Below are 141,700 nucleotides of genomic sequence, written 5' to 3' on the forward strand. Positions count from 1 at the left end.
TTGGAAACTAACAACCATGTGGCAATTAAACAATACATGCTTGAATAACAAGTAGGTTAAAGAAGAAATCATAAGAAAAATTAGAAATACTTTGAGATGAATGAATATAAAAACGCAACATACTGAAACTTAGATGATTCAGCAAAGTCAGTGCGTAGAGGGAAACTTATAGCTGTAAACATCTTTATTTAAAAAAAAGATCCCAAATCAACAACTTAACTTTCCACCTGAAGAAACTAGAAGCAAAAGAGTAAACTAAACTCAAAACAAGCGGAAGAAGGAAATAATAAAAATCAGAGCAGAAATAAATGAAATAGAGAACAGAAAAACAATATAAAAAAATCAACAAAACCAAGAGTTGGTTCTGACAAGATTAACAAAATTGACAAAACTTAGCCAGACTGGAAAGAAACAAAGAGAAGACTTACATTATTAAATCAAAAATGAAAGTGTAGGGAGAACTACTAACCTTATGACATAAAAAAGGATTGTAAGAAATATTATAAATAATTATATATGAATAAATTAGATAATGCAGATCAAATTCCTAGAAAAGACAAATTCCTAGAAAGACACAAACTACTGAAACTGACTCAAAAAGAAATAGAAAATCTGAAGAGACCAAGCGAAGAGGTTTAATTAGTAATCAAAAAACTTCCCACAAAGAGAAGCTCAGGTCCAGATAGCGTCACTGGTGAGTTCTACCAAACACTGAAGAGGGAGAAAGGGGGAGGGGAGGGAGAAGGAGGGGATGTGCAGACTGACAGCATGATTTAAAAGGCAAGTATCGGCTTCCCTTTCCCAAGCATCTCCCTCCCTGTCCTTAGAGTTCTGGTCTTGGTCATTTGAACAGAACACTGAAAATTGGGTACAGGGTCACCTACTACAGGCAAGGTCCCATGAAAGTCTGTAGAGCCTAGTGGTGAAGCTTAAACTCTGGAATCAAAATTGAGTTAGAGTCCCAGATCCACCATCTGGTGGCTATTTCTTAAAGTAAAACCTTTCTAAGCTTCAGTTTCTTCAACTGTACTATGGGGACGATAAAAGTACTTGCTTCCCAGAGCCGATACAAGGATTTAAAGACTGTATTTCAAGCATTTAGTATAGTGCTTGGCACAGAATAAGTGAATAATAAATGGTAGCTAGTGTAACATTAGCTAATTGATTCTATGAAGATTAGATGATTGAGTTATAAACTATAAAAATTGGTGGGAAGATCATGTTCTGTGGAAGAAAGGCCATCAAACAGATAAAGGCCAAAGACACCAGCTCCAAAAAGGGAAAATAAAAAAAGACGAGAGCTAGGGTCATATACACTCTGGCCATTTCAGTTTCACATGGGAATACCCAAACCACAGTGCAAAGGAGAAATTGAATCCCACTGCCTTTTGTACTTCTTAAAAGACTCCTTGACTTCTTGGGAGCCATCTTCACATCTGTGCCAAAAGAGGGCAATACCAAAGTACTCGCACTGCCAGCCTTCCTTCAGTAATGACCACTTCTTCATTAGGCCTATGCTTCCATCTCTTAGTGAATCTCACCTTACATAAGATGGAATCAGTTTATCTCCAAGCCTCCCTGGCCTCTGGTCTGGCTCTGGTTCTATTTTCTGCCACAGCTGTGATAATGACTATTAAGAATTAAGAAAGATCTAAGTTTCACGCTTCAGAAACATAGGCTTTTATTTTGGCAAAGCTATAGACAGCAGTGACTGTAAGCAGCTAGCATATTTAATATGCACACTACACAATATCTTAAAAAGGAGAATTTGGGACTTTTCTTTGTGTTATACATAATAAAAGAATCATGGTCCCTTCAGATAATTTTTGTTTGTATTAACATATGTATTCTTGAATTTCTTCTTCATCCTTATTCTCCTTGACATCAGCCACTCTGACAAATCCTGAAAGCAGGAACATAAAGAATAATATAAAAACAAAGAATTTCCTTAGCAATTACAAATTTAACTCATGGCCTGGAAAAGAAGATTTGCTGGGCTCTAAAGCAAGAAACTATATTCTTTCCTCTCTTTTTCTTGCCCACATCTTATCATTTACCTTCTTAGATATTACATTGTGATTTCTAAGGCCTTCTTTCTCCCTTAGTGACCAACCAGCTACACCAAGGGAACAATCTATTTAAGCTGGGACCAAGGAGGAACTTTCTATGGCTTAGATGCTGAAACAAAGGGCTGAGAGAGGTTGAACAATATAAGGGGTCTCTGTCTGTCTAGGCTGGGTCCAGCTCTGTGAAAGAATGACAGTTACCTCTGGAGCAAGGACTAATCCTCATATCTGCACATCCTTTCTTATTTGGAGTTGTAGCCTTTGACTGCTGTGAGTAAGAATCTGAGACTGTTCTTTGTCTCTCAGACAAGGGTTCCAGGAATGGATGCTTACTCTGTATTCCTAAATTTCCTTCAAAGGAGTTATTTTCCTCCAGGAATTCTCCTTCTATCCAAATCCTGGTAAAGCAGGTGTCAAAAGGTCTGATGGACTCTCTCCTTCCATATCTCATTACAGAGGCTTTAAGCTCAGAGACCCACTGGTGATAGACAGGGCAGGTCACACATCGAGAGAAGAACTCCTTAATGTACTGAAAGGAAAGGAAGGTCCATTAGCTCAGGGATTACTTTCTTTCCTCCACTCCACCCCACTCCATTACAACAGTCCACACTCAGTATACTCATTCAGGGATGGAGGAATAGAAAGGAGTTATTGATGGCAAAGCAGGCCCCCCAAATCGGTTTTGAGATACAGAGAAACTGGAATGTCTTAGACTCAGAAAGCACTGGCTGTGGGGAGATGTCAAATGACAGACTGAGACAGAAGTGGTCCTTTGAGAAGGGCTAAATGTTAATGTTTTAATGGTATTGGGAGTTGCTATGCAAAGTCAGAAAGTTAAGGAATCCAGTCCTGATGTACATGCAAGAATATCTGGGAGGAAACATGAGGTAGGTGAAAAGACTTTCTAGGTAGAGGGAAAAAAAGGGTTCAAGGAGGAAAAAGAGACAGAGGCAGCAAGGAGAAGGGTAAGGGAGGGCGGCAGGTGGCAGAAATAGTACCACAGGGTCAAAGTATAACTTAGGTGTCAGTTGATGAACAAGAGAGACAGGTACCTTGAGGGCCTGGCGGTGAGTCTCTGAGGGAGTATGCTTGAAGACACCCTCTGGTATTTTCTGTAACATTAGCACATGGCACTCAAGGAATCGGACAAAGCCATGTGAACCAAATAGTGAAGCATTGGTTCTTTTCACCAGCTGGCGAGCCCTGGAGAAGTGGTGCTCAAACAGATTCCACTGCGAGTCCTGGGCAAACCTGGAGGGAAAGAATCACAGCTCTCACCTCTCTCCCCTGCTTATCAACCATGGCTTTTCAATAGAGCCGTCACTTCTTTAAGGCCCTATGACCTCCTGGACAGTCAGAATTGTGATTCTGGTAAGTGACCAAGGCTGCTAACTCACATGTAAGGAGACTAAAAAGGAGACCAACGATATTCAGACTTACCATGTCTTATCTAGCACTTAAATGTAACCCTAAACTTGGCCCTTAAACTATAATCCAAACATGTTAAGGGACAAAAAGAACCCTTTCCATAAGATGAGGGGAAAATGGGAGGTGAATGGTCTTTAGAAGTGGGTTAGAGATGTGAAATAGTCCTGCCTGGGAGGGCAAAAGGCAATAGCTTAAATGACACCATGGTGTCCTCAAATTTCTACCCTTTCCAATAGCCCTAAGTAAGACTCTGGTACCCCACATTACCACATGGCCAGAGAGGCGTGGACCCCCAACATGACATTGCTCTGAGAAGTTAGAATGCAGCTGTGCTCATAGTGCTGAATGAAACGCAGACATTCCCCAAAGGGCCGACACAGCCATCCTGTGGACAGAGAAAAAAAACAGGCCAGTATAAGTTGTCATGTAGGAAGTGTTACAGAAGGTGTGTGGTACAGGGGAGGAGAAACACCCGAAAGGCAGACACCCCTGAATCACAACTTGGTTCCTAGACTTCAAGGAACCAGCCACGCCCAAGGGACAGGCTCATGACTGCCTTTCTGCTAAACCTAGGGCCCTCCCTGAGGCCTGAACCCCTTAGGAGCACAGCAGAGCCCTGCACAAGATTTACCTTCTCCGTAGAGCAGCAGATCTAAGCAAGCAGAATAGAAGCAGGCCAGGCCAAGGACATCATGACCCTGGGAAATGAGCGCCCACTGACTCTCCAGCACATGGACACACAGATCAAATCTGCCGAGAGACAGAGCCACTGGGACCAGCTAGAGAATGGGGATGATGGTACAGGAGAGGAGGGGATCTTACACCTTCAAAGCAGCTTAATAAGCTCTAGATCTCCTCTCCTTAACTCTACTTATACGGAGAGCATGTGTGTGGGATCAGACTTGTCTCCAAGCAAAGGAAATGGGAAAATGCCTCTGAGACAATGCCCAGGGTCTTGAGCTATGGCAGTTACCTACCTCCCCAGAGAAAAGTGGAAAAAAAAGGTTTATGTAGTAACTTAGACTCTGCATTTCCACTCCTGACTCCCCACACTAAAGAAATGCTTCCTGGAGTGAACAGAACTATGGAAATGGAACAGCATCCCCGTCTCCACTCCAAACTTCTCTGGAAGATCGTACCCTCCCCTCCCCTTTTAGGCAACAAATACAAAGGACAGAAAGTGATCTTAATACTTCTTCTTCAGAAATGCAGATCTGAAGAGAACTGAGAGAATTAGATTCTCCAGAGCTGGTTTCTTGAAGTGTCTGCATATCTCATGAGCTTGAAAACCTAAGGAGGTTAAAGAGTATTGTTTGATCTCTAGTGGTGAACCTGGCCTCTTTAAAAGCCCCAGGCCCACCAGCCCCAGGCCCCATTACCCAGCTTGATGGAGAAGTCAAGATGGCCGAGGCAGAGCTTGGTGTAGGCCAAGGCCTGCATGAGCTGGGCTGTGGCCAACAATCCCTCCCTGGAGAACCAACACAGGGTGCTTTTCTGAATGGCCATCTGCTCACAGTGCAGCCACTTCTCCCTGTCACCCATGTTCTGGGAGAGCTGGGAGAGGGCCACATAGGTAGAGACAACCTGTGGGGCAACAAACACGGGCAGAATATTCTGACTGTCCAGTCACGCCACATTTCCACCTCATCCCTTTCCTGCACGAGAGCCCACTGCACGCCTTGCTGCTCCCTCAGTGAGCACTCCTGGGGTCTCCACCACTCACCTCATCACCGGTTATGAAAACAGGCTCCTTCTCACCCCTCCACATCTAATTTGATCATTCTCACTGCCTGTTCTTTAAGCAAACCACTTTCTCTACCTATCCCTCTTCTTTTTCTCCAATCCAAGACTTACCCCTTCAAAATGCTGGCCAAACTGTACCTCTTTTATGTTTTCTCTAATTAAGGCCTCTGATTCTTGCTCCTCAGAGGTCTTCAGAACTGCCGCCTAGATCTCTGTCATCAGTTACACACAAATTTGACATCGCTGATGACATTCTTCTTGAAACACTGACTTCATTAGGTTTCCAATAGGATGATAGTATTAAAATATAAGTAGACTCTGTCACTCCTCAGAACCCACTGACGGCTTCTCATCTTCTTCAGAGTAAAAACCAAAACCCCTTCAGTGGTCTACAAGGCCTGCACCGTCTGCCACCCCACCCCCAACCCCAGACTCTCTGACTCATCTCCTGGCTCTTCTTCTCTCCTCCCTCCTCTCTAGTCACACGAGCCTCCTGCCTGTTCCTCAGACACAGAGGGCATGCCTTGTGCACTCTCTCTGCCCTCTTCCTGTTCACTCTTCCCCGGATAGCCATATGACTTACTCTCTCATCTCCTTCAGATATTTGCCCAGATGTCACCTGCTCCGGGAAGGCTTTCCCTACCACCTTATTTAAACTTGTACCCTCCAGCTTCCAGAACTCCATGTCCTCCTGCCTCCACTTTGTTTTCCCTCATTGCATTTATTATCACCTAACACACTATATATTTCACTTATCTATTGTCTGTTTCCCTGGAACCAAGGTCAGTCCCTGGCACAGAAGGGGCGTTCATCAAATATTTGTTGATCAGATGGATAAAAGAGAGATACAGACAGATGGACACTAAAATTAGGAAGACGCATTTCCCTTTCTTCTTTTTACCTAAGTCAGCAACTCCAACCCTTTTTTTAGATCATGGACTTCTTTGAGAATCTGATGAAAGCTCTGACCCCTTCTCTACCTCCCATCACTCCCTGGATGCTCTTTTGAACATACACACAAAAGTCGACATTCAGTTCAGAGTTCACAGATAGCCTCGCACCTGGAAGCCCATCAATAAACTGCAGATTGAGAACCCTGCTCAAACAACACGATCAGCAGTGTCCTGTTAAGTCTGGGTTACTATGGAACCATGCTTAACCAGGGACTTAGCAGGGTCCTCTCCCTAACATTTTAGGTTTCTGACTGAGGTCCATAGGTAAAACAAGGACTTGCTTACCTGGGCTTCACTGGCAAACTCCTTGGCTGAATTCTTCTGCATAAGAGTGGCCAGGCAGGCAAACCTGCGGCTGCTGGCTGTGGCCTCCAGGTTGTAGAGCTGCCAGAGCAAGGAGAGGCAGTGCACCCGCTGCTGCAGGACTGCCAGCTTCTTCTTACTGGTGTGAAGCACAGGTGGTTAGCCTGCCCTTATTCTTCACCAGTGTCCTCTGTCCCTCCCCACAAGAAATCTGAATCTACCTATCCACAGACTTTCAGACTAGAAAGGTTCCTGGAATCCCACTACTTCTAACCCCATATGCCTTTTAAATTCATCCCTCTTGACCAGGAAAAAAGTTAAGAGATGTTTTTAAAAAGGTTCACTCTCTGAATTGTTACTTTGGTTGAATATATTTCCTATGAATTATTATACCTCAGTAACTAGGGAGCAATTTAATATTATGTATATGTCAGAGAAATAATATTAAATTGCTATTTTATGTGTATATGTACACACAATACACATATATGTATCTTTATTTGAAAGAGACAGGATAATACCACACTCCAAAAACAAAGTCCTCATTTTGCTACACTGAATTGGCCGGGAGAGTAAGGTAAACGAACTGGAACTGTTATATGCCTGAAAGGAGGAGTCTCTTTATTTCAAATAGGCAACGCCAGGCCGGGCCCTAGATTAGTTCTCTGTGGCCCTAAATGGAACCAGGGCAAGTTGACCAGGCTTCTCACTTCTCACTAGTGTTGTTCAAAGGTTGGCTCTGGGAACAGGAACGCCAGTATTTTTCTAGGAATGTTTGGAAAATGACACCAAACCAGGTCCAAGGGAAGCTCCTTTTTAGCAGTCGAAGGGCTTGCCTAGCCAATTTTTTGGCCAAGGTGATCTGGCCCATGTTGAAACAGACCTGGAGATGGGAAAAAGACAAACAGCGATGCAAATGTGGGAGGAGTGCAAGAGTCTGGATACGACACACTGGTTTTTATTTTGGGAAGTGTACTTGAGGCCACTGTGGTGCTTGAGTGAGCTGAGTTAGAACAGAGCCTGGCTACACAAACAAGCACCAGTAGGGCCATGAGCAAGCAAAAAAGTGAGAAAACAGAAGCCACTCTCCTTTCTCATCTCCCACACATTTGTCAGTGAGCAGGTGAGGAAGTCTGTGATAAAGTGATGCTGCCAGACTCTGATGGGATTGTCATTTGCACAGAGACTAAGATGTTTCAGATGCAATGAAAGCATCTGAGATATCACCTAATCCTGTATCTCACTTCATAAACAGGTTGTACTGCCATAGTGCATGTAGGGGTAGGAGCTGAGAAACCACTTTGAAGTTATCATGTACCTTCATGTTCTAAGGCTAAATCAACCAAAAAAGTGATAAAGTCCAAGGTGATTTCAGTACAATCTTGGGAAGACTGCACAATAATTCTTTTTTTATAAAGAGAAAGAAATAATTATTTCACTTTGCTTCAAAGACCTTTTGTTTGAAATATAAATAATGCAATACTGTGGACAACTCTAGTAATCCCTTTGGTGTTTAAAGACATTGTACACATTAGGTTTATTCTCCTAATCAGGGTATCTTGAGGTTTACATTGAAATTAGTTTTTATTTACTTTTTTTTAATTTTAAAGCTCAGCTCTGTAACAAAACACCCTCATGGTTTTAGGGAGTCTTTATTTATAAATTGATAAATAATTATTCCAACACATTTTGTTCTGTTGGATTTAGCAGGAATGAGGCTGGGAGAAGTTGCTGAGTTGTCCTGAGTTATTCATACAGAATAAATACATTTACTCCTATGTGTTCTTTGAAAATGGAATGTCTCATGGCATGCTTTCCCCAGAATTTCTATTCATTATACAAATCTCATTCTCTGAGGAAATTTGTTATAAATGATATAGAATGATATACAAGGCATATTATTTATTTATTTTTAAAGCAAGTAGTAGAATGGAGTATAGAAAGCTCCTATTTGTATATAACAAAGGAAGAGGGGAGACTGTATGCATTTATGTATGCTAAGCCCCTCTGGTAGAAAACAAAGATATATAACCTTGAGGAGGGGACACAGCAGCTTAGAGATGGGGTAGGGAGGAGACTTTGAAATGTATGTTCCTTTTTTCTTTCTAGCTTTACTGAGATATAGCTGACATATAACATTGTTTAAGGTGTACAATGTGAAAATTATTTTTATGTAACTGACATAGAACCTTCTGTTAGTTTTAGTAATACAACATAATGATTCAACATTATGTATATGCTGGAAAATTATCACCATAATGAGATTAATTAAATTCTGGCACCACACAGTTACATTTTTTTTCTTGTGATGAGAACTTTTAAGATCTACACTCTTAACAACTTTCAAATATACAATACTGAATTGTTAACTACAGTCACATGCTGTACATCACATCCCCAAAACTTATAACTGGAAGTTTATACCTTCTGACCATCTTCACCCATTTTGTCCACTCCCCCATACTCGAAAATTAGTTTATATACACTCTGATGAGAAAAGTACATGAAAAGGTAATTCACAGAAATAAATGACCAATAAACATATAAAAAAAGTACCTTATTAATTAAGAAATATACATTAAAATATAATTATCATTTACGGATTAGCAAGTACAAAGAAGACTTATAATATTTGATGTTGGTAGGGATGCGAAGAAATGGGAAGAACTCAAATTGACACAATATTCTGCCAGACAATTTGGCAACATATTTATTAAATATATTCATATCTTCTGCTTTAGCATTTCCACCTCTGGAAATTTCTCTTACAGAAACACTCTCACAAGGGAGTAAAGAGATATTTATGAGAATATTCACTGTACCAATGTTTATAATAACCAAAAATTAGAGATAACTTAAATGTGCATGTAGAAAGGAATGATTAAATAAATTTGACATATGGATACAATGTAGTATTGGCAGCTACAACTACGATTGGATATATGCCAATATGTGAATATGTTCAATCTGCATTATTAGGAATAAAAGTCAGCTGCAGAAGAAAGAATACAGAATATGATTCTATTTGTAAAAAATGGAAAACAATAATGATATGACTGTATGTGTACAGCTGGTGGAATTTGCACTACATTATTAACTACACTAGGGGTGACATGGGATTAGTAAGAGCTCTTTCACTCTACATATAGTTCTGTTTTGAATTTGTATAACCTTTTATCACATTTATCATCACACACAAAAAACAAAGAGATTTTAAAAGAAATAACAAAGTAACCCTCAAGGGAAAATAACCCAAACTTCAACGTCATCCCTCATCCTCACCTCTGATCGAAGACGGCAGAAAGTGGCCTCCTCAAACTGACAGATCTTCACCTTGTGCTTTTTCAAATATGAGAATGCTGAGGGTCGGCCCAGAAGACTGCTTGCCTTCCTCAAATAAAAGAAGGCCTCCAAACAAGACAAGAGATGGAGTAACTGGATTAGGATTCGGATGCTGCTAGGCACGCGCTTAGGGTGAAGGTTGATCAAGGTTTCGGCAAGTTTGAACTGGGGCTGGATTTAGTTAGAAATGGGGACTAAATGGACTACGCATGCAGGAGTCAGGGACAGCGCCGACAGCACGTGCTGCTCCTTCGCTACCGCATTCCCACTTCATGTTTTCTCCTAGGCCCATTACAGCTCCTTTCTCCCATTTTCCTCCACTTTTCATTCCAGGCTACTTGACAGTAAGAAATCCTAACAAATTCCCTCAGTCACTTGGCTCAGCTTAGGGGCAGAGAGCAGAGCTTGCTCACCATATAATTATCTGACAGGTCCAAGGAGGCAGCAGCAGCCTCCAGCAGGTAATAAAATGCACACGTGGTTTCTCCAATGACCAAGCAGTGCTGGGTGAGGGGTGAGAGCACTAACTTCAGGACCTCATCACAGTGGCAGGGCTTTGTGGTCAACATATCTTTCTCCGGGTTGGTCTGAGCCAGTCTCCGGTTCACTTGATCCAGGAACTCTTCCTCTGTTCTTTGTGAGAGAAGATGAAGAGCTGAGAGAGGCCACAAAGCAGACACTCTTGCCGGACCATTACCAGGTCTCAAAGCCACTCTGTCCAGGAAGCTTTCCTTTATAATTGACTAATTCTATGTCTATCCTTCTCCTCAATCACTCCGTAAGTTTTTGAAAGTCAGGGACCTGATCTATAACGGCAAAGCCCTATTAGGGAGTTTTAAAAACCCAAAGCCAATCTAAGTATCTCACAAACTAAATGGGGAAATGACCATATCTGAAGAGTAAATTAAACAGTATTCCACGAAAACATAAAAAATGATACAAAGCAGTAAATAATACATTTCTCTATTAGCACATTTGAATTCTGTCATGGCACTTTGAATATTATTTTACACAATGTTACCATCTTATCCTACAATAACCTTGCCATTCAGGCAGCCAAATTTACCTTTTACAGATGAAGAAATTGAGGCTCAGAGAGTGTAAGTGACTTATATACGACCTCACAGCTACCATGTAGAACCAAAACTGGAATTCACCTCTCTAGCTATTAATCCAGTGTACTTTCCACAGGCACCGTGAGTTCAAAAGAGGGCTGATCTCTCTGAGACACAATGATTGAAAAAAAGTGGGAACTGAGGAGGGCTCTGAAGGATGGTGAACACTCTGATAAGTGGAAGAATGTGGATGCCACTGAGTATTTTTAAAAGGGAGAACTGTGTGAGCAAAGACAAAAGGTAAGTGTAGGGGTGATTTGTGTGGAATATAGATTTTTGTTTGAAAACTGTAAGAAATCAGGTTGGATAAATGGGATAGGAAACTCTAGAGTGGCTGATGGGTTCAAGGTAGCGACATTTAAAATTGATAAGACATTAGAAAGTCAGGTGGTTCATGGTTATGGAAATAAAGTCATTTTAATATCATCTGGGTTCAAAAGTAATTGAGAAGGCAAATTTATAGCTGAAAAAAAAATCTGTATGTACAAAGCATTTGAGAGTAATTAAAGTTTTTCTCTAGCTCTAAGAAATAATTTCCCTACAAAGAATCAAAAATTGCCTTTCTGATTCTCTGTTAGCTTGAATTTGGGGCCAAGCACAAGAGTCACCACTCCTAGATGGTCAGCTGCCTTCCCTGTCTGCAGGTAAGATGAATACCCTAGTTAAATGATCATCTGTGTCTCACTTTCTGGCCCCCTTCATGCCCACTCTCAGCATCTCCATCTACCTGTAGTGTTCATTTGTGAAGGTCTCCTGACTTCTGGGTGATTTTGTCTGGAACTGAAAACTATCTGTAGGGAAAAAAAGATGATTATCTTTAATTATCCATGCCTGGTATTAACTGAGAACATTCAAAATTCCTGACTCTATTTCCTTTGCAGCTTAGTTCATGAGCTAATTGCCTCCCTCATTATAAAAATGGTAAGTTTGGGTTTACTATTAGCCTTACACACAAAATTAGGGTGCTAATTTTTTTTCTTAAAGGCAACTATTTGTGATTCAAATGGTAACTTCTTTCATTCGCAAACCTCCCAAACCAATTCCTAATTCTGTTTGCAAAAGAAAAGAATAAAGAATGTGTCCATCTGGCTTGATGGCTAATTCTAATAGTAAAAATCCATGAATATATATGGATCAGGTTTATGAACAGATGGGAGTGAACCACAGAGCCTAAGACCTAGTGAAGAAAATCGTGAAGGCACAAGATGCCACAGTTCACAGTCAGTGGGGGTTTTCAGTGGGCCAGTGGGGGTTTTCAGCTTTACCTAGCTGGCCTTAAATACACTTTATCCTCCAGATTTGACTCTTCCTCTGCATCTGTCTTCTGATCAAAAAGCAAAGACTGGGAATGATGTGGAGATGTTACCTATTAGGACTCAGCAACACAGGAGGTGGGATTGAAAAGAAGTCCAAGAGAACCGTTATAGGGAGGACTTGTGTTAAATAAAAGAACTGGTTCTCTGATTATTTAATGATGTCTCATAAGGTAAAGTAAGGCTAAGGTAACTAAGGAAACTAGAACTTGGCAGCACCACTGCAATGCACAATTCCCAGGGCACCATCCTATCGCAGCCTGTGAACAGCACCCTCCAGGTGTAGGCAGTACCTGTTTTGCATGGCCATGCACAGAGGCCCTGGGTCTGGGAAGCCTCCTCAGGGTTCGGCTGTGCTGGAAATGTCTTAAGCCTCTCACACCCAGATTGACTAGGCTGTCTAATCTAAAGCTGACACTGACCTCTTAAAAACAAAAGGTCATATAGGAAATATGAATGATAATGTGATTTCTTCATAACACCAACCGGGACATTCACTGTTGCTTTCCTTTTTCCCCTCAGAAAGTACAAAAGTGCAAATGCCCACAGAGCTCATCAGCCAGTGACCAATTTCTCCAAGTCACTGGTCCACCTTCATAGAGTCATTAAGAATGTTACAGCTAGATGAGGTATTAGGATCATAGGTCAACACCTTCATTTTGGTCCTTTACCACCACCAGTTTATCATCTCTCCCATATCCCTCTCCCCTGCCAACACCAACACCAACTCTTCTTCTGTCAAAGTAGAAAAAGAGACAATTTCGCTGGGTCTTGATAGCTGTCTTCAAATATGAAAGAAGGTACAACTCTGAAAAAATGCGTGAAAAAGTTGCCAGATGGTAGATTTCACCTGCATGAAAGCAGCTTTCTGACAGCTACTGACAATGAAATGGGCTGTCCTACAACATAAGCTAACTGAAAATGTTAAAACAAAGAGGAGGAACTCTTACCTGGGATGTGGTAGAAGGATTACAGGTTTGGGAGACTATCTATCCACTAACGAGTCTTCTTTAAGTAGCTAGCTCTTACTTATCTTTCAAATCTCACTTCTGGCATCATCTCCTTCAGGGTAGAGTCCTATCTTACTCCTTTCTCAGGCTGGGCTAACAGCCCTTTCTCGATGTACCCAATCCCTACATAGTCTATTTTCATCACCTTTACCATACCATATTGGAATTCTTTATTTATATGTCTGCATCACCCCCAAAAAACTGATAATTTTATTTTGTATTCTTACAACAGTATCTGATACACACAAAGACTCCACGTACGTGTACTGAGCTGAATAGTTACTGAGCTGAATAATTATAAAAACAGTAACGAAAGTGTACTGAGCACTAACCATGTGCTTGGCACTATTCAAAGCCCTTTATAAATTTTAACTCATTTAGTCCTCACGACAATCCTATGAAATTGGTATTATTATTTTCCTCAATTAATTGAGGTTAAGTAACGTGCCCAAGATTGCCAGCCAAAACAAGTATGATCTCTACAGTTCCTTTTACCTTTGAGATTATATTTTTCTTATTTCTGGCATTTCAGGGATAAATGGCTCTTTCCACCTATTTTTCTCCCTTAATCTGATTTCACCTTTTAGATGAAGAGCTCCAAGTACATGAATAAGAAGTGCTACCCACACGTCCCCTGTCTGCCTCCTGGATTTACCTTGGGGAGAAGGCAGCTGCAATTTGTCTATGATCACTCGTGTTAGTATTGAGCCAGTATCTCTGTAGCTACAGAATCGGGAGGTCCCAATGGAACTCTTAGTAGAACAGATGGCAAAACGGTGGAAGGGGACAAAGTCGCCCCCCTGACAGCTCCCACAGCGGCAGGCCAAATCTTGAAGAAAGCAGGCACATTCCAGGTGCAGGGCTACCTGCTGTGCCTTGGGCCACAGCTCCCAAGCTGCTTCCCGCAGTAGAGGCACTCCAAATTCTAGGTCCTCGGTTTGAAGCAGGGATAGCCCCTCCGGTAGCCTGAGAGGAGAGGCAGCAACTGAAATACAGGAAAATCTAAGTGAGAGTCTCACTTAAAGTCCTTTTATGCTACCAGGTAGCAAATTCCCAAGCACATGCTGCTAGTTTATAAGAAAATTTTATTTCTAATTCTTACTTTGTATTACTGCTTTCTTTGCATAAAAAATTTTACACCAATCTGAGAGTGGCACTGATCATATTTAATATAAAGTACAAGAGGGAAGAAATGATCAGTGGTACAGAACTACACTGAATAGATTTCTTAGTTGTTTCTTCTAAGTTGAGCTTTTTTTACTAAAAATTATTGTAAATATCAAATAATCAGAAAGGCTCTGCCCAAATATAAGGCCCAAACATATTTCAAAGTCAAAGGGAAATTATCTGTGGGTTATATGTGTTCTGAGTAGCTTATGCCACAATTTTATTCTTTCAGGTGGAGAATTTGAGATTGCAGCTATTTAACGTACATTTTGCGTTATTGATGTCTGTTTCAGTGTCACATGTGTTTAACTTCCTTATAACCTTCTAAAATTAGAAATAGTTCATCTTTTTTTCTTTTTATTTATCCCAAAAAGCCAATAAAAGACTATGGCAATATTTTTTGAACCAAAAATCAAAACACAAATACTTAACACATGGGGTTAACAAGGAACTAGAATTCTTGAAATTAAGACAACTCTAAAAAACAAAGGCCATTCATTTACTATAACCATGGCTCCTCCATGATTAAAATAAGCACTTTTCCCAATTTCTTAGACATAAGCTTTAAGAGAGTGGGCCTGTGATCTATGATACGGATGCTCTTTCTGAACACAGATACCCTCACCCAAAGCTCTCTATTTGGGCCTGAGAACAAGGGAATAAATAGCTCTTCCTCACCTGGCTTTCTCTTCTCTTTGGTTTGTTCAATAATCTCGATAGAGGAAGGCACTAATATTGGCTCAGCAGGAAGCTCTTGGCTCTTGCTGCACCAGCAGAGCACGTGTATGTCCACAAGAGCCCTCAGCACCTGAAGTAGCTTATTTTCACTCCAGCCAGGCAGGAGGTGCTGCAGTAGATCTATGTGGAAGGAGTGACCGATGACTGCTGCACACTTAACCAGCAACTGTTCCTCTGGGTTCAATTGATCCAGTTGGTTCACTGCTATTTCTGAAGGAAAAAAAAAAAGCAATGAATAAGCTTTCTACAAACGTAGAATATATTGTGCTAATAATACATTGTGTTCATTTAAAAAAAAAGGCTTGCTTTTTGCCCACTCCTTTTTCACTCAGCCAAATCTCTTGAAAGAGCCTTATCTCCATGTCCTCTTTTGTCCCCATTCCCCATTTATTATTCAACCAACAATCAGGTTTTCACCAAAACACTGAAACTGTACTCCTCATGGTCACCAAAACCTTTTGTTGGTAGACCTGAAGTTGTGTTCTGAATCCTGTACTAACAATTCTTCCCATTTTCCTCCTACTTTCAACTAAACACTGAGGTTGGCTTCCAGGTCCCAGAATTCAAATAACTGTAAAGATCTGAATTAACTAAAGTATTTTACTAAATCTCTCCATATTCTGACCAGTAAGCCACCAAGCCCAAAATCTTGGAATAATTCTAAACTTTTTCCTCTCCCTCACAACCACCAGTCATCTGCTCATTATCTTTCTAAATAATCTTGAATATGATTCTTCCCAAACAATTTTACTATAAGCAGTCATTTTCACCTGGATCACCATACTACTCTGTTTTGAACATCTCCAAGTTCCTCTCATTCTTAGCCCTAAGACACACTAACTAGTGGTTGGATTATACGCCTCATGTACAAATATAATCATGCCAGCACCCTTCTTAAATACTCTTATAACTTATATGGCCTTTCGCAATTTAGCTTTGGCCTTTCATTTAGACCAAGGCTTTGCTGACTGAACGATTCATTTTAGCTTTTTCTTTCCATGTGGATTAACTTTCTAGCTATTTTCCCAGAACCCTGATAAAATTAGAATGCCAGCTGAGTTACCAGGTAACATTGCTTATGCTAAGAGTGATCCCTCATAGGAAGTTGAATTTGGACTAGGAGAACTGTGAATAAGGTACAAATACCTGGTGGTAAGCCACAGCTTTGGGCTTCCCTGGGTATAGTAATTCTTGTGACAGGTCACACTCCTGGCAGGGCCTGCAGGCTATGCCTAGATGGCTATTATAAGAGATGCCAGTTCCTAGCTGGGAAATGGGGCATCCAAGCACTCATCCAGGAGAGATGAGTGACCTCATTCCATCACATCTAAGCTATTCCTTGAGGCTCCAGAGATAGCAGTGGAAACTGATGTGGGGATTCCCACTGAAGAAAACCACTTGCTGCTGTTCTGCTAGAGTGCTGTTTCCTGACCTGCATGCTTCTAAGTTAGTAAAGCCAATGCTAAGTGTGGCCTATCACGGCTGTAGGTATATAACTGTCCAGATGGACCTAAAACCACCAGAGTGAATAGCTTATAATAGCTAACATTCATTGAATATGTATTATGCACCATGATTTATTTGATTTAATCCTCAACCAACCCCATGAGGTAGGAACTATCATTAACCCCATTTGAATGATGAGAGGACTAAGACTTAGATCTAAGTTTATATAAGGTTTCACAGCCAGTAAGTGGAGGAGCCAATGGTACCCAGGTTTTTCTGACCCCAGAGTCCTGGCTCTTAATTACCAAGGTGTTCTGTACTGCTGTTTCATATGCATATCCTATATTCTCAGCAAGAACATATTTGACTTGAAGGCCTACTTATTCATCATAATTTTCCTCAAGAAGGTTAGCAAAGTACCCTGCCCACCAAATACCTGAATAGAATATTAAGGAAAAAAAAAAAAACCCCAAAACCTCCTTGTCTCTAAGAAGAAGATCCTCTCTAATTATATCTACCCAATTCTGATGGCTTCTTTACTCTTTATCTCATCATTCATTATAAACTTTCTTTGTACTCTTTTTATGAAATTCCTGCTATGTGCGTAACACTGTCTCCTCACTACCACCATGGATTTTCTTAAACTTCAGTAACATTGTCTCCCTTGTTCACTGTCTCCTCCAGCACAGGAACATGCACAAAGGGAAACTCAGGACATAATTTTTATTAAATAACTAGAAAACTTTTCCAGATAATCAGTCAGCCTCAAAGAGAACAGTGGGCTTACTTAAGTAAATCATTACTCAGATAGCATTACAAGTCTTTAAGAGCTCTTCTGGTAGTGCCAAAATTTATTTCTGGAAGGCAGGTTTCTTTTTTAAAGAAATAAAGCTAGCATGATAATGAGAGACCTATACTCAATCAACCACCAAATTACTAAGTGCAATGATATCTGTAATTGGTTTACTTGAGGTTTTTAGGGGACCTGCCTTTTAATAATGGTGGGAGAAGCACTGTATCCAAGTTTACATCATCCTTGACTGTACATACATAAAGGTCCTGGTCTTCAGAGCTGGCAGGAGAAATACTATACATTGTGGATTTCATGGCATTGGCTGTAGGAAAAGAAGACTATGACTGAGGAAAATGCCATGCTTAGAGACTGTGGTTTTAAAGATACAAAAATACAAGAATTTAGTCAAGAAACTAAAAGGATTAAGATGAAAGGAGCTATAAGATTTAAAGTGGTTTACCCACCCATCCTGCCGGTTCTCTAATTTTCTCTTAGAAATGAACAACATTTTCTGTACCACATGGTATCCAACATTCTCACCCTTCCTGTTTACCTTCCAACAGCCCTTGATTCTGCTACCTCACAGCTCCAGGATGCCTTTCTGGATTTTACACATACTTCTCTCTCTTTCCTCCTCCCTTCTTCCATTCCTCATTCAGATTTACCACGTCACCCTTCTCATCAGTAACGTGCAATTCTCTATTGGACTCTCAAGTTTATCAATCCTTTCTAGTGGACTCTGATGTTTGTAAATCCTATTTTCCTATCTTCACCTCCTGGGCTGCTCAAAAAGGAACTAAAGTAGATTGACTCAATTACTTTACCTGAGGCAGGGATTTAGTGTTTTCAACATAACTACATATTATCTGTATAGTACACTTAGCCAGGAAGGCCTAACCTTGCTTATGATGCCGGCAGGGAATAGACACATGCTTCATAAGGGCCAGGTGATGCCATGGTCAAGAATGAACTCCAGCAGCAGGACCAGGGTAGAACCCTGGGGTACTCAGCTTACCTGAGAGGGTCTCCCACTTGCTAGTCTCCACCTCCTCCTTTTGGAGGTCATGAAAGAGCAATATGTTCTTAGAGAGAAGGTCCTGGCATAAGACCTCACAGTAAAGGGGGTTTCCAAAGCACCTGCGGAGAAGGTAGCTGTAGAGAGGTAAGTAGGGGATTAAAGATGTCCACTGACTAAAGATGTCCACTTGAAGAAAGCCAAGCATAAGGGTATTTCATACTGAGGAATATTTCTTCTGTTGTTAAAGTCAGTTCTTGATGATATACACTAACAGAAGGAAGCCTCGGCATAAAAATGTTAAAAAAAGTTTCTGATTGGTTTTGAAATGTATTTTGGCAGTAACTTTTCTCTTAACTATCTTCCTTCTATTGATGTTAAAAGGAACTAACATCCCCTTGCTAAAGGGCCTGACAAAAACTGGCCTGACCACACATAATGGACATGTAAAGCAAGTCATCCAGGTCCTAACAGACCTGTGAAAACCTGGATGAACGGCCCAGGGAGATAGTCCTTTACTGGGTACTAGGAGACTGTCTACCTTTAAATCTAGTTTTGGGCCTCACCATGGTCGCTAACGTCATTCTCTCCCTCAACTTTGGTGAGACCTGAGCCTTCTCACTTATATTATGGCACCGGCTCCTCCCTTAATGAAGTGCCCAGCTGGTCCTAGCCACTCACATCTGTAGCTCTTGGGGGATGCTCACCACCCCCAGTTCCCAACATGCCATTCTCAGCAGTGAGGTCTCTGCCAACTTCAAAATGGGTACAAGGATGGCCTGAGGGCTCTGCAGGAAGTGCTGGGCCCAGCCACACAGGGCGAAGGTGGGGGTCAATGTCATCACCATGATGATGGGCACACTGGAGAGCAATGTTCCCAAAAACTCCCAGGAAGCTGCATCCATATACTGGGCCTCGTCAATGAGGAATATCAGCGGTGTTTCCCTCACTGCCTGGAAATAACAGCAAGGAAACAATGACAACCTCTGATTAGAAATGAAGTCACTTTATTTTGAAATCTACCATAAATTTCCCATCAACAATTTTAAGTAAAATGTCAACATAGGCTGGGATTTTCAGAGTAAAATGTATCCTAAGTCCAGGTAATATTTTACTTCATAAATATAAAATATAGCCTGTATATCTAATTCCTAAAGAAATCTACCGAGTTTCTTTGAACAAGAAAATACTCTAACTGAAACATGAAATGAGCATCAAAATATTCTCCAAATCAAATATGAAGCTTTCAAATATTTCATTTTGGCAAAAGCTTCAAACTGTGGGAATTCATAGTATTTTAAACCAGCTTCCAGACCAGGCTGCATATGAGAATCACCTAGGAGTGCTTGCTAAAACTACCAGTTACCATGCCCCACTCATATACACTTTAAAAAAATACCTCCTCCCCACCAAAAAAATTAATAAAATTAAAAAAAATCTAAATATATATATACAAAATTTTTTAAAAAGATAGATACAAACAATGAAGAAATGCCTAAGTCAAGGTATGATAGAGATAGATTAAAATGAGCATAAACTATCTGCACATGTTAAGAGTTGACGGCATGTAGCAAAAGTACCCACCTTCTGAAGCACTTGAAAAAAACATGCTTTAACCTTCTTTTGTCTGGCCAGGTCATCCATGCGTGAAACTCTGAAGGATAAGGGAAACTGACCGGGAAAATTATTCAGATATTATCTTTCAAAATAACAATCTAATAAAAATATACAGGTTCTCAAAAGGGAACAGAAAATGATTCTATTTTGAGTGAGAATAGCTTTCCACAGGACTAGGCATAGGGTTACAAATACTAATCCAACATCCATATACAGTTCAGAGGGCAGACTGAAAGTCCACTGGTAGTTAGAGAGAGCACGCTCCTTTCCATACCAGACTCTGGCAAATCTTTAAAGGATCATGACTAAGGAGTAAAGTGACAGGTGAGACTTAGTAATGTCAATTTGGACAACTCCAGTACCCCCATGCTTCCAAGTATACTATAATGAATGTATGCATGACACTTGTGAGAAAGAATCGCAGTGGATGTCTCCAACACTGTGTCAGGCTGGCACATGAGCTATCATGGACCTGAGAGCCAAAGTGAGCCTATTACTTGACTGCTTTGGCCAGGGTCCCAGGTAAGGCCTGGCTTAAGCAAGTGCTATGCTGAAGGATTGGACAAATTTTCATTTTTCCTATTTTTCACTCAATACAACATCCTGCATGCTGGGGTAGATTAGGAGAAGTGATGGAAGATGAATAAATGGAATTGTGGACCAAGGAATTCTTAGCCTACTCGCTGCTGGAGACCGCATAAATCCTAGACCACTGGAAGCTTTTGAGATTCAGATGCTAGTTCAAGTGACATACTCCATGGCCTGGGGTAGGGCAGGTAAGGTTAAAAAACAGAACACTGCAATTGACTCAAGAACACGTGGATGTAATTGTTGGAGATGCTCGACTGGTCAGTATCACCTGGACAAATTTTAGCACTTTCACATTTACAATGCAATCTCTTATATATTACATCCTTTACAAAATTCATGCAAAACCCATATAAAGTACTATCACCATCATTTCACCGTTGAAAAAAAACTGAGGCTCAGAGAGGCTAAGTGATTTGTGCCAAGACATACAGCTAGCAAGACTGAGAGTCAGTCCTAGAATCCACTCTTCTCAAAAAAGGAAAAAACCTGGGTTTTGGTGTCAAAGGCTTTTCAAATCTTGATCCTGCCACTCCTAACTATCTGTTCTTAAACGATGCATATACATATGGCCAACAGGTGTTAGATTAGAAGACAATCCTGGGTCCAACTATCCACCAAAAATACAAATAATCCAGTTCAGAGAGCTACTGCCTTCATTACCTTCACGAAGAAGAGGTCATTAAAAAGACAGTGAAGCGGTTCTTCCACCATCCCATGGAGCTGTTTGAAGAGGCACTCTTGCCGGTAACAGGCTGGGCATGTATCAATCTCAAAGAAGATAGCCATGAGGGTCTGGATGGCATAGAAGCGCTGCTTGGAATCTGCTTCCTTCAGCTTCAGTGGCAACACCCTGATGAATGTTACTGTGGTCACTGGGAGTCCCCTGATCCACAGAGAGGTTATTCACTCCACCAGCCCAATGATTCTGAATCTAACAACACAAGAGTCTCACCAACGAGGCAAAGGAGCCCCAAAACAAATAGGTGCATAGCACAAGTCTTTACCTGTATCCTTCTTTCTGGGCCAGGAAGTTTATTTCAGCCAACAGCTGACTTTTTCCATAGCCTTTTCCACCTTCATACAGAACTGCTTGTCCCTTCTTCAGGTGCAAACATCTCTGCTGTGCCATTTGGAAGGCTTCTAGTTCTTTCTCCCGGTCTGTAGAGAGACAGGGAGCACCTAACACCTGTGGTTTTTAGCAGACACTTATTTATTTGAATTAATTTACAAAGGTGATTCTCAGAATGGCTTCTCCCCCAATATCTTTGACAGAATCCCATTCTTTGATGAACCTTCACATCTCTTTCTAGAAAATCAACTCTTCATGATACAGAAATGTGTGTTGGGCTTGAGGGGCTTGCTCCAAAGCCCAAGTAATAACATTTAGAACAGTTAGGCAGCACATGGGCATGGAGACTATCATATCTTCTTAGCTTTTTGTAAAAATTTCCATTGTAACAATTTAGTGTTTAAAGTCTGTCACCACCACATGAAAATAATGGACGAATAGAAGTAGATAAAACAAAGATCGGGATATACAGTATGGGTGGAACAGTGTCGGTGCTATCTTTACTATTTCAGAATGAGAAATTTCCCCCTTAAGATGATCAACAACAAGCAGATCAGACCTCAATAGCTTAACTCTGACTTACAAAGATTCTTTCTAAATGTTGGCACTTCTCAGGCAAAGTGATAGGACCCAACTTGAAATTTAAACATTCAACATGGAAAAGAAATGGAAAATCCACTTCAAAATTAACAAATTCACTAATAAATCTATTTTTTAATAAAAGTTTAGAAGCATTTAGTCTCGCATTTTGTTTTTGAAATCATATGTAACCATCTACAGCTGAAAAAAAATATGATTAAAGGTAAAAAAGAAAACTTACCTAACAATGGGTGATTTTGATTTCTCTCTCTGGCCAAATGTCTCTTCCCAAACATTCTGGAAAAAAGGACAAAGGGAAACATTTCAATTAAAAATAGATTGGGATGGATAGATAATACATCTCTAAATAGACAGAGGGCAAGTTGTCCTCATAAACAAGTATTTCAGACAACTAAAGAGGTCCGGAGTTCTGTACAAGAGTTTTTTAAAAAGTGAAAAAAATGTTTTTGGTGGGGGAAGGGGAGAAAAAGCATTGACTGCTCCAGGCTCAGGAAAGTAAATAGGTTGTGAAGTATACAAAGGAAAAAGAACATCTAGATTAGTGAGCTACTGCGATCCTCTTCCTGTTGGACAGCAAGAAGCTCACTGACACATAAAACCTGAAGCTCTCAGACACGAAACCCTCCACTTACGTTTCCTATTCTAGCAGGCCAGCACTAGAAGCATCTTTCTTTCTAATTTCATATAATCAAGCACTGATTATTCCTATGCCCTGCTACTATAAAGAGATGGGAGTGAAGTATCACATAATGACACTCACATACATCTTCTATGGCCAAGATATTCATACATCTTCTCTGGGTTGGAGATGTTTTTCATCATTTTCTCTGGGAGCTTCTTGAAGTTATAAGCAGGTAGCATAGATCTTAGATATGTTACCTCATCACAGGACACCAAACCTGGATAAGCAGTTATCATTCTTGCCAAAAGGCTCACTTTCGGGCCAATAACTGTATCAGGGAGAAGTAAAGAAAAGGATGGAGAATTTTTGAACCAACTCCTCCACCTTCACCCCTCTAACAAGTCACAGAGCTAACAGTCCAATGTCCTATTCTACCTGTATATTCGTGTCTTGCTACTGCCCCAACCATGCCACAGAATACTGGTCCATTGGTGATACTGATGGAAACAAGCCTGGGGATCAGAAAAACAACAGTGAGTAAATATGCACTCAGAAGCCTCTAAGTCAGACACTAGACGTGCCACTCTCTGGATCCAGAAGTCTAGTTTAGAGCTCAAAATGGAAAAGGCCAGAAGCTGCTGTCAGTCTGCATCACATGATGGGTACACAGTACTGAATATTAGGGAGATAGTCAAAAGGAGCAAAATGGTCCCTCCCACCTACAAAAGCCTAATCCTAATAAGTATAGAAAATTTCCATTTTCCTTAGCGCAACTATGATAAGATTGGTTGGAATTTTTCAAATGGCCTTTTTTTTTTCACTAGAAAACTATGGGGAAAGTGAATAGATTTGAAAAGTTATTTCTAATGTCAACACTAAGTCAGAGATTTGTTTGCTTGCCATACTTATTCAAGATGAATAAAACCTGTGTCATACATTTACACAATGCTTTAACATTTATAGAATACTTTAGTATATGCTACTAGTGTGAATATTTGTATCCTTCTTTTACACGTGAGGAAACTAAGGCCACAGAAGAGAAGTTACTAGCGTATAGCAGAGCTGGTAACGAAACCCAGGTCGTCTGTCCTCAAATCCTGTGTGGATATTCCCCCAAAGGAACAGCATATATTACTAAAGTGATACCATTATAAAAAAAATAAATAAATAAAATTCAGTGATACCATTAAAAAGGCAGTAATACTGAAAAGGAACTTAGAGGCTTTCTGATTCAACTCCTTATTTTATAGATAAAAAGAGCAGGAGGTCAGTTCAGTGTGAATTCCAGAAAAATTAGTAGGGCTGGGAAAGACCAAAAGCGAAAGCCAAGAAGGAGAGCATTAACCAGCTGTGGTCCCTCCTATCTAGGTTACTGCCCCACAATTTGTTTTCCCATGCCGCCCCTCCCCACAGACGGGCAGCCTTCCTTCCACATACAGATACATTATTTTTATATTCATTTCCACATCTGCTTGTTCCTTCGCAATGTTCTTGAATCTTGCTATGCATATTGTGTCCCTCCCCTTCTCCTACCCCACTGGATGGAAACTTGCATTCATTTCCCCTGGGTATCTGGTACACAGTTCTGTATCCAGTGATTCTTAACAGACTTTGTTTTCTGACTATCCTCAGCATGTTCCCTCTCTCCCCTTTGGGCAGATTCCAGATGCCCTCAACCCCTGCTACTTGCTACTGCCTCCTTCCTTGCCTGAAGAGCCCCCTGGGCCTGAGAAGTTCCTCTCTGCCCCACCTTCCTCCTCACTTGGTCTCAGCAAGATTCTCCCAGCAGAAGCTGAAGATGCTGAAGGAGCTCTCCAGGGCATGTGCACACTCATCTGGCTTCTTATCCCCAGGAAGTCCGAAAACACAGAGGAACATGTAGCCCTGAAATAGATGACAGAGAAAGAAAACGGAACTTGATCTGGGGAAGAAATATGGCTTGCGTCCACTGCACCAATTTCCCTTAGTGAACCCAGACTCCTTCCAGATTTCTTCCTAGCTGGTTTTCTGGTTAGGAATGTAGGGTTCTATAAGATTCATGAAATGGGCACGCTAGGCCACAGCAACACGGACATTTTTTTAAAAAGAAGAAGAAATAAAATCTTAATTTAGCTATTTAAAGAACTGAAATTCAAAACATGAGAAAAACTGATGTCAAGAACTTTTCAAAAATTCAGTTTTTAGTGTCCAACTTAAGCTAACTCTATCTGCTTCTATTTTCTTCACCTAGAATGTCAAATATTACAATACTGCTCTTTTTCAAGCTCCTAAATTTATGAGAAAGATTTGATTACATATACTTTACTAATAGAGCCATAAAAACATTCTTTATGCCTTCAGAAGGATTTTTTTTCAACAACGATAGATTTAAAAAGGATATGGAGAGTAACCCTTAGTTACCTTGAAAATTAAATTAACTAGAACATCTCTTTCCTTAACTATTACTAGTTGAAGTTTTAATGTAATATAGCTTGCTACAAAATAAGCAGCCGAGGATCTGACTTATGCCTGTGTTATGTGAGAAATAAACTGGTGATACAAGACTATTATTCCTCACTCACCTTTAATGCTGATGTGTCAAATTCCTTTGTACTTACTTTCTCAAACATAAAGATCCGGCTCAGCTGGCCACCCCCTTTCTCTATCACTGTGGAGATGTATAAGGCAGCCTCCTGGATAAGATGACACAAATGCAACATCCATTCTGTCTTGCGGAGCTCTAGGCTGACCAAAACCGTAGTCACGGTACGGAATTCAGATATATACTCCATAGGCTGCCCTTCATCAATCTACAAAGACACAGTGAGTTACCTTGTCTGTATCTTCAACTTTCACTATCATGCTTAGGCATTTAAATTCAATATTCCATGGTAAACATGAGAAAATAATTTATGGATGTTAGACAAAAAACTTAAAACTCAGGTTCAAGCAGTATGGAAGATATACCAACCAGTACACTTGGAGTTAAAACTGTTTGACTTTAAAACTAATTCACTGATGAAATTTGCTATGCTTTTATATTTCCTTTCTAAGACTTAGTTTGGTATGTCCAATTCTCCTAGCCATTAAATCGCTCACTAAGGGATTCACATAGATTCAGATACATGTAATCAACACATATTTACCAAGCATATACTCTATACCTGTTTATAGTGTACCAGCTTCTAGAGGGACAAACATAAACAAATATGGCTTCTGCTTTCTAGGACTGAGAAATCTAAACTTGTAAGACATGTCACTGTAGTAACTGATGCAGATGAGAAAATCTGCTGGTATTAAAATGGGCAGCAGGAGGTGAACTGGATCAGTACAAATGATCATCACATATAAATGTACATTCTTTACACAAACACACAGTCTACACGATGACTCAAGAACTACAAAATAACCTTCTTCAGAAGGCTTTTCATTATGTGCTTCCTCAGGGTTTGCTCAAGTGCAGAGTCTGGATCCAACTCCAGGGCTGTTCTTAGAATGTCTGAGAAAAGGAAAACAAACAAAATGTCTCCATGCATGTGAAAAATTAATCTTTGAAATTTTGGTATTGGATACAAAGGGCCAAGTAACTTACCAGCACTTGTCCGGTAATGTGGCAGGTAATCCAGGCACTTGTCAAAATGCTCATCGAAATCAAATGGGTCACTGATCCGCATATCTCTTAACTACAGAAAGGAACTGCTCAATTCTGTGCCCACCCACCAACTGGATTACCTTTGGTTCCTTAACAGAGGGGCTGAGGATGCCAACTCCCTTGTTTATCTCTTATCTTTCCAGCCTTACTGTTCTGCCTCGTCTATCTTCCTGGGAGAATATTCCCTGCCTCCCTCTAAAATAGAGTTCCAACATTTGTTGGTTTGGTCAGGCCATGTGTGAGTACCACCAGAGCACTTCCCCGGGTAGTAGGAAGGCCTCTGCAGGACGTTCAATGGATGTGAGCAGCCTCCTACCTTCACAGCTTCGTCCTCCCTCATGATTTCCACTTCAAACATGTACTGTTCACAGAGCTTCCAGCAGTTCCAGGACAAGACAATCTCATTTGCCTGAGCCAAACGCTGAGCTAACTGGACACCGTCCACATCCCGCCCAATCACCAAGAGGTACTGTCGCTGCTCGTCTCCAACAATAACCTGGGAAATCCGTCCTGCAGACAGACCTATCCAGGAAAAAGGAGACACGTGATGAACAGCCAAACTCAGTTGGAAAACTTTGCAAAGGGCGGGGTCTGGAATCCTCACATGGTTTTATGCATCATGCCAATCTCGTTATTGCCATGAAGTATTAGGTGAGCGCAATCTCAAAAGTAACACCTTGCTCCAGATTTCTTTGTCTTAAACACACCTAGAGACAGACATTCAAATAAGCCTGAGTTGTATGAGGGAAGAAAAAAGAGATCTTAGGTGTCTGAGAGTTTTGTTTCTAAATTGTTCTTCTAAAGGACAGCTAGGTCCTGATGGCAGAGACCAAATGGTTATGCTCAGAAACTGCTGACCACACCAGTCCTCCTCACATGTAAGCAGCACTGAGACAGTAGACAATCACTATTTTACCAGGCATGGGCTCTGCCATACGCTTTTATTCTGCCTCCTGATTTTCTTGCCCTGGATTTCTTACTGCTAATAGGGCTGAAAAACTGGTTTGCTTGCCAGAAAAGAAATGCCTATAACCAAGAGAAGTCTGCCCTTAGGTAAGTCAGTCACCCAATCTACACTAAAAACAAGCGAAAAGTAGTTTTAAAAGAACGGCAGAGACATATACTTTTAGCCAAGACAGAATAACAGGTAGTAAATTTACCACAACACCTGGAACAATCATGGAACCGGGAAAAAAGACACGAAACAACAGAAACAACAGTTCTCAAGATACTGGCCATCAAGTAATTAAGGACAGTATACTTGAGAGATGAGAAACAAACGAGGTGAACCCTCTGATACCCCAGCTCACTGCCTAGAGAGTTTCCAGTACACAGCTTGGAGAGAAGAAACCCAGGTATAGCCTGGAGGGGTCCCCGAGTTGAGGAGACAGAACTAGGAATCTGAGGGGCCAAGGTGGTTAGAGTTTGTAGGGCACTGTGACTACTGGAGAGTAGACAGAGAGAACTCCAGAGAACTGGGTCTCCCTCGGTCTTTAGCTGAGTACTGATAAGTGAATCAATCTGAGGAAACAACTTGAGGCTACAGAAAGAACCACCTGAAAAGATTAGAGGGAACAATCTTTAATATCAGACAGGGCCGGGTATAGTTCCTATTCCCACTAGCCAGAGTATCAAACTTAATAATTCACAGGACATTAGGTACAGTACCCGGAAGGGGTTTGACTCAGGAACAGGGCAAAACTAGCTCTGGACTAAACACTGCTCTGGCCCCTCCAACAAAGTTTGAAAGTAAAACCTGAAAGTATCAAGTCAACTACATTCCAGAACTAAGTTCAAGAATATTTATAGAAATATTTAAAAATTCAACACTCAACAAGGTTAAATTCTACAATGTCTGGCACCTACCAAAAATTACGAGGTGTGCAAAGAAAAGGGAAAATATGATTCACAATTAGAAGAAAAATCAATCAGTCAAGCCCAGTGCAGAATAATACAAATGACAGAATTTGGAGATCAGGACATTAAAAAAGCTGTAACTATATTCTACATATTCAAGAACCTAGAGAAAAGACTGAACAAGTAGGGACATGGAAGATATGGTATCTTCATATGGATGAAGACTATCAGGCTTGAGATGAAAAATACATTAGATTGGATCAAAGGCAAATTAGACATTGCAAAAGAGAACATCTGTAAATTTGAAAACACAGCGATAGAAACCATCCAAAAATGAAACACAGGGAGAAAAAAGACAAAAAAAAAAAAATAAACACAGCATCAGTGAGTTGGACAATTTCAAGCAGCCTAATATGTGTGTAGCTAGACAGAGGAGGAGGAAGAGAGAAAAAATTATTTGAAGAAATAATGGCAGAATATTTTCTAAATTTTACAAAAACTAGAAGCCTATAGATCCAATAATCTCAATAGGTCCCAAGCATAAGAAAGATGAAGAAAACTGTACCAAGGCACATGATAATCAGATTGCCTAAAATTAGTGACAGAGAAAAAAATTTTGAAAACAGCTAGGGTGGAAAAGGGAGAGACATTATATACAAAGAAACAAAAATAAGGATTTCTTGTTGGAAACATTACAAGCTAGATGTCAGTAGAATGACAGCTTTAATATAAGAAGGGGTGGGGGAAGCCCCTGTCAATCTAGAATTCCATACCTAGTAGAGGTATCTTTCAAAAACGGGTGAATTTTTTCCAGACACACAAAAGCTGAACTAACACATCTCCAGCAAACCCACATTATTAGAAATTTTAAAGAAAGTTCTTCAGACAGACAATGATAAATATTGGCAAGAGACTGGAACCTTCATACACTGCTGGTAGAAATGTAAAATAGTACAACCACTTTGGAAGAAATATTAGCAATTTCTCTAAAAGTTAAATACGCATCTACTATATGACCCAGGCCTTTCATGTCTAGGTGTCTGCCCAAGAGAAACATATGGATATGTCCATACAAAGACTTGTACATGGATATTCATAACAGCTTTATTTGCAAGTCAAAACCTGAGAACCCAATTGCTGATCAAAAAGTGAATAAATAAATTATACTTACTATATATTAAATTATATATATATATATATATATATATGCAATAGAATACTACTTAGCAATAAAAAGGAATGGACTACTGATACACACTACAACATGGATGAATCTCAAATTATGCTGAATTAAAGTAGCCAAAAAGTACCTACTATATGATATCACTTATATAACATTCTTTAAAAATGCAAAATAATCTCTAATGACAGAAAGGAGAGCTGTGGTTGCTTGGGGATGGGGAGGCGAAGGATGAGAGGGAGAGTTTATAAAGGGGCACAGGAAACTTTAGTGAGTGCTGAATGTTCATTATCTTGATTGTGGTGATGGTTTCAAAATTGTATAAATATGTCTATGTACAGTATCAGATATGAATTATCTATCAATAAAACAAAAATCAGAAGAACTAAAAAAGGATGGTAGGACAGGATAGATGCCATATAACTCAGAATATGATTCTTCACTACTGACTAGTCCTCAAAATACAAATGAATAGCTGGAGTTTTGTGTCTAGAGCTAACCCTCCAATCCTGACTCTGCCACTGGTGAAACTTTCGCCTCTGTGTACAGCTTTTTTCCTATAGTATTGTATTATATTTTTGATTATGTAATACAATGACATAGCTCAAAAACCAAACTACATAAAGAATATACATTAAAAAGTCTTGATTCCATCTATATACCTATCTACACTATTTTCCCCTAATAGGTGACTTTTATTAGTTTCTTATATATCTCTCCAGTGTTTCTTTATACAAATATAAATAAGAAAAATTATTATTTTTCCTACTTGCATAAAAGGTAGCATACTAAACACAGTGCTTTGCATCTTGCTTTTTCTCATCTATGTTTTGGAGATACTGTTATATCAGAACATCTTTTTTTTTTAAAGCTGTAGAGAATCTCAGTGAATAAACATATTATTGTTTATTTAACCAGTCTACTATAGATACTGTTTTCAACCTTTTATCACAATCTGTATTGCAATAAATAATCTTATATACATGATATTTAATGCACAGTCAGGTATACCCATAGGATAAATGTTCAGAAGTGGGATTGCTGGGCTGAAGAATAAATGCATTTGTAATCTGGGTAGAGATGACTGGATCACCCTCTACAGAAGTTACACCACTGCTGACTCCCATCAACACTGTGTAAGAAGGCTTATTCCTCGCAGCCTCACCGACAGTGCGTCCAGCATCTGAATTTTTCCATATTTGTAGGTAGGGAATGATCTCAATGTACTTTCAATTGGCATTTTTCTTATTACTAAGTTGACCGTTTTTTCACACATTACAAGAGATGACTTCTTTGTTTATGTGCTATTTATTCATTCTTTTGCTCAGTTTTCTCCTAGAATGTTAGTCTTTTCTTAACTTCTAGGTGTTCTTTCTATAGAAAAATTTACCCTTTGTCTACATGATATGAGTCGCAAATATTTTTTTTCCAAGTTGTCATTTATCTTTAAAATTTTTAATGTTTCCTGCCCACCCCCCCCCAACTTATCACTCTTAATAGCTACTACCTATCTTTAACTGCAGGTCCTGCCCTTCTCTGGTGTGGCAGATGCCAAATTTCTCCTGTATCTCCAGACTGCATTTTGCCACCAGGGTAATGATGTCACTCAGTTGATTCTGTTCCACTGTCCAGAGTGCAAGGAGCACATTCCCTGTAGACACACAAGACAGGCTGACAGAGATCAAATATTTGAATTCACTTGCCATGGCAGAACCCTCAATAATGCAAAAGCTATCATGCAAGGTGTCACGCAAGGTTTCTCGCCCTATACATTATGTTAGGTTAAAATACTGCCTTAATCCTCAAAAACCATTGAGCATATAAAAACATGACTAAGTAGAAGCTGAAATGTTCCTAAGGTTTAAAGCTATTTTTGGTAATTCTTTCCCCACCAGTATCCTAACAGAAGGGGCGGGGTACTAGCTAAGAGGCCCACAAAATATATGTTTACATTCAAGTTGAATTTTAAGATTTTAAGTGGTTTCATTAAGTTTAAATGAAAAGACAGGCCAGCTCTGTGGCACACAGCTGTAAATGATCACAAGAGTTCTCCAGATAGGAGACTCTTGACTCCTCTCCCTCTCCTATATGTAGCTTCTGTTATTAATGACCAAGCTTCTCATAAGTTTTCTCACGAATGCTTTAAAGGCACTTATTTTTCTGTCAATCTGAACAAACTGTAAAATACATGGGAGCTTAACATGGACAAGGCTTTTCCATTAGACTGGGAGACCCTTTGAGGCAGAGACTGTCTTCCTCATCTGTGTTTCCTCAGGGCCCAGCACTTAGAAAAATAATCAAACAATGCTGAATAAACATGCCAAATTCCACCTAAAATACAGTCTTCCTCACTTCAGGGTGCTTTAAATATTCAGAAAAACTGAGAAATACCTGTAATATTTAGGATATCCCCTCCAAAACAGAGCACATCTGAAATCAAGCAAGAGGGGAAAATGAATCAAAATCAGATATGCTGGATCATGGCAGAATCACATATGATGAAAAGAATGGCCTTCTGAGTTTCCCTTTGTATCTTTTCTGGTCAATTTGTTCATTCCAAGGTTCAGACTCCCTCTTCCTTTCCCCTAGCTTCTCCTCAGATATGTCTGTTCTTATACCCAACTTCTCTAAAAACAGAAGGAAAGCCCTCTTGGTATCTTCAAAGCCATCCCCCTATTTGTGCTCTGGATCCTAGTCCCCCTCACCCTCTCAATAACTTCACTCCCTTCCTTATGTTCTTTCTGTGCCATCATTCCCATTAATATCTTTGTAAAAAAAAAAACACACAACAAAATTAACCCACCTATTCTTGACTCTGCCTTCTTCTCTAGCTATGAGCTCAATTTTTCTGTTATATTCCCAGCCAAAAGAAAAAAATTCTCAGTTTGTTCCAATCTGAACTTCCATCTCTACCACTTCACTAAAATTATCAAAACCACCCAAAGCATTCATCTTGCTATATTTAGTATTTTTCTGATATCACTGTATTTGACACCTTTTATTTTCAATCCACTAGGGCAGCGCTCTCCTTCTAGAGACACTATTGCCCTTTTGGCTTCAGGAACACCAAATAGCCTACCTGACTGACTGCTTCACAGTTGCTGTTGTAGGTTCTTTCTCCCTAATCATAATCACAATCTCCCCTTGGAGTTCTTTACAGTCCCCCCATGTGGACTCAATCAGTTCTTAACTTTAAATAAAATCTTTATGCCATCAATTCACTTTTCATCTCTAAAGATCTATTCTCTAAGCTCAATCACAGCTAACTTCGTTGCCTCACTTGACTGACTTACTAACATCTCAAACTCAATATATTAAAAATAGAACCCTTGACTTTCTTCCTCAAAGCCTAGTCTTTCCCATCTCGGTATGTGACATCACCTTCAATTCGGTTACATAAGCCAAAAAAGTTGACAATTGTTTTCCTCACCATTTCCCACGGAAATCCAATACATTAGAAAATCCTGTCTGTTGAACTGCAAAATATATTTCAAGTCAGTTCATCTCCATACAGCTCCCTTCATTACCACACCTTGAGACTAATAGTTTCAGCCTTTACTGCACACTGAAATTGTCTGTAAGAAAAATCCTTAGTCCTGGGCTTACCCCAAGATATTGATTTAACTGATATGGGGTGAAGTCTAGACATCAGGAGTTTTAACAGCCTCCTAAGTGGTTATCTAACGTGCTGCCAAAGTAGAGAACCACTAACCTCATCTAAATCTCTAACTTCTCTCCACAATTATTCCAATTGCCTCTTCCAGCGTCCAGTTTTACCATCTACCTTCCATCAGTTCCCTATAAAACAATCTCCATGAGGGCAGGTACCATGTCTGACTTTCCTGTGTATTTCTAGTACCCAGCAGTTCCTGGTATTATAAATACATGCATGATACATAGTTTCTATCTCCAGGAGACAGCTAAAATGAGCTTTAAAAATGTAAATCAGATCACATCACTCCCCTGCTAGAGTCTTTCAACAGTTTCCCTTCATACAAAAATAAATAATCCAAACTTCTATGTTCTATGGAGCTTGATGCTCTCCAGTCTCACCTCAAGCCACTCTTCTCCCTGCTAACTATGCTCTAACCACACTGGCCTTTTCAGTTCCTAGAACATGCCAAGCCTTCTCCACCTCAGAACCTTTTTACTTGGCATTCTTCTGCCTGAAATGCTCTACCCTTAGCTCCACACACAGCGTTCCTCACATCCGTTATGTCTCAGCTTACACAGCACCTTCTCAGAGATGTCTCCTGTGACCACCCTAATACAGAAACTCTTTCACCCTACAATTCTTTTCTTTTTTCCCACAACACCTTATTTATTTCCTTTGTAGACTACATACTCTGAAATTATCTTGTTTACTATCTTCCTTCCTTGGAACCTACAAGAGGGCAGGTACTGTGTCTTGTTTTCCCATGTATTTCTAGTACTCAGCAACTCCGTTATAATACATACATGATACATAATTTCTATCTCCCCCTTTCCCCTAAACTTGATGACATCCATTGAAAGACCTCAGGCAGAATCCTCAGTGGTAAGGGATTAGTCAAACAGCCACTTTATGTGGCTTAAGGAGAGGCCACAAGGTAATTATTCTGGTGAATCTCAGAATGATGGAGTAACTATGGGACACTGTCAGTAAAGGAAGGGAATGTACATACATTAGTACTAAAGGGTGCAGAGCCAGTATAATTTGTTAGGTAGACCTAACTAGACTGAAAACGCCTCAAAAGTAGGTTTCTGTACCTCCTGCACCTATTACGGTGTATGTCATAGTAGGTACTCAAAACAAGTTTACTGCACAAATAAGTTTTTCTCCTAGATTAGGCAAATATCCACAAGCTTAATACATGGCAGAAAATAAAACACTCACTCCTACTTCACAGGATCAAAATGCAGTAACCAAATGGGAAGGTATGAATTGACACAACAATGTAAACTGACTTATACCTCAATAAAATAAAATTAAAAAAAAAATGAGGTGTGTTGTAAATTATACCTGATATACACACATGAAGCACATTGTATTTTTGTTAAAAGAGACAGCCTTAGGAATACTTCATTTCAAAATAAAATACAAACATGCAGAGTTAAAATTAAAATTAGCATTTCCCCTCCTCTTTCTGAACACTGGGTCAATAGGATGTGAGATTGGGTAGAATGGCAGGTATATGGAAAGATCTAGCTTGTCAGTGGCAACCTTAAGAAATAAAAGATGAGTGACACTAAAGGAATGACCTTCAGTATCCGTTTTAAGCACCTCAGGCCTGTTTCTGTTACAAACCCTCAGAAGCCCAGCACCACACTTCCTTGTTCCCGTACAAGGGTCACTCACGCTCCACGATGTCACTAATGTAATAACTGAAGATGTGGGCCAGTTTGTCCATGTCATGTTCCGACTTGCAGCTCAGGCTGAATCTGTCCATTAATGCTGTAAACCCTGACCAACAAAGCAAAAATTACTGTTAGCTGCAAATCCCAAACTTTTAGGCCTTAATCTCGCATTGGAACAGTGTAAAGAAAGCAGATCTCTTTAATATGAGTAATTTCACAATTCTTCTTCTTCATTTTTGAGTAATTTCTCTACTCTTTAATATGGTGTTACTTAGCAAGTACTCAGGGCCAGGCTGGTTGCTGCTGCCTCTAGGAGTCCAGAGGGCCAGCCTTCCCATGTTTCCAGGAGCTGCAGATGGTGAAGATTCACCCACAAGAGCCTTTTCCATCGGAATGCAGCTACTGCTTTCCCGCCACACCCTCTTAAGACTCTCTGACCAAGAGAAAGGATTTCCCCAGATATGAAGAGCAGAAAAACCAGTAACAAGATTAAAGCTTCATGGAGAACTCATATGGTAAGCTCCTCGAGGACAGGCACCTGAATCACTCATTTTCATATTCATGACATAAACTCCCTAAGTATTTGTTAAATGAACGACCCTCCTAGTAGCTGCCAGGTCTCTTAACACCTAGCACAATGGCGGGTACATACTTATGGACTCAAAGAATGAATTAATTGAGTGAATAAAATCACTAGACGAGGCGGAATACTTATTGGAAAACACTTGGGTTCAAAGTGTGCTGTATGGCCCCGAAAAAGTCCATTCCCTTTTCTGAGCCTCAATTTCCTCATCTCTGAAGTGAACTCCAGGGCTACGTCAGGTTAGCTTCTTGCTCTGAAAATGACCCTCGGTTTCCGGCGGAGGCGGCGGGAAATGCGGTGAAACCGCGCTTGCTTTGCTCGCTCCGGAGCCAGGCCCATAACCGCAGCGGCCCCTACGAGCTGAGGCCCAACGGTTGCCCCTCCCGCAGGTCGGGAGAGCAGCGGGCCTCCTCTCTCCCTCACCCGTCACGTGGACGCCAAGAAGGACTCCCTGGGCCGTGGCGAGCTCAGGTTCCGATCCCCGGGGCTTCCTGAAGACCAGCAGGTCAGGAAGCAGCGCCGCCAACCGGGCCTCTACGGGCCACAGAGGCGGCGCCACCACCCGCTCGCCGGTCGCCATGGCGGCGACGGGGCTGCGCGCCGAGCTACCCGAAACAGGGTTCCTCCGCGAACCAGCCAATCCTCAACGACAGCCCTGATGGGTCCCTCCCACCAGCCAATCAGTGCGGGCTAGCTTGGAGCAGCGTCAATCGAAAGCCGCGGCGGGCTCTGCGCCACCTGTTTCCCAGCGCTTTGGCCCCTCGCGCTGGCTTCCGGGGAGGGGACGAGCAGAAGGTCGGCAGGACAGCGCGTTTCAAGGAATGTAAGCTGACGGTTTTAAAATCTCCGTGAAACGTGGTGAAGATACTTCTACGATGAAGCCTATCATCTGGGATAAGTATCAGTAGAGTGGTCCTTTTACCGGACAGAAACTTGGGTCATCTCAGTTTGTAAGGAAAAGTTCCATTGTTACCTGCCTAAAGCAAACTCAGGATGGCTTTTTAATTTACCGCCTTTAGATTAAGACTGTTTAACAGTGTCAGTCTTTTTCCTTAATTGTTAGCTTCTTCCATTTCTGATGTCTGCCAGGACAGGTCACTGGGTATCATGGGAGTATTACCCGGGGCTGTTTTGTCAAGTTCCCGGGTCCCTGACTTTTGTGTAATAAGGTCACGTTTGTGGTTGCCCATCTGTCGCTCAGATCTGTGAACACAAGACAGTAAGAGGACGATTATGTTGTGGATTAACAGAAATGCATCTGTTTTCCTGCATAAATAAAAACAAAAATCTAAAAATTACATCTTCACTATCTTTACTTCTACAGTATCTTATAAATCAATGCTGGTAACTAAAGGGCTAATTTTACTCATGGAATTACTTCATCGCGTTTTGATTAATACTTAAACGGTAAAACCAAATGGATGATCAATCCACAGGCGACAGGAAACACCTCCTCAGGAGGGTGAGAGGGCCAAAAGTGAAGGAAAAGAGATCAAGGGGATACACACAACTAAGAGGCTGGACACTCCCAAGTCTTGACACACTGTCCACAGAGCTCATGTCTGTCTATAGAGCTCAAAATATCAACACTATAAACACAACATAGAACCCAGGGGATGCAGACTCCTTAATATTGAAGACACTTTTTAGCATTTTTATAAATTTATTTATTTAAAAAAATAACAATTGAAATGACATCAATGATCAATCGCCTGTGCTCCCCACTACTGCTGGGGGGGAAAAGAACCTTCTACAGAGTTGAGTCCCAAAGGAAAATCAAGACATTATTATCAGGCACCTATTAGCCAGAAAAATGCTGTTGGTCCAGTGGTACAGACACTGACATGTTCAATGTATCAGTGCAATTAAAATATATACAATTATCCTGCAAAAAAACAAAAAACCAAAAAACCACTCAAGAAGTGAAATAACTATGTATTAAACCAATTATTCACACACCCACACACTCTTTTTGCATATATGAAGTCGTCACTAGTCACAAGGACAAATTAAAAGAACTGGTAACAAAAAAATCCAAACCTCAACCCCACTTTGTGGGTTATTATGTGCTAAAATGACCACAATAAAAGGGCCATGAGCTACCTGAAATGCAATGACAAAATGACAACTGAAAACTTCATTTCAAATAAAACCAAACTCAAACTCATGGAAAAAAGAAATCTGCAACAATATGAGGTTGGTACTATGTACAAACATACAGACAAATAAATATGATTTTAGAACTGTTGCTAGCTTAAGTACTAGAAATTAGGTCTGAGGAATTTCTTTCTGAACTCAGCATCTTAAAGATTCCTAAACAAACCAAGGGATGTAAACTCATTGTTTTTAGTAATCTATCCTCTGAAAAACCAAATAAGGTTAACACCCAAAACTCACATAACCAGCCAGGAGTTTCTAGTGAGCCTACCAAAGGGTCAGCTCCTCCCGACATCTAGAAGTCAGGACAGATGACTAGAGTCAAGGGACTAGGGAGACACTTCACTTCCTGCTTTCTTTGCATAGCTCTGTACCTCTATTTCTACCATTCAATGATTTCCCTTTGTGATGTCTTCTTTACAGGGTTTAATTTCTTTTCCCTCTTAATACAGCTAGAGTAAAATCAAAGAAAGAGCCAATCTCTTCTCTTGGTATTTAAATCAAACCCACATGTTCTTCGAAAGAATTAGGTTTTCCTTATTTGTTTCCAGGGAGCAGCAACTCTTCTGAATTATCTTAGTTCTCCCAGGGTACCACATCTAGAACAGAAATAGATTCCTGAGGCACAACCCATTCTGGAAGCTGTGGCCCAGTTCCTGACCCGGCAGGAATCTTTCCAGTCTGCAGTTTATCCCCAGCATGTGAAAACCTTTCTGCACAAGGCCTACAGAGAAAAGGGCACACAAACGGAAACTGGCACCAAAGAATCAGCTGCCATGGGAAGAATGAGAATGTTCGCTCTCTGGGGCCAGCACAAAGCACAGCAGGAGTGAAGCCAACATCAAGCTCTAGTAGATAACCCAGAATATGTCCAGGACAGCTTGACTGAACAGTGCTTTCCAGAAATTGTCAAGGACCAAACCTCAGACTTCTTCCTTTCCATGCTTGTTAAAAAGTTACAGTATGAATGTAATGTACATTATTCTCTCCATCTTAATGATCCATCCAGGCATCCATCCACTGGCGAATCATGTTATATGACAATACATGGGTGTATATACTACTTTCTTTGTTCCTCTAGACTGAAACACACACCAACCCTTCCATTCCTCACATGCTGTCACAAAGCCCATGACTGAAAAGCTCTGGTTTGGCTCTGTTTAGGAGTTACTACAAATGTCCTCAGCACTTCAGCAAAGAAGCTGTTGTGTAATTTTGTTCTCTACGTATGAAAGGCAGTTTCAAGGTCCAATACCCTCTAAATTGTCTTCCAAGTAGCCACAGCAAGAACTATGTTCCATGTGACGTGTCAACACAGACAAGCAGACCACACTTGTCAAAGCTAAGAGATCCAGCAATTTGTATTTTTAGTGCTTTAGTGCTCTTTCATCATTCCCCCAGAGTTAGCTTTTTCTTGGCTGGAGTCCAAAACTACCAACCTATCATCTGGGTGGAAAGAGATTCTTATTATTACCACAGATTAGATGCATGTAACTCAGAGAATTTACTGTTTCCATATCATGAGATGGAGCTTCCCTTCCTGGAAGCCATCTCTGAATACTAAGTGTCCATTAGTCAGCCTAAGATCCCCGTCAGAGGGATGGGTGCTGTTTAGAATCCATGGGAAGGAGTTGGCTGTGGCTTCCCTGATTGCAGTTTAGGTCGAGAAGGTTGTTCTCTGCTGAGATGGCTGGCTGTCATCACCAGTCAACTAAGTGCTTTGTGTGATACTGCTGGGCTGGCATGGGTCCCTTGCATCATCCCAACTCATGAAATGTCAATATCATCAACAGTCTGAAATAGGTCCTGACTGAAAAGGGTGAGACAAAGGCTTGCAACTTCAATTTGCCAGACATCACTGCAATTATAATACTGAGCCACTTATTATAAAAACTAAGTGGTTTCTGTCCTGTAGAAAAGGGCAGAATGTGATCGTCAGTGTCCCATCGGAAGAGCTGATCCATTTCCTTGGAACAGTGGGAAGCAGTGTGAGGAACGTGACCTTGATAAGCTCCATCACATGGCCTGGGGTTAGGACACTCGGATGATCTGTGTCATTGCCTCTTCATCTGCTTGATTTGGATCCTACAAAGAAAGCATAATAATGATTAAAGTCTTTTGCAAAAGCCAACTGGGAACTCATGGTTCTCACTACTTATCACAAAGGGAATAAACAAACTTTGCTCAGAAAATCAAAGGTCTATAATGCATCTAAGTCTGCATACATGGATTAAAATGCATCTCCATTAGGAAAGGAGACAATAAACCTTATTCTTAAAACGACTCCAAGTCTGGCCTGGCACTTCATTACTGAACACTCAAGGGTCAAGAATATATCTCTTTTCCTAAGTACCTATGTTGTTCCCTACTTTTAAGGATTAAGAGTCCTTAGGCGGCTAAGAAAAAGACCCAGAGAAACTGTCAGGCTGTACTTTTATATTCTTATTTTCTTGTCATATTTAAATATTGAGCACTCGGCAATGCTGGAAAGGACACTAATTTATTTACATTATTTTATGCACTCATTTTGTAGATAAACCTGAAGCCTGGATGGGTAAAGTGATCTACCTGGACTAGAATCAAGTTAGTCAGAAGCCCAACAAGAAATACTTTGGCTCCCATTTAATCTTCTTTCCACTAAACTCTGTCTACTGCCTGCCTCTTACTTAAAACCTGTAAGGTTAAGACAAGGCTCAGTCCTTGGGATTTTTTGCAACATTCCACAATAACCACCTTCAGTTCCTCCACACTAAAGTTCTAAAGCCTCAGTTGGCATGATCCAAGAAAAAGCTGAAACATTTCTGCAGGTGGGAGGATGGGAGGCTGGGTCTTGATCAACATGCAAGAACAATAACCAGCGTTTACTGAGCTCTCACTGTGCACGAGGCACTGTGCTACACAGGTGCCTAACATGGCTTATTGTATGAAATCCCCACAACATTCCTGTCAAGTATCAACAGCATCTCACTTACAGGTGGACAAAGTGAGGCTAAAAGACGTTAAGTAAGTTATAGAAACAGTTTGAGATCTGCTGCAAAAAATTAAAAACTAGCATGCATCCTTGAGCAGGGGACTGACATTGTTAAGAAAGCACTTTCTTACAAAGACTGATTTGACAATAGTGCATGTGGGATGTGATGGGCATACAGAATAAAGTATCAGTAAATGGGAGGGACCCATCAATTCAACATTTACTGAGTGCTTGCTCTTGAATGGGCATTATACTAAGTCCAATAAATACAATAGGAAACAACAATCATCTACTCTCTGTACAGCTTATAGTCTAGGGAAGGAGGCAACTACCACATGATCACACAAATAAAACAATGAGGTCATTATACTCAAAAGAAAAGGCAGATGTGAGAAAATAATGGGGTAGAAGAGACCCAGTCTGGCCTCTCAGATTTAAACCAAGACCTGAAAGATAAGTAAGAGATAGCCATGCAAAACGATGGCATGAAAAGCTCTACAGATTGGCTATTTTAAAGACCAAGGTCCCATGGCAGGAAACAGATCAATGAACAGTACAGTAAGAGCACAGAGACCAAGGAGCAGAAGGAAATAAAGCCAGAGGTGGGCAGGAGCTAAGACTCTGCAGGGCCTTGCTGGCCATGGTAATAAGCACTTTGGATTTTAGTCTGAGTGCAAATCAAATGGAAAACGGTGAGAGTGGAAGGCGTTAAAGCAGGATGGTGATGTGATATGACATGTATGTAGAAAGATCACACTAAGATGTGGAGAATGAAGTAGAGCGGCACAAGAGGGTAGGAGGGGAGATGAGGCAGATGTATTAATTGAAGCAAAAGAAGAGATGATTAGGCCAGACGGACTGCAGTTGGGAGGGAAAAAAAGTAAACTGATTCAGATTATATTTTAGAGTTAAGACCAAGGACTTCAAGAATTGGACAATTCTAGCTTTAATAACTGGGTGAATGGACATGTCACTCGTGTCTGGTTCAGGCAAGAAAAAATAAAAACCAAGAGTTCTGTTTTGGATATATTGACTCAGAAATACCAGTGAGATACGGTAAGTAGAATCAGATGCAAGAACCAGTGTGGTTACAGAGTTAAGTACTGGAATTTACACTGCTTGGGTCTGAATTTCAGCTGCATCATTTTATTAAATAGTTTAACTGAACTACGTAACCTCTCTAAATCTTAGATTCAAAGGTAAAATGGAAACTACAATTCTTACCTCATGCGGCTTGAGGTTGTTATAAAGATTTATTGAAAAAAAAGCTTACGAAAATGCTTAAACCTAACGGCTGGCACACAGCAGTTAAGTGTTAGCTGCTGCTGGTACTAGGACACTAAGAAACAAACTTGTTCTTTGAAAATCAAGAAAAGTGAGAATTTCAAGAAATTGATAGTGATAACTGGCAAAGACTGGGAGGAAAAAAGGCCACTGGATCTTAATTCTGAAAAGATGCAAAGGAATCTAAGACACAATGTTGTATCCAGTTTAGAGACTGGTTAGTCCCTAGTGTGAAAATATCAAGAGGACACTGTGAAGGCTTCCACCCAAGAAAACACAAGACAATAAAGAGAAGAATAGAAGTATTCATCTTCTTACCTGCATATGGGGACTATCTTTTTCCTTTGGAGAGAAAAATCGTCCACCTTCACCACGCTTCCGTGCCATGGCATGACGGTGCCGAGACTCATGCAGGTATTTCTAAAACAAGAGACACTAGCTGAAATCAGCATAGTTATCCATTGCACAAATCTCATCCTCAAAAGTGTGATCAAAGCCACCAGGGGCAATTATGACCTTGTGTTATGAAGAAAGCTTTGGAGAAAACACAAATAGCAGCTAAGCATACATAACCATCATAAGAATGGAACTGCCAAATGAGTAGTAACTAAAAAGATTTGCCAAAGATATAGCAGAAATCACTATCTACCTCCCAATGTGTACCCTCTCTTTTGCTTTAGTAACAGACCAAATTTTAGTGTCTGCTCAGTGAAACTAACTACATTTCCTAACCTTATTTGCAGGCTTCAGTGTGGCCATGTATGTAAATTCTGGCTAATGAGAAGTGTGGAACTTCTTGAATGTTTCCTTGAAAGAGTGCCTTTCCTGTTCCCTTTGCTCCTAGGCTGAAGCCCAAGCAGTCATCTTGGACAACGGGTAGTATACTAAGAATATTAGGACGCTAAGACAGGAAGACAATGGGTCTTGAAGACTAGAAATGTGCTACCAGCCCAAATCTCTGGACCTCTTTTATGTAAGAAAAAAAAAATCCTATTTACGCCACAGGTTTTGTTGTTGTTTCTGTAGTTGCAGCTGCATATAGCAATAACAAATGCTAACTTTAACAAAATGTAACAGCTACCTAACTTCAGTGTTTGGAAGGTACACAAGGAAACCAACCAACCACTCACATAAAAGGTAACTTCAAAAGTAGAACCCTGCTATTCTCTTCCTATAGCCTTCCCAATGTTATACATACCCTTCTTTCCTTTGGAATTTTCCCTTCTGCCTCTAATTTAGCCCGGGCTTGCCTCCTCTTAAGTATACGGTGGTACTGTTTGGCATTCACATAGAGAGGCTCTTCTTCGAGCATCTCTGCTCCAGGGAGAGGGATTCTTTGGATAGCAGGCACAGAGCCAGCACCAGGTACCATCTGAGTGAAGAGAAAATCAGAGCTTATTAAATAATGGAATGAATACGAACACAGAAAAGTTTCTTGGTCCCTATTAATTTTCTTCTAAGTGCTACAGAGAATAGCTTTTTAGTGCACTAAGTGAAATGCAGATTCCTGGAGAACATTTACACCAAGGCCTGCATTTTAAACAAACACTCCAGATGATTCTGTCATAGGGGGCCAGGAGCCACACTGAGAAATGACACAATCATGTCCAAATTTTTGTCCACCTATGGCTCCATGTTCTGGGAAGGTCTGTTGCCATCTAGTGGTCATGGACAGTAATAAAGCAATAAAAGAGCACAAAGAAAACAGCACGTATGTAGGTTCAGATTGACCAAGCACTATTAAACGCTTTTAAGTTATATGAGTAATTTAATCAAATAGTTAACTTACGATATAATCCAATCCATATTTTCCATTTCAGAAACAAAAATAAAACACTGTACTAAATGTATGAGGAAACAAGTAACAGGCGCCTGAGCTCCATTCCCTTCCCAACTGTAACAACTCAATGGCTGTATTGCTTCTTCTGGTAGCTTCCTGCACCTCGGAGCAGGTTTCTCCGACTCATTCTTAATTTATCCATCTTAGGCACTGTATAATGACAGCCTATGTTGACATGTGAGAATTTAGCTTTCACTTGCATCACCCAACTCTCCTTCCCTGTCTTGCCAATATATTTACCTCACACATTTTTTGGTTTGTCTATACTGATTACAAGCTTTCTAATTTTGAACTCACTTCTTGTTTCAGCCACTTGTGTGTAATATACTTTCCATTTCCCAAAGATGAGTAGTAGTCTCTCCCTCCCTTCATTATCTGAATTCTGAGTAAGATTACATAAACGCATACATTTACATTTTTTTATCTTCTGCTATATCTCTAGCTACTAGAACATTCTCCGGCACATGGGAGGCGCTCAGAGTGAACCACGGCTCACTGCAGTATTCACTGTAGAATTAGATCTCTGTAAGTGTCTCAGGGGTTAATCTCAACCCCAAGAGGTCAGCGTTATGAGAGACATCAAACTGCAACTTCAAGAAATTTTCAGACAAAGAGATACATGGAAAAACACATCATAGACGTGAAGAGTGAGACAAAGAATCAGTCTTCTTACCATGACCATCCCTCCTGAATTGACCACATTGCCTGCCACTGGTAGTGTCACAGTGACAGTCCCTTGCCCACTGCTGGTTGTGTTGGTGTTGGCTCCTGTCTGAACAATCTGTGCTCCTGCCAAACTTGCTGCGGGGATGGTGATCATGCCTGAAACAGGGACTGTAACTTTAAGAAAATAAAACATAAAACAAACAAAAACAGGTACACAGAGAGAAGGGAACACAGTTAGTCCCTCTTCTATCTGGCACACACTTATTCACCCTAGAAAAACATCCAACAGCAAAGGGAGAAAAAGCACCCTTCCATTCTCTGTCTGGTTTGCTGTATATAATCCAAGTAATCACAATCTTAGATACTCTATTAACTATCCAGGTTCCAGTTCTGAATAATCTTTGAAATGGATACTTCCTTGGGTATTCCAATAATACGTTTTGACAGGGGACCAAAAAGTTTGGAGGCTGCTCTTTCTATGGGTCAGTCTGACTTCAGCTATATCCACTGTTCTTATATACATAAATTATCTGCTTCAGGATGAGGGTTTTATAAACTTAAATTTGTTTACCCTACATTGACAGTCAGTCAGCCAGGTGCAGGACTAAAACTTAAATTCCAAGTCCCCAGACTATCAAGAACAGCACTTGAGGATTTGTTCACCGTCCTCTGAGCTCCTGCCAGGGCTCATGCCAGTTCAGTCCTCTCCTGAGTTCTAGGAGAGCACTCGCTGGATCTTGTACACTCCCAAATTTTAATCACAAGTCAAATCTTTAGTTGTAGAATCTGAGATGTCATCTCTAGATTTAAATATTTGAAAAATGCTTCCAAAAGCTCTTTAGCTCAGTTTGAGTCACTTCCTCCTCTCTGAAGTCCATTCTCTTCCCAAGTCAAACAGATTTCACCTCTTAATTTACACATCATCTATTCCCAGAACACACCTCTAATAAGGGCTCTGCACTGTGTTTATTTGTTCACAAGCATGTCTCACCTACTAGACTAGAGGCTCTTTGAGAAAACTCTTCTTAGTAAAGTGCCGCACACGCAGTGGGCATATGTCTTCTTGGAATAAATTAATAATAAAGTGACCCAGCAAAAAAGAAAAAACATAAGCAGAAACAGCAATTAAATGCCAACTTGACTTACGATGTATTTTTCTACCACTAAAGAAACTCTGTATTTCCATTAAGAAACATTTCTTCCCCAATAGGATTAAAGCTTACATAATCCCTAGGGTCCTACTGGTTATCTTTAACAACCACTGTAGGTCTCTCACAAATGGAATCAACACTGGTCACATATTGGTGACAAGGAACTAACAATCAATGGAGACTTAGAGGAAAGCTTTGTTGTTGTTTAAAAATATGCTGTACAGGTCACCACAAAATTTCTAAACCAGTCATTTGCTCAAGATGAAAAGGATGCCCCTAGAAGTCCCACAGAAGTGACGGGCACACTTACCTTGCTGGAGAATGGTGCCATCCGCATTAACTGGCTGATAGACGATGGTCTGCCCTTCAGCAGTCTGGGCCACTTGCTGGCCCTGGACAGCAATCTGCTGCTGTGTCTGCAGGAAATTAATCATGACACAATTTAATAGATTCCAAAAACACAACAAAGAAAAGGATTATCTATTCACTTTTTAAGAAAAAAAAATTTGGGGGGGATGGTTTCCTTTCCCATTTCTATTACATATGAAATATTCGACTTGCCTGTCTGACCCTTCCAAATCAGCCATGCTCCTGTGTTGACACAGTGGAGAGAATAGTGGAATTACCTGAGTCTGGCCAGCAGTGACAGCTGTCTGGGGCTGCTGGATGATGATCTGCTGCGTCTGGCCCTGCTGGCCCTGTACCTGCACAGCCTGCCCACCCTGGATCTGGATCTGTCCAGGTGGGACCAACTGTATCTGCAGAAGAGAACACAAAGGTTAGCACCCTGCTGACACTTGCTTTCCTTTGGTCCCAGAGTGGTAGTTACCCAAAGTCCTCTGGAAGACAGGAAATGCTCCGAAGAGGAAAAAGTCCTGTTCTGCTCTCTATTATGAATTAGAGATAATCTGTTTTCCATTTATGAAACAACGGGGGAATTCTGACCATTGTCTGGATACTGGATATTAAGTAATCAATATCAGTTTTTAAAAGGATGATAGTGCTGGCATGGTTATATACCTCTGAAAGCATGTTCATTTAAAAATGCATCCTGAAGTGTTTTTTTCATTGATGGATGGTCGTATATATATTCAAAACAATTTCTGAGAGAGTAGGGGAATACAGATCAAACTAGAAGACTGATTATGTATTAAACTGAGTGATGAGGATTTGCCATACCATCCTCTTTGTTTTTGTCGGATGTTTGAAGTTTTCTGTAATAAAATGTTGAAAAAAATCATTTCCAATTTTTCCAACTGGGATTCTACAAATATGTATATAGAAAAATCTTTAAACATACAGAAAAGTTGAGACTATCACATTAGACACCCCTGCAGTCAACATTCAGATTTAACAAATTAACATTCTGCTACATTTGCTTCATTTCTTTTAATATTCCCATCTAAAAGATAATCTCTATCCTGAAACTGGTGATCATCCTTATAGAGCATATTTTACACATGTATATCCATAAAATATATGGTACTATTTTACGTGTTTATAAATCTCATATTATTGGTACCATATTGTACCTTTTTTCAATTCATGTCTTTAATCACATTTGGGACATTTTTAACCATTATTTCTTCAAATATTCTCGGCCCCTCTCTTTCTCTTCTCTGGCTGGAACTCCCATAATGCATATGTTGATCCACTTGATAGTATCCCACAGGATCCTTAGGCTCTGTCCACTTTTTTCAATCTTTTTTTCTTTCTGTTCCTCGGATTCAATTATTTCCATTGTCCTATCTTCAAGTTCGCCAATTCTTTCTTCTGTCTGCTCAAATCTGCCTTTAAATCCTTGTAGTAAAATTTTCATTTCAGTTACTATACTTTTCAGCTCTAAAATTTCCCTTTAGTTTGTTTCTTTTAAGGTTTTCTATCTCTTTATTGATACTTCCATTTTGTTCATACATTGATTGCTTCCTTGACTTTTCCCACATTTTCCTTTAGTTCTTTGAGCATCTTTAGGACAGTCACTGATGATTTTATTCCTCTGAATGAGCCATACTTCCCTGTTTGTGTGCCTTGCAATTTTTTGTTGAAAACCAGAATTTGAGTCAAATAATGTAGTTAACTGTGGAAATCAGATTCTCCCCTTTCCCCAGGGTTTGCTGGGATTTTTTGGTTATTGTTGTAGGCTGTCTCTATGCCAAAAACTAGCCTGAGGCATAAACTTAAGGTCTTTTCAGAGCTTGTGCCTTTCTTGGGCATGTGCAATCACTTTTTTAAAAATATGCAATTGCTTTTGAATGTCCTAGAGTCTAATGTCTAGCTCTCAAAAGGAGAAAAAGGAAAATGAAGGGCACTACCTTTTAAATCCCCTAAAGGTCACTTTAGCTGGAGTGGGAGGGCTCATAGCAAATGAGGGTAGGTGTAACAAAAATGATGTCTTCCTCTCTGTACCTCTGTAATCAGAAGCAGCAACCAGCGATCCCTGATATTTAGAGAAAAGGGTCTTATTTTGTTTATACCCTGGTTCCTACAAGCTGTGTGTAAGCTGCTTCTGAAACCTTGCACAGCTGTCTACCAGGGAACTGGGCACCTATTACTGTGCTAAGCTAAAAGCTGAAAATTACTGAACTTAACCTCAGTTTACCATCTAAGCTGTCCCCTGGAAGCTGCAAGCCTTCAGTAGACTCCAGAGTTCCCAAATAGCTAAATCAGACAGATTCTGCCAGTGCAATCGTTGTGTGTGTGTGTGTGTGGGGGGGCCCAGATTCCTGGTATATCCCACTCTGCCACCTTCCTAGAATCCTCTGCCTAGGTCTTAACTACTTTCCCCAAATAGTCATCACTTGGTATCCATGGAGACTGGTTCCAGGACCCTGCCCCCAACTGGCAGATACCAAAATCCCTGCATGCTCAAGTCCCTTACAGGTGGACCTCCATACCTGCAGATGTGAAACCTGTGGTTATGGGGGGCGAAATGTACTTAGTACATAGGACTTAGAAAGTGTTGGTAAATAAACAAACAAGTAAAGAAATCTATCTGGTTATCTCAATCTATTTCTCTCTGAATTTTGGAATAGCAAGGAACATCTGTCAACAGGGTCTCCTCTTCCATCTATTCATATTCTTTGCCCATTTTTCTAGTGAATCGTTTTCATATCTATCTATATAAAAATGTTAATGTACTCTGGATAAAAACCCAGTTATATGTTAAAAAATATCTTCTCCAAATCTGCACTTCGTCTTCTACCTTTATTTTATATTTTGATGTATATAAGCTTTTTTGAAGTACTCAAATTAATTTTTTTGTCTTTAAGAAATCCTTCCCTATCCCACATCATAAAGAAAATGTTCCTGTAAAGAGAATATAAAAGTTCGCAAGTTTGCTTTTCTACATTTAGATCTGTAACCTATCTAGCTAGTATTTTTTGACACAGTATGTGTCAAAAGGGATCGATTTTCTTTTTCAGTATCATTCTTAAACAGTTTCTTCACTAATACTTTATACTTTTGGGGTTATATACCAATTTCCAATATTCTTACGTCTTTTCTTGACTCACTATTTTGTCTGTATCAAGCCAGGGATCTTAATCTAAGAAGAGAGCACAGGTTTCACTGGAATTCTAAAATAGAAGATGCAGTCCCAAAAGAGTTAAGTACTCTCCTAAAAGATATGGTCATTCAAAAAACACCAAAGCCGCCTCTAATAAAAATGGATTGAAACTTTAAGCATTCTAAGGGTGGCTATGGAATCTCACTTAGAGCCATATTATATAACATTAACAGAAAATAATTTTTCCAATATGGTTTGATTGCTTACAGTCCTGCTTGAAGGGAGGGGAATAAAATAACCCTTCCAATGTCTTTTAAAGGCCCCCCCAAAAACTACTTTAAAAAATCACAGAATGTAGAGCTGGAATGAACCCTAGAAATCACCTGATATAAACTGCATTTCTGAATGAGAAAACTGACAATCAAATGACTTGGCCAAGATCAGAAAGTTTGTTTACTGGTAGACCTGAGAATCAAAGCCAGGTCACTGCACTTAGTCCACTGTTCCTAGAACTCTATCACAGTTTCTACTCAACAGGAGAGAAGAAGGCGTGGCAACAGGGGGTTGGAAAGCAGGCAATGAGAGGAAGGACAGAAATGAAGCTGCACTGTGAAACTGAGGAAAGTACATACACTAAAAATATATTTAAAGGCTCATACATTTATGCATGGAGAAATGTGGAAACTATTTTTAATCCTAACTGCAACTCTATCCTGACAAAAATATGCCAATAGCTTTAAAAATGATCTTACCTTTTGCTCAACCAATTCCCCTACTCCAAAGAAATTACAGTAAGATTTAATTCAACTGAAAAAATAAAGCTATAAAATTCAAATACATTTTAGTATCTTACCTATAAAAGGAAAAACAAACTCACAAAAGTAAAGTAAAAAAATCCCTAAATACACTTTATAAGTGAGAAGTTCTGATTCACCAAGTTGACTATTATGAGGGAATTAAATATGGTAAGAAAATCATCTGGAAATAAGAGAAATTTTAAAAAAAGCAAAACAAAACAAACAAAAACACTAAACACACAACAATGAAAACTATATGAGTGGTACAATTATGCCCGAAAGGTGCGCATAGACCTACAAAGGGAATATGCAAAAATTAAATTTGATTTGTCAAGCAGTGTAATCATGGCTGAATTTTTTGACTGATATTACACATTCCTCCAGCAAAACTAAGACATTAATGTGATCATTGTAACTGTTAAAACAAGATATAAATAGTTCTAGAAAACTTTGGTAAAAAGTTCATAAACATATACACTCAATGGGATATGGCTATTAATTACAAAGGTAAGATGACAAGTATATATTTCTTTGCAAATCATTTTTCACTAAGAATACTTCAATATTAACCCCTCCTCCAAGTCAACAATTCATTCTTTTTAACAAAAAGGACATAATACTCCACATATGAATACAGTATGCTGTATTCGACCATTTTTTAAATCCTTATTAACATTCAGGCTACAGTTTTCTTTGTGTGTATGTTTTGTGTGTGTGTGTGTGTTTTTAAGTACAATGCTGCAGTAAGTGCCTTTGCACATTTTCCCCTACATATTGATGCTTTTCTTCTCATAGAAGTTTCTCAGGAGTGTGACAGGTAGATCAAAAAGTTTCTGTATTTAAGAGTAAGATACCTTTCCAAAGTGATTTAGAAAGATTACTAACAATAATGAGTGTTTCATTTTTTTTACACCCACTCTAGCACTGGATAAAATCACTGTTTTAAATTGCCAAGATAAAAATCCCTCTAATTTTAAAATCTGATGCCAGAGTTGTGTGCCCTGTCTACTTTTGTTTGCCGTTTCTGAATCAAGTCTTCTCAGTGGATTTTATCTAACTACTTTATCAGTCTGTTTAAAGAATCACCTTTTATTTACCTTTCTACACTCTTGTTAGTTTCCTACTTCATTAATTTTAATTTACCTTTTGCTCATTTTGTTCTTTTCCTAACTTCTTAAGAGAAATACCATTCATTTATTTTCAGTTCTTTTAAAATATTTAAGGTTATAAATTTTGCTCTAAGTACAGCTTGAGGTGTGTGCGATGGGTTTGGACTGAAGTATTTCCTTTTTCTTCACTTGCTAGATAACAAGTTATATATTACATGGAAGGAAATAAAAAGGGTAACATTTGTGATCCAAAACAAAAATCTCCAAAGCAGAATGTAAATTTTCTCCCCCAGTGCCCAGAAGTGCCAACAAAGGTCACATCAGTGAATTACTTTAACAAACTAGATTCTCTTTTTATATTCTTTATTCAAGATTATGTCTAATATCTTAGTCCTTAACAGAAATGTCCATTTCTGTATAGCTCTGCTTTATACCACTGACACTACAAAGGAGGGAAATTGACTAAATACGAACAAAGGGTAGGAAGCAATTAAATGCCATATCAATTTTCAGTTTGTAACAACCTATTTTTTAAAGCTTCCATCCTGATATTTTGTCTCAACTTTTTTTTTAAAACTATCACTCACCTGCTGCAAACCCTGTGTCCCAGATACAGGTACTTGCATGATGGTTTGACCTTGTCCACCGGGAACAGCCTGGACCATGATGGGTTGGCCAGTTGATGTGATTAATTGGCCTCCACTGACTTGTACCATCAATGGCTGCCCCTGGACCTGAAATACAATGAGAACAATGAAATAACACAAGACACAAAATGGTTTTTACCAAAAGACAATCACTGGAACTAGTCTGTAGTCTGCTTCCTGCTAGAGGGGGAAAAGGTAGGAAAGACACTAAGAAAATAGTCTCAAGTCCTCATCCTCAAGTTATCTTCTTCAAAAATACAGTATCTGTGACTAAATGCCAAGTTGAGTACTTTAAGATTAGATATAAAGGAGTATACCCAGGGTCTTTGGGAAGCCTCAATAGATATAAGGCATTTATCATCAAATACGGGCTAAACCTATGAGAAATATTTAATAAACATCAAGGATGTTTGCCTTTTTAGACCAATAGCCAGGAATGGTCTCTAGTGAAGGCTGGAGAGGAGGCAATGAGCGGGAGGGCTAATGGTGGTTGGGTGCAAATTCTAAATAACTTGGAAGGAATAAATCAAATTGTACCTAGCAATGACTGCAGGTTAGGTAGCAAGCAGCTCTAGAAGTTTATGTGGAATAACCTTCTTCTCTACAGTCTCTCAATCATATTTGAAACATACACCTTTTACCCTTTTTTACCTCACTGAGAATTCTAGTCCTTTGTATAAGGAGCCCACTAGTAAAAATGCCTAGAAATATTGCTGGTCAGTTTGCAATCTCTGTGGTGGAATTTCTCACACTGGACCCTGCAATATCTGCACAATTATTTTTACTTTAACAAATGTGAAAATTACACAGAGCATTTTCAATGTACCAAAAACTCCCAACTTCCAAGATCCAAAAAGCAAATGGACTACTCCAGAAGCCAGGGCATTTTAAGTGCTCTGTAACATCTGGAGTCCCAGTATAAAAATATCTAGCTAACTGAATGCATTCTGAAAAGCCAAAAAAACAAACAACAAAAAAAAAAACAAAAACACCAACCAACCACCCACCAAACAAACAAAAAAACAAGCTACTTTAGAAGTGAACTGGACTGTTCAATAGAATAGCTAAAAAAAAGCCCAAAACTTTCATTTTCAGATTCTATCTTTGTTTTGAGGAATTATCTGGAACAGAGCAAAAAAAATTTGTGTATCTGAAATATTCATTCTTAATGTCAGTGAAAGTACATTCAAATAACAGTAATTACCTAAAAGATCAATCTGTCCTAGATGAGTAGATTAAATATTAAGGATCCCTCTTTTACCAGCACCAGCACATCAGAATCTTCAGGAACACTCAAATTCTATGTTTTGTTAAACTGTTCAGTGAGAAGTTCCACTTTACTTTTCAAGGACTTTATAATCTGATACTCTCATGCTTTCTCCTTCTCTCACTTTCTCATCCCAAATCAAATTCCCTTTGCTACACTAATGCTTGCATATGCTCTATCAGGAAAGATTTTCTAGAAAATTTATTGTGTGACCAACTGAAAGAAGTTATTTAAAATTCTCCAAAATAATGAGGGCCCTAACGAAAAAGTTTCCATTATTTCCATAAAGTGCTTCTATTTCTTTGAATAAAATCTGTGTAAGTAAGAAACACAAGTTTTATAGTACAACTATTAATAATTTTCTGGCTATCCATCATCTTAACTTTTCCCCTCACTGATATGCTATGTATGCACATTATAAACCATTTGAGACTCCAAGGAGCCCATTGTTTTTAGGATATATAAAGGATTACAAGGACACATGCATCAGACAAGAAGCCATCCAGTTAAGAGCATGTTACATTCCCATTCCACAAGTGGTTAATGACAAAACTGCTTTATGTCAATAAGATGAAGCAAGCATGAAAAACACGAGTAACAAGCTGTTGAACTCTGAGATTTGAATACAGTCTGGGAGTGCCTACAAGCTCAGCTTCTTTTAGCTTAATTTATGTTCAGAATTGGCTGTGTATCATCATCAAACACCATGGGCAGCAGGATTGGGGGTGGGGCTGGAAGGGTGAAGTGAAATGAGTATAATAAGGGGTAGTTAACTGCAGGATGCTTGCCAAGCAGTATTAATAATAAAATGAGATGCCAGTTCTACATTCTAGGTCCTACTTTGAATCACTTTCATCCAATGGAGGAAAAAAGGCAGGGCACTCCAATCTTGCTAATTTCTCAAAAATGTGTTCATTTAGTTAAAATAATCTATAAACACAGAGAAGACTTATGCTTCTACTCTGGAACTGGCTAAAATATAACCCTAATTTGTTTAACTTGGCCATACATGTTAGGGAACTGCACTGTTTAAACAGGAATTCTTACAGTGGCTATAACACCTAAGACCTGTAGAAAGCATATGCCATCTTCGTCCAACCAAGAGCTATGGGGCAATCTTTGCAGATTTAATAAGACAGGTCATGATTTCCCCAGGAAAGGTAGTGAAAAGATAGCAGTTAAGAGATTAACAAGATTCAATGATTAGCTAAATCTTGTCAAGTATAAACATTATTTACAGCTGAGTTGTCCTTTGAATAAAAATACAGCACAGTCTAGCCTAGTAGATACGTATGTATTCTCATCTCTTCTTCACTATCATAAATACAAATTCAAGAAAATTTACCACACTATCTGACTAGAGTCTGAGCTCTAAACAGGTTCTAATGCCACTTGTAAGAATTTCTTCCTGTCACTTATATTGATTCTTTCCCAGGCATCCCAAAAGAAACACACTAGCCAAATGGCAGTTTTGAGAAAATTGATACTGGAGTCACTACATGACTTAGGAAACTGGCATCTTATAAGCCTCAAAGACAAGTTAGCAGCATCAAAGACATGCAACTGACTTTGCCATCCCTCCTTAAGATCCTACCACAGACAGCACCAGACATGAGGGGAGGAGAAATTCATGCAGTGCTTACAGAGAATCAGAGAGGGCACCACTACCTGGAGGGTCTGGACTTGCTGGCCTGAGGCGGATGCCACTTGGGCCTCAGTCTGCAACTGGACAGCAGTGACACCACCCTGCTGCTGAGAACAGGAACAGGAAGAGCTTGAAATGTGTCAGGAAGGAAATGTATAGTTCAAGACATGAGATCACCTTACCTCTTGTGGGAGAGGGAGGATCTTCTTTCAATAGCCCCACCCTACACAGGACTTTCAAACTATACAAACTCCCTATAGAGAAGCTGTTTTGTTGAAAGTGGCAGGATTAAAGATATTAGCCCTCTGACCCACAGAATGGAATTCAAAACACTTCTATGACTCAAAAACATCAAAATAGCTGCCATGATCATTAAAACAAAAAATTTAACACAGTCCTTCCCTCCAAAAAATAGGTATTTGATCCTTCTGCTTGCAGTTATTTTAATGCTCTTTTTATTTCCTCAAATGAGTTCACACGAACAAAAAAGTTAATCAGGTTTTTGCAGCTGAGAAGCTACAATGAAGAATTTCTGGAACTTAAATGCAATCACCAGAAAGGAAGAAGGAAGCAATCACTATGAGCCAAAATCACCTTCATGAGGTTACTGTTCTTAAGGCCCCAAACTAGGATTACTCCTACTCAATTGGACTAACTACCTTAGAAGAAATGTTTTCACAGATTGAACCTTATTTTTATATCCCCTAATAGCAAGCTCTGAGAGAACAGAATTCACCCACCAGGGCACTGATGTGAATGGAGGGTCCTTTGTGGACCCCCTTTTCTACCGTCCTTTGCCCTCCCTACTAACTATTAGTTAATAGTTAATAGAAAAACTATTTTACTGTATTATCTAAGTTCCATTTTGGAAATAAAACATTCTCAATCTTGGCCTAAAGTCAAATCAATGCATAATAAACTTCTTCAAGGGAACAAAAACAAGTGAAATTTTACTAAAATAAAGCCAGGTACAAAGCATCAGAAAATGTAATCTGTGTATAAATTCAAGAAAGCAATCTATCTTAATTAGGAATAAAACAGCAGCGGGGAATTCCTTTCTAATATGTGCTTATCTGTAAGTGCAGCTATCTAAATATTATCTTCATGTTAAACTAGAGCTTTTCAGAACAAGCACTGTGACAAATCAAATCAGAGAACAGTGTATTTCTTAGAAGCTACCATGGTTTGTCTACTGTGGCCAAAGACCATAAGCTAGCTTAATCAGTAAGAGAAGCAACCAAATTGATTCCAGAAAAACTAAAAATTCCAAAGTTCCATGTGAAAACAGACTAGGTGTTTTGAATTTTAGTAAAGGGGGCAATCTGCTATTAAACCAGGCTCCAAACTGTAAGTGGTCATAGAGTGGATACAGAGTTCCAAACAGGACAGAAATCACAACAAATTCAATCTTCAAAAAGCACTTCAACACAAATCACCAGACCCATTACTTAGAAGGTCTGGAACCTCTCAAATTATTCCACAACTAAGCAGTGCTATTAGCTCTGTTGCTGTGATGTTTAAAGCTGTTTTACTTCCATACCTGCTGCTGAATCTGTCCAGCCTGCACAACAATCTGCTCTGTTGAACTGTTGCTGTTCGCTGTGTATTGTTCCATGGTCCCTTCAAGTCAGAGTCCTGTCCACAGGGAGTTTCACTCTGGAGATCCTCGAAGACTTCAAGATGCACTCCTATTGAAAGGTAGGAAAATAAAAGTAAAATGAGATTGTTAATAAAGTCCTCACCAATGCTTAACCTTGATAACTTACTGCTGTGCTTTATTTGCAAGAAAAGAGAAGTGGGAAATGTTTATATTCAGTATCATTTTTAACTAGGATTACATGGCACAATCCCAGTAACAATACCATAATGCTATTTAACACATTTAAAAAAATGTTCTTAGTCATTTCTTAAGAGCAACCTTAAGCTTCAACACTACTGGAGAAACACCTGCACCTTAGAAATTCTCATTAAGCTACAATATCACTGTTGCAGAGCCTATTTAACACTGATTTTCAGGTCTGCACATGTACTTTTGAAAATAAAGTTTCTGTAATTTGTACCACACATTTGTCATACATAAAACTTCAGGGTTTATTACTTAGTAAATAATTACCCAGATCCGAAGTCAAACATTTTGCTTATTAAAATCTCCATTAAGTAGTATTAAGAAAGTCCCAGTGAAGGTTTAGGAGTTTGTGTTTTAATCCAGAGCAAAAAATAAAAAGGAATTATACTAATGGCAAAAATTCTATTTATAGACATATGGAAAAACAATTTACATGCCATATTACAGCTATGATTTTCTCTAGAAAGAATTTTTAAGTTTTTCCCAGCCTTGAATCTGAATACCTAATAATACCCTACCCTTTCTTGTATAATTTTAACTTTTATTATGGAAAATTTCAAATATATACCAAAACAGTGAGGACAATATAATGAACACCCACAGCCAACACCCAGCTTCAAGAATTTTCAACAGATGGTCAGTCTCACTTGACATAAATCTCATCCACTTTTACCCACCCCAGGATTTCTCTGAAGCAAATGCCAGGCAATTTATTATCCCCAAACCCCATAAATACTACAGCATCTACCTCTAAAGAGAAAAGATTCTTTTGCCTTTATCACTTTATCACAGTGATCTTGTGTCTCTATAATTCTTTCAAACTTAAAAAATTGACAAGTTCTTAATATCATTAAATATACAGTCAACACCCAAATTTACTCTTCTCATACACTTTAACAGCTGAAAACTCCTTTTTGTAATAAGGGCACAATCTGATAAAATTGAAGTGATATTTGAGAACTTTGAATAAAGACTTGAATTCAAAAACTTAAAATTTTATGTAATTCTCTTTGGAAACACGGGGGAAGTACAGGTATAAACAAAACGTAGATAAATCTTTCCTCCAATTTTTCTCTAGGTCTTCATAAATTCTAAAAATTAAACGATAAAATTATGTGAGCTACATGAGCCGCACATCACAGCAGCAAAGCAATGCACTGCTCTACACAAATCCACAAATGAGATGAATAACTTGTAAAGTGTCTCAATGTGGTGTGAAGAAGTCAAAATATATTCAAGTGCATGTCCAAATATTTAGGAAGAAGTGTTATCGACAGATGAATGGATGGAGAGATATCTGAAAAGGCAAGTACAGTAAGTACAACATTAATGGGAGACTCTAAATGAAGGGTATATGGGTGTTTATTGTAAAACCCTTTCAACTTTACTGTATGTTTGCAAATTTTTATACTAAAATGTTGGGAGGAAAATCTAATAAAAATTGAGCCTATTACTCATAGCCAAATTGGTATGCGATGTAAAAGTATAAGAGCCATAAACAAGTGACAGGATGACTACGCCATCACAGCATGATGGCCTGTGGCCATATGGCTCTCCAACTCACTACTCTTGCTCTAACAAAATGCTCACCAAGCAAACATTTTGCTATAACTTGGATTTACACATAGATTAGCCAACAGGGAGCAGATATGATCATCAACACAAGTAAACCTGATAGTTATTTCTCACTGCATACTGACAAACTGGCTTTCTGGTTTTTATACCAGTCTCTTCTGAATTGGCTGACTGAGTTCGCTCCTGAGAGATTGTGGGAACAGTACAGAAAAACAGATTTTCAGCCAGACTAAGTGGCTCTGCCAGGGAAGTGAACGGTCTTCCCTAAGCTTTATCTTTTCTCTAGCTGCAACACACACATTTATGTTTCTAAACTAAAAAAATTTAAAATTAAGGTCATAGTACAAAAAAGAGTGGTATGATTCCATTTATATGAAACCCTGAGAAGGCAATAGTAATCTAGAGACAGAAAGCAGATCAGTGGTTCCTTGGAAATGGAAAAGGGGGGAGAGGGCAAAATGAGAAGCTGACAGGGTCAGAGCATCAGGAACTTTCTAGGGTGATAAAATGTTTTATATTTTCATTGTGGTGGTGGTTGCATGGGTGTATAAATTTGTCAAAATTCAACACGTACACTTCAAATGATTATCCTTTGTGTCTAAACTATATCTCAACAGAGTTGATGTTAAAAAATGAGAATCAGGAAGGAATATCCTCTGTATTTTGACACTCCACCCCCTCCCAAATCCCCTTCCTGTATGAAATCTTTTCATTTACAGCTGATTTCCAGAAATTTAATCTTACTGGAAGTGCAGGGAAACAACTAATAAAATGTCACGCAGATTTTAACCAGCTTACCCTGGTAATACAAATGCTACAATTTAAAAACAGTTAAATCCACTATACTTTGAAGGGTAAAAACAGAAGCAGCTTCAAGTCTAACAGCAATTCTCTGCCATATTAACGAGGGAATGATCCTGCTTGGAGCATGATACTGAGACTGCTAACAGGGAAGGCTGCAATTGAGTGTTCTCAGCGAACGGCAATATAATTTGACACCGTCTTTCCTCAAGTGTTTCTCTGCCCAAGATTCTGACAAAATTAAGTCAGCCAGATTTAGTCTGTCTATGGCTCTTGCTCCTAATCCAAAGTTTTGAATGTTTTTTTCCTCAAAGAGAGAAAATGTGTTTACTCTGGTTAGCACGAACTTTTCTTCCTCCCCACTTCAAGGTGCTAAACCTAATATGCAGCTAACTACTCAGGAACCCATTCTACATGGACCCAAACTTTTAAAGCTAAAACTTCTAGAAACTCAACCATAAGCACACGAAAAGCCCTTCAGGAGTACTGTATTTGACAATCACTACCAGGTGAAGACTGTAGCATTAACAGTAGCTTTCAAACTTTTTTGACAATTCACAGTGAGAAACACATTTCATATCACAAATGCTCATGCAACACACTAAAAAAGTAACAAACAGAAGTTTCATAAATACTTATCTTTGTAAGTATAACTTATCTTTGTAAGTTTAAGATGCACTGTGATATTTTCTATTCTACTTGTAAAAAATTATCAGCACTGACCCACTAAACTGATTTCACAACAAACAGGTCCTGATCTGTGTTTGAAAAAAAAAATTAGAGAACAAAGGGCTGTCCAGCTGCCCCATGGTCCAAAAGGTTTCTGGATGAGGGTTCTTAATTTGCTCCTTAATCTCCACTAATGATGTACCACTTGTCACGCGTTGTTCTGAAGGTTTCAGAAACAAAAGGAAAAAAACTCTGATGAAGATCCCAACTTCAGTCTTTAAGTTTAGCAAAGGAGTAAAAATCTACACTGAAACCCTACGAGAGAAACAAATATGGGAGTTTGGAGAATAGAGATTTCTTCCAACTGGGGATAGACAAGGCTTTAGAAAAATGTGGCATCGAACTTGGTCTTAAGCATGAGAAGGATTTATATATGTGATGATGTGGGAAGGAATGGAATACTCCAAACGAAGGAAGATCACAAAAACAAGGACATGAAAATTTCCTCTTATGAAAGCTGACTAAAAGGCCACACACATGTCAAGAGAAAGCTAAAGGCCCAGACTATTGTCTCTCAAAATTCCAGGCAAAGAGGTTCTGCAGACAGGTGGAAGCTCTAGAGGGGTTTGGCAAAAAAAGTGACCACGCTATTGCTGTCTTTTAGAAAGAAGTCTAGCAAAAATGTTTACTGGTTTTAAAGTTACTAGATATACCCATTTTTAAGTACCAAGGTATTTATCTAGTCTAAAGGCAAATGTAAATGTTTTTTAAAAAATCGAGGCCACGGTGCCCCGTCTATTGATGTAGGTATTTTAAGAATTATAAGAATTAAAAAAATGATTTAAACAATGAAAAAGTTCACCCCTCAAAGTGAAAACAAAAACTGTCCCCAAAGTTTTACTAATGCAAAGAGCTCTGGACTAGTTTTCTGAAGCCTACCAGTTGTATAACCTTAGTAAATGCGATTATAAAAACAGGCACCACATACTAAAGACCTACTCTATATAGCAGGGACTGCTGCACTAGGCGTTTCACATGAGTAAAAATAGCTTTTAAAGTCCCAGGAGAAAAATCTCCCTTTCTTCTGCCAGAGTCAGCTGTTATTGTGGAGCAGAACCTCGTAAGTCAGAAACTTGTTTTTCCAATTTTAGGGGGAAAAAAAGTACTTCTAGATTTCTATCTGAATCTCCACAAAATTACTGCTTCCAAAAAAATTCCTTAGCAAGATAGACAAGTGTTTCTATCAACCGGGCTTTCCAGCCTAAACTCTCACCACTGCCCACTGCCCTATGCTCTCTTACTCTTCAAACGCAAGGCAGTTTGGTGCTTCTGCACATGAGAGCAACGCTCTTTTCTTGTCCCAAGAAATCCCATCATCCTTCAAAGCCAATCAAAAGTGTGGCAATGTTGAGCTTTCCACCTAGGCTGTTGGTAGCTTATACATCAGCTAGTTAACCTAATCGGGAGGTACCAATTACTTGTTCACCTGTCAATTTCCACCAGGCTAGGTAGGTTCTTATCGACCTCTCTATCCACTCTCTTCCCAGCACTTAGATGGATGCCTGATGCATACTAACTGTTCGATACTTGGTTGTCAATGAAGATTTCCTCTCACTCTAACAAAAACCTAGTAAGACTGTTAAGTATTTGTAAGTATCTACTGAGAAAACGTCAACATACTAAAAAACAAACAAACGAAAAAAGGTTGTGGACTGAGCTAATTAGTGGTGTCCGACACATTCAAAGTGACACAGAAAGGTGAAAAAAAGCACTGTACATTCCCAGGGGAGCAAGAGTTCACAAGATGAGCAACAGATAAGACTAATGTTACAGAAACAAGTTGTGCCGCCTCGGGGAAAAGGAACGCACAGGGCTCTCAATCTTCTAACAGTGAAAGTTCCAGACACCGAATGGACAGGCCTTACAGCTCGGGGAAGAAAGGGAGACCGCTTGGTTGGGCTCCAAGACGGAGGTGTGCGGCTCTGCCCCGAGATCGGGGTGGGGAGGAGAGGAAATGACGAGCCAAAAGGGGGTGGTAACGGCGCCGGGCCGGAGACCCGGGCCGAACGTGCTGGGAGGAGGGGCACAGCGCGGCCCGAGGAGTAGGCGCACTAACGGACCCCTTCCCCCGATCCGGGGGCCTGCAAGGGCGGGCCCGCAGAGCACCGAGGCGGGGGCAGCCGGGGCCCCTCTCCGCGCCGAAGCGGGGCCCTACGGCCGCGGCGCGCGTCTTCCCCAGGCCTCCCTTTTAACACAGGGGTTTGCAGACCCGCTCATGGAGGGGTGGGGTACGCGCGCCCTGCAGGGGGAGACTTCCTGTCCCGAGGGCCAGAGCGTGTTGAGTTCAAGGGCGGGCTTAAACGTGAGGCCGGAACGACCAGGAGGAAACCGCCGAGGCCCTGGGACCGCTTGTGTGTATACCTGAGCATAGGGGCCTTCAAGCGAGGCAAGCCCACCACCCCCAGGCCTGGGGCCTGAGAACCTGAGCCTAAGGGTCAGGGGGACGGGGACACATCCCCAACTGGCTCCAGCACTCTGCAAGGGTCTGGACCCCGAAATGCCTGCTCCCAAGAACGCCATCACCGCGCGGGGCGGCCCCCTGCAGGCCTCGGTCGGGAGTGCCCCCGGGCGCTCGCAGGCTCCGGGCCGGGGACGCTGGCCACCCCACTCGGCTAGGCTCAGCTCGACTCCCCGGGCTCGACGGGCGCCTGGGCCTCTCCTGAGTGGTCAGCGAGACCCGCCAATCGGGGCCCTGGGGCCGGCTCTGGGCCGCTGGATATTGGCTCCTCACACTCACCGTGCCTCGCTCCCCCGGTTCGCTGCCCGCGCTGATTGGCTCCAGTACCGGACCCCGAAACCCAATCAGAGGCTCCAGCCGCCGCTGCCGCCGCCACAGCCGCTGCCTCGCAAAATGGCGAACCCGAACAAAGGGGAATCAGGCCTCCCTCCAACTGCCTCCGCGCAGGCGCTTCCAAGACCACGCCCCCTAGCCCGAGCTCTGGGCTCGCCCCACCCTCAGTTGAAGGAGCACCGCGCAGGCGTCCCCCGAAGCCACGCCCACTTTTCTGATTAGATTCCACCCCTGGTGAAGGAATACGCAGGCGCCTTCTAGACGCGCCAGGCCCTTTAGCTCAAATACCGCCCTGAACATAGTACTACGCAGGCGCCAACTAACTCTTTTGCCCACTGCCCACCCCCGCCTCTATGCGGCCCCTGGAGACACACCCCTGGGGCTAAGGCGCAAGCGCCGTTCTACCCGACTCGCTGTCGGCTGTCTCGTTACGCATGCCCGGGCGGCGGCGGGATACTCTACGGAATTTACCGCCGGAAGTTCGGCGGCCATCACCAAAGAGTGCAGGCTTGCCTAGCTAGCTAGAGGGGCTCGTTTCCGCCCCGCTCCCGGGTGGGGGGCGGCCATCTTAGGTGTGTGCAATTAAGACCCGTGGCGGGATTGGCTCTGCATCTGGGCTCGTCCGCTGCTTTCCACCTACCAGAGCCCTTCCTTGCGGGGAGGGACCTCCTAACGGCCGACTCTTTTCCAGGTGAAGGGTAACCCCGGTATGTTGGGACTTTGAACGAGCCTCCCTGCTCCCTCCAACGGGACCCCGGGACAGGCCCTACGCCCCGGCTGATCCGCCCTAGGGTAGGAGACAGAATGGGAGGCCTCGCTAGACTTCTTCCCTTCCTCGCCCTCAAAAGATGGAGGTGAGCCTTCCTTGAAAGGCCGCCTTCCCTCTCCCCTGGCATTATACTCCCCCTGGCCCGTACACTCCCTAGTTGCGACTTAAGGGGACTGTGGCTAAGTCCCACCTTTTTGCTTGTGGGCCAAACCCAATGGGGAAACACGTATAGAGAAAAGGAGACAGTCCTCAATCCGCCTTTCTCGGCGCGGGTAAGAGGAGGAGGCGTGTCTGAGGACCGCCTTTCTTCCGCTCTAGGAAAGCGCGAAATGCGAGCAGGACACTGCCACCTTGGAACATAGGGTTTTTTCCTCTTTCTTTTTCTTGCCTCAGAAGAGTTTTGCATTACTTCCCAGAGTTTGAATGAACTCACATTCCGCAATGAACGGTGGGGAAAAAATTGGTAAATGGGTGGTCAGGGTAGTCCGAATGTAATATATTCAGGTTGCGTGCATTTTTCCTTCTTTCCCCTTCTCATAGCTGAAGAAACAAGTTAAATTCTGGGAATAGCGACTCAGTATGGCCAGCAGTCCTAATGAAGATTCAGAAGGAAGCAGAGTGCGTAACAACTATTAACTTATTGGTGAACTGAAATTCAGAATAATTGAGGTCAAAAGCATAAACACTTTTTAATTAAACCAATAATTGAATTGTCTCCCCTCTCCCTGCTGATTTACTTCAGAAAGGCTAATACAATCCTAGCCAGAGAGCATCCATCACTTTCTTTACATATGCTTTAATTTACTTTAGATAACTTCTTAAATTAAATTCCAAGGATTTGTCTTTAAATCAAGGAGGGGCTGGGGAGGGGTAGTGGTGGAGGGCACAGTAAAGGAAAAGAAATAGCTTAGTGTTTTTCTGTATCTAATAAAACATTTTCTTTACCTTTGCACATTTTAGATTACTTACGTGAAAGGAGACCTTTTTGCATGCCCCAAAACAGACTCTTTAGCCCACTGTATCAGTGAGGACTGTCGAATGGGCGCTGGGATAGCTGTCCTCTTCAAGAAGAAATTTGGAGGGGTGCAGGAACTGTTAAATCAGCGTGAGTTTTGAAAACATTTTAATTCATGTGCTCTGGCTAGAGCATCTTTTGACCTCCTGTTGTATTTAATTGTTAAATAAGATACGCATGTATAGAGAAGATTCCTCCCACCAAGTCCTTTTAACTATGCAGGTTGAGTTTTTCCTTTACAAAAATGGCCTCTAGTTTGCATCTTATCACACCAAACTTGAATTCTTGTAAAAGTTTTAAATTTCTTTTTCCTCTATCAGAAATCTTTCTTGATAATAAGACTCCACTTCTCTGAAACCTTTAATAACTCTGAAGTGCTTAGCAAAGTCCATAGGTATGAGCTTGGCATTCAAGATCCTCTTTTTACCCATATTGTACTTATTCTTCAAAGTAGTTTAGAACCTCTTCTTCCTTACAGACCCCTCCCATGACTTTTACCAATGATTTTAAATTATAGATGTGTAGTAGAAGCACATGAGGAGCTTCTGAAACAGTTGCTCAGACTACAGTTCAGGCTTACTGAATCAGTCTCCACTGGTGATTCTGATCTCAGTCTTTAAAAAAGCAATTTCTTTCTGCTTTGTATTGTATTTATTTGTGAACATGACACTCCGTTTTGCTTGAAAACTCTTTAACAATTAAGAACTTTTTTACATGTCTATATTCCCCCTAATGCTTAACACATTAGCTCTTTGTATGTAAAAGATTATTATTGAATGAACACACGTTTGGCAAGTAAAAAATGCTGTACTTTCTAAAACATTTCAAGGCAATAAACATTAAAAATTTTTAAGTGAACAAGAGGGTATATTTGAAAATGCAGCAAACCAAAAATGGGATGTGGGGAAAACATTGAGAAGACATTAAGAAAGCAGGAAGTTAAATATAGTATTTTGGGAAGACTGATCAGATAAAAGTGTTCCAAAATGAAAATTCTGGTTCTAAAGTAAACTCAGATCTATAGAGATTTTTTAAAAATCTAAGAATGGAGCTCAGTGTTTTGATTTTCTTTTTTTTTCCTTTTCACTATTAAATAACTGTTATTCTTAGAAAAGAAATCTGGAGAAGTGGCTGTTCTGAAGAGAGATGGGCGATATATATATTACTTGGTAAGATGGGGCCAATGCTTAATATGTTCTAAGGGTTGGTAAACAGATAGGCTGCATTACGTTTGTGTCGATCCACTCCAGACAACCGAAGATGTTAAAAAGCTGACCTCGTGCCAACTCAGATCAATGGTGGTGGCTATTTGGTGCACTGGGTTGGAAAGGAGCAACAGGCTGCACCCCGGCTCCATAGGAAAGAGTACTGTGATATTCACCAAAGACTTAGGTTGTAAGACTTGCAAAAGTTAGGGACGCCTTCCATACTTTAATTACTTCCTAGTCTTAGTGAGATAGAGACAATAAAGTCTCAAGAATGAGAGTTTTTCCTCTCATTCTTCCGTATCAAATGCATTGCCAAGTAATACTCGGTCCTTTCCTGCCTGCTGCCTCAATGTGGGATCCTTCCACTGTCCAAATGGTCTTCAGCCCCAGAAAGAGTGTGGTTTCTTGGTGATGGTGCCGGGTGACGTATAGCCCAACTCACTATAAGCTCACTGAGTGGGGATGTATCCTAGCCTCTTTCAATGCTGTCTTTAAGGCTGCTGTGAATTCTTATCTTGTTTGAAATGCTACCAGTTTCTCACTGTTCTTTTGTAGAGAAACCAAAAGCAAGCACAGTTTCTAAATAAATAGACTTAACAGAAAATTTTTAGGAGCTATGGGTTCTTCCTTGTTACTGATATGCAGCTTATCTATTGGAAGTGACTTTTACCTACCTTGCTTAAAAACAAATGATGGGTGCACCTGCTAATCTCCTGGGTTTCTTGGGAAAAGGAAATATTATATGGCAGTGTCTGGGTTTCTCAGGCCCTATTCAGTGGATTTCCCCTCCCATCACTGGAAGGGGCAGTATGACATTTGCCTTCCCTGCTCTAGACTATTCTATAAAAATATGCTTATTTTAATTATCAGGATGTTGGGAGAATGTGATGATTTTTCTTTGGCTATCATTTTGAACTAATAAAAGTTTGAATTCATTCCTTGTACTCAGATTACGAAGAAAAGGGCTTCACACAAGCCAACTTATGAAAACTTACAGAAGAGTTTAGAAGCCATGAAGTCCCACTGTCTGAAGAATGGAGTCACTGACCTCTCTATGCCCAGGCAAGGAAATCCAGGGCCCTAAATGAAGACTTATTGATGAGATTTACTTTCTTACCCAAAAGCAAATGACTTAAAAGCTTAACTTAACCCAAAATACTGACTTAAGGGTAGACAGATTTCAAAACATTAAGAAATTCTAAGTAAACCAGTTGTCAGATCTTAGGCCAGGCCATTCCTATTTTTTAGTTTGGGTTGAATCAATCAGGATGACTAAAACACAGTCCTGCCTCAGCTTACTTAGTAGTGGTGAACCATAATTCAGTCCCATTTGTTGAATTCTGGGCATCCTCTGCCTGAAGCTTAGCATCTATTCTTGAAACAATGTAAGTTAAAGAACTAAGACTGAACAATTGTGATTTCCCTCTGGGCCATTTCAGGTGTTCCAAACCTGTTAATTCTGTGTGAAGGAAATTGTTATCACTGTGTTTTATACTGCATGCTTGTTTGTGTTCAGCGTGGATAGTAGCCAGAGAATATCACCCTGATATAACATCTTAGATCCTTCCTAGATATTAGGAATTTAAGGGACTGATGTTGGGGGTTCAGTCTCCCTTTTGTTTCCTTTTTCAGGAAGTAGGCTTTGAGGTCCCTTCTCTTCCTGTCAGACTAGTTTTGAGTCAGTGCTGACCATGTATGCAGGTTTATTCCAAGCCCCAAGTTACTTATGAATGTGGCTATAGGGTTCCTCATCTTACCTGGGTCTTTAATACATTCATGGCTTGTGTACCAGAAACTGTTTTTTTGTGGGTTTTTTAATCACAGTTTTTTCAGGGGCTTCCCACATTATACAAAATTAGCAATTTTAAGCCTATTTTCCCTAGGGATATTAAGGATCAATAAAGTAACATCTTGGAAGAAAGGTGCTAGGTAGTAGGAGTTTTGTGGGCTTACTGAGGTTTCTCACCAGGGTGTTGCAGAGATCTAAATTACAATCAACTTGGCATTTCCCAACCTTCCATCTTGACTTCCTGTTTGCAAAGACGCTGTCCTTTGTCATTCTCCTTTTTATCTTCCTTAACGTTTCATTATCATAACTGTATTTTTTAAATACCAACTTTTGGGGGGAGGGATATAGCTCAGTGGTAGAGTGCATGCTTAGAATGCATGAGATCCTGGGTTCAATCTCCAGTCAATTTATTAAAAAAAATTTTTTTCCTATCATCCACCCACAGCTAGTTTTCATCAGTAGAAATAGAAGGATGGTGAGTTCTTCCATGTCACTTCATGGCAGAGTTATGCATTTCTGAATGTAGCCTGAAATAATTGGGAAGTGGCACTTAGGCAAAAAAGAAGTGACAGCTATTGGATGTTAGAGCTGTCTAGAAAGCAGCCTTAGGTGTCTCACAATAGGAATTAACTTCCAAACTCCCACCATGGCTGTCTGTAGGTATGAGATGAGATAATTTGTCCTTAAGCTTTGGGTGGATGCAGCCTAAAGGAAGAGGGAAGAAGTGATACCTAGAAGGATCCTAGATACCTAGATACCTTCATCACAACCAGTGGGGATGTTTTGTCTTTTTCAGGATTGGTTGTGGTCTTGATCGTCTACAATGGGAACATGTATCTGCGATGATTGAGGAGGTGTTTGAGGCAACAGACATCAAGATTACTGTGTACACACTCTGAACAGATAAGCATGTTGGATGTGTCCACATTCTGTGTCATCTGTGTGGGGCCATACGACTGAGCAAACTGTCCTTAAAATGGTTAGAGGAAAGTTTCATGGGAAGTAGTCTATGTCACAGGCCAGACTTGGGTTGATTCCCATGATTGGACTGGGACTCTGGAGGAGGGATTTCTTGGGAAATGTTGCTGGTAATTTTTTTTTTCAGTAAGGTAAGTAGAAGATGGCCTGATATTAGGTGGGGAAACCAAATGTTGGGCCTATGACCCCTATTTTGCTCTGGATGCTACTTGATTTGTTTGGCTTGCCACTAGGTGGCATCATTGCTTCTACTTCTCTGCTGTTAAGAGAACTTTAAGGAAGGATGAACATTCCAGTTAATTTTGCATCTTATGTCATTTGTGCACTTACTTGGTATTATCCTTATGTCACCATATTCATCCTAGGAGAGAATTGTTGGTTTGGTTTTGTTTAAATTACAGAAAGTTTTATGTTGTTAGTGAGGAATTTGTGGTGTTAAGAATGGAAAAATAAATACCTTTTGAGGGGGTGTCCAGTGAGGTTCTGTGCACATGTCTGTGTTGTTCTGAATTTGGGTAATGGAGGATTCACTTGTAACTTAATTTGGAGGAGTCAGATAGAGGGTCCAGTAGGAAGAAAAGCATGATGAGAAATAAGAAATCAGAATGGGCAAGAACTGTGGGTCAGCATACTGGAATGGTAGGTTTTTAGAATCTCCTCATGGTGAACTCTTGCTCTCTTCTGTCCACTACATAGTTTCTGTGATTGAACCTCTCTGAATTCAGTCATGAAACCAATGAAATAATATATGTTAAATACCTGGCAAAGTTCCTAGTGTAGAGTAATGACTCAGTAAATCAGTGGTACTCAACAAAATCCATTTGAATCTTCTTAAAAAAATAAAGGTCCACTTTGTCCAAAAAGAATTCTAAATTGGTAGTGGGGGTGGAGGGGGAGAGAGTGTCCAGGTTTCTTTGTGTTTTTAAGCTCCAGAGGATTCTGATGTGTAGCCAGCTGGAATCAGAAACAGTAACTATTAGTCCCCTTTTCTAAGCTAGGAGAGCAGTGCTTTGTCCACTCTTGATTTCATGGTGGAAGAATAAAGTTCATGGATTCAGCCAGTGGTTCAGTATCAGAGGTATGGGGGAAATGAGTGGAGTATTTTTTTCCCCTTACTGAGGTGATAAGAGTTCAAACAGACAGACCTATTGATTTTTCTCCCTAGAGTGGATTCTGGGTCTGTCATAGGACTTGCTGCTTCCCCAAGTGGAAAAGAACTGGATTTAAAAAAAAAGGGGGGGCTTGTTGAAACACCAGGAAAGCACTGGTTAATTATAATCTTTGTACTTTAGACTTGTGTTCTTATCACATTTCAGCCTGATATGAGGCAGCAGTTTCAAAAAGTATTTCACTTCTTTTGTATCTCTATGTGTAACAGATGAGTTCTCCACACGGTTAGGGTAGGGGCAGTGCAAGGGGCAAGTTCACTGTCAAACTTTTAAGACAGGCTTTTCTTCCATCTTTGTTTCTGTCCACATACAGTAAAATTGAAGGGGAAAAAAAGGGAGAGAATATCTACACAAAACTGGAAATGAGAGTGGGATGATAAGAAATTTAAAGTATCTTGCTTAACAATGCAAGTAACTCTTAACACTGGGTCAAAACATTGGCTTTCTAGGCCGCTTCCACATTTAAAGGGTTTAAGGTTAATTTTTTTCATGGAGTATGAGCCTCACTCATGTTTCTTTTTTGTGGTTTTGTGGAGGTCTGGGTGTAAGTGGAATTCAGCAGGGAAATGATAAAGTGCTTTGTCACTTGCAGCTAGTCTTGGGGTCAAATTCCAATGACTTATCACACTTAAAGCCTGGGGAAAGGAGGCATGGCCTGATAATCAGAATGAACACATTATTCCTGGAAACTAGTTAGAGTTTGGCAAACACCCAGAAATTCTCATGTGAAATTCTGTTTCTACATAGGACTCAAACAAACCTTTTAGGAAATGAGACTTTTGGCATCAGTCTGCCATCATCATCAAGAACCACATGCTGACTAATCTTACTGTATCTGAACATTGAAACCCTCCTACTTCTCACCCTGTCTTCTTTAATCAAGAGGCTAACTGCTTATGAATCGGCATTTGGGATGTTTATCTACCTTATAAACAGATTTTCTGTGCCTTTTGTTTCATTCTCTGCTGTATTCCTGGTCTTCAGAGGAGGGAAAAGACATTCATTTACAAGTAATCACAGAAGAAAATATTTTATGAGGGTCAAGACCAATGTGTGAAGTCCACGTGGGAGAGTTCGTATTCCCTGTGTTGCCTAGCCAAGTCCTTGTTTAAGCCTCCCTCCCAGTTTATAGAATGTCATGGCTTGGTTCAGAGCCTCGGACATCCCTATTTCTGGGACTTGCTCACTGTCCATAGTAACTTCTAAACGTACAAGTTCTTTAAAAAACCTGGTCACAGAAAGACCACACCACCTCTTTTATTAATGTTGCTGTTTTTCTTTCTTAAAAAAAACTCAACAAAATGCATTTCTGGACATATTTCAAAGATCTGTGCGGACCTGGGGTCTCAGGCCCTTTGCTGTAAGCAGCCCAACTGAGGGACTAACGAGGACCTTCAACCCACAGATGACTGGTGCCCATATATGGTTGTCACTTCTCTCCTTGCAGCTCACTTTCCTCTTTCCCAAGAACAGCCTTAGAGGGAGAGGCACAGCTTAAATGATTAACAGCAAAAGTGTATTTTGAGTCCTCGGAGGGCCTCGTGCAGTAGGATTGGTTGATTGTCGAATGTTGTCCAGCTCCAAGTGGTTAGGAAGTCAGGCATGTCCCAGATGGCCATACGTGTCACTGCTCTCTCTTGGTGGCAGCAGGCAGCCTTAGTGAAAAAAAAAAAAGCGTGTTACTGAGAGCCCTGCTGGCCCCAAACAATGAGGAGTTTTCGTTTTGAGCAAGGGTTTCTGTGTGCCTTCCCCAACAAGTGCCTAAATTTCTCCTCCACAGTCTCTTGTGATTCTGGTTTATTCAGGATTGAGTTTGTTTTATTCATCTTTTGGTGTGCTTCACACAAAGAAAGCTCCAGAAGAGATCTACTTTCACTTGGTTCTCTTGAGTTAAATATATGGTTAAATCCTCTGTCATTTTTTAAAAAGATAGAATAAATATGAGACAAATTTTCTTTAACAAATGTCCATTTCTTAGGAATATTTTAATTAAGCAGGGTTCTTTGGGGCTTTTAGACTACAACTTGATTTCATACCTTTTTTTTTTTTTTTTAAGCTTCCTGCGTTTTTAACCTTTCCCTTCAGGAACACGAGGTACTCAAGTAGAATACAGGGAAGCATGTTAATGGGTCCAGATAATATGGTTATGTATGCTAATGGAAGGAGGCTTACAATGTGGGACATGTACAATAATGTTTTATTTAAAAATAATTTGACTTAGGAATGGACTTTTCCCTCAGACTGATTTATCTATTTTACTTCTGTTTAGATTAGCGTAATATACAATCTCAATTATCCAAAATTAAAAGCTCTTTTAATCCTCCTTTAAATGCTTAATTTTTATAGCAGATTTAGCTATTTAATTATTTGACTTAATGGAAAACACACACACATCTCTGAAGTCTTGCCAGTTTGGCAGCTGGAAGAAGTGGCCCGTGACTCTGAAAGTCTTCTTTCAGAGTTCTGAATGTTTAAGAAGAAAGTATATGCGTTAAAATTAAGCTATCATTCTGCAGAATCTATGTAGGGTGTCTCATTACAGTGATAGTCCCTACACTAATAAAATCTTCAAGGAATTTAAAAGTTAATTTTGTGTTTTCAGAGGTCACCCCTAGAAATCTGTTTTTATTACTACTCACCACCACTCAGAGTGGTGTCTTATTTTATGTGAGCAAAGTACTAAGTGGCATTATCCAACCATATTCTCACTGATTTCAGTTCCTGGGTCCTGCTTTTTGTAGGAAATGGCTGCAAATTGTGTCTTCATGGGTTGGCGAGTGCTCAGCTGGGTAATTACCAGGCACCCTGTGTGCATATCTATCAGCAAACACCTGCCAACATCAAGCTCTGGAACATTGATATTTCCAGAACATGTCCATGAAGTGACATCATTTCTTTAGAGTATTAAGAGTGAAAGACACCAAATTTTTTTTTTTTTACATCTTCATGGAAGCATGCTGCTTTCATGTTTTATTAATACGCGTGTTGTTCCAGAATGAAAGTTGCATAAGAGGTGAAGACCCTTTCTCTGTACAGGAAAATTTTGATCAGTAACTCAGGTCTTGTAAAGGGACTTAGTCATAGCAGTTCTGTGGGAGCAACCTAGATCAGACCAACTTCAAAAGGAGATAGTAAAGGATCCTTTACCCTCTTTCCTGAGAGTAGTCGGCCCGTTTCTCTGACAGTCTAATTTACCCTCAGCAAGAGGCCAAATTGGCCTTAATTGTGTCCTAATTTGCTTAAACAGTTCATCTTTACTTCCAGTTCTCCTATTCCATCTTCTGTCTGTAGGAGGCTACTTCTGAGCTGCTGCCTAATTTGCAGACATCTTTTTATCCCTTTAAACATTTCTTTGTAGAAGAACTAGTTGCTGTGTTATCTCCATTCCTGCATTCAGCACTTTTCTCCGAGTTCTGCTGAGGTCTTCTTAACTTAAGAGAAGTGTTCTTGCATTGTACATTCACACAGCAATTATTGGTCTCCCTCAAAGTGGAACTATTTGCCTGGAAACATGAAAGCTTCTTTGGTCCCCCAAAAGTTGATTACAGATCCATTTGGGGACTTTGGAAAGTATGAAAAATGAAAAAAGAAAATACCCCTTTTCATACCCCTGAAGGAATGAAAAATTGCATTAGAGAAAAATGGAATGGTAAGGTTGCAGATGGGGGTAGGGTAGACATCTAGAAGGTGTATGTGGACATGGGGACATGCTTAGGGGGTTGAAATATCTTCTCTGCTGTTGAGTAACAGGTCCTTGCACCGTCTAAATCTCATTACAGAAGTCATTCTACCTCATCAAAGCTTCTGGGTTGCTGTCACCCTTGAGCATTCCAAGTGATGGTTTGATACAAAAGTCAGTTTGATAGAAAAGGGTAGGAGAGAAAAGGATTTAGGGAGAGGAATTTAGAGGAAAGATAAAAGACGGCAGGATATTCTAAAAATATTTTTGCACCTAAGCAAAAGCAGAGAAATGAAATTCTTTCAAAGGAAAATCAAACAAACCACTCACACTGCCTGACCTCAAGCTTTAACCCAGGTTAACAGTGAAAAGAGTGATGGTGTCGTGACTCACGTGAGGCTGAGCCCAGTCGCCTACTTCAGGATGTCCGCCAGTTTCTCCTCGTAGTACAGGAAGTTCTCCTGAATGTCCTCCCAGGGCTCAAAGGCCTTGGATTCGCCCTCTTCTTGCTCCACAAAATTCTGCCAGACGTACTCGAAGTCCTGGGGCTTCATGATGCGCAGCTTGCAGCCTGCCTCCTTCAGCTTCCTCAGAGCCGCCTGGATCTCGGGCTCCTCCCACATGAAGAGCCGCCCCACCAGGATGAGCAGGCGCAGGTTCTTGGTCTTGTTGAGGGTTTTGATGATGCGGTCAGCGCAGGCCGCACAGGGGCTGGAGGACACGTACCAGGTAACGATGTACCGCAGTGCGGGGTCGAAGGTTGGCATGATGGTGTTGAAGAAGGCTTCCTCCGCATGAGCCGCGGCGTGCTCGTCCTCTAGGTATCCCCGTGTTGCCTGCACTTGGCCTCCCTTGCTCTGCGCTTCCACCACATAGCAGAGGAAGGTCTTGTTCCGCCCGGAGCTGTACTCCACATTCCGGAACTGAAACTTAAAGAAATTGACCGGCAGCCGCTCCCTGTGGGTCAGGGAGACAAAGGCACAGGGAAGGAGAGAGAACGATGAATTCTTGCTCGAGGACTAGCCTGGTGTAGGTCGCTCTCCAAAATCAGTACCTTGGAGGCACATTCACTCTTACTATTAAGACAGGCCTTGCCTACACTAACAGCAGTGACAGAAAGGCACAAAAGAATCCAAAAGGGTTTGTCTAAAGAAGAGAGAATTTGGGGTGAGGTGTGCACCCTGGACACCCTATTAGGATGGGTCCCCGAACACTCCGCCATCATTCTCAGCACGCAGCACACTCCCACATTTCTGAATCTGACTCTTTACTCTGGCTGTACATTAGAATCCCCTTGAGGACTCTACAAATGTCCGTGCCAGGGCCCCACACCAAACCAGTGAAATCAGAACATCTGGAGGGGGCCAGGCATCAGCATTTTAAAACTCGCCACATGATTCTAGTATGTGGCCAGGTGTGAGGAGCAGTGTTCAAATAGTAATTGTCCAAAGCGGCAAATGTGAAAATGCTCAAGACAGAGCAAGACAAAGATGTTGCAGAAGGTTTCATGCTTTCATTTCTCCTGCTCGTCACTCATGTATACTGCTTCTTAGGCATGGGATGGCCTAAACCTTGCAGTCCCAGGCTCTCCTGATGACTTTCTCAGGTCTGTCTTTTCCCTCAGGTGAAAGTGTTGTCACGTAAGTGATCAAGAATGTTTATCTTTGAGGCCAGACTACCTAAGGATACCTTCAAAGGAGTTAGCGTGTGTATAGTACTGAGTCGTTTCAAAATCATAAAAGACTTGGCCTCTCTTCTCCAGATGCTTATTACCTAGCAGCTACATTCTGTCTGGACAGAGAAGATGTAAATAAGACAGCTGAGAACAGTTGTAGACTACTAAAAATAAAGATGTAGAGTGCAGGACACATGATGGAGGCTCTTGAAAGTTTAGCCTTGATTCAGGAGGCAGTAGAGAATTGTTACAGGTTCCTGAGTAAAGAAGGGTATAATGAAGGTCCACGGCAGAGTGCTGTGATGGCTTTAGGCAGATAGAGTGAAGCTGGGGAAAGCCTGAAATTTAGGCTTTTCCCTTGGTGTCCTAGGACACCAGACTTGGTGATGAATATATCCAGTGGCTTTAAGGGGAGATGGACGATTAGGAAATGAAAGCAGTAGAAAAAGGCCAGGTGTTTTGAAAAATTTAGTAGTAATAAGGTGAGAAAAAAAGGAGAGAGGCTAGAGAGAGCATCAGAGCTGAACACTGTTTTTCTCTTTATGAGTATGTGCTTGTTTTTCTAAAATAAGGAAGATTTGTGCCAAGAGGCCAAAGAGAATGAAGAGGCTATGACGGGAGAGATTGAAAAGGTCAGAAGGAGAGGCTGAATGTTTTCTTTTAAAAATGTAATCATCCCTGTGGTTGCCCCAGAAGGTGCCCTGTGGTAACCAGTAACTGTGCTCTTGCTTCCTTACACCCCTTCCCTTCCCCCAGGGAGGTCACCCAACTCTTTGGGCTGCAGGGGGATCCCTGGTATCCCAGGGCCTTGGCTTCTTAGGTATAAGCAGCAGGTGCCAAAGCGCTGAGTAAACTTGAGCTGTTTCCCTGCAGTCCTCCCCTCCCGCATCACCAGATTTTCTCTACCCAGATTCCTGTGTCCCTTGCTGTCAGATTAAGGTTCCACTGCGGAGATGGATGTGTTTGGGGACCCAGCCCTGGGATTCCTTCAGGGACTATATTTAGCTCTCAAAGTCCCTCTGTCCCTGGTTGGATGTGTTTATTGTTTACTTAACATTTGGGGAGAATGGCTGGCCTGATGAGTACCCTCTCCTCTTTTGATCCCTGCAGGGAACTCACACTGAGCTCTCTCCACTTAAACTCACCTCACCAGACCACTTGAGAGCGCTGGCCAGTTGCTAAATGATATCTTTACTTCCTGGACTGTTTTTTTTTCCCCCACTACGGAGACATACAGAGCTTATTTACCCTTCTTGCTGAAACCGTTTTTTGCTCTTCGAGGCCTTTTGCCAGACCACCCCCCTCCTTGGGCATGCTCAGAGACTGAGCTTGCTTGGCTTTGCAGTGGGATCCTTGGTCTTCTAGGAGCATAAAAGTTGAATGAGGCCCTTTGGGGCTCCCACAGACTGAAACAGCCAGGCCCTGGAGGGGCACCAGGAGAACAGGGGTGGTAGAGGTCTGAAATTTCTCCAGAGAGCTAGACAGCATGGCCATCTTAGGTGATATTGTAGAATCACAAAATATGTCAACACTATTATGCCCACTAGTGGAAGGAAGGAAATAGTGACAGTGATTTTGTAGATAATCACAAACATATTTTATTTTTCTGGTGGCATGGTATGCCTGAGTACTGTGGTTACTTATAGCCCTTTACACTCAACCCCAGAAGATATTTTACTGCTAAAGTAGTGTGTGGGTGTGTGTTGGAGTGGTGGGTAGGAGAGAGATGCTGTTGGTAGTCTTCATCTGGACTCAGTCACCTCTTCAGGCACAGAAACCAACAGCATGATTCCTACCCGCTCCCAGCACCTCTTTAAGCACCACTTCCTCATACTTTCTGCAAACAAACATTCACACTTCATCTGCTTAGACCCAGGTTTCTGGGCATTGCAATTCTCTAGGCAGGAAACCGAGAGTCCTCACGGTGGGGACGATTGTCAGCTTGATGAGAAAGGATGTGAGTTGATGTAATATATATATTTTTCTCACTTTCACAGTGAAAGGAAGCAACCTGGAGGGCAGTGAAAACTACTTGGAGATTAAACATTTGCTACAAAATAATCCATAGAGTGGAAAATCTACTCACAGGTGATTGAGTGTTGACTTGTTTCCGCTTTGCTCACCGAGACCTTTTGTGACCTGCTCGAAAGTGGCAGAATTGCCAGTTTTGGTTTCCTTTTCCATTTGTCAGACTACTTTTCAAAGTGGATGCTGAGGAGTGGGCATAGAAGGAGTGGAGAGAAGCAGAGAGTTCTAACAGCCTGACTTGCTAGAGCTAAGGAGGGTTTTGATGGGCTACTGGCTCCTGATTGGCAGTTCTGGATGCGATTCTGCCTGTGGCAAGCCCCGAGGCCACCCTGCTTCCCTGGGAATTACCATCTGTGCACGTGAGATTTGACCTTCCCCCAACCCTCAGTGGAGGCCAGGGTGGCCAGAGTCAGTGGCACAAACCTTCTCAGCACCCTTGAGTCTAGTGAGCATTAAGAATGGTGTCAGAGGCCCCTCACTCCTTGCCCAGCCCTTCCCCTCTGAACCCTCACTGTTCCTCACGTGGGTGGAGTAAACTACTGGCGGCTAAAGAAGTGGTTGAAAGGAGAGTCACTGCCTGTGCGATTCATCTCTGTTCCAGAATAACCCCTTTGATAGCAGGTTCAGCTTTATGTAAAATCACACACAACATAACTAGAGAGAGACACAGCAAGGGGTGCTGCCAGGCAGAGCTGCAGTCACTCATCACTGGGATGGAGAGATGGAGAGATAGCCTCTTCCGGTGCTCCAGAGCTTCCCTGAAGCATGCTGAGTTCAGAGGCAGGTGCGAACCAGTGGAATTCTCCTCTGAGCCTAGTGCTGCTGGATCTTCATATATCCTGAACTTCTCTCCTCAAGAGGCCCTCCCCCAATTAATTCCTTCTTCAAATGCCTGTCAGAGAGCCTACCACACACTAGGTGCTCAATCAGTTGTTCACTTATTTATTCAACAAATATTTATTTAGTATCAGTTAAGAGCTGGTTACTATTCTTGGTGCTGTTCTTCAGGGAGAAAGCAGCTAAAAGGCAGAGTCCCTGTCCTCATGGAGGTTAAATACTTGTAGGGGGAACGGGCAGCAAATAAATGACTCCTATTCAGAAAATATTTGTTGCATATGACAAGACTTCTCTTTATGGTTTTTTCGATGCAGCTTAGTGATTTGGATCGGACAGTCTTGGCGTTCACACCCTACTCCATCTGCTAGCTCTGGGCAAATTATTACTCCCTCTGAGGCTTGGTTTCCTCATCGGAAAGATAGGTTGAGTAATCCAACCTCTCAGATTTTGAACAATGCTTGACACTTGAGAAATTAAACCTAGAACTGATGGGTGATGCCTTCTCTGGACCCCAAATCTTACCCCTCAAGCACTCCTAAACCTGATCCCTCCTCTGCTCTCCCGTTCATGTTCAGAGGGTTCTCTCTTTCAGTGGTGTGCTGGTTTAACACCCAGCTTGCTGAAAGGAAGGAAGGAAGGAAGAGAGAGAGAGAGAAAGAAAGAAAAAGGAAGGAAGAAAGGAAAGAAAGGAAGAAGGAAGGAAGGAAGGAAGGAAGGAAGGAAGGAAGGAAGGAAGGAAGGAAGGAAAGAAAGAACCCTGATTTCTAACGTTTGCTGATTTCTGTAAACACCCCCATTGTGGAGATTTCAAGAAACCAGCATAAAGTCACTGAACACAGTTGGTAAGAAATGCACCCAAACAACTCAGCCAACTTGAGCAGGCCTGGGCACACCACAGTTATAGACCTTTCTCGAGCAATTTCCACCCCATTATTTTTAGTGTTCTGAGGTCTGCTTTCTATCCCGACTGCCCTATTCAAACCAGAATCACAACAAGCAGACATCTCTCTCCTTATTCCTCACCTCAGACTGTTTCCTGAAAAGCCACCTGCTATTCTAGTTTGGGGCCAGAATCGAAGGGGCAGTGTTGCTAGACCCACCCCTGTGGGAGTCCTGGCTCTGCTGGCTCTTTTGACGCCAGGGCACCTGGAGAGTGAAGGAGAGGGATGGTGTTCCCTCATCCTGCCCCGGCACAGACACAGCCGCACCTCTGCGCTATTTTAAGCAGTCTGTTTACCCGGAGGGGCCCAGGAGACCAATCTCCACAGCTGTTCCCTGTGGCCGGGAAATACTCAGGGCTCCACTTCCCTCTTGAACTGTTCTCAGAGCACTGGAAAGTGGCCCCACTTTCTGCCTCCTTTTCTGAGCCTTGGGTCAGGGAAGCCACTGAGCCTCACAACTTTGCAGATGGAGACAGGCAGAGCTCTGTTTCAGAAATCGGGGACCCAGCATGAGGAAGAGACCAGTGGTAAGGACGCTTGGCTAGAGTCAGAAGACCTGCCACTTACTGGTTCTGTGCTCTTGGACCAGTCGCTCCATTTCCCTGACTCTCAGTTCCCCATCTGTGGAGTGGGGATGACAGGGCACCCCTCCTCGCCTTGTGCTGAGGCTTGAAGTAGCTCAGGTGTGTGTGTGCCGGGACTATAAAGCCCCAGACAAGTGGAAGTGACATCAGGGGATTTAATCTTTCAAAACCCACCACCCTGAGACCGCAAAGCATGTTCAGCTCAACAGATATACTCTAATTCTGTTCTGGACTTACCCCACCCCTGTGCTGGGAAGATCGCAGCACTGCGCAAAGTGGGTGTGCATGTGCCTGTGTGTGTGCGACCAAGGGCAGCAGGGACCAGCATGCTTAGCTCTTAGGAAAAGGATCTCCTTGCATAGAGAGGAGGACACTGGAATCAAGGACTCTCCTGGCCTGGTGGCCCTAGGCCCTCCCTGCATCTAAATTAATCTGTGTCCCATTGGTCCCTTAATCCTGGGATGAGGGTGACATTACTTGGTTGGGCATGGGCAAATGCAAGTTCAAGGGCTGAACTCTTGCCTCAGGAACTAAGATGCCTTTCCCTCAGGTTCTCTTAGAAACCGGAACATATCTGAGTTGGAAGGGATCTTCGGGATCAACTAGTGTAACTTCCTCATGTTATGAATGAAAAAACTGCAGCCGGGGCTAGAAATTCACTTTCCCAGCTTCAAACAGCAAGTCCAAATTGCCTCCCAGGCCTCCTTCTGCCCCTTGAAGTCATCATGCCCCTGTTCTTCCTGAAATTTCTCTTAGTGTAGCCCCGCTTCTGCCTGTGGGCATTGCTGGAGACTCCCAGGAAGGAATCCTCAGGCCCCACATATTCCCTTCTTATTCTTTGTTTAGGAACTTGCCCGAATCTTCTGCTAAAGGGACAGAGAGGGAAAAGGAAAAAGACAGCTTTTTTTCCTTCCTGGAAATGGCCTGATCTGGACAAGACAGGGGACCCTCTGTGCAGCCCCCTTTTGGAGCCTTGAGACTCTTTGCTCTGGGTCCTGGTTCCTCCGGGTTATGGCTGAGGGCTTTGGAACTCCTCCTCTGCCTGGGAGCTGTGGGGCCTAGCCTGTGCTACCCGGCCTGTAACGTCTCTGCTTCCCTGGAGGCAGATGTGCATAGTCCCTGGGGAGACTTAGAAAAGATTCAGCAAGGGAGAAAACCTCTTCTCACCCTGGCTTGGGAAAGGATGAATCTGTCTTTCCTGTCTTAGGATCTTCTACCCCAGAGAGAAGCTCTAAAGAAAGAGAAACATACAGGTAGAGGAGAGACCCACTCAGAAGCAGAGAGAGAAGCTGAGGGAAGAGGTACTTTGGGGCCACACTGACATGTGCCAGTGGCATCCGGTGTTCTGACCAAATTCCCTGGAACTATACAACATCTACTTAGAGAGGCAGCTGATGGACGCCCCCAAACCATGAAACCTCAGGGGTGATTTCCTTCTCTGGGCCCTCACCTCCACGGAGCTCCTCCTACCTCCCCTGTTAGAGGGTCCAAGGTGTCACTTAGAAGCAAGAGAGGTTTGCTGCTGGGTCCCCTGCAGCCCCCGCTGCGCACTCTCACACTGCAGGACGGAGACCCTGACCCCTCCGATTATCGTCCTCAGTGCCCCCAGCCTGTCCCCAGCCGGTGCTCTTCTAGGGAGGAGGAGCCCAGCCCACACCGGGCTCTCACCCTGTGACGATCTCAAAGGGCGGCAGCTCAATCAGCTCCTTCAGCTTCTCGGGGTCCTCCAGGTTCTCCAGATCCTCACCATTCTGGGAGGCAGGCGCCGCGGCCGCAGCAGCCTCTTCTTTCTGGGCCATGGAGGGGCTGTGGCTCAGGAGTTGCTGAGAGGGAGGGAGGCGGCGGTCTGGGCCAAGGTCTGGCAGCAGAGTCCCAAGCAGCTGTCAGCAGCTAAGTCTGCCTGGAGGGTGACAGAAAGAGCACAGGGCAGGCAGGCGGAGTGCGCTTACCCCCTGGGCCGCAGGCTTTATAAGCAGAGGCCCCTCCCCCAGGCCCTCTCCCTCTATCTTTTTTTAATTGAGTGACTGTGGATGCCAGGATGGGGGGAATGGAAAATCTGGCCATCAGGATCCCCTATTTATCAGTAGCAAGACAGGAAGCTGGCAGGTGGGGATGGCTTGGCCCTCTCACCGCACCCCGCACCGGTTCACACATGTCTTCATATCTCTTCCTTCTCCTCCGCCCTCACTTTCTATCCCTCACCTTTGTTTCCCACCAGACTTTCCCAGCATCCTGGTGGGATCATGGAAGGGCCCCAGGGTGGATATCCTGAGATTTTGGAGGAAAGCTCTCTCAGAAGTTTAAGCAGGAAAAGGCTTGTGCAGAATGGGGCAGTTGCAAAGAGAGCCGAGCCCATTTGGTTGAGGAGATTTGGGTTTAGGAAAGGAGGGTCCTGAGACAGGGCAGAGAAGTACTGCCAATTGGGAAAGAAACTGTGAGTTGTTACTTAAAGGGAGTGGATGCTGCTTCCGGTTATGGGCACATAAGGCAGTGTCAAATCCACTGGGAGCCTCCAGGAGTAACAATACTGAGATTTATTAAATTGGGAGTTTTGAAAATAGGCCAGGCAATGATGTTAGTGTTTTACATGTGAAATTGGACTTAATGCTCTCCACAGCCCTGGCAGGCAATGCGGATTATCCCCGTGTTACACATGAGGAAACTGAGACTCACGGAAAGGTTAAGGGCCATGCTTATGGTCATCAGCCCGCAGCAGAGGCAGGGTTAAAACCCAGGCCATTTGACACCAGAGGCCAAACATTCAACCGCCATGCATGTTCCTTCCCAATTGGTCCTTTATTCATTCAATAAATACTTATTGAGCATCTACTCTATGCCAGGTGTTGTTTCAGGTACTGGGGATATGGCAAAGAACAAAACAAAGTCTTGCCTCACAGGGCTTGAGGGGTTTGGACAAGTAGTATATATGGTCTATTTGGTGGTACTAAAGAGAAAAGTCAGGGAGGGGAAACACAGTGACATGTTTTTATAGGATGGTCAGAGAAGAACTTTGAAAAGAAGGCAATTGAGGAAAGATCTGAAGAAGGTAAGGGAAATAATCATATGGATATCTAAGGGGAACATGTTCCAAGGAGGAGAAGAGCAGGTGCAAAGATCCTGAGGTGGATGTATTTGAGGAACAAGTAAGGACATCAGTGTGGCTTGAGAGTCCTAGGAGATTAGGCCAGAGAGATAAATGAGGAATAAATAGCTGGGGCCTTAGGCTGTTGTAAGGGCCTTGGCTTTTTCTCTAAGTGAGATGGGAAGTCATTGTCTTTGAACAGGTGAGATGTGTGGTCTGATATATTTTTATAAGATCACCCAGGCTGCTTTGTTGAGAATAGAGAAAAGGTGAGAAAGAGCAGAAGTCAAGGGACCAGCTATAAGCCTATCAACACTAATGAGAGATGACCGGGGCCCTTAGAATAATCCCTGAGCTGCAACAGCACAGGGAGGGAGCTGGATGATTTTTGCACTTCACATGATGTGTGCCTAGCTGGGGCCAAGGGTTTTCATGTTTGGGGCAATGCAAACACTCTAGTACATTCTCAGGGCAACAGAAGGATGGGATCTGGGTCACCTAGAGTTTGAAAACGAGGAACCTGAGAAAAAGGGGGAACCAGTCTGAACATAGCTCCCAGTCGGGTTGGGTGGTGGGGATGAGGAGGCAGGGGACCCTTTCCATGGTCTGACTAGAGAATAGGAGTCAGGATAGTTCGGAGGATTGGAGGCTCTCTCTTCCAGAGAGCTCTCAGCAGCATGGCCCCTTGTGAGCGAGATGTCCAGGTGTTCTGGTTTGCCCAGGACCGTCCCAGTTTATATCTGTTTTCCAGGCATAATTGCTACGAACGCCCCTTTCTCTCCCCAAGTGACCCAGTGTAGAACAATCAACTACATATACGGTCAACCTACCTATTAGGCTTATTATTAAAAGCATCCTATCCAGAGGTAATTTTTTTCAGGTATTTTTCCCAAGGGTGTAAGGCACAGGGTTGCGGTAGTAGTGCTTGTGTACACAAAGTAAAGGCAATGATAGCTTATAAATAGCCAACACACAGACACACAACATTTAAATGCAGAGAGTTTACTTCATTCTTTTATTTGATCAGCATTTATCGAGGGCTTCTATGTGCCAGGCACTACTGTGGTAAACACCTAGGAGACAGAGGTAAATAAGGTGCTGCCTCACCAGGAACAGCTCCCAGTCTTTATAGCATCTGAGGGTGTTCAGGCACGCATGATCGCCTGTGGTCCTCACACCAGTCTCACTCGGTTGTGTGTGTGTGTGTGTGTGTGTGTGTATTATTGGCTTCATTTTACAGGTTAGGGACCCTGCAGCTCAGAAAGTTGAAGTGATTTGTATAAGGTCACACAAGGATTTAAGTCCGGGTCTTCTGAGCCTACATTTTTATTTCTAGGGCTGCACCCAGCAAGCTCTGATGGCTGCATCTCTAAAGCATTATGTCCCACTTGTGGTTGCAGCTGCTGTGATGTTCTTGGATCTATGAAGGAAGAGTGTGAAATGTCTTGCAAGGAGGAAAGTAGGGAGGAGGAATCCTTTCCCCTGTTGGAAAGACTTCCTTCTTGAGAGTAGCTTCCTGTATTTTGGCTGCTGTGTGTAACCCTGGATTGGGAGGGGAAAAAAATCCATGTTCATATCCCCATCTCAGCCTTTGATTCACTGTGTGATCTTGGCCAACTCACTTAGCATCTCTGGGCCTCAGTGGTTCCTGCCTGTGACGCAGGCTGAGTTATTACTCTCTATTCCAGGATGGTCAAAAAGATGAAACTGAGGAAGCAGGACTGTCTCCCAAAGACTTGCAGGGTGGAAGAGTGTAGAAGAAATGATCCGACTCTGGGTGATGTTGGGAGATGGTGCAGAGCTGGTCCCCAAGCTGGTCCTCTCTGAAGAGGTGACCCCTCGCTCCTACCACATCTACCTACAACTTTACCTTTGACACTTGGGAGAGTGTCCTGACCCTTCCTGGACTGACGACTGACAGCTTCCTTTTCCACTACTGCTTTCCAGCCCCTCCTCCCCGCTTCCCTGGAGGGCCTCTGACTTGCTCTGGCTATTTATGGCACCTCCTGGGGGCCCGAATTCCTGCCTGGTCCCTGGCTCTCCTTTCCAAGTCTGACCAGTTTTCCCCGCTGGCCCCAGAGTGCAGCAGCTAATCTGGGGGATCAGGTGCCAGGAGCTGGACTCCTCCTCCTGCAGCTGCCACCATACTCTTTTTAGTACAGGCGTTCCCCACCCCCTGCGTTAACACTGCTGGGTAAGTTTATATCAGTACGCCCCTTCTGCAGAGGAGGAAACTGGGAAATAAGGTATCTACTTATTTCAGTGGGGTCAGTGGGTGCTGGGATTTGAACGCAAGTCTGTCAGCCTCCAAGTTACATGCTTTTCCCATTGTGTTATGCTGCCTGGAATTCAGTAACAGTGAGAGCTGACACCAGCTCAACCCCTACTCAGGGATTGACACTGCTCTGAGCAGGTTACATAAATTAATTCATTCACTCCTCATCAGAATGTTGGGGTAGGTATTATTATTATACTCATTTTATTGGTGAGGAAATTGAGATCAGAGAGGTTTAGTGACTTGCTCAAGGTCACCCAACTAGTGAGAGTAGAACTGTGTGTCCTTAGAGTCTTAACTCCTGCACCATTCAGTCCCTACTGCTTCCAGGACCCCTGAGGCTAGGCTCTCAGGGAGGAGGGCAAGAAGGGGACTAGGAGAGAGGGAGTTCTTGCAGGGAGATTGGGCTCTGGAAGCAGTTGATATATGAGTGTGTGTGTGTGTGTGTGTGTGTGTGTGTGTGTGTGTGTGTGTGAGGGGGTATAGGTATGGAGATGCCAGGCAGCTGGTGAGTGGGGATGGAAACAGAAAAGGGAATTCTCCCAACCTGTCTCTGTAGCCCTAGCCCTAGCCCCCTTCTGTGCGGTGGAGGTGGCTGGAAGGAGCAGGATTAAGCCCAGGGTATGCTGCGGCCTGCCTCTCCCTGTCCCATTTCCCACGCTTGTTTCAGAAAGCATTCGGAGGTTCTGAGAGGTGGCTGGGGAGGAGGGGACAGGGTCAGGTTCGGGTACTCCTTGGGTCTCGGCCTGATGCCAAGCTGCCCTCACTGGGAAGGGAGTAGAGAGGCCAGTTGGAGGCTGGTGGAAAAATAGCAGCCTCACCAGGGGAAGGTTTAAATTCTCACCCTGTGAAAGAAGACACCTCGGGAGCCCGTTGTGGGTGCTTTATGTGCAGGGACAGCTGGGACCCCAACAGCATGTTGCCCCAGAGACCCAGCCTGGGAGTGCCTGCCCCTCGGTCACTACTGAGACGAGGTACACAAACAACGGGCCACGAGCACCAGGCACCCCGCTGGCAGGCAGGAGCCTGCCCCCGTCGGCAAGTGCTCTGTTGACATAAACACAGGGGTGTCCAGAGCCTTGGCAGGATGCAGGGAGAGGGCCACGGGTCTCCTAGAGTCTGAGGCTGGGATGGGAGGAGGCCAGAGTTTCCAATCGCCTCCTGTGTGGGTCACCATGCTTGGCTTGCCATGCAGGGCACACTACCCTGTGGGAGAATGGTGACACCTGGAACTTTAGTCCTGGTCACCATGGTCTTCCATTCTAGAGGCCACTCCTGGCACCACCTGGCTCCCATGGTTGGATTCTTTGAGGAAAATGGTCTGATAAGAATCATGGCCATTAAGTTGACTAATAGTGTTCCCCTTTGAAGGGATGTTTGCCGGGTCGAAGAACCTACTGGGAGAAAGTGATGAATTTAATAATCAACTTTTGAGAGGAGATTTTCAGCCCGTAGAAATGTGTTGGAGTAGGTGCAGGTGGAGGGGGTAGGGCTTTTCAGGTGATCTCCTGAGCAAATCATTCTAGATGGGCTGGGGGACTTGGAGATAGACACTAGAGGGACAAATGAGGCCAAATAACTACTGTTGTGTCTGGCGTGACACAGAGGGGTTCTCTTGGCTTGCGTGCTAGAAGAGGGGGCCTCCGTGATGAAGGGTCCTTGAAGCTAGGAAAGAGCCAGGGGCCTTGGTGGACTCTGCTTGAGGATGAAAGGGGAGGTCCAGATCCGAGGGGACCCTGACTAAAGTCAGGCTTTGTTTAGATGGGTCACCTGTGCATCACTAATGAGGATCAGCAATAAATCTTTAAAACAAAAGGTTCTTATGCTTGTTTTCTGGAACTACAAGGAAAGGGAACCCTGGGAAGACTTTGAAACTGGGCTTGGTGTGCAGGGGATCCCCAGGAGATAGAGTGGATGGTGGCCATGACTTTGGAGTCCTGGCCGGGGCCTGACAGCACTCAGGGGCCTTACGCCTCCCATAGGGCATCACCTCTACCTGCCCGTAGGTAGGAGGGGCCGGAGATGTGCAGAGAAAACACTGCTTGCACGCTGCCCCTCTCCCAGCCCAGCTGACCTTTGTCCACTAGATGTACACCTACCAGTCTGCTCATCTCACTTCACCCCTGTGTATTCGCATCCTGCAGACATTGGCAAAGGGAGGAAATTGAAGGGTTCAGGGGCGAAAGACGGCACCAGGAGACAGTAGACTGAGAGCTAACCCTGTCTTCTGAGGTTGCTATTTTGCATGGTGCTGCTCCCCACCTCTCCAGACATTGGTGAAGGGCTTGTCTCTCCCCTACCTTCCGAGTGAATCACTTTCAGACACGATGTGCCCATTCAGAGGCAGGTGGAAAAACACTGCCCAAGGACAGAGACACACACACATGTGATTTGGATGGTGGACTCCTGGGCTGCATCTGGCAAAGAGAGGAGACAGCTCCGACTCTTTTTAGGCACAGCTCTAGGTAACAAGAGAGGAGGGGCCAAGGGCAGCGTGTACTCCAGGCTGGGCTCAGAACTGGGAAGGGGGGGGGGAAGAGGAAAGGTAAGAGGAAAGGTGGGGAGGCTCGGGGATTAGAGGTTCCCATTCAGGAACCAAGGAACTGGTGCTGAGGGGGATTTTAAGGACGACTTTGGGGTCAGAGGATGAGAGTTTCGGGTTGATCCAAGTCAAGCTTCCTTCTAGGGCCAATATCCAAAACTAGAGGCATCTGGATCCCTGGGCTTGTGGCATCAGTTTGGCCTGGGGAGGTCTGAGTCATATGATAGGCATGGTGCATCTTCTTGGAGGGCCAGTTTAACTTCTAGAATTGGTAACATAAATGAAACTGGTAGCATATTTGTAATGCCTACATGAGATGGTGACGTAAGGACAATGACAGATACTTCTGGGGTGTTCACTTGTTTAAGGTCACGCAGCGATGGAGCAGCCGGGCACATTTACTCTTCCCAGCAGTTCCCTATTTTACAGCTGAGGAGCATGAAGCACAGACAGTGAAGTCAGTTACTTGTACCCAGTTACCAGTTAATAAATGACAGAGTCAGTATCCAAGCCCAAGCTGGTCTGTCTCCAAGGCCAGAACTGCTAACCACTGGACCCTATGGCCCTCATTCCCCAAGCTGATCTGATTCCGTGGGTCTGGAACGAGACTGGAGTCCCGGCCATGCGCAAGTGCCCCACGTGGTCACTGGGCCACACTTGGAGAAGCCTCACAGCAGCTCTTCTCAATCTGCCTGCACATTAGAACCACCTGAGATGTTTCAAAAACTATTAGGGCCCTTCCCTGCCCCCAAAAGAGGCTTTTTCAGTTGGTCCAGAGTGGGGTGCAGGTGTTAGTGGGCTGCTGGTCAGCACTTTCCTTTAATAGAACAGTGTGTTCATTTATTCAGTCAATCATTTGATCAACAAAGATGTGTGAACACCTTCTCTGTGCCCTGTGCTGCACTGGGGCTGGGGACACAAAGGTGGGTGGGGCACTGTGTGTGCCCTCCAGGAATGCAGGTGACCGATCTGCCCTGCTGGGCAGAGCACACCCTTTGTGGAGGCGGGGACAATGCAGATTCCTTCTCGCTAGTCCTCCCTTGGCAAGCTCCAGGAAAAGCCAGTCTCCTTCTCAAATGATGGTGTCCTCTGGCTGTTCCCCTCTGTGTGGTCCTTGGCCCCCACCTGAGAGGGCACAGTTGGTTCTAGGCGCAAAACTCAGCTCACAGAACCAAAGGCTGTCAAAGCAAAATGGGCCCTGAGGGACCATCCGTGCCTGGAGCTCTCAAATTTTGGTGAGCGCAGGTGACAGAAGTGCTGGGAGCTTGTTAAATCTAAAAATGCATGAAGCCCACCCCAAAAGTTCTGATTCAGAATCTGGGGTGGGGTCCAAGGAATACACATTTTAATAGGCTCCTGGCTGGTTCTGGGACACGCTCAGCAGTGGTTCTCAGGTGGGCTGCACGTGAGGAGGTCCTGGGAGTTTTAAAAACACCAAGGCCCAGGCCCATCCCTAGAGAGTCTGGTCGGTATTTTTAAAAGCTCTTGCCGCAAGGCGCCTGGCCTTCCAGCTGGCCTTGTTTTAGGATTTGGGGAGGCAGCCCTGGGGCAGTCACTCCTTGCCACCATCCGGGCTTTGAAACAAGAGGAGTAGGAAACAAGAGGCAGGAAGAGATGAAAAGAAAAAAGCCAATGAGAAGGTTTAGAAAGAGAGAAGGGTGGACAAGACACTCCTACTGAAATCACTACATCTCTTTTTTTTTTCAACTTTTTTTCGTATAGTAATAATAATGAATTGAAGCAAAAACCCAATAGTATGAGTATATGAAAACAAAAATAAAAAATGATCTATAATCTTACTTATACATTCATATGTATCAGATAATGACATAAGGTACTGGTATAACATATATAACCATATCATGTATTATTGTATAGTCATTAGTATAATTAATGTACTGAATTAATAAAATAGATGAATTAAACAGATTAATATAACATATTTTTATATATAATACATAATATATATTTGTATTTACATATAATACATAGTATAAAATATATAACTTGACACCTATAATTGGTATCCTTTTGACTTTGCTTTTCTGTTTTCCTTTTATGTAACTTTTCAAATACATTTTGTTTTTCAGGTAATCAATAATCTAAGTCCTAAACTTTGGGATCAGGTTTGGGAGGGCATGTGAGTGGAGATGGTGCACCCGCCCTCCGAATACGTGCATTCACACCTTCATTCACGTGTGCACACTCACACACATGCAGACATGCTCATTCCAGCCCTGCCACCCTAGACATCACACCCTCAAAGTTCATTAACAGGATTTTATTCATTTATACAATTAAATTAATACTTATTAATACAGGATTTATTAATTTATATTAAGTATAAAATAAGTCTCTTCCCTTTTCCCCATGTCTCTGAATTCTAATGGAAAGTGGCAGTGGAGGGCCCAGGACAGTGGCCACAATGGGACGCGTCACCTGTGGGGAATTGTCAATCCCTGGCCGCTTCCCCTGCTCCCCAGCCCACGTGCCTCAGTTGCTTTCCTCCCCCATGGGCTGAGGCTGGTGGTCTGGACAAAGGCTGTCCCTTCACAGGTGATAGGTGATGGATTGATCACAGTGAGCCAGGCCAGGTAGGGCAGCGGGAGCAGGGCAGCCAGTTTGTTGGTGGGGTGCCAGATCAGTGCCATGCTCACCACCAGCCTGAAGAGCAGCAGCAGGTGCGGCAGGGCCTGGGCAGGGGGCAGGGCGGTCAGGCAGGCTGCCCTGGGAAGTGGCCCTTGACCTTTCTGCAGCATCCTGGACCCAGCGAGTCCAGTTCCTGGCTCAGAGAAGTCTGCCCAGCCGTTACTGCCTGCACCCGATTGACCTGCCATTCCATCTGCTTCTGAGTCCTGGCAGCCCCCCATTTCCCATGCTATTCCGGTGCTGAGCCCTTATGACTTTCCAGACCCAGGGAGTGGGCTAGGAAGAGAATCAGGACAACCCAGCTGATGGCGAGCTGCGCAGCAGAGAGGCCTAGAGGCAGGGCCAGGGCCCGCCCGAAGCCCCCTCCCAGGTCCTTCCACACCAGGTAGGAGGCATAGCTGTGGAGAGATGTTGGCAGAAACGCTCAGAGGAGAGTGTTTCCATGGTAAATGGAGGAAGCCTTCTGGCGTAAGGCATTTTGGTTACCAACAGGTAATCCTCCTGGGCTGAAAAGGGGTAAGTGGGTCTAGGCTTCATTTGAGGGCTGGGGCAGGGAAAGTGGTGGGAAGAAGTGGGCTTGGTGATGTGGGGAGGGGATGGAGAGACTGGGAGAGGGTGGAAGAAGACGGGCTGGAATCCAAGGCAGGTACAGAGGGGACACATCAGAGGAGGCAAGATGAGGTACCAGCCCTTTGGAGGTCAGAATGCAGCAGCACTTCAGGGATGGGAGACTTGTTCCCACCCCATGACATGAGAAATGGGTCCTCACCCTATGACAGGGTAGATGGTTGTCCACACAAGCAACAGAACCTTGTGGGATGGGCACCGGGGTAGCTACTTCAGGCTGTCACACCAACCAGACATCCAATGATTGGTGAACAGCCTGACCAGGGTGGGCCCTAGGAGTGCCAGGGCCACGAAGATGACCCCTTGAGGCCACATTCTCCTCAAGGAGGCACAATCTGGGGAGGCAGAGAACACACTAATGGTAGCCTTCCCCTGGTCCTTTCCCTGTGTCTGCCCATCTGTCTCCTTCTACCTGAGCCCTCGTAGGAGGTCTAGTCCTAGAGGCTGCGTTGGGCCAGCTCCCATCCTGCTCCTCTGAGCCCACATCACCTTTTCTGTTTTCCATGCACTTCTTTTCTCCACACCACTCATTTGGCACCGAGTATACTGTCCAGTATTGATACCTGCTTCTTAGTGAAGACTCCTCTTCCCCAACTTGTGTCTGACTCCTGGATCTCAGGTCCAGCTACGCCTGTCTTTTCTGCCTCCTACAGCAGGTGGCACTTGGCCAGGTACGTAGCAGGCCCTCGATGGGACAGTGTCTTAGACTGAATTCAACCAAGTTGCCATAACCAACCTGGAAGAACCACGTTTGGAAGGCAGGAGCCAGAGATCCCTGGGAGTCTTTTTTGGTCCAGAATGGGCCAGCCCATCTGCCCCGGCTTACGTTGCTGTACCAGACTGGCAGACTACAGGAGCCCACCCCACCTGAGCACCTGCCCAAATTCGAACTCAGCAGAGTGACACTGTAGGTGCCTTTCTCTGAAGCTCTCATCTACCTCTCCGGGGCTGGGGGAGGTTCCCCTTCCATCTTTCCACTTACAGAGGGTCAGGGCCACCTACATGAGCACCCAGATTTCTTGTGGCCTGACTTCTCAAGGAAATAACTGCCTGGTCTCTGATGAAAATGCTGCCATGTTCATTTGCATTTTGCTTTGTTAAGTCATTCGCATGTGGGGTGATGCACAGACCCTCCTCCAACCAAGGCCCCCACCCAATATCATGCTTCTTCTTTGCCTGTGATATTTCAGCCTCCTGCCCATGATTGATGTGATTGATTATTCTCAGTGTTCTGGAGTGACTGCCCACTCCATACTTTCTTGTCAAGGATGCAGGAACATGTCCTGGAGGTTCTAGGGACAGGGCTGACCAGCCTGCCGGCCTGGACACCTTTCTATTTATCTTTCTCTGCTCTTCACCATCCATGTCTTCACTTTCTGCCTTCCTGTCTCTCTATCTGTTTTCTTTTTTTCTATCCAGTGTCGGAGGGCCCCCCTCCTTGCTCCAATCCTTTCTTCTTGTTCTCCTTCACTCCTGGCGTCCCCTTATTTATTCCCAGGCCTGTGTTCCCCTTACCTCAGGCAGCACATCTCCCAGACTGAGTGCCTGCTGACATATGATGTGGAAGGCAGAGGGTGGGAGGTGGGGGGAGGGGTGGAGTGGGGCTCCCAGCTGGGCTGCCTTTCTCCAGTCACAAGGGTGGTGACATTGGCTGGGGAGTTCAGATTGCATGGCCCTGAAGGGTTCATTTCAACAGGGGTCTCCTGATCTGTTGGACCTGGCCTCTGGAGGGCCCCCCTTAATGGAACAGTTGAGGCTTTGGCACTGCGAGACCCAGACCTCCTGAGACAGTTCAGCCCCAGGCTGCCAGGCTACTGATGTCTGTGGTCTCTGCATCCCATGAACAGCTTTGTGTCCATGGGGGTGGTGAGGACCCTCAGATTTCCCCAGAATCTTCCTGTAGCTGGGGCTGTCCCCAGGTGAGGCAAGCACCAGCTTCGGAAATGAGCTCGTGAGACATGGACACAGTCCCTGGTTATAATCTGTAGTTGGCATGGCCCTTCCAGGCTTGGAATCGAGCTTGACAGATGTTTCACAAACCCCTGGGAGCTCATGACTCAGAGGAGAAGGCAGCCTTCTGTATGACTCAGAAAGAGCTCTGTCCAGCAAAGACTAACACCTCCCCTCTTCGTCCCTATCAAAGTTCTGAGTGCCTCTTCCTCGCTTGTCCTTTAGACAGGAGGTCCCCTCCCCAGGTTGGTGGCTCTCCACTATTCCTTTGCCCCATCTCTCCACTTTGGGGACCTGGGCACCCCTAGGAGGCATTTATCCCATCCTCCCAGGAAAGGTAGCAGAGGGGAGGGGGTTTTAGTCTAGGGCAGGAGGCCAGGGAATCATTAACTAAGATGAAAGCAGCAGCAGTTACTTATTTTCTAGGACAGATGATCACTGCCGGGCTGGGGGAGTTCACCATGGTTCCTCTGCTGCAGGAGGTCAAAACGTGGTGACAAGTTACCACTTAGCGAGCACCCATTTTGCACACACTTGATATTTATTAGTTTGATAATGACCCATCATTGTCCCTTGCAAGGTAAATATAATCATGTGCATTTGACAGACAAGGAAAGTGAGCCTCAGAGGGTTGAGCAACTGACACAGCCAGTGGGTGGGTCACTGGGTTCAGTGCTGGCAGTCTGGATCCAAAATGCCTCCTCTTTTCTCTCACCGATTCATTCATTCATTCAAGTCTTTAGTGAACAGCTACTATGGGCTGTACCAGGAGCTGAGGATTCAGCAGTAAACAGCTGGAAAAATCATCCCTCTGCACAGGGAGCTTCATTCCAGTGGCATTGTCTTTCCTGGGCAGTTTCTAAGGAAGGACTTAGACTGGTAAACGGCCACAATTTCAGCTCTCCCCTAAGTGGCAGTGTCCCTGTGGGCAGTGGAAAGTGTGCTGGGAGGGAGCAGATATGGGTACACCCAATGCTGTCAGCAACTTGTGGGTTGACAGCCCTCTCAGTGCCTCCACTAGCATATCTGTGTGGGAAGTGGTGGAACTGGGTATGGTCTTTGCTCCCTGGGCAGGCCGCCATGGTATCCCCTGGGGGCTTCTTAAAGATGCAGAACTTCAGGTCCCACCCCAGATCTATGGGATCAGAACACACATTCTTACAGTGTTTGTGTGCACATTATAGTTTGAGAAGCTCTGGTTAGGGTTCCTCCTCTGATCTTGTGCCATTTCAACAGCCTCTGGCTGGGGATGGTCACTGACCAGTAGAGGGCACTGTAGAGGGGTTTCACCTGTAACACGTTGTCTCCCTCTGTCCCCTCCCTTCCAGACCTAGACTGGTAAGTCCACCGATTTCTGGGATCCTCGGCTGCTCCCTCACCTCGGCTGGACTTTGCCAAAGGACGGAGACAGACTCCCCCACCCCTCTTCAGGGCGGCTAGGAGGAGGACTCTGCCAGGAAGCGGGAAGCGCCACTCCTGCCTGGATTCCCCGCCCACCTCCACTTGTCTGCTGGCCTGGTGACGGGGTCTGGCTGACCTTTCTGTTTCTCAGCGACAGAGCTACTGTTCCTGGACAAGCCGGCAGCCTCTGGGAGCCCCTACACAGTAAGGTGAACACCCCCTGAGGCAGCTAGGGGTGGGGTGGGCATTACCATGGGGCCACCTGGGACTCAGGGGAGGAGCCAGGCCAGCTCAGCAGGGCCAGGCAGAGAGTGGAGAACCTGTGCTGGAGCAGGAGACGAGAAAAGGGCTTGGGAGAGGGCCACTGCCCAGCGGGTGTGAGGAGCAGGGGAATGCACTATGGAAATGTAAACTATGCTGATGAATGCGGCCATGACTTAGGTTTGGACTTATCCATCCCGGTACTTTTTCTGTCCTTCAGAAACTGGAAGTTTTCCGGTGGTTGAGTAGACACAAAAACAACCAGTGACATGGGAGAAGGGTTGAGAGTTTCCTCAAAGGATACAAGCAGAGCTTTGTAGTGGGAGCCCGGATCCTTGTGTGGAGGGACAGATGACAGCATCCTAAAGGACCTTCATCTTGGGGAGGTGCTACCCAGGATGACATGGGTTCTGGGACAAGACAAGACAAACTGGAGACATGGGTAATACAGAGTCAGGCATGTGGTTAGGAGGCTCCAGCCTGCATTTTGCTGGTTGCTATGCTGTAGGTTCAGGACCCTGCCCTGTCCTGGGGCAAAAGAGAGGATAGAGTGGGGTCCAGGGTGGCCTGGAGAGCTCTCAGCCTTGGAGAAGGGAGGCTGAGCTGGGGGAGGAGTGAACCTTCTCCAGGCCAGGTAATGAATGGGCCATTGAAAGGCCCTCCAGGTTGGAAGGCTGGGCAAGGGGACTCCACTGTGCCACCCAATGGGGTGGAGGGGATTTGGACTCTGGTCTTTGGAGGCCCCAGGAAGGTTGTTGCTATAGAAACAGAGGGAGCCCCTCCTTTCTTTCCCAATATCTGACCCATCCCCTGTCACTGGCGCCTCTGTGGGCGGGGGGTGCAGGGCATCACTGGCTGTGGCACTAAGGTTGTGCCTTTAGTTCCTTCTGTTTATTTTTCCTTTTGTTTATTTTTGTTTCTTTGTCTTCCAACTTCATTTCCTCTAGAAGTGGAAAGAAAAGACCCCGGAGAAAAAGATGGGGCAGAGGGAGAGAGGGAGTGTTTCTGGAAGTCCTCGTCATCTCTGCTCATCCTTCCCTTCTGAAGTTTAATAATCTCCCCTCTGTCCTTACTGGGGGAGAAAACCTGGCTTCCTTACCTGTGAAATGGAGTTAAAAATAACAGGCAGCTCATAAATCTGCTCCGAGGATGGAATGAGCTAGGCCAGGTAGAGCGCGTTAACGCACTGGCACGGAGTGAAGCTCCCTGACTGTTAGCTATTATTACTACAGTTATAATTCTGATTATCTTTAATGTGAAAGAACCGGAAGGATTGGATGGAAGGTCAAGGGAAGACTGCGGCTCTGACGCCCATTCCCCGCAGGCTGAGGGCAGGCTGAGGCCGGCTCACTTATGTCACCTGCCTGCCGTGCCGGGGCACTGTCTGCAGCCTCGGAGTTTAAGGCCAAGGGAGCAGTGCCACACCTTCCCTTTTTGTCTCCGTCTTCCATGAGGACATGAGGCAAACAGGTCCCCACCCTGCTCCGCATTACCCAATCCTGAAGATACAGAGGAGCTTCGGCCCCTGACTGGGAAGACCTGGGAGTGGGTCTTCGGTTTCCTGGGGCCCGTAGAAGGGAGGAAGAAGGTGGACAGGGAAGGAACAGGAGGCCTGGGACAAGGCCTCAGCTCCGGGGTGGGGGTGGTGTGAGCAAAGGGAGTGGAGGAAGGGGGGCCAGGAGGCTTTCTGGTGTGGATCCTAGGGGATCAACCATGGGGACCCTGAAGACTTTGAAGGAGGATGTGGTGTTTCACAGAACTCAGCCTTGGGGTGAATGAATCCCAGGCCCTCAGAAGCTCCTTGAGAGCTGGATAAGACATCTTCATTGGCAGGAACGAACTTCCCACACTGCCTGGAACCCAGCTGACGCTCACAAATGGTTCATTTGAGTGGGAAAGCCACATGTGACAGCACAGGGCCAAGAGTTACTCAGTGTGGCGGGATGGCAGCCGGAGAGCTTTTGGAGGGGGAGATGGCCCAGGGCTGGGGGGTGGGGGCGGGGGGCACTACCGAGCAGGAGGGGTCCAGGTGCGGGGAGCTGGTGAGGGGTGAAGCAGAGAACAGCAGGAACAAAGGCCAGAGGCTGAAATCAACAAGCTGTGGGGACCTGGGCTGACAGAGAATGGGGCTGTTGGAAATTCAGGGAGGAAGAGGGGGAGTGGGAGGAGGAGGCGGTGGATTCTGAGGGCCTGGGTAGGGGCTGGTGTCTGTGCGGGGAGCTGCTCGAAGGCCCAGGCCCCAGGCTGAGGCTGGGGGCCAGGTGAGCCTCACTGGAGGACCACGCCTTTAGTCTTCGTTTTCTTTTGGCTTCCACTTTAACTTTTGTGACTCCTGTGTTTTATGTATCCCTGGGAGCTACCTTCTGACCTTTCTGGAAGAAGGAGGGGCATGAGCAAACACATGTGGACAGGGTTTATCATCTACAGATGCTCTTCACATGGTCTCATGCCATCCTCACAATCACTCGGAGAGGTTATTTTTTCCCCCTACTTTTCATAGCTTGTAAAAAGAATCACAAAGTTAGTATAAAGACATGCATGCTTGGTGTGAAAAGTTCAAAGAATACAGAAAAAAGAGTTTCAGAAAATAGAAAGTCCTCATTCACGCCTCCAGGCCCCCAATTTCGCATCCTTTTCAGTAATGACCGGTGGGAATAGTTTGGGGTGTACCCTCCTAGACCAGCACTGTCCAAGACAGGAATCACCAGCACATGTAGTGACGGAGCATTTGAAGTGGAGTGAGTCCCAGCTGCGATGTGCTGGGTGTGTAAAATACACATGGATTTCAAAGACTTGGTACGAAAAAAGAATGTAAAATAGCTCAATAATTTTATATTGATTATCTGTCGAAATGATAACATTTTGAATATAGCGAGTTATATAAAATATATTATTACAATTAATTTCTCCTGTTTCTTTTTGCTTTTTTAATGTGGCCCCTAGGAAGTTTACCAGCACATCTATAGCTCACATTATATGTTTATTACACAGCGCTACTCCAGACATTTCTCTATCATTTACATATACATCCATGAACAGGTATCCATACTTGTATATAGTTTTGTTATTTACATTAATGAGATCAGAAGATGTCTAGCTCTTTGTGGCTTGCTTTTCTACTTTAAGATTTTCATAAATCAGCCCACATAGATCAAAGTAGCTATTTTGACATTTGAGGAAATGGAGGCACATTAAGCAATATGACAAGCTCACTCAGCAATGACCAGGGTGGTATTTAAACTCACAATCTCTAATTGCAAATCCAAGGTCTTTCTGTCTCATGGGAGATTAATTTGATGTACTAGGTCATGGGGAGCCATGGCAGGTTCTTGAGGAAGAGAGAGATAGGTAAAGTTCTGTTAAAGGAATTGATCTGACCAGGGTGTGTGGGGTTCATGCAGATGAAGACAATTTGCTCCCTCATTGCAGCCACTTTGGAAGCCAAGTCTCACCTCCGTGACCTTGAAAAGGCTCATCTGGCACTGACTCCTTTTTTCCCCTGAGCCCTTGTCCTCTGCTGGCACAGGGGTGCAGGGGATCTGGCAGCATCGAGTGACCAGGTGGATGTGCTCCCATGAGAGTTCCCTCCAACCCGCCCAGTTCCTACTGCTGGTGGGGGTTCCGGTGGCCAGTGCCGTCCTTCTGGCCCAGTGCCTTCGATGGCGCTGTCCTCGCCGGCTGCTGGGTGCCTGCTGGAAGCTGGAGAGCCAGGAGGAGCCAGTGTCCCATTCCACTCCCCCGCCAGAAAATGAGTCCTCCGGGCAGTGCCCACCAGCTACGCTGCAGGAGATGGCCGCCTTCTACCAGGAACTGCACACACCCACCCAAGGCCAGACCGTCATCCGCCGGCTGATGCACAAGCTGCTGGTGTTTTCGGCTCGAGAGGTGGATCACCGAGGTGGCTGCCTGATGCTCCAGGATACGGGCATTTCCCTGCTCATCCCACCAGGTAACAGCACCCAGCTCCCTTCTCAGGGTACAGTTGTTCACGTTGCACTTTGGACAAGGGCACCAACTCCAAGGGAGCACCATTCAGAGACATTTTCATAATTTTGAAAATTGTTTATATGTTTAGTTTGACTTTCTTAACTCTAAAGGTGGATATATTTCAAATGTTTATGACAGCGTCCTGCCAGGTGGAAGTAAAGGGCCTTGTTCTAGTGAGCAGTGTGTTATGACGATTCTCCCATAAAGGGAAGTAAGGTGTCTGGAGGAAGAGCACCTTTTGCAAATTCACACAAGGCCCTGTGTGAGCTGGCAGCAGCCCTGGGAGGAAGGGGACAACTTGCTCAGGGTGACATCACAAGGCAGTCAGAGTCACCTTCCTCTCCTTCCGTGCTGCCTCCCCATGTGCCTTCTCCCCTGGGCACCGTCTCTCCTGGGCTCCCGCCCCACCTCCTCTCCCACTCTGGCCTGGCCTCTTCTGGGGTAGGGTGTATCTGCTTGCCAGGCCCATCTCAGCTCGCCCCCTCCCCAGGTGCTGTGTCTGTGGGACGCCAGGAGCGCGTGTCACTGATCCTGGTGTGGGATCTGTCAGACGCCCCTTCACTGTCCCGAGCCCAGGGGCTGGTGAGCCCCGTGGTGGCGTGTGGCCCCCATGGGGCCTCCTTCCTGAAGCCCTGCACCCTCACGTTCAAGCACTGTGCCCAGCAACCCAGCCACGCCCGCACCTACAGCAGCAACACGACCCTGCTGGAAGCCAAGGCCTGGAAGCCCCTGGGGCGGCCAGGAGACCACACCTCCCGGGATGAATGTCGCATCCTCCTCTCCCACTTCAGGTAGGCACCTGCCCATTGGCCTGTGCTTCCTGCCTCCTTTCTCTGCTGGCCTCACCCTCACCTTTCTGTAGGGGTGGCCCCTTTATCTGTCCACGATGGCCTGCAAATACCTTATCCCCGTGTCCTTCCCCAGTCCCTCTGTCCTAGTGTCTATAACAGCTTACATTGTCCAACCCTATCCAGGACTGCACACCTTACTGTGGTCCCTCTGCCTACCCAGAGTCCTCTGTCTAGACGGGGCCTGTCCCATCTCTACCTCTGTTCCTAAGATTGTCTCTTCCCTGTGCCCCAGTCCAAGACTATCCCCAAACTGACTAGGGCAGTCTGCCCCCTCCAGTTCTCTGACTCCGTCCCATCTCACGTCTGTCCTTAGTTCTGTCTTTCTAGAATCTTAGACCCTTCTGCCTCCCAGTCCCCTTGCCACCCACTGACCAGAGCAGGGCCATGTGTGGGACCCCTCCCAAGCATGGCAGCCCTGAGACCAGCTTCCCTCTTTCCCACACTGGCTCTTTTCCCTGCTCAGTGACGGTCACTGTGACATGACTCACTTTCTGTCCCCTTAGCTGACCCCTCCGCCCCAGGCCTTCCCTACACACACCCTGGAATGTTCTCTTCACCTCCTTGGAGGCCTCCACAGAGGCCCCTGGTGCAGTGGGAGCCTGGTGGCAAGTGGGCTGGTGTCCCAGCCTCTCCCTCAGGCACTGTGCATGGTCCCTGCCACCGCCTCTCTCCGCAGCCTCTACACCTGCGTGCTGGAGGCACCGGTGGGCCGGGAAGCCCGCAAGTGGCTGCAGCTGGCCGTGTTCTGCTCGCCTCTGGCTCCGGGGCAGTCCCACCTGCAGCTGCGCGTCTACTTCCTCAACAACACGCCCTGTGCCCTGCAGTGGGCTGTGACCAACGAGCAGCCGCACGGCGGGCGCCTGCGTGGGCCCTGCCAGCTCTTCGATTTCACCGGGGCCCAAGGGGACCAGTGCCTGAAACTCAAATACATCTCCGAGGGTGAGGGAGGCAGGCCCGGGGGGCAGGGCAACAGGATCCCACTGGAGGAAGGGGTCTGGACCTCTCCTGAGGTGGGAATCTGGGAACTCCAAGTTGCTTTTCGAGAATCCTGGGTTGACAGAAGCTTCAAGGGGGCCTCTGGCTCCTGCTGTGCCTCCCAGAGCCCCAGGCTTTGCCCACTTCCTCCCTCTGTTGCCCACTCAGCACCAGTCCCTCTGTAGGAGGGTAGGTGACGTGGATGGGAGGTGGGAGGAGAGGTGTGGCTCCCACAGGGTCAGGGAGGGAAGGGGAGGTTTCTGTTGTCCCGTCCTGATGGAGCTGGTGTCAGAGGAGGAGGCCCAGTCTTTTCTGCCCTCCTTGTGTTGTGGGTTGGCTACGGGAATTGACGATGGGGTCGGGGTGTTTGTGTGGTTGAGGACATGGGAACACATGTGTGGCTGCTTCCGGGGGTAGTAGATGGGAGGGTGGGGGTTGGAGTGGAGGGTGGAGGGGCGGGGGGTCTGTGTGCTGTGTGTTGGGGGCAGTGTGTGTTGGTAGAAGGAAGACCGCTCGGGGTCCCCCCCAGGCTCTGGGGACTCCCATCCTTTGCTCCCTCCCCCGCCCTCCCCACAGTGCCCTGCACAGCGCCTGCCACACAGTGGCCTCCTTAAACCCCCGTGGAAGGCCCCGCTCTCTGAGGCCCTCTGCTCTCTGCCCCTCCCCAGGCTGGGAGAATGTGGACGACAGCAGTTGCCAGCTGGTCCCCCATCTGCACATCTGGCATGGAAAGTGCCCCTTCCGCTCCTTCTGCTTCCGCAGAAAAGCAGGTAGTCCAGGAGCCTTGCATCCACCTGCTGCCCTCTCCTCTCTGCTCCCGGTCACCCTGGAGCCCCGCAGCTCCTCACTCAGCCGTGCCCGCAGACCCTCTCTTAAAGGCGAGGGGCCACGGCAGATCTTTGCAGTGAGGAAGCCGGGGTGGCCTGCGCAGCTGCTTCAGATTTCCAGTCTTACTGTGGGGTCCCTTTCGCTCTCCTGCTCTCCTCCCTGGGGCCTTTTCCTCTCTCACCTGCTACATCTCCTCTTTGCAGCCAGTGAGAACGAAGACTGCTCGGCACTGACCAATGAGATCATCGTCACCATGCACACCTTCCAGGATGTGAGTTGGAGCTGAGGGGCAGAGGAAGGGCAGAGCCTGGGGGTGTTCTGGGCAAAGTGGGCAAGGGTCTGGTGCCCAGGAAGTATGGCTCTAGGCACATAATCAAGCAAGGGAAGAGGGCATTTTTCCAGCGCAGAGACCTCCTGGCCTCCAAGTTACTCAGCATTCCTGACTCCTGTCTATCCGTGGATGAATCTTGCAGGAGGGTAAAAGAACCAAACCCTAGAGTAACCCTTTCTCCCCACCTGGATGTGGCTTCTTTTTGGACTGACGGTCTACATCTGAGAGATGGTGCTATATATCTTAAGGTGGAGAGTAACCAGGAAGGGGTCTTGAGTGGGTGGAATGGGATTTAGATACTCTGCTCTCCTGAGGGAAGGTATGAAGAAGTCAGGCCTGGAGAATCTTTGGGGAGCCATGGTGGCATCTTATTGGGGAGGAGGCAGATACTCCTTGCAGTATCACTTAGGGAGGAGGAGCCAAGGAGAGGAGGAATGGAAGAAGTGGGCACGTATGCCCGAGTTCAGTCTCTGTTATTGGACGACCTCCCCCTGCCCATGACCCCACCCAGGACTTCTCTTAGTGTCTTGGGATGTACTTTGTTTGGTCTTCATGTCCCAGGTCCCCAAGAGCTCAGTGAGCAAACTTAAGTGAGAAGGTTCTGGAGTCGAGGAAGCAGAGGGTAGAGGGTGCTGGTGGGGTGGGGCTGTGTCTCCTGGTTAAGTGGCTCTGGGTGACAGGCTGAAGGAGAGACATGGGGACTGGAGGTGGGCACCCCAGCTCCTTCAGAGGGATGTCGTATGATCCCTAAACGTTTCCCTGCCCCTCTGTCGGCTCAGGGTTTGGAGACCAAATACATGGAAATCCTCAGATTTCAAGCATCAGAGGAGGAATCCTGGACAGCGCCACCCCCTGTCACCCAGCCACCCCCATGCAATAGGTGAGGTGGGGGTTGCTTGGGCTGCTGCCTGGGGGATGCCTGCAGGGCGAGCACAGCATTGAGGTGTGTCTGGAACCAGACTGGGTCTCTTGATCCTCCCCTCCAAGAGCACCCTTTCCCCCTCTGCAGGCTGCCCCCAGAGCTCTTTGAGCGGCTGCAGATGTTGCTGGAGCCCAATAGCATCACAGGCAACGATTGGCGCCGACTGGCCTCCCACCTGGGGCTCTGCGGTATGAAAATCCGGTAAGAGGGGTGAGGTCTGAACATGGGAGCGGAAGGTGGACTGGGGTGGGATTCTCAGGACCCCTTGGAGGGACCCATGGAGACTGGACCACAGACAAGGGAGGGACTTAAAAGTCAGGGAATGGCCAATCTCCCCCCAACCCCCACCACTCCCCAGAACAGGGCTGATCTCCTTAGGACAATAATCCCATTGGTTAGAGCCGAGCAGTCCTCGTTCTCATGGCTACAAAGAGGAGAGGACGTGGCAGGTGAGAGGGGAAAAGGCCAGGGGAGCAGAGCAGGAGAAGTGAGAGGGACTCCACAGGAAGGCTTTAGAACTCTTTCTGCTTATCATGGCATTCTCGGTACCTAGAATGATGCCTGGCTCATGGTTGGTGTTCAGTAAATATTCAAAAAGATATTGGATCACATGTAAGTCACTGGTACATACTGAGTGCTTGACATGCTATGCCCTGAGGGGCAGGACGGCAGACCATAGAATGATGTGTGTAGAGCATGTAGCTGTGTGCCTTGCACGTGTTAATTCAATAAACAGCAATGATGCGGGCAATGCAGCTGTGGGCTCTGTCAAGAGAGATCGGTAGACCAGTTCTGAGCTAAGCCCCAGAACTCAAGACTGTGACAGCAGGGGTCATGGAGGACTTCACCCAGGAGATGAGACTAGAAAACAGGGTAGATTTTAAAACCACTCATTTATTAAACATCTATCAAATACCTACAATGTCCTGGAAAAACTATGCTAAGCATTGGAATACAAGATGAATGAGACATGGTCCCAGTGCCTACCTAGCAGCTTACACTCTAGTAAGGGATACAGAGAGCTTAAAAAAAAATCAGGGCACATGCTCCTTTGACCTTATTGTATGTGTCCAATATTGCATAGCAAGCTGAAAACGGGGACACGGGATGGCCAAAGCAAGAATAATGAAGACTTACGTCAATTACAGTTGATCCTTGAACAACGTGGGGATTAGAGGTGTGACCCTCCATCCTGTCGAAAATCCTAGTATAACTTACAGTCGGCCCTCCGTATCCCCGATTCCCCATCTGCAGATTCAGCCAACCAGGGACAGGGTAGGAATGTACTATTTACTATTGAAAAAAATCTGCATGTGAGTGGACCCACGTAGTTCAAAGTGGTGTTGTTCAAGGGTCAACTATATATCTCAATTTTAAAAAATGAATAATAAAGACTTGCGGGAGCTATGCCCAGAAGTCCAAACTGAGGAGTGCAGAATGATCTCCACCTGGGAGGTGGAAATTAGAAAGGCTTCAGGAACAGGTGGTGGGGAAGAGGGCGATCAACCTTTCTGTTTGGGGGTAGCAGAGGTGATCGTGGGTCTGATGGTTTAAGGTGGGAAAGGGATAGGCCTGAGGAGGGACGGCTCAGGGAGAAAAGGTCAGAAAAAACAGGGCAGGGCCAGGTGGTGGATGAGCCAGAAAATCAGGAGAGTGAGCTTGGTTAGTAGCCGAAAGGGACTCTGAAAGGTTTTTGAGCAGAGGAGGGTCATGGTAAAAGTCTTGGTTAGGAACAGCTGCTTCCTTAGTGGTGGGCCGGATGTGGTGGCCTGGGAGAGAGGGAGGGGAGGGGAGGGTGTGTTTGGAGTAGGGGACATAGAGAAGGCAATTGCAGAACATCAGAACTGGAAGCCAACTTAGAGGTCTTCTCATCCAAGCCCTGCTGTAAGAAGAGGAAACTGAGGCCTGGAGAGGATTACCTTTTGGGCCAGGGCAATATCAGATTTGAGCTGGGGCAATCTCAGATTTCAAAGTCCTGGGCCTTGCCAGCATCCCGACTGCCCCGGAAGGCAGACAGGAGGAGGATGAGGAGCTGGGGGAGGGGTGGATCTCGCTGCAGTGCCCCTCCTCCTGTCACCTCCCCCGGACCGCCCACCTCCCCTCCAGGTTCCTGTCCTGCCAGCGCAGCCCCGCGGCAGCCATCCTGGAGCTGTTCGAGGAGCAGAACGGCAGCCTGCAGGAGCTGCACTACCTCATGACCATCATGGAGCGGCTGGACTGCGCCTCCGTCATCCAGAGCTACCTGAGCGGGACGCAAAGCGGCAGCCCAGCCCCGGTCCGCGGGGGCGCCCAGGAGAACCAGGGCCTGGAGCTGGACGAGAAGTTCTGAGCGCCCTGCTGCGGGGCAGGGTGGGGCGCTGTCCACGGGGAGGCCGTGGGTGTGCCCCGACACGTAGGAAGAACACAGCATCTGTTCCTGTCTGTGCCCATCGACCTCACTGGGGTCGATTGTTGGCCTCCCCGGGTCAGGACCACCGTTTTGGTCTTCGTTCTGTGTGCAGATCCTGTCCTGGCCAGCAGGGGGCGCATGAGCCTAGGAGATGGCCAGCCTCTGGGAAACTAACAGACCTATGGACTATTGCTGCCCTGTTGGCACTCCTTGGGGACTGGTGAGCCCACAAGTATTCACTAAGCACTTAGTGATACCTGGCATTGGACTGAGTATCATGGGGAATCCTGGAATATATGGGCTCGGGTTTGGAGCCTTGGCAAGACCACAGTTCTCTTGTGGGAATCAAGATGAGCCCATAGTGGCTGAGGTAGAACTCTAAACAACATGCCCTGTGGTCAGAAGAGTTGGGTGTGGTATGAAATGTCCATGCTTTAAGAGTTGAGAAGGGAAGGAGTGGATATGGGCTGGAGCAGTGAGAAAGCCTCGTGGAGAATGCTGGACAGGCAAAGAGTGGTTCAGAGATCTTAAAGTGGGGGGAGCAGGGGATGCTGAGTGGATCACGGTAGGAGCTGAGTCTTCATGGGGTGCTGAGGCATGAAGGAGCCCAGCGCTGTGGGTGTGAGGTGAGGGAGGACAAGGGTTCAAGGCCAGATCTGAAGATGGGCAGTCATACCTGGCTGTCCACCTGTCTCCTTTGCCTTCCTTGATCTCTTTATCCTCCCATCCTTGCCTTGTCTTCCTTTATCTCTGCCATTATCTCTGTCATAAAACATCAAAGCTGAAAAGAAACTTCAAGATTATGACTGTTGCCCAAACTTTCATCTCTTTATCTTGCGATTAAAACTGAATTTTTAAGTCTCTCTGACTTCATTTTGCTGTCACTGTCTCCTGCAGTAGCTCCATCCCTGAATCTCTCAGGCTCTCTGTTACCATCTTTTTGTCTCTACCTAGTTACTGAACCTACCCTTATGTGTTTCTCTCTCTCTCTCTGCAACCCTCAGGCATTCTCCCCCAGGCAAGTGTCTCTAAACCAATGTTATGTATCAAAAGCAATTGAAAGACACCGGTCTACCCTAGGAATGGATGGGTGGGGATTCTACCCCATGAATCAAGATCAAATTTAGGGTCAGAAAATAAAAGGTTAGGGATTAAAGAACAGCCCTTTCAGTCAACAGTGATTTATTCAGCACCTACTATGTGTTAGGCACTGTATAGAAAATAGATCAATAGGCTGGATCCTGAAAAGAGAACAAAGGGTTTGACTCAACTCAAGCCTTTTGTTTGCAAACAGGTGTTGTTAATTTGTTCAAGGGCAGACAAATGATCTCTCTGGCAACACTAACAGTTTGCTTCTGTATTTAATTAAAAAAATACTAAAGCTTTTTCTGTGGTGAGCAATATTGTATAATAAAACACGAAAATTGCTTTTCTTTGCTACTAACTACATTTTGCTCAGATTGATAAATTTGGATGTGGGTATGAATGGTTTTATGTGGTAAAATCGTATGGATGGGGGTGGGTTGGAGGGCAGCATTTTGCAGATTGTACTTCCAGTGTGGCCATTGTCTTGGTCCAGCATGGTAAATCAGGAAGGTTCTCTTCCCTTTCTGCTAGAAGCAAGCCTCCAGGATGGGACCCTCGCACCCCCTCCCTCTTCCTGTAACCCTGTCCACCCTCTGTTACTCCCCGCCCAGCCCCTCGCCACTAGGGGCTGCCACCTATGCCAGGCTGGTACCTTAGCCTTCTCCCTCTGCTCTTGGCTTGGAACTGGGCTGCTAAGAGCATCTTTGTCCTCTGGAGTCCAGCACAGTTTTCCCCTTTTCTCCTATTGTCTCTTCCTTGCTCTCCACACCAGCCAAAGTCATCTTTATTTTGTGTTACTTCCTACCCTGGAACAAATCATTTTAAGAGTTTCAAACCTTCTGGAATTGTGACTAGAAGCCACAGGTGGGGGTGTTTCTATGATGGGAGGGAATGCTTTCTGGCCCCAGCCCTAATCTGTCAGAATGGGCTTGCAGTGGGGAGCAGGAGGCTTGGAAATCTTGAGATAGGTGGCAAGCTGCCTGATCTCTGTAGGGTGGATCCTTCCTTCCTTAAATCAAACCCAATTGGCTGTGTTTATCAGCTCCTAAAGCCAAGAGATGGTGTGCTCCAGGGGCGCAGGGACATTAAGTGCTCAGCCCTGGCTCTAGCGCTAATTAGCACGGCTTTTACCTCTCTGGCTTCAGTCTCTTCGCCTTGGAATGAAGCAACCTTGTTTGAGGCTCCCCGAGGGCTTTCTTCTATGGGCCTGGCACCAGTTCATCCAGGGGATGTCCACTTGGGGAATTTTTCTTTGTGTGTTGCCTTTATTTAAAGTGACTGGTCACTGCTTGTGGACTTACCTCCAGCCCTTTTCCTGGTAGGTTCCCTCCCTGGTCCCTAAACACACCAAATTTGTGACTTCTGTTCTTATGCACGTTGTAGAAGCCCATACCTAAACTTCCACCTGTTGGGTTTAGAGCTGGAAGGAGAATGAATGAGAAAGTTTGAGCCCTGGTCTGCAGGGTTAGTGGTTCCAGTGCCCAGAGGTAACACGTGTCCTCGGCACTCCATCTGCCTCCTGAGCAACGTCCATGCCAATGTCAGATCTGTCCATTGGAACACAATGGAAGCCACATACTGAATTCTACATTTTCTAGTGGTCACATCAAAAAATGTAAAAAGCAACAGGTGAAGTTAGATTGTAATAACATTTTTTGCTTAACCGAATATCACATATAATCAATACAAAAATTATTAATAGCATGTCTTACATTCTTTTTTTCCCATAAAGTGTTTGAAATCTGGTGTGTTTTTTGTAATTACAGCATATCTTGATTTCAGAGTATCAAAAATGTGTTAAATTTTTGTTGCAAATATTCGATCCATATTTAGCGTTCATAAAATTTTCGTAAAATGGAAAAAGGACATTGACACTCACAAGTTAAACAAGCTGAAAGTTCTCCAAAAATGAAATTAGGTATGAATTAAAATTTTTAAATCAATTGAAATGAAATAAAAATTCAGTCCCTCAGTTGCACTAGCCACATTTCAAGGGCTGAGTAGCCATGTCCTGCTAGTGGGCACTGTGATGGACAGCACGGTCTGGATGATGGGTCCAGCTGAGCATGACTTTGGAGTGTACTTGCCCATTCATTCATTCATTCACTCATTCATTTGTCAAACACTTGCTGAACACCTGCCTTGCACAGTGTTGGTTACAAAAAAAAAACAGTGAAGAAGAGCATTCTTGTTGGGAGTCAGAGAGAGCAGCACTTTCCTTCCCTCCCTCTTGCGCCTGACTCGATGAAGGAAAAGGGGCATAAGGTCCAGGCAGACACTCTCTGCTGCAGGGATGGTACTGAGCGTGGTCCTGAGGCCGTGGAGTCAGAGTCAGATGTTTCCGGCTCACCCAGCACATCAGGTGGGTTCTCAGTTGCTCACAACAGAATCCACTCTTGCTGGAGATTAAGTCAGGGGGCTTTTATCCTGAAGAATAAACAGTCATTTGGAGGGCTGAGAAATAGAATTGAGGTAAAGTTTCCAGGAATGATGCCCTCAGCTGTGGGGGTAGAACCAGCCCAAGAAGGGAAACTGGTACTACTGTGGCTGCTGCTATTGAGCACTAGATGGCAGGAACTCAACTTTATTGCCGCCACTCCTGCCACTGCCACTGCCACCTGTGAATTGGGAACCAGACCTCACCTCTGAAAGCTGGGGCCTCTGCTGCCATACATGTCAGCGAAAATGGAAGCTGCATGTGCTGCCTGCTTCTTCATGCCACCCATTTCTGCATCAAATCTCAAGTTGGGGCATTAGATGGTCAGAGCCCGGTTCCCATGGTGAATCTAGCTACAAAAGAGTCTGGGAATTTGAATTCTGACTTCAATATTGGGAAGGTGGGACTCATTACATGCAAATATCCCCAAATATGGGAAAAGCTCCTCCAAAGTGGATGGACAGCTGCAAATATGACAGATGTCCACTACGGCCTGGGTGTGGTTGATGCTGTGGCCCCAGGGAGCAGACCCTCTTCCCAAGAAGAGTCATGCCTTCAGCAAGAGTCGGTGTCATTCCACTGACCTTCAGAATCTTCTCAATAAAGCATGACTGCGCACATCCCTCAAGACATACTCTGATCCCTGCACAATCCAGGGTCAGACTTTGACATGTTTCATGAGCAGGCAGCAAAAGCTTGCCAGCAGTCGTGAGCTGATTTACTCAGTGCCTTCTCCAGCCCCACGTGCTTTCCTATACTGCAGAGGCTGAAAAGTAGCCTGCATTTCCCAGGCTCCCTGGCAGACTGGGATTTAGAAGTTTCGTTTCTGCCAATCAGCTGAACTCACAGAGGTCTTCAATTTGGCCTTGAGTGAAGCGAGGAGTTGAACAGCATGAGGCTAGTGCTTATTCTGAGGAGCAACCAGCAGCTGTGGCTGCACCTGCCTAACTTGGCAGCTTTCTTGGTGACCTGGTTCTGTGGTGTGGTTTGGAGACTCGATACTGGAAGTCCTGCTTAAAGTCTCTTCCTTCAGCCCTTCCAGTGATTCTGTGAACTATGTAGACTCTCTAATACGTTGCTTTGTGCTTAAACTAGCTGGACGGAAACTCTCCAATGTACAACTAAGATCCCTACGCAATGCGCCCATGATTCTTTCTCTGGAAAGACTTTGTCCTTTGTCCTTTGTTCTGTGATCTACCCTTTCTTTCTTTGCTGGTGTCAAGGGCCTATTATCTTATGAAAGGATAGTAATGGAGATGATAGTTTTATTAAGATGTCCTTACTTGGCAAAGTATAAAGGTAGTAATCCTATGTTGATTCTCCCCTTCCCAATTTAAAAAACAAAACAAATTTATTGGTCTTTGAAATTCAAAAGCCTGGGAATATTCTTTTTATGAGAACTGTCATCCTTATTCATCCTTCTTGAAGCCTTACACAGGTATGTTTATTCATCTGCTCAGCACATATTTGACTTCTTATTATGTGCTTGGAATTCCTCATTTATTTTCTTTAGATAATCTCTCTCAGACTGGCTTTGTTTTAATCTATGCTAGTTTCTTGTTGGTAGAGATGTTATGGCTCCTGGCCAGCAAAAAGCTACCATCGGTATGAACTGGTTGGTGTCATAATGTCATAAAGACGTTAGCCTGAGGACAGGTATATGCTTTGTACGAGCTATCAACCCTCAGGTGGGAATAGATTTGTTTCCAAATAACCTAGAAAAGCTGTAATCAGAAAATTAAGAATAATATTTAGGAAATACTGAGGTAGGTGGAGATGGGATTGCAAAAAAATTCCTTACTTGGGGAGAGCGTAGAAGTGGGACTAGGGAAGTGTCTAACACTTGATCCAGGGAGGAGCTGGCCATCCCGTCCCTGGGAATCTCAGAGAGTGTGTGACAGAGAAGGGGACCTGGTGGCATTGGTGGTCTTGGAGAGGTACCAGGAAAGCCTTCACATCTTGCTTGTGCCCATCCTCAGAGCTTTTCCAAAGATGGGCTCCTTGTGCTCTGGCTGAAGTGGACCCCTTTCAGTGTGCACAGTCTGAGCCCTTGGGAAGCTTCAGTTTCTAGAAACTCTCCTTCTCTGGGTATCTGTGCATTTGTGCTGTTCTTTCTGCCTGTGACTACTCTCTTCTTTCTGGGCCAAGCTAGACAGCTGTAACTCAGGTACATTCCCTCCCTGGGAGCAGATCAGGTGACCCACTTATTTCAGCCTTGGTTTCTCTCCCTCAGTGAACTTTTAAATTTATCAAAGCAGATCTTATCAAAGCAGAATGTGGTCCCATTCCCCTGAGGCCCAGTCTTGGAAGCCTGGTAAGATGGGACAAGTCAGGACCAAGGAACTCTATGGTCTTGAACTTGAAAACCATCTCTATCACTTTCCATGAAGACCCAGGCAAATTATTTAACATGTCTGAGCTTTCATCTCCTTGTCTGATGGTGGGCATAACACCACCCTCCTTGGAAGACGAGAGATTAATGGGACTACGAAAGTAAAGCGCTCAGCCCTCTGCCTGTCTGTGGTCTGGGTCAGTATTTGAGGCCTTCCTCTTTGTAGCACCATGTAGTGACCCCTGGGCTGGACATTTATTAATTTTGGCTGCAGAGTATCCCATCCGCTTCTCAACAGAACCCCAGTGTCCTTTCAGGAATCATCTTTCCCCACTGGGAGCAACCTCAGAGGGAGACAATACCAAAGGGGTGGGCCCTTTCTCTCCTGCCATTGGTGTAGCCAGGGGGCTGGGACATAGTCCATTTCTTTGTCACTCCAGACTCTGAATGCTGAAAACTTAGATTAAGGATGTGGTATGGATTGAATGTTTGAGTCTCCCAAAGATTCATATGTTGAAATCTGAACCCCCAAGGTGATGGTATTAGTGGGTAGGACCTTTGGAGTAGTTGGTCATTGGTGGCAGAACTCTTATGAGTGGGATTAGTGCCCTTATGAAAAGATACAGAGAGATCTTGCTTCCTCTCTGTCTGCTCTCCTATCTGCCATGTGAGGATACAATATAGTCATCTGAAATCAGGAAGAGAGCTCTCACCAGACGTCAGGTCCCAGCACCCTGATCTTGGACTTTCAGCCTCCAGAACTGTGAGACTTAAATGTCTGTTGTTTAAAGCGCTTGGTCTGTAGCATTCTGTTATTACAGGCTGAACTGACTAAGACAGATGGTCAGCGGCTCTTCAGAGCCGTGGAGGTGTGCCTACCTGACTCTTTCTTTTTCTGAACTGGAGCTGGGGTTCTGTTGCCCAGTGTCCCTTTGGCTTATATTTGCCAGAATTGGTTTCTCTTGCTTATAACTAAGAACTTTGATTAACACCCCGTAATATTATACGTAAGCCGTGAAAGCATAGACTACCAATTAGTTACCTGTTAGTTGCTATGTAACAAATCACCCACCAAATTAGTGGCTTAAAACAATAATAGTCATTTCTTATCTACCAGATATTATGAATCTTAGGGATTTAGGTGTCATTTTTGGTTCAGAGTCCCTCTCGAGGTTACATCATCTGAAGTTTTGACTAGGGCTGGAGGGTGGTCCAAGGTGACCTCTTCAAATGGCTGACAAGTTGACGCTGGTTATTGGCCAGGAGTCCCAGCTCCTCTCCACGTAGGGTTCTCTGTAGGGTCCTCACAGCATGATGGTTACAGAGTTGATTCCTAGATGCTCTGCTGAGGTGGTCGGGGTACAGACAACTGTGGGCGCTCAGGCTTGGAACAGCTCTCTGTTGGGCAAGTCAAAAACATCCTTCGAAGCTGTTTCCAAGCAGAGGAGGCTTATTTTAGTCTTGGCGTCTCCTAACTGTTTTACTGTCTAAAGTAGGATCATCTTAGCAAAACTTGGAGAATGCTTTTCAAGCTTTTCTCATGAGGCTGTAAGTTCACAGAACTCCTTGGCAAACATTTCTCAGTGGATCCTCACAGCAGCCCTGCAGGAAAGCAGAGCCAGGTATAGTGACCCCATTTCACAAACAAGGAGACTGAGGCCATGGCCAACCAGGATTAGTCAAGCACAGGGCTTAAGGTGGAGTGTCAGGAGTTGGACAGTCCTGAGTCTGCTGTTTACTAGCTGTGTGACTGTGAGTGAGCTGCTTAACATCTGTTGGCCTCCATTTCTGCATCTGTGAAATGGGACAAGCAGCAGTGCAGCAGCAGTGCCAGTATTCAGAGTTATCGGGGTCAGATGAGATAGTGGATGTAAAACACTTAGCAGAGTGCCTGGGACCCAAGAAGCACTCACCAAATGTGAGCTGTTGAAATGAGTTAGCTCCGACCAGATAGATGAAGTCCGTTAGTAATTTGCACAATGAATTGGTTTGTCTCACTGTGAACACACTCATTGGTGCTTGGAAACAAGAAGGCTCTTCCTTCTCTAGTATTTGCTCTCCCTTCCCCTTCCTCCTCTGTTCTATTTTGTACTATTCCAATATTTGAAGAACGCAGGGTTGTAAAAATTTATAGGGTTCCTGTATAGCATTCAATTTACTGCAGGCCTTCAGGAAACTGTTCAATAACTACTTGTTAACTCAATCAAAAATCAAGTCATCCATGTGGATAAATGACTAGGTGCCCAGCTGGCCGAAGCAGTGCATGTCTATGCGCACGCGCGCGCGCACACACACACACACACACACACACACACACACACAAAAGCAGAGGTGTTCCTGCCATGCTCCTCCAGGCTCACCTTTGGAAACCTACTCATCTGAAGCCCAGACCTTGCTTGGACAGGGCCACCTGTGGCCTTGCCAAAGAACAGCTTTGGAGTAGAATGTGTAGGTCCCCTCAGGCCCAAACTAATCCCTGACTTGTGACAGCACCTCTCAGCTTGATAAGCCATGTGACATTCATTATATTCCTGGATTTTCACCTATAGAGAACTGAGGGCTGAGAGGTTCAGTGACTTTCCTAAGTGAAGGTCATGGACTCAAATCCAAGCATCCTTTTTCTAAAACCTGGAGTCTAATGCAACTCAAAAAGGTCTGCCCAAATTCCCACCCTCGTTAGAGTTACATCTCTCAGTTAAGTCTTGCATCTCCATTAGATCCCTGTTAATAAAACATGCAAAATGCATATTTTATCTGGAGGGGATCCAGCTCTACCTCGATGGCTAAAATTAGTTTGTCAGATCAGATAGCTGTTACCTACAGCAAACATTTATCCATATGAGCATCTTTGAGCATAACCAAGTAGAGGCTGACAGCTGCCTGCCAGAGCATGTCTTCCTCTTCTCCACTGTAAGGAAATTGCATTGAGCACTCATACCCCAGGCTCCCTGCAGTTCTGTGAGGCCAAGTGATGAGGTCCTCACCAGCGGAATGTGAGTAGGGTGAGGCAGGAGACTCCTGGGCCCAGTGCCTTAGGGCAATCAGGGTGCCTCCTCTCTGCCCATTTCTCCCCCACCACCCTCCTCCCCCTCCGGCTGCAGACAGACATGGCAATGACCCAGCTTCCACCAGGAGGATGGGGCCCATGTCTTGGGGGGATGGCAGAGAAACAAGATGGAAAGAGCCTGGGTCACTGACTTTCTGCCTGAAGCGGAACATCCTGCTGACCAGGGAGACTACCTCAGATGTTGTGGGGAAGAGGGATGAGCTAACTATTTTAAGCCACTGGGTTATTGTTGAGTTTCCTTGTTATAGCAGCCTAGCTTTCTGTCAGAGTTCCACAAGTCCCCCCACACGAACTGCTTGGCACAGGGCCTGGAGTGTAGCACGTTAGCTCTTCCTTCCTAGGACACTGCTTGTGTTTCAGAACTTTGCATTCATCTCTGAGTCTCTGAGTGGAGAATTCAGGAGTGATTTTCACAAGGGCTCTGCTGGACCTGGGCTGCCCTGCCGCAGTGCCCAGGGGACCAAGCATGGTCTGGAATGAGCATCTGCTCCAATACTGCATGAAATGCTGAGAGGCTTCAGGTCAGGGAAGTCCAGTGGACTTGGCTGGGTTTGCTGATATCAGGAGGGAGGTTCTTTTTTTTAATTTAATTTAATTTAATTTAATTTATTTTTAAAATTAAAGTAGAGTTGATGTACAATATTATATGTTACAGGTGTATAATACAGTGATTCACAATTTTTAAAGGTTATACTCCATTTATAGTTATTATAAAATATCGGCTGTGTTCTCTGGGTTGCATAATATACCCTTGTTGCTTATTTTGTAGATAATAGTTTGTTCCTCTTACTCCCCTGCCCCTATATTGCCCCTCCCCCTCCCTCTTCCCACTGGTAGCCACTAGCTTGTTCCCCGTATCTGTGAGTTTGTTTCATTTTTATATTCACTAGTTAGTTGCATTTTTTAAGATTCCACACATAGGTGATATCATACAGTATTTGTCTTTCTCTGTCTGAGTATTCACTTAGCATAATGCCCTCCAAGTCCATCCATGTTGCTGCAAATAGCAAAATTTCATTTTTTTTAATTCCTGAGTAGTATTCTAGTGTGTGTGTGTGTGTGTGTATGTGTGTGTATATATATATATACACACACATCACATTGAAGTGATTTTTTTAACACCTTTATTATGGTATGGTTCCTGTAGAGTAAACTACATATATTTCAGATGTACACTTTGAAGAATTTTGATAGATGTGTACACCTATGAAACCACCACCACAATCAAGATAGCTAACATTTCCATCACTCAGGAGGGAGCGTCTTGAACCCAGGCTCTGGTGATCTCCATATCTGGTGTAGGAGCCTAGATGAAGCATCTCTCTGGAGCGCTCGAGGGCAGAGGACTTCTGCAGGTGGGATGGGAATGAACAGCAGAAGACAGTGGGCGACCAGTGGACTCATGCAAGAATCCCCAGGGGTCCCCAGTAATAACTGGGGGAGATTTGGTTGGAGTGGAAGCTCTGTAATAGCAAGTGGGAGTGACACCTGGTGAAACATGGTGACATCTGTAACTGTGAGCCCCTCTGAAGACAGGTAAGACTGGAAAACTTCGGTTACCCTAAAACAAAGGCACCCTAAAATAAAAGAGTCTGCTAAGTAAGGGGGAAGCTATGATGTTTTATACTTCATATGTCTGGGATGAGGGCTACTACTGCATTCTTCATCTTCTTGTTCTGCTCCTTACTTGCTAGGAACTATTTAGAATCTCCCCACCCACCCTGGCCCTATATTTTTAACAGGATGTTTCTCTCTCTTTCTATTAAAAAATATTTTTTAGATTTAGATTTTTCACTTTGAACAAATAGACTTATCAGAGGTTGTGTAGAGTCCAGAGAACAACTGTGAACTTGCGCCCACTCCCCCCAGTGGTGGTGTGTTGCTAATTCTCGTGCATCATTAAAACCAGAGAACTAACACAGACACAGTACAATCAACTAGATGACAGACCTTATTCAGATTTCACCAGTTTTTGCAAGTACTCATGTTTCAGTATGTCTTTGGGCATAATTCTATGATATCTTATCACATGGATAGATTCCTAAACCACCACAGCCACATCTCAATCACTTTAGCTTCATAGCAGCAGAAAATATGTTAAAAACCTATAGTGTAATGAGGAAGAGCAGGAGTTTTGTCAACAGACAGACCCAGTTTCACACACTGGTTTCTCCACTGGGCAGCTGTGGGACCTTGGACAGGAATGGTAACTTAATCTCTGTGAGCCTGCTTCCCCATCTGTAGAATGGGGATGATAAAAATAGTGCCTGTTTTTATCTGGGGTCGTCTTAAAGATAAAATGAGATCAATCCCATAAGAGCATGTGCAATATGTTCTGCTGTCATCAGGATCCAGTGTCAATGTTTTGACTTTATGACTTAGGGTTGCTGACTCAGCTTCTAGAATAACTAAGGTTCTTAAGAAAGAACAAACAGTAGGAGAACCTGCATACAACGTACTTAGCCCACTGGGGCTACACTTCTCAGCTCCCCTCCCTACGACTTTTGCCTGTAATAACCCAATGCCAAGGTCCTTGACCTCCTCACAGAAGCCCTGGAACGGAAACTCCTCGGAGGCTCTGTTTGACTCTTCCTCATCTTCCTTTATCTTTCCAAGGATCTTTGCAAAACCTCACCTCTGCTTTGCATCTGCCTTACCACCCTTCCCACTCCTGACCCTCAACGCCTTATTTTTAAATCATGGCCAATGGGAGCAACTCATGTTGCACATATGAGATCATTGTATACAGAAATATGCATGTGCAAACCTGGATTTTATTTAAGGGGAACTTGGCTGGAGAGAGATTACTATACTTATGTTGACATTCATTTCTTTTTCTCTCTCTCTTACTCTCGTTAGATTGTGAGCTCTTTGAAGGCAAAGGTTCTTTGAGTTGTTAAGCCACTGTTTGGGCACCCGTGAATGCTGACCTCCCAGATAACAATAATCCCACACAAATAATGGTAGCTTCCACTGTGTGGACCCCCTACATCCTTGCCACAGTGCCTGAAGTTCTAATTCATTTAACATCCTGCAAAATAGATATTATAATGATCTCTATTTTGTGGATGCAGAAACTGCGACTCAGCCTGATTAAACGACCAGCCAGAACTTGTTCTGTTTTCTCCCCAGAACCGATGCACTCTCCACTTTGACAGGCTGCCTCTCCTTCCATGTCTGCTTGATTAGTAACAGAAAACTCCTCATGCAGCAACCGGGGATAGGGTCATCTGTAAAATGGTGCTATGCGTCTCTGTCTTGTTTATGTCACAGGATCCTTAGTGAGGATCCAATGACCTGGTGTTGGGGACCGCCCACTGCAAACCATGGCAATGTGAACAGCACGCATACACTGAGGGACTCGTCATTCTCCACTGCTTGTAGAATAGACATTTCTTAACGTTGCATCTTTTCTACTCCATCTACTGTCAGCCCCTGACCTCACCCTGCAGTGCTCTCCTAGGCACACGGGAGGAAATGCGTTCAGATTCACCTTACATGTACTGAAAGCTGTCTTTGTTGTAGCCAATTCCACGTGGGTTTTTCTTTTTAAACACAGTCTCTGTGAATGCTCACAATAACCCTGCCATATAGGTACTATCCTCACCCTTGTTTCACAGATGGGGAGACCAAGGCTCAGAGATTGAAGCAATCTGCCCAACATCACACAACCAGTGGATTTGGGTTTTGAATGCAGGTCTGTCTGACTCCAAGGCCAGTGCTCTTAAATAAAAGTCTATATTTTTAACAGCTTAAAATTCAAAATGTATAAAAGAGAACTTGGTGACTGTCTTGTCTTTTGGCCCCTGAGATCTCTTCCTTAGAGAAAATATTACCATTTTTTGAGTTTTCTCCCAGACTTCTTCTAAGCATATTAATTAGATATGGGATTATATTAGTTTTTCTCATTTTCCCCACATTCTTATGTACTGTGCTTTTTTTTCACCTAACAATGGACCTTGAGGTCTTTTCACAATCAATTTATAGACATTCTTCACATTTTTCTATAGTTGCCACTTACAAGCGATTCACACCCACAGTATCAGTGAACCAGATGACTCTTGGTAGACTCCAAAAAAAGCTCAGGGCTGGAGATGCTGGTGGGGAAGACAGGCTACAGGCTTAATTTAAATATTAATAATAATATTAAACATTTACTGTGCCTTTATTCAGTGCTGGGAACTGCGCTAAACACCTCACATGGATTACCTCATTGAAGCGTCAGATAACCCTGCAAGATGTGTGCTGTCATTCCTGTTTTAAGGATGAATAAATGGAGAGCATGGGATTTAGCACGTGAGTACGTTTCCCAAGACCGCATAGTTAGCAAACGACACCGCTGGGGTTTGAGCCCTGGTTGTTTGATTTCACACTCAATCATTGCACCAAATCACAGCCCAGGAGAGCAGAGGATGACCTTCCTGAGTCCTTCCCTTTTCCATGCTTGACTTTTGTCTTTTCAAGAGGCCTTCCCCACTCCCTCCCCCACCTCCAGGCTACCTCTTCTCTGGCAAGACTCAGCTTGTCCCACCTACCTCTCCCTCCCCGATCTCTGATCTCTTCTTAGTCCCAGTTCCCAGCTTTTAAATCTCCGATTTCCAGAGGAGCGGTGTTTATATTGATAAACAATAACAACTACGTAAGTCTCCACTGTGATACAGGAAAAAAAAAATGTGGGGCGAGGGGATGGCTGTCTCGCAGATCTCAGTTGAGTCCCTGGGATGCACCCCGCCAAGTATGGGTTTTTGGTTTTGGGAAAGAATTCAAGAGCGAGCTTTAGTTGAGTAAAGGTAGATTTATTCAGAGCAATACATACTCCATAGACAGAGTGCAGGCTGTTTCAGAGGGCAAGAGGAAAACCATGAGGTGTCGGGTTGGGTGCTCAGCTTAAAGTAAACGGAGACACACACTCCATAGACAGAGTGTGGGCGCCTCGGAAGGCGAGGGAGTAAGAAGCCATGAGGTACCAGGATGGGTGTTTAAAGCTGGTCCATCTCACTCAGAAGGGAGAGTGGCCACGAGGTGCGGGGCGGAGGGGAGATGTGGGGGGTTGTTAGCTTTTATGGGCTCGGTGGGTAACTTTATATGCTAACAAGTGGGCAGATTATTCCAACTACTTTGGGGAAGGGGTGGGGATTCCCAGAATTGGGCCCCGGCCCACTTTTTGACCCTTTATGGTCAGCCTCGGAACTGTCCTGGCGCCTGTGGGAGTGCCTTACCATGCTGATAGGTTGCAGTGGAGCGCACGTGTACTGTTATGATGAAGCGCAAGGTCCACCGGCAGTGGGCGCTCCTGCCGTGCTGGGCGCAAGGCCTGCTGGGAGTGGAGTCCTCCGCCATCTTGGTGTTAGTTGCTGAGTCATTCTTTTAGTGGTTGTGCGCGGCCCTCTCCCTCCTGCATCTACTGGACCTGAGCCTGGCGGAATTTCGGGTGCTGAGGTGAGTGGGGGGGTGGGGCAGATTATTTTGAGATTGTATGTGTGTGTCCTGTCCTCTTAAATCACTCGGTGAGCAGCTGCCTCTGTGAGAAGCTTGGCTGAGGGGCTACTGACACGGTCAGGAGTTAGGTCAGGAAGCCTCTGCCTCTGCGGCAGTGATGGCTGAGAAGAGTTCTCTGGTGCTGGCCCCAGCCCTCCACTCACTGGCCTGAACGCCCACCCGGTAGCAAGGCTGGTGTCAGGAAGGGCAGAGGAGAAGGACCAGGACAGCTGGTGACGAAGGAGATGGTGATGCTAGGGGCGGCTTTGTCTCTTTATTCTAGTATTCTCCCTCAACCGGCCCCAATGATAAAAGCTGCGCCTAGTGGTTGAAAACCGTCAGCCTTGGAAATTAACTGGCCACATGACCTCCAGCAGGAGGGTTACTCACTGTCAGGTGGGGTCAATAGTGCTGTCCTCACAGGAGGAAGGAGGAGGGACTGAGCCGAGCTGAGCTAAGAGGTAATGTCAGCACATGTACCGACCGCGTTTGGCCCCACGCCTGGCGCAGAACAAGAGCTTAACAAGCGGTTATTGTTGTTGCCGTTATTTCACTCAATGACTTCAATTCTTCCCTCTGCTTTAATCAACTCCTTTCCCTGCTCCTGAATGTTTATTTCTTCTTTCCTTTCTTTTGGCTAACCAGGGATCCAGGAATGCCTACATGACCTTCCTGTTGTGCGGGGCCGTCAAAACCTCACGGGGCACCTGCCCTTCCTGAGAAGGAAGGACTCTTGGGAGGATAGCGGGCTCACCAGCCCTAGACCCTCTGGAGCCTGGGCCCCAGAAATAGGCAAATCCCCAGCCATAAGCAGCAGGACTCCCCCCCCCCACAGTTTTATTGAGAAAGAATCGACATTGTATACACCATTGTATAAGTTTAAGGGGTACAGCATGATGGTTTGATTTACATATACTGTGAAATGATGACCACAGTAGGTTCAGCTAAGGTCCATCACCGCATACAGATACTATAAACAGAAAAAGAAAAAGGAAAAAAATTTCTCCTTGTGATGTGAGCTTTTAACTCCGTTCCTGTGTATCACACAGCTGTGCTAACTGTAGTCATTATGTTGTGTATTACATCCCTAGTAGTATTTATCTTCTAACTAAAGGTTTGTACCTTCTGCTTGCCTGTCCCCAGTTCTCCTTGTCCCTATCCTCTGCCTCTGGTAACCACAAGCCTGATCTCTTTTTCTATAAGTTTGGCTTTTTTGTTTTTTGCTTTTTTAAAGATTTCACGTATAAAGGAGTTGATACAGTATTTATCTTTCTCTGTCCAACTTATTTCTCTTATGCTAAGGGAAATAAGTCAAGGCCCATCCATATTGCCACACATGGTAGAATTTCCTCATTTTTTATGGCTGAATAATATCCCAGTATATATATAATGGAATATACATATGTGTATGTATGTGGGTGTGTGTGTATATATCTCACACAACTTCTTAAGCCATTCATCCCCGACACTTAGGCTCTTCCCATGTCTTGGCTGTTGTAAATAATGCTGCTATTAGCATAGGGGTGCAGATGTCTTTTTGAGTTAGTGCTTTTGTTTCTTTTAGATATATTCCCAGAAATGGAATTGCTGGATCACATGTTGGTTCCACTTTTAATTTTTTGAGGATCCTCCATTCCTGTTTTCCATAAAGGCTGTACCAGTTTACAGTCCCACCAACCATGCACAAAGTTTCCCTTTCACCACATCTTCTTAAGTATTTATATGTCTTCGATAATCACCATGCTAGCAGGTGTGAGGTGATATCTCATTATGGTTTTAATTTGCATTTCTCTAATGACTAGTGATATCAAGCATCTTTTCATGTACCTGTTGGCTTTTTCTATAACCAGAAGGACATTTTAACTGGTTTCAATTCAGTAGATTTTGATTAAGAACTGGTTATATGTTGGGGAAACCCAGAGGCAAAAGAAACACAAACAGACCATTTGGGGCATCTCCTTGCAGTTGAGACAGTTTACTGAGGTACACAAGCCTAGCCCTGGGAGCTGTCTACCCTCGCTTTCTCCAATCCGCTCTTCCCGTTTCCTCTTGGATCTTGTCCAGCCTGGGCGACTAGGACACCCCCTCCCTGGATCTCCTCCTCACTAGCTGGCAGCCCCTTCTCAGTCCCTTTTGCTGGTTCTTCCTTGTTTCCTCCCTCAATGATGTCATCCAGTCCCGTGGCTTTAAAGACCACCTTGACTCTGAGGACTCCCAGGTTCATGTTTCTTGCTGTCTCTGGAGGCCCAAGGCAACCATCTGCAAGCTAAAAAGAGTTCTCACCAGAAACCGAGTTGGCCAGCATCTTGATCTTGGGCTTCCAATCTAGAAATATGAGAAATGAATCCCTGTTGTTTAAGCCACCCAGTCTATAGTATGTGGTTACTGCAGCTCACGCTAGCAAAGACATCAACTAACTTCATTTGCTGAGACTGAGGGTTTCTCGGGATGTGGGACTTTCAGTGGTAAAACTGGGACGAATTGGTCACCCTAAGTCTGTCGCTTTCCAAAGTGTGCTGAGCTGGGGGAGGTGTCTCAGACTTTTCTGCCTCTCCTTTCTCAGCGCCTTCCCCACACACCTCCTCACCCTCACACTTTTAATAGCTGAGATCTGTGTAGGAGAGCTCAGGCCTCTGACACCACCCCGAGGGGCGCGCCCAGTTCTCCCTGCACAAGGGGAGGCTCTGATCCTCGGGAGGCTGAGGGGCAGCAGGGCTTTCCCAGGGAGGCAGTGCTGTGGAAAATGACTCTGGCCCGAGAGTCCCTGGTTTCTAATCCTGGGACCATCACGTCCTGGCAGTGTAACCCCAGGCATGTCACTTCGGGTCCTGCATTGCCCTGCTCCAGAGGGTGTCTGGGCCTCAAGGGACTCCGGGTGAGGCCCTCCGGGTGCCATTCACGCAGAACACAATGCAGATGGTGGTGCTTTTTTAGCCTTGGGCAATAGGACTGAACAGAATCACTTTATCTCAGAGTCCATTTGCTGAGCTTGTCGAGAGGAGAAGATAAGACCTACTTCATGCAGAGAGAATTCAACAAGATAACGTCTTTGTAGGTGCCTGATAAAATATTAGCTCTTATTCCCTTCTCTTCAAGCCCCCACGTAGGCAGGAAGATATAGCACCGTAGTTAAGGCTGTGGGCTTTGGTTCCAGACTGCTACACAGAGTTTAAGCTGTGTGATGTTGAACAAGTTAATTAACCTTTCTGGGCTCCATATTTCATGGCACAAAATGAGGATGGCTGGCCTTTTCTATTTCATAAGATGCTGTGTGTACAGCACCCCTGCAACTCCTGTACTTGGAAAAGGCCCAGTGCGAGTGAGTGGGACTCAGCTCTCTGTAAGAGACCATCTTCCTCCCCCTTTCTCTCTTTTCTTCTTTGATCTTCTGCCTCTGGGCTTTTCTGGGGAAAGGGAAATCCTTTCTTTAAGATCATGTGCTTTTTCACCTCCTCCACTGAGGGTGACTGTGGGGGATACAGTGTGAGTGAACCCCTCAGCGGATGATTACTGAAATTGTAAATAGGAGGCAAAGCCCTGGCTGGAGGCCACGGGAGCCCAGGGCAGGGAAGACACAGCCCCTGGCCTCAGGGTTCTCAAAGGCAGCGCTGAGGGGCTGCATGAGGGAGCGCCTCATAGGGCAGAGGTGCTGGGAAAGGGGCTCCTTGAAGTGAGAGGCCCTCCTGCTGGAGGGAGCCAGAGGACCTAGAGGAGTGGTTGGAGTTCTTGTGTTTAGTAGAAACTTCTGCATGGGTTCCTCACTCTCTCCTCCTCCGACTGAGCTTCTGAGTCAGAGTTGCAGAGGCTGGCTGGAGACTCAGCTGCCCCTTGACCTTTAAGGGGCATATTTCTAGAGTCCTTGGAGGCTGAGGGAAGATGGTGGGGTAAAAGATGCTGTCATGAATAATGGAGGTCAGCGATTCTCAACTCTGGCTGCACAGTAAACGCTTCTGCAGAACTAGAGATTTTGATTTAAATGGTTTGAGGTGGAGCTTAGGCATTTCGTACTTCAACTTTCAATTTTGAAAAATTTCAAGTCTGTAGATAAGTTGAAAGAAGAGTAAATGACCATTTAGTACCTTTTGCTTATATGCATATATCTTTTTATATATATAAATGTATACTTTATACATGTGCTGGAAAAAAGTCTGGATCACATGAGCGTAAGTTATAGACATCATTACCACTTCCCCTTGGATAATTCGGTATGCTTCTCCTAAAGATACTCTGCTACATACCACAGTACTGTGTTGCACCCAAGAAATGTAACGTTGATATAACATTATTTAATATACCTTCCATATTCAAGTTTCCCCTGTTGTTCCCAGAATGTCCTCAGTAGCCTTTTCCCCAAAACAAGGATCATGTATTGCATGTCTCCTTACTGTTCTTGAATAGAGAATAGTTTCCTCCAACTTTTTGTCCTTCTTGACACTGACATTTTTGAAGAATCTATGCTATTTCTATTTTGGAGTCTGGGTCTCTCTGATTATTCCCTCTGATTGAATTTAGGTAAAACACTTGGGTAAGAATACTGCATGGGTGCCGGGGGGAGGGTACAGCTCAGTGGTAGAGTGTGTGCCTAGCATGCATGAGGTCCTGGGTTCAATCCCCTATTAAAAAAATACATAAGTAAACCTAATTACCTCCTTGCTCAGACAAACAAAGGAATACTCCACAGGTGAGGCGTGCGTCCCACTATAGCACATTGGGGGCCTTTTCAGGTCAGTTGGTCCTGCTCTTAGTCATGCCTAGTTGATCCTTTGGTCAAGTGGTGTCCACCATATTTCTTCCTTGTACCTTTCTAATTAACAAGTAATCTGAGGGGATTATACTTTGATTGTATGAATATCCTACCAGCCTAGTAAGAGTGAGTACACTGATGACCTGCAGTGGGGTGGATCAGCACTTTGTAATACGGTAAAGGGTAACTTTCCTAATTCTGTCGTTCCCTCTATTTCACTCACAGACTTTCTTCTGTAGAGTTTCTCCGCTCTTTTGAATATCACCATGAACTCAAGGAATTAAAAAAAAATTCCATGTATCATAATTCATTACAAATATTAGAGCTCAAATTGTCCCAAATTTGGCCCGTGGGAGCCTCTTCAGGTTGGTTCCTAGGTTCCTTTGACATGTCTCAAATTAGAATTTAAGCACTTTCTTGATTTTTAGTATAACCTGATACTCTAGGCTCACCTTGTACTTTCTCTGCTGTAGAACTGAATTAGTCATTTCTCTGTGGAGCCCTGCCTGGTTCCTTTTACTGGAGAATGGGATTGAAAACCAGGATCCGGGGGCTTTGTACGCTCATTATTGTTGGAGTATTGTTATTTCTAGGCCTTTTCTGTAGGCAGAATTAGGAAATGCTCTTTTTTCTTTTTAAATACGTCTCGAATTCACTTTGATATTTCCAGTCAAATCCAGCACCACAGGCTCTTCCTTCCCTTCCCACCGTCCATATTGATGTTTCCTTTCTCTCACAGCGAGAACTTGCTTCTCAGCAGTGTCAATCTATTTACTAATTTTCTCCATCCTAAAATACACACACAGTCATTTTAGAATTATTACAGCAGAAATACTACTAACAGCAAACCTGGCAAATCGGGTTTACGGCTTCTGTGTAGTTCTTTTTCTCTTTAGAATACATCCCACTAAGGATGTATAGTCAGGGTACTGTGTCCAAAATTACTTGAATTAAGTCTCCCCCACCCAGTATGACTTAACATAGTTAGTTGTTGTTTGAATTTTATTTTTGAAACCTGCGAAACGTTTAAATGACTGAAAAATCAAAAATGCATAAAAAGGACTAAATGCAGGAGAAGTCCCATCCTTACCACTTCCACCACACTTCTGCCTGCTTCCCGCAGGTAACTGTTCTCATTCGATTCTCTTTTACTCTGCCTGCCATTGTTGTTGTTTTAAAATAGCATTGATCCAGCTGAAGAGGGAAAGGGGACTTGAGCTAAGGAAAGCAGGCGAATCTCTTACAGTCTAGATTAAAAAAGAATGGTACAAAAATGCAAGGAAAAATAGCAGTAGGAAATGGCGGGGTGGGGCACGTAAAGTAGAAGCTGGGAACCAGAGTCACTTGAGCTAGAGCGTCTCAAGCATTCAGAGGACCCTAAAGACAATTGCCTGGGAGCCAAGCTTGCAGGAACCTTGTAATGCTTCCTGAGGACAGGACGAGTCACATGGGCCTCCTCTCCAAGTGATGGAAGGGGGCGATTTTATGAGCTCTGCCCTCAGGAATAAAAGCAAAGAAGATTGGAAGTATAGGACAAGGATTATGACTAAGAACTTTTTAGTCAGGCTCTTGAGGGAAATGACAAAGAATAAAGAAGGAGGAACAGCTGTCAGCAAAAGCAGCAGCAGGCTGGACCCCAGAACAGTTGGCCTGGGATTCATAAGTCGCCACAGAGATTAGGTTTGTATAAAAAGGCCCTCAGGTCTCCCGAATGACACAGGGTAAGGGCTGAAACCAGCAGTGTGTCCCCATCTGTAAGAACCAAGGCGGGAAGTCTGTTGCCTTGAATGAGCTGAGAGTTATGAACTCTATGAAGAATCCCATTTGAGCATGCAAAGATTAAGGGCAGGTGTTGCTTGGAGAAAATGATTTAATGTTCGGGTCTGAAGACAGAGTGTAGGCAGTGCTGCTTAATTACTATTTTACCTCCTTCTTCTCCAGTGAGGGAAGTGGTCTTCCAATTGGAAAAGATAGGAAAAGCATTGCAAAGAGGGGATTGAAGTCAAGGACAGGTGAGAAGGCAGGAAATCCTGGCACAGCAGCAGTAATGAACTCGGGGGTCTGAGCCTGATGAATTATGTCCTGCGGCCCTGGAGGGACTTGACAAGCGATTTCAGAGCTGCTTCCATTAATCTTTGATAAATTATAGAGGAGGGGATTTGTGCTCAAAGACAAGAGATGGGCGTATGTGCTCTTGACATTCAAAAAGTGGAAAAGAATAGATTCTGGAAGTTACAGTGCGTGAACTGAGATGTTCTCGCTGGCAGGATTATGAGAAAGTGTCTGTGCCTTCAGGACAGTTGGTTTTGAGTCCCAGCTCTGGTCCTGGTCTGGGGCAGGGGCAGGGGCAGGGCCAGGGCAGAGATTTGGGGGCTATGTCCCCATTTTCAGGACCAGGGCAGTCTGGAAAGGGTCAAGGCATGGGGAAGGCAGACACTTTGGGGCTTCCTCTTTGCTCCTCCTTCTTTATCTGACTTACTCCTGTGGACCTCCAGCAGCCATGTTTGTCTGTCTCAGTTTGGGTTTCCCAAAAGCAGATCCTGAGATGAGAGTGTGTAAATGCATTAGGAAGTGTCCCCAGGAAAGGTCAGTAGGGGTGTGGGAAAGTGGGTGGGGCAGAGAAGGCACTATAAAGCAAAGTCCCAAGGGGAGCTTTGGATGGTGTAGCTCTCACTTTGGAGTTGTCTTTATTGGGTCTGGGGGGCTGCAGTAGGTCTACTCCTCATATTGGCACTCAGAGATGAAGGGATGCCCCTTCATCAGGGGGGTGTGACTTCCCAAAGGCGAGCAGCCTGAGATCAGTCCTCTGACACGGAGACTCTGGTGCTGGCTGACTCAGGGCACTGCACCCTAGGACCTGGTCAAGGGCTCTGAGGGGACACAGTGGGGCATGGCTTCACACGCCACCTGACCCCACAGCCCTGGCCAAACTAGCTGAGCCTGGGGAGAGCACCCAATCCAAGGTCGGCTGTGGTGGGCCAGTCGAGTCCCTCTCTTGGGAGCGATCAGAGCCTGAGCTCTGCAGGGTGGAGCTGGGGTCCGTGCAGCAGCCCTGCTCCACTATGTGGCTCCAGGGACAGGGGTCATGTCTGAGCGCTCAGCACCCGTAGAATGCTGTTCTGTGCTTGTTGGAGTTCCCAAGGCAGAACCCAGAGAACTGGGATGTTAGCATCCTTTGCAGCTAGAGCCAGTCATGTGACTCAGGCTGCACTAATGTGGAGAACCCACTGAAGACTTCTATTCAGAAGCAAATACAGAGGGGGAGGGTATAGCTCAAGTGGCAGAGTGCATTCTTAGCATGTATGAGGTTCTGGGTTCAATCCCCAGTACCTCTCCACAAAAATAACTAAATAAATAAACCTAAACCTCCCCCCACCAAAAACAGAAGCAAATACAAAGCTCTGGGTGGGGTATCTGTTTTACTGTGCTACTGGCGGCCTAAGCATCTGGCTTGTGGCATGCAATGTCAAAGCCCTAAGGCAGAGGGGGCAACAGCACTGTTGCAGTAGAGTTGAGTTCCTGGCATCCAGTGTCCATCTGCTTCCTTCTGCGGGGAGGCATTAAGAGCGACAGGTCTAAGGAATGTTGTGGGCAGATTCTTTGGGGTCCAGAGAGGCATTTGACCAAGTCTTATGACCAGTCCAGTGGACAGAAGTCAGGAATGTGATGGACTAACCACTGGTTCAACCACCAGCACAGCTCCCATGGCCTCGCCTGTTGACTGGGGTGACAGGTGAGGAGGATGGGAAGAAGGGGAATCTAGTCTGAGAGAGAATGACAAGAAAGGACTTGGGAAGAGAGATACTGGGGGTTTGAGAGCAGTGCAGCAGGTGGGATGTAGTGGCCTCTGGCTGGGTGAAGAGGCATTGGGGGAAGAGCCCAAATTTCTTCAATAAAACCTACATAGTTTTTCATGTCTTTTGGAGCTAGACTTTATTTATTTATTTATTTATTTTAAGATCTGGAACCTCTAAAGCTCTAAAGGTAGATAAACAAGAAGTTTTAATTTTGTTGCTCAGTTTTGAATTAAAATAGAATTAGTGAGCCTACTCCAGTCTGGCGTTTCTGAGATGTGAAGTTCATGTTCTGCCTGCTCCACTCCGGACCCTGTGTCGTTTTCTAGGCCAGTGTCGTTTCTGAATCACACTAGGCAGCAGGGCCTCAGAGCCTCCAGTTCTGACTTCCTAGAAAAGAAAATCAGCCAGGCACTGTGTCTGAATTCTAAGTGGGCTGTCTGGCGTGTAGTGACTTTCCCCTCCCGGGGAGGCTGTGGCCAGGCAGGGAGAAAGTTTGGGGAAGGGTGACTCTGCCACATTTTCGTCCCATGGGAGACGCATTAGCTGGATAGGCTAGGTTTTGCTGGAATCACAGCACAAATAACCACAAATCTCTGCGGCGTACAGCAAAGCCTTATTTCTCACCTGGGCTTCATGTCCATCACCATCCTGTTGCAGCTTTGATTCACGTTTTCTCCTCTTAGGGACCATGGCTGTTGGATGAGGCACTTTCTAGAGCATCAGTGGTCATCATGACAGCAGGGGAAAGAAAAGCCAGAAAGCCACATGCTAGCTCTTAAAACTTACCCCAAAGTGACTTTGGGACTTCTACTCACATTTCACGGGCTACAAGTCATATGACCATGGCTACGTACAACAGAGTGGGGGTGTATATTTCTCCTACAGGGAGGAGCACTGAACATTTGGGACAATAGTATAGTCTGACCAATTCTGCCTAAAACATAGCAGTTACATGCCATTTGAAGTCTGACAAAAAAGATTGTCAGGAAAGATCTGAAGGAGGCTGCCATGTGGGAAATTGTACTTTTTTCCCCTAAAGATGATTTCATGCTTGTTGGGTCCATCATATTCTGGAATCTTTCTGCTGTCCAACAAGTATTGATAAGGAGAAATTAATCAGTCACATGAGCCACACCACTCCAGAAGTCCCTGACATACACCCGCTGGCGGGCTGAATTTTCTCCCAGTTCCTACCCCAGCTCTGATCCCTCCCTCACCCCAGCCCCCCACTTTTCTCCCATTTCATTTCTTCTTTGAGCTCCAAAACCCAGATGACTGTGACTCCTCTGTAGTCACCTAAGATTTTCAGACTTGCAAGAGGCTGGTAATTTCTCTTTAGGAGATTTTCCTACTACTTGTCCAGCAGAGCAGTGTGGTCTTAGGAAGTCTTTCTGTCTGAGGAGCTTAATTTCCACCATAGATGTGATTCACTGAGAGGGATGAGCGTGCTTTTTTTTTTTTTCCACCATCATCACCAAATTTTAATATTTAATTAAATTATCTGGCCAGAAAAGCAATGACTAAAATCATAGCTAGAAAAGCACTTTAAGGAAAGAAATACCTGGGACCCATTTGGTACTTTTCTCACTGTTTCTTCTTTGGCCAGTCCCTGCTGACTCTTACTCTGGATGTACACCCAGACTGGATCCCCAAGTGTCTGTCCTGATCCTGGAGGGGGCAGCACCCTCTGTTGTGGCTCTGGGACCCTTCACCAGCAGTGATCAGAAACCTTTCCTGGAGGGAGGTTTTTGTTTCCTTGCAGAGATGTTTCTGGGCCACAGCCACAGGCAGCCTGTTCACCCACCTGGCAGGGAGAGCTCATGAAAGAGGCAGCTTTATTCAGGATTTTTTGCCTCCTTATCAACAGGGACAGTTTGTTTTTCCTTCTGACTCATGGATTCAGAAAGGGGCTCCCCTGCTGTTTCCTTCAAGTGACAAAACACAGAGAGGAGCTACTGACAATGCATTATTACATTTCAGCGTGAAGAATATTTATAATTGTCTTTTCCAATCAGACATTTCCCCCAGCCAGTTTATTTACCTTATTTTTGATTTTGAGGAGGCCCATTTTCTACTTTGATTTTTTTTTTTTTCCACCGGCATTAGCTGGGTCTTTTATGAGCTAGTAATTTGCTCTCTGGTCTCTTAGCAACCAGGAACTTTTCCAGCTGCACCGCTGAATCAGACCTTGGAGTTGCAAAGTTTATAACAGTACCTGCTCAAGGACAGCATCTCTCCCAGAGCCAACATTTTTAAACCAGTGTTTGAACAAGAAAATTAACCAGAGTTTTAGGACATGTACATTCATAAAGGCAACAACTGACAAAACACATGTCTGGCTCTCTGGAGTGGTTGATTCTCCGCTGGTCCCAGTCCCAGCTGGCTGAGTTCTCTTTGTCCTCCACTGCAGCACAAGGCATTTTTCCTTCTCTGCCCCTGGGCTGATGTGAAGCAGATGGAGCCTTGCCTGGAGAGGAAAGGACCATGTCCTCCCCAGAGGAGGATGAGGCCAGGGTCCCGAATGCAGCTGATCACTCTGTCTTCGCCAGTTTCACTCCACACACTTTGATTTCGTGCCCAGTATGTGCAAGGCACTGGCTTGGGGAAATGTACAGAACACAGCTGTGCTCTGAAGAGCTCGTGGCCTAGTGCAGAGGCATCAATAAATCACTCAGTATTCAGTGTGCTGAGTCTGACATTCATGATCCGAACAAAGGACTGCAGGAGGACAGAAGAGAACTTGGCCTGGGGAGTGGGGTGAAAGCCTGTGTGAGTCACTGCTCTGGAGGCAGGATGGGGGTCCTGAGGGATGAGGAGGCAGGGGCTTCCTCTCTCCACCTTGGGCAAGTGTGCTGTGAGTCACAGACTTCCGGCCTTGGCCACTCAGGGGCAGGGAGCCTCAAGCTCATTTATCTGCCAGTGTGAGAATTGACTAATTCTTGGAGTTTTCTATGGCTACATCAAAACCCACCCCAAAACTGAGTGGTATAAAACACCACCCTTTTACTGTGTTCTCGGATCTGGTGGGTCGGTAGTCAGAAGTGAGCACAGGGGATGGGGTCTTCTTTTCTCCATGGTGTCTGGAGCCTCAGGGGAGGACTTGAATGGCAGGGGTGCATTCAACTGCCAGGGGCTGGAGACCACCCCAGTCTCGTTTCCTCACTCACATGCCCAGTGGCTAGGCTGGGCTGCCTAATGTCTACCTGTGGCCTCGTGGGCTTGAGGTTCTCAGGATTGTTGGATTGGAGGGTCAGGGCTCTAAGAGCAAGTAGATGATCTCTGAGGACAGGGCAGAAGCTGTGTGATCTTTTTTGGTCTCACCACAGAAGTCACATAGTGTCCCTTCCACATACTCTATGGGTAGGCATCAAGGGCCCACCCAGATGAAGAGTAGGACACATAGACCTACCTCTCAACAGAAAGAGGGTCAAAATATTTGCAGTCATGCTTACATCACCATACAAGGAACCAGAAGTCCTGGCTTCCTGTCTGACTCTGCCCCTCACTTGCTGTGTGACCTTGGGTTAGTTGCTTCTCCTCTCTGGGCTCCGGCCTCCTCATCTATATAAGGTGAGGGGTTCACCAGTTTAATCTAAAGTCCTTTCCATGAGGAGAAGCAGCAGAGCAAGTACTCTTTATTACCTACTGATTAGAGGTGAACTGAACTTTAACTATAGGACTGAATGTCCAATTGAATCATGTGAATCATTGGGTAGATATAATTTTTAGAATTGTTACACTGATACAAACTTGAGGAACTTTGATCCAGCCCTCTTGTTTTGCAGATAAGGAAACTGACGTTTAGAGAGGCTAAAGGTCCAGGAGTAATTTCATGATGGATATTGGCTAAAGAATAGAATCCGGGCCCCTGAACCAATCATCCTGTGTGCTTTCCACTTACCTTATTACATTTGGAATTACATAAGAAATTTCATTCAAACATCCACCTTTAGGAAGATATCTCTTATGTAAACAGAAGTATATCTGTAAGTAGCCGTCTGGAAATTTTCCACTGTGTCCAACCTGGGAGGTTGTTAGTTGAGCTTGATGGTTTGTTGGCCAGATCTGTGCTCACTGGTTGGCCCCTCTGGGGACCTTGGCCCAGGACTGGAGCAGAATGATAGTGGGGCTGGGAGGCAGGTTGAGAAGAGGTGAGTTTGCTTCTGGTTTGGATCCTAATTTTTTTTTTCATAGCAGCCATAGTCAGAAATGGTTCTTGTGCATATATAATAAGGTGATTGAGTTAAATAATAAATGACAAGAGAGGCCACGGGAGGTGGGGAAGCAAAGGCAAGAGAGAAGGAGTCTGGTTTCAGCTTAAATTGGAAAGGACATTGAGCTCTGCTGAGGAGGGAGATGGGAGGGCAGAAGGACCCATGGTAACAGGAACAAAAAAAGAACTGGCAAAAAGAGCCATGGGGCTTGTTACAGCCCGGGAAGGCTGAAAGAGCAGGGGCAACCTCAGTGTGCAAATATAACAGGACATTGGGCATTTAAAAAGTGAGGGGAGCCTGAAGTCATACTTAGTGCTGGGGAATTAGTGGGGAAAAAAATAGCAACCATGAAGCATTAAATCTTCATGATAACTGGGCTTTTCCAGAGCTGGATCCATCTCAAACATGGCCTGAGTTAGAGTCAGCTGGGCACGGCTGACTTTGTCGTGTTGTTTGAACATTGATGGGAAACAAGGCTCATCTGTGTGGCCACCAGTCAGGATGCTGGGAGGATGGAAGAACTGGAACGCTGAGGAAGCCAGCTGCGCTTTCAGAGAGAGCCTGACGTCCCTGCCCCCACCCCCACCCTGTCCTCAGCATACAGTCCACCCACTCCGTCTCTAACCCATCGCCTCCTGTTCTCACCACAATTCACACCAGACCTCCTGCCATTCTTGTCCCTTCTCGTCCATCCCACCTAGTCCCAGTCCTGAGCAGCCTTACATCACAATTCTCAACCAGCTCATTCCCACCTCGACTCCTCATTTTTATCCTCTCTCATTTCATTTACAAATCCCTTTATTTGGTGCTTATCCCTATGACAGTCTAAGCCTTTATAGGATTAAACTCTCAAGACACTAGACCTTAGGGGTTCTGGGAATCTGACATCCCTAAAGCAGGGCATTTCAGCCTTTTCTTTTCATGAAAACACAGAAAATGATATTTGTACTGCCCATTAGGGTCAAGGGCTCCAGCCTGGTCCGGGCCCCACCTAAATACCCCACGGGCTAAGGGGTCTAGGCAAAGCTGAAATCCATTCTCAGAACTGTTTTGGAGGCTCTGCAAAGGACCATAGGATTTTGCACACTCCCAATCAGACATGTTTTCCCTGTAGAGTTGTGTGTTGCCTATCTGCCCTTTGGCTGACTCAACAAATGACATCAGTTCCAGTGACAGGAAGGTCAGTCTTCTTCTGGCACCGAAGGTAGCAGCAAAATGGAATAGTTTGGTGGTGCAGCAGTTCACAGCGGGGCTGGCTTGTCTGCCCGAGTCCAGCAAAAGCAGCTGTGATGATCAAATACATTTAGGGGGAAAACCATCTTGCTAGTTACAGAGCAAGTGTTCGGGTCTGAAAGGGAGTCTCTGTAGTCCCTGCTTTGGTGAACTTTCATTCTTGCAGCAGGACGAGGCCAGCCTGGGAGGAAAGAAACAACGCTGGAGACAGGACAACTGTGGGAGAAGTTCACAGGCCCTCGGGGTTGAAAGGAGGCAGAGGGTCTGTCTGGCTGGGAGAGAATCCTACAGAGTTCCAGTGAAGTCATGTCATTTCAGGGGGACCTGACAGAGGAACACAATTTCCCTAGGAGGAGAGTAGGGTGGAAGAGAACCTTCCAGGCCCAGTGAGGAGAGGGACAAAGGGGCAAGACAACAGATGGGGTGGAGAGAACCACGTAGTCCAGAAAATATGAAGAGTGTGCAGACTATCCAGGTATAGAATAGAGAAGTAAGTCGGAGGCAGGTGGTACAGGGCCTTGATTCTGAAGTGAAGAGTGGTATGAGAATAAGGGGCAACAAGGAGAGGGGAGGGTATAGCTCAAGTGGTAGAGTTGATGCTTAGCATGCACAAGGTCCTGGGTTCAACCCCCCAGTACCTCCTCTAAAAGTAAATAAACAAATAAACCTAATTATACCCCTCCGCCAAAAAAAAAAAAAAAAAGGAAACAGGGGACCACTTTTTTGAACTCCCTTTCTGGACCCAGGGAAGGCCAGGGTGTTGGCTATGAGAAAACAAGGTAGATGAGGACTGATATGGAGAATGCGGAGTCCAGGGCCTGCAGAAAACCAAACGGGGAACAAAGGCTGATCTCCCACTGAAGCATCAATTCAAAGAGATGCAGACAAGAGGTGGGGTCTAGGTCGAAGACCAAAGTGTGGGAGCTGTAATGTCAGACAAGACTCTGCACAGAGGTGAGAAGGCACCTGGTGAGCATCCTTGAGCTGCTGGGGCAGAGTCACAGCCTTTTTTTGGAGGACCTGGTAGACTCAGCCTTCAGTGGGGAGGGAGTGATGAAAGGCCCTGAGTCAGCTCAGACTCTACTGATACCCGAGGAAAGGATTTAGGGGACCAGAGCCCTGGACATCTGAGAGCTGTAGCTGGAAGTGGCATGTCGGTGTTGGGAGAGGCACCCTGGGCTTGGGGCTTGCCTGCGTCTTCTCTCTGAGTGCTCCAGATTGCAAGGTTTATCTGTCTCCAAATACTGAGCAGTTCTGTAGCCGGTCATACAGGTAACTAAGTAGGTCAAGGTGACCACAGTGTGACTATAGTGTAACTGCTCCCTCTGAGGGCCTTTGAGAATAGAAACAACCATCCTTATGACTGACAGAATTTGGAAAGAAAGGGGTGGACTTGAGCAGTAATGGAGTTTCTAGGGAGCCCTGAGGAGAATTAGGAAACCTAGAGGAGCAGGCTCGGAGGGAATGTAATTTGTAGTTCCAATTAGGATGTGATGAGCTGGAGGCACCCGTGGGATCCTAGGGAGAGAGATCTAGCAGACAGTTGAATGTGATCGAGGCCAGAGATATGTAATTAAGAGGTGATGGTTGAAGGAGGCCAGAACCATCACAGTGGCTCCTCTCCAGGGGTACCTCACCCAACCCCCACAACCCGTCACTGCATCCCTTGCCCTCTGATTTAATTGCTCTGGGATGGTGCCTGAGCATTGGTATTTTTAAAATGTTCATCCAGTGATTCCAGTATGTGGTCAGAGTTGAGACTGCTGACCCACAGGATGAAGTCCAAGTTCCTACGCATGGCGTGCAGGCCTCTCCCTGCAAAGCTCCTGCATATCTCACCCGGCTTATCTCCCTCTGCTTGTTCCCTGAGCTCAAGCCATCTCGTCCTCTGCCATTCCCTGAACATACCCTGCAGTTTCACGCTTCTGCGACTTCACACCTGCTCTTGCTCTGCTCCGGAAGCCCTTTCTGCTTGTAGGCTCCTCGGATGTCTTTATTCCAGCCTCACTCAGCCTAAGCCTCATCTCCATCTGAAGGATTTCCTTGGTCTTGGAAGCTGGAGTGACACTTTCTCGTGGGTGCCCCCACCTGGTCCTGTTCCTTCATTACAGCGCTCATCCCGGATGGGACAGATTGCTCTCATGGGCTTTGCTCTTTCACTTACTGTGGGACTTTGGCTGTACAAAGGATAATGACACCCACTGCATGAGTTAATCATGAGGATTGAATGAGGTGACTTGTGTGCAGTGTGGAGCAGGCGTAGACCACAGGGCTGTACACTGGCTCTACACATAGTAGTTGTTATCATCTGACTTTCTAACTCTAGAGCAGCACCACCCAATGCAAATAAAACACAAGCCGCAAAAGGGAGCCACATAGGCGATTTAAAATTTTCTTATAGCCACATTAAAAAGTAAAAAGAAGTGAAATTAATTTCAATGGTATATTCTATTTAATGGAATATACTCCAAATGTTATCTTATAATATTTAATCAATATAAAACTTATTAATGAGCTATTTTTACTTTTTTTCATGTAAGTCTTTGAAACCCCCTGTTATTTTACAAGCATATCTTATTTCAGACTAACCACATTTCAAGTGCTCAGTAGCCATACGTGGCCAGTAGTTACTGTCCTGGACAATGCAATGCTACATCCACGAGATCTCTGTGAATTTCTTGAGGATATGCACAGCGTCTGATTTTTCTCTGCATCACTCAGCTCTTGGCACAGAGCAGTGTCTAATAAATGTTTATAAAATATTACTGAGCTAAGTCAGGTCATTGGGCAGGTTGCCGAGGGGAATAATTGATAAGCAACCACAAGCTCTAATGACAGGCTGGGGAAGCCAGGCAGTGACTGAAAGTGAGGCACTGCCTTGTGCTGATGGAGCCAGGGGGAAGGAGAAGGAGCCATCTCTGCAGCAAGCCTGGGGTTAAAAGCCTAGAATGGGAAAGTTTCAGATCTTTGTCTTGATGCTGTCATCACTAATATTTGTGTTCCCTTCAAATTAGAGGCAACCAACTTTACCCAATGACGGATTATCTGGCTTTTTGGGGTAGGATCTTGGGATCACTATAGGAAAATCACTTCACTCCAGAAACCTCCCTGACCAGACTGTTCCAGTGAATGGTTAAAAAAACAGATTTGTGTTTGAGTTCTGATTCCACGACCAATGAATTGTGTGACCTTGGACAACTTACTTAACCTCTCTGAGCTTCAGCTTCTGTCATCTATGAAATACAGGGAATAATAAGAGCATCTCTCTCATAGGGTTACCCTGGAGAGATTGTATACTGTGTCCATGTCTTGAAGAGATCATGTGCTTCTGATGTGGCTCCCAAGTACCCCTGCCTCCTGGTGTATCCCCTCCCTTTGAGTGTGTGTGGGACCTAGTGACTTGATTCTAACCAACAGAACGTGGCAGGGTGATGGGACACTTCCATGATTAGATTGTAAAAGGCTGTGCCTTCCATCTTGCTAGTGCTTGCTCTTGCCCTCTTGCTTGCTTGCTCTGAATAAAGCCAGCTGCCACGTTGTGAGATTCTCTGTGGAGGGGTGCACGTGCTAAGGGGCTGGGGAGATCTCCAACCAGGAGAGCGCCATGAGGAACTGAGTCCAGCAGCCCAAGAGGAAGTGGGTCTTGTTAACAACCAGGGGAGTGAGCTTGGAAGTGGATCCTTCCAGTCAAGCTTTGACATGAGACTGCAGGCTTCTGCGAGTCAGCAGACCCAGCTAAATTGTGCCTGGATCTACAGACAATAGATGTGTGTGGTTTAAGTTGTTAAGTCTTGGGGTAATTTGTTACACAGAAATGAATAACTAATGCATGCAACTGTTTGACACAGTAGCTACAACATAGAAGGTGCTCAGTAAATTTAAATATTACTCTTAGCAGTGGATTTGGAAAAGTCTTCTGTTGGTAAGGGAGTCTTGTCCTATACATAGAAAATCTCTAAGCTAGACAGCTGATCATGCTCTTCATGAGCAGCTAGGATTCAATCAGACTTGCTTAAGTGGAGTCACATATTTTTAAAATTATAGTTCATTCCTTTGCACTGGTATCAGCATTTGCCTGCTCACCTTAGGCATGGTTTCAACCCTGTCCCATCCCACCCGACATCCAGCCAGTGCCAATAGGTTCACACTGTGAGGACACAAACGGGACATTTTCCTGGGACGGGGATTCACAGCTGACTTGGGGGCCAAAAGTGGCAACAGACCTGAGAATAAGGTATAATCAGCCCACTGGTCAGAGCAGTACTTTGTTTTGTTTTTCCGTTTTTTCAGAACGTGGTTGTCCTCTGAGAGAAACACTAGTAAGAAGAATCCATGTGTAATGTAGCGAAGCGTCTGTGATTGTGAAGCCTAATCACTTGTGAAATAGAATCGATCACAATGTTCCTTGTCTGGGAAACAAACGTGTTAACTAAAGGGGGGTGGTCTATGCGTGTTCTGGAGGAAGGGGACCTTAAGGAACAGTGATTTGTCAGTGTTTTTCCAGAGCTGTCCAGAGCAAGGGGGCCCATCTGGCTGACAGAAACATCCGCTCTGCTTGACAGGCGGGCCCTAGAGATGCCGGGAGCATAAGGCAATCATAACTCACCGACACAAGCCATTAAGATCATCCTGCTGCGCTCTGGCATGAAGTCCTTGCTTACCATGCAGCCTTCTGATGAGAATAATTCATTTCTCTCTATGTTGGCCTCCCACCAATGGACACGAGGTTCTGGTTTTCTTGAAAGTTACAGTTTTCTCTGGAACTAATGCTCTGCTGTTCTAGCTTATTCATCAGTCTCTTGAGAGTTTGCACAGGCTGGATCAGTCTTTGACCTCTTGGGTACGGACCAAATAGATCTGCTGCCTTTCAAAGTGGAGAGCAAGTGCCTGGGACCTAGGGACCTCCTGTCTTCCCTCCATCTTTCTGTCCCTCCCTCCTTTTTTTCTTCCTCTCTTTTTTTTTTTTCTTCTACCTCTGCCCATCTTCACCCTGTCACACACAAACACACACTCTGTCTCTTGTATGAATCGTGGTGTAGCATCTTGGCTAAGCTAAAATGGATTCTGGAGCTAATTAGTTCTGAGTCCTGGTTTTGTCACTTAGTAGCTGTGGGCTCTTGGGCAAGTGACTTTAAGCTGTCTGTGACTCATTTGTAAAATGGGAATAATAGTACTTGCCTCATAAGGCTGATGTCAGGATTAAATAAATCAGAGCAGTGCCTGGCACTGGTAAGTACTCACTCACTCAACGTTAGCTAAATAACAAGTACTGAGTGCATGCCATATGTGGGACTCTAATGCCCTGATGCACATGCAAGCAAACCAAATTCTAAGCCTGTAAATACCTCAAAGTTATGAAAGCAAAACCTAAAGGCAACCAGTCATAAACAGCCAACTAGGATATAAACTAATACCAGCCAATAATTTCCTTACTTTGCTTCTGCCTTTTCTCTATATAAGTTTTTCTCCCAGCTCCCATCAATGGAGTGCTTCTAACTACTTCCAGCTGGTGCTGCCTGATTCAAGTTGATTTTTGCTCAGATATGTGGCCTCAGTTTGTCTTTTAACCATTCTGGTGTCAGAAGTGGGGTTGAAGGAGCCCTTCCAAAGGCCTCCAGGAACAATGACAAACCCACTGAGCTCACTGCTTCTTCACTGTGTCTGGAGGTCACAGATAAGTCCCTTCTTTACCTGAGTTCTGCAGATTTTGCATTTTTAAAAGGAGCTTTCTGAATTTATTTGAGCATTTCTTTCTCCCTACTGGGCCTGGGGTCAGCCAACTTAAAACAAACCAGACTGGGTTCTTGGTTGAACTGGGTCAACTTAGAAACTGGACTGGCTCTAGGGTTGGACCAACTTAAGTTGGACTGGGTCCAGTGCAAGGCCTCAGATAATAGGAAAAAAGAAAGAGAAAAGTGAGCTCCTCTGAGTTCAAGCAATCTGGGAGTCGTCCATCTGGGATCCAAGCTAACTATATGTATAAATACCATGGATTCAGAACCTGTGTTTTTCTGAACCAGTGACTGCCAAAGATAACCTTGAATTACAGTGGCCACAGTGGGAGAACTTTTAACCTAGATAAGCCTATCCATTTTTGAGGTGTTCTAGGAAAATAAAGGGTCCTGATTTTCCCCAAAACAATGGGATGCATTTTTTATTGGTATGCAAAAGCTTCTAAGAAACTGAATCAAAAATTGCCTCTTTAAAGATCCTCTACAAAAGGTAGATGAAAAGCTTAAGCAACAGGCTGATGGTGAACCTAAAAGGGCGTGTACACTAACTCCACTCTGACTGCTCCTTCCCTGTTCTCTCCACTCCCTAAATATTTGAAACCTACTAACCCCTTTACTCAGTTGCCTTCCACTCTGAAGATGAGCCAGAGATTAAACAAATGCCTTTTAAAGGGTGGCCTTTCACTGAGCCTGAAATACCAGAAGTAACCATCATTTCTCCATGGTCCAAGGCTGAACTTAGGTCCATCATCAAATATTTTTCAAACCCTAAAGAGAATCCTCAAAGATTTTATGAGGAATTTAGTATCCTAATTGGAGCTTATGATCCGGGACTCCTGGACCTCTAGAATTTATTCATATGGCATTAGGATGGGGTGACTGCCTGAAAAATGACTGGCTGAAGCCATGTGGGAGGATCCCAAGAGTGGTATTAAAGACCCAAATACTAATCACTCTGCCAGGGATGGCCCAAAATGTGCTGGAAAAATACCCCAAGACCTACTTGGAAGTATTGGTAAGGTATTTCCTCAAAAGACTGACTAATCTACCATTCAGTCTTGCAAAGCAAACAAAATATGAACCAAAAAATATGTCTGTGAGACAAGATTGGAAACACTTTTTGTGACATATTCTAGGCTTTCTTTATTAAATGCAGGCGCAGAAAAATGCCCTGATATCCTTATTCGTGAATGGGCTCTGGTCCCAAATAAGTAGCCATATAAAGAGAGACAAGCTGGGCTGAGAAGCCACCTCTCTTGCTGAATTAACAGCCCTTGTGGAGCATGCTGAAAGAACCTTGCAGCAAGATAAAATTTAAAAAGCCAGTAAATATATGGCTCTGCGGTTATAACAGCTCCAAGAGCTGAGAGGATCTTCACTTTTCCAGTCAGAACATAGAGGTCCTTTACTCAGGAATACTGCACCCTGGAATGTCTGCCTTCACTGTAAACAGCCAGGGCCCTGGAAAAGGACTGTCCCACTGCTGAACCCATTATTTTAATAGACCTCCACCTACTAATCTAGATTGTTTTTCCCTTGGAGGAAGTCTTAAAAAATTTGATTACTGAAATAATAATAAACATTGATGGGGCTCTGAGGAATCCTCTGGTAGATTGCTCCCCATGATCTCCCCAAATGAGCAAAGGGAAACTAAGATAAAACATAATGGAGAATCCTGTACAGTATTGGTGAGTACTGGGGCCGCTTTATCTACGTTAAACCCTATTTTCATAAAACAGCAAATCTGTTGGAGTAAAGAGAATATTTCCATAGTAGGGGTTTCTTATGAAATTCTGGACTGTGTCTAAAATCAGTTCAGATGACTCTAGGGCCATTTTTGGGAAGCCATACTTTCCTTCTGCGTGACACTGCCCCAGTAAACCTGTGAGGATGAGATTTGCTTTTTAAATTGAGGAGTCATGAAATTTAACTCAGCAGGAAAAGGATCATAGAATTTCCTGACCCTCCTGATCCTGAGCTGCTCTGCTCTCTGCAAACAGGATTTGATGAAACTGAGGCTCTAATGAATGGAAGCCCGATCTCTCAGAGGTTCTCAAATGCCTCTGGCTTCTTCCTCAACGGACACAGGCAAAATTAAGAGCACTGAACCCATAAAAATCCAAATAGATCATTCCAAACCCCAGCCCAAATTGCCTCAATATCTGCTAAAAAGAGAAGCTATACTAGAAGTTATCAATCCACTATCCAGAAACTACCAATGGTAGGAGATTTAATTAAGCAAGGACTTAAAATTCCATGCACTAGTCCCTGTAACACTCTGATCTTAGCCATGATATAACCAAATGGTTGAGGTTGGAGATTTGTTCAGGATCTAGGTGCAATTAAGAAAATTATGATACCATGGTTCCCTGTGGATCCAAATCCCAATAGTTTATCTGATGTGCTTACAGACTCAAAATGACTCACAATGTCTTGGCTCTGCTTACTTTAGTATCCCAGTTGACAAGGAGAGTCAATATTTATTTGCTTTCACTTGGAAAAACCAACAGTATACCTGGACTCTAATGCCACAAGGGTTCACTGAAGCCCCATCCTATTTTTTACAGATTTTACATCAAGACTTGGCAAACTTACGGTTCCCTAAGGACTCTACACTCATTCAATATGTAGATGACTTATTGCTATATCCCCTACAGGGCAGGACTCAGAAGTAGATGCGATTTATCTGTTACAGCTGTTAGCTTGTAAAGGCCATGAGGCTTCCAAGGAAAAACTCAAATTTTCAGAAAAGAAGGTCCACCTCCTAGGACATGATTTGACTACAGAAAGTATTTCCCTCTCACCTGAAAGAAGAAAGACTATTCAAAACTTCCCTAGACCTACAAATAAACAATAATTAAGGAGTTACTTTGGAACTACTTGCAGGATATTGTGGATCTTAAGTTCCAAAGTTTTCTCTGTTCTCAACTCCCCTGCGTGAACTTAGAAGGAACTCAATTCCAGAGATTTTTTACCCTGGGAAGATAATCATGGGCAAGTCTTCAGCCAAGTACAATTAGCTTTGCAACAAACTCCAGCCTTAGGGCTCCCAAAATATACTCAACGTTTCACCTTATTTGTCCACAAGCATGGTAACCAGGCTCTAGGAGTTCTAACGCAAGAGCATGGAGGAAAACAAAGACTTATTGCTTATTGTAGCTTACAGTTAGACCCAGTAGCGAGAGCATATCCAAACTATTTGAAAGCAGTAGATGCAGCAGCTGAATTGGTGGAAACCTCAGCTGAATTGGTTATTAGGGTATGACTTACATGTACAAGGACCTCACACTGTTGAGTTATTAAATTATGATCAGACCCAACATTTTTCAGCAGGCAGACTAGCATCTTGTGAGATCCTTCTCCTTTCACTAGCTAACCATCTTAAGTGCTACAGTTTGCTCAGCCCTGCTGCCCTTGCCTGACGATGGTACAGATGTCTGTAACTGTATAGACGTGGTGTCATGGTTATTGACCCCTAGCATTGACTTTTAGGACAAACCATTAGAAAACCCAGACTTGATACCTTTCATCGATACTA

General features: G+C 44.3%; 6 protein-coding genes and 1 long non-coding RNA gene across 31 annotated transcripts; 2 read left to right on the plus strand and 5 right to left on the minus strand.

The window, feature by feature from the left end:
• Positions 1-1,656: 1,656 nt before the first annotated feature.
• LOC107033357 (adenylate cyclase type 10-like) lies at positions 1,657-36,135 on the minus strand. Of its 14 annotated transcripts, none has more exons than XM_072945047.1 (32): positions 35,943-36,133; positions 34,938-35,042; positions 31,991-32,029; positions 31,107-31,250; positions 26,879-27,084; positions 26,503-26,593; positions 26,321-26,409; positions 25,529-25,720; positions 24,694-24,815; positions 23,367-23,443; positions 23,070-23,259; positions 22,530-22,585; positions 21,645-21,798; positions 21,301-21,523; positions 20,017-20,103; positions 19,114-19,385; positions 18,433-18,569; positions 17,614-17,739; positions 15,119-15,388; positions 13,929-14,258; positions 11,678-11,741; positions 10,249-10,468; positions 9,776-9,901; positions 7,204-7,376; positions 6,476-6,632; positions 4,874-5,078; positions 4,688-4,784; positions 4,126-4,244; positions 3,762-3,879; positions 3,119-3,317; positions 2,268-2,595; positions 1,657-1,903 (listed from the first exon to the last, which is right to left on the minus strand). In XM_072945047.1, exons 1-32 carry the CDS (start codon positions 36,097-36,099, stop codon positions 1,836-1,838), a joined length of 4,941 nt encoding a protein of 1,646 aa, XP_072801148.1. In that variant the 5' UTR covers positions 36,100-36,133; the 3' UTR covers positions 1,657-1,835. The 14 variants fall into 14 exon arrangements, 11 of the variants coding, with proteins under 11 accessions (XP_072801148.1, XP_072801149.1, XP_031544379.1 ...); XM_072945048.1 differs by having other exon boundaries at positions 21,301-21,490; positions 35,943-36,132; XM_031688519.2 differs by having other exon boundaries at positions 2,400-2,595; positions 35,943-36,132.
• Positions 36,136-39,156: 3,021 nt separating this feature from the next.
• Positions 39,157-62,440, minus strand: NFYA (nuclear transcription factor Y subunit alpha). Of its 7 annotated transcripts, none has more exons than XM_031688518.2 (10): positions 62,247-62,440; positions 56,099-56,246; positions 54,582-54,662; positions 51,587-51,733; positions 46,215-46,346; positions 45,899-46,004; positions 44,445-44,611; positions 43,130-43,303; positions 42,250-42,351; positions 39,157-39,761 (listed from the first exon to the last, which is right to left on the minus strand). In XM_031688518.2, exons 2-10 carry the CDS (start codon positions 56,171-56,173, stop codon positions 39,708-39,710), a joined length of 1,038 nt encoding a protein of 345 aa, XP_031544378.1. In that variant the 5' UTR covers positions 56,174-56,246; positions 62,247-62,440; the 3' UTR covers positions 39,157-39,707. The 7 variants fall into 7 exon arrangements, with proteins under 7 accessions (XP_031544378.1, XP_006202087.1, XP_031544377.1 ...); XM_006202025.4 differs by having other exon boundaries at positions 54,579-54,662; XM_031688517.2 differs by having other exon boundaries at positions 54,582-54,665.
• Positions 62,441-62,787: 347 nt separating this feature from the next.
• Positions 62,788-68,538, plus strand: OARD1 (O-acyl-ADP-ribose deacylase 1). 5 transcript variants are annotated; one of them, XM_015237357.3, is made up of 6 exons: positions 62,788-63,092; positions 63,610-63,687; positions 64,030-64,174; positions 65,195-65,253; positions 66,242-66,354; positions 67,878-68,538. In XM_015237357.3, the coding sequence occupies exons 2-6, from the start codon at positions 63,649-63,651 to the stop codon at positions 67,978-67,980; spliced, it is 459 nt and encodes a 152-aa protein (XP_015092843.1). In that variant the 5' UTR covers positions 62,788-63,092; positions 63,610-63,648; the 3' UTR covers positions 67,981-68,538. The 5 variants fall into 5 exon arrangements, with proteins under 5 accessions (XP_015092843.1, XP_006202091.1, XP_015092842.1 ...); XM_006202029.4 differs by having other exon boundaries at positions 62,789-63,007; XM_015237356.3 differs by having other exon boundaries at positions 62,790-62,991.
• A 2,169-nt stretch (positions 68,539-70,707) lies between these two features.
• On the minus strand, positions 70,708-80,918 carry APOBEC2 (apolipoprotein B mRNA editing enzyme catalytic subunit 2). Its single transcript, XM_006202030.4, has 3 exons — positions 80,641-80,918; positions 73,301-73,864; positions 70,708-70,883 (listed from the first exon to the last, which is right to left on the minus strand). Exons 1-2 carry the CDS (start codon positions 80,769-80,771, stop codon positions 73,321-73,323), a joined length of 675 nt encoding a protein of 224 aa, XP_006202092.1. The 5' UTR covers positions 80,772-80,918; the 3' UTR covers positions 70,708-70,883; positions 73,301-73,320.
• Positions 80,919-89,364: 8,446 nt separating this feature from the next.
• Positions 89,365-90,462, minus strand: TSPO2 (translocator protein 2). Its single transcript, XM_072945815.1, is given in 4 exon segments — positions 89,365-89,447; positions 89,450-89,768; positions 89,819-89,918; positions 90,290-90,462. Coding segments are annotated over 4 exon segments (675 nt in total).
• Positions 90,463-93,451: 2,989 nt separating this feature from the next.
• UNC5CL (unc-5 family C-terminal like) lies at positions 93,452-105,444 on the plus strand. 2 transcript variants are annotated; one of them, XM_031688513.2, is made up of 9 exons: positions 93,452-93,707; positions 97,189-97,708; positions 98,237-98,537; positions 99,274-99,536; positions 100,241-100,342; positions 100,604-100,671; positions 101,511-101,611; positions 101,741-101,854; positions 103,760-105,444. In XM_031688513.2, the coding sequence occupies exons 2-9, from the start codon at positions 97,324-97,326 to the stop codon at positions 103,980-103,982; spliced, it is 1,557 nt and encodes a 518-aa protein (XP_031544373.1). In that variant the 5' UTR covers positions 93,452-93,707; positions 97,189-97,323; the 3' UTR covers positions 103,983-105,444. The 2 variants fall into 2 exon arrangements, with proteins under 2 accessions (XP_031544373.1, XP_006202093.1); XM_006202031.4 differs by having other exon boundaries at positions 93,452-93,702.
• A 21,727-nt stretch (positions 105,445-127,171) lies between these two features.
• On the minus strand, positions 127,172-129,084 carry LOC140687592 (uncharacterized). The gene is made up of 4 exons (XR_012061986.1): positions 129,025-129,084; positions 128,788-128,908; positions 127,608-127,694; positions 127,172-127,370 (listed from the first exon to the last, which is right to left on the minus strand). It is a non-coding gene; the product is annotated as an uncharacterized lncRNA (long non-coding RNA).
• Between the last annotated feature and the right edge of the window lie 12,616 nt (positions 129,085-141,700).

This window comes from Vicugna pacos, chromosome 20 (assembly GCF_048564905.1).
Source record: "Vicugna pacos chromosome 20, VicPac4, whole genome shotgun sequence".
Classification (NCBI taxonomy): Eukaryota; Metazoa; Chordata; class Mammalia; order Artiodactyla; family Camelidae; genus Vicugna; species Vicugna pacos.

Excerpts from the sequence above, each read along its gene's own strand:
- NFYA (XM_006202024.4), bottom strand. The coding sequence starts at position 56,173 with ATGGAACAATACACAGCGAACAGCAACAGTTCAACAGAGCAGATTGTT. Across the intron at positions 46,347-51,586 it reads GGACACAGGGTTTGCAGCAG|ATACAGTTGGTCCCACCTGG; the intron begins GTGAGTGATAGT and ends TCTCTTCTGCAG. Across the intron at positions 46,005-46,214 it reads TCACTGCTGGCCAGACTCAG|ACACAGCAGCAGATTGCTGT; the intron begins GTAATTCCACTA and ends AATTTCCTGCAG.
- OARD1 (XM_015237357.3), top strand. The coding sequence starts at position 63,649 with ATGGCCAGCAGTCCTAATGAAGATTCAGAAGGAAGCAGA. Across the intron at positions 64,175-65,194 it reads GCAGGAACTGTTAAATCAGC|AAAAGAAATCTGGAGAAGTG; the intron begins GTGAGTTTTGAA and ends TGTTATTCTTAG. Across the intron at positions 66,355-67,877 it reads ACTGACCTCTCTATGCCCAG|GATTGGTTGTGGTCTTGATC; the intron begins GCAAGGAAATCC and ends TGTCTTTTTCAG.
- UNC5CL (XM_031688513.2), top strand. The coding sequence starts at position 97,324 with ATGTGCTCCCATGAGAGTTCCCTCCAACCCGCCCAGTTCCTACTGCTG. Across the intron at positions 97,709-98,236 it reads TTCCCTGCTCATCCCACCAG|GTGCTGTGTCTGTGGGACGC; the intron begins GTAACAGCACCC and ends CCCCCTCCCCAG. Across the intron at positions 101,612-101,740 it reads CAGCCACCCCCATGCAATAG|GCTGCCCCCAGAGCTCTTTG; the intron begins GTGAGGTGGGGG and ends CCCCCTCTGCAG.
- APOBEC2 (XM_006202030.4), bottom strand. The coding sequence starts at position 80,771 with ATGGCCCAGAAAGAAGAGGCTGCTGCGGCCGCGGCGCCTGCCTCCCAG. Across the intron at positions 73,865-80,640 it reads CCCTTTGAGATCGTCACAGG|GGAGCGGCTGCCGGTCAATT; the intron begins GTGAGAGCCCGG and ends CCTGACCCACAG.
- LOC107033357 (XM_072945047.1), bottom strand. The coding sequence starts at position 36,099 with ATGGCGACCGGCGAGCGGGTGGTGGCGCCGCCTCTGTGGCCCGTAGAG. Across the intron at positions 18,570-19,113 it reads ATCCCCCAAGAGCTACAGAT|CTACCTTCTCCGCAGGTGCT; the intron begins GTGAGTGGCTAG and ends ACCTCTCTACAG. Across the intron at positions 1,904-2,267 it reads GATTAGTCCTTGCTCCAGAG|GATTTGTCAGAGTGGCTGAT; the intron begins GTAACTGTCATT and ends TCCTGCTTTCAG.